The sequence below is a fragment of the Hyla sarda genome, chromosome 9 (assembly GCF_029499605.1).
Source record: "Hyla sarda isolate aHylSar1 chromosome 9, aHylSar1.hap1, whole genome shotgun sequence".
NCBI classification, from domain to species: Eukaryota; Metazoa; Chordata; class Amphibia; order Anura; family Hylidae; genus Hyla; species Hyla sarda.
Genome location: NC_079197.1, coordinates 170,022,461 through 170,144,356, shown reverse-complemented (window position 1 = coordinate 170,144,356; position 121,896 = coordinate 170,022,461). Strand labels below are relative to the sequence as shown.

At 45.6% G+C, this 121,896-nt stretch overlaps 2 protein-coding genes and 1 pseudogene across 4 annotated transcripts in view; all 3 read left to right on the top strand.

The window, feature by feature from the left end:
* The first annotated feature begins 1,299 nt into the window (after positions 1–1,299).
* On the top strand, positions 1,300–52,932 carry LOC130290618 (T-cell surface glycoprotein CD1c-like). Of its 3 annotated transcripts, none has more exons than XM_056538484.1 (8): positions 1,300–1,501; positions 1,676–1,801; positions 7,897–7,967; positions 9,631–9,891; positions 10,977–11,255; positions 11,472–11,744; positions 18,267–18,369; positions 51,740–52,932. In XM_056538484.1, exons 3-8 carry the CDS (start codon positions 7,904–7,906, stop codon positions 51,819–51,821), a joined length of 1,062 nt encoding a protein of 353 aa, XP_056394459.1. In that variant the 5' UTR covers positions 1,300–1,501; positions 1,676–1,801; positions 7,897–7,903; the 3' UTR covers positions 51,822–52,932. The 3 variants fall into 3 exon arrangements, with proteins under 3 accessions (XP_056394459.1, XP_056394458.1, XP_056394460.1); XM_056538483.1 differs by lacking the exon at positions 51,740–52,932 and adding an exon at positions 20,102–21,885; XM_056538485.1 differs by lacking the exons at positions 18,267–18,369; positions 51,740–52,932 and adding an exon at positions 20,102–21,885.
* A 798-nt stretch (positions 52,933–53,730) lies between these two features.
* Positions 53,731–64,319, top strand: LOC130292018 (HAUS augmin-like complex subunit 3; annotated as a pseudogene).
* A 20,778-nt stretch (positions 64,320–85,097) lies between these two features.
* The window catches only part of LOC130291077 (neurogenic locus notch homolog protein 1-like), a 72,752-nt gene continuing 35,953 nt past the window's right edge, over positions 85,098–121,896 (top strand). Inside the window, exons 1-7 of the mRNA XM_056539450.1 lie at positions 85,098–85,207; positions 112,981–113,062; positions 115,107–115,243; positions 118,210–118,545; positions 119,392–119,514; positions 120,239–120,469; positions 121,680–121,835. Coding sequence (XP_056395425.1) covers positions 85,156–85,207; positions 112,981–113,062; positions 115,107–115,243; positions 118,210–118,545; positions 119,392–119,514; positions 120,239–120,469; positions 121,680–121,835 — 1,117 coding nt within the window. The 5' untranslated portion in view covers positions 85,098–85,155. The remainder of the gene's footprint in view (positions 85,208–112,980; positions 113,063–115,106; positions 115,244–118,209; positions 118,546–119,391; positions 119,515–120,238; positions 120,470–121,679; positions 121,836–121,896) is intronic.

Below are 121,896 nucleotides of genomic sequence, written 5' to 3'. Positions count from 1 at the left end.
TGCTCAGCTCCTCCTGCTCTATAACATAGTACCTGCAGATTGTACTGTATTGTATATATGTCCAAATGCAATGGCGTCCGCTCACCTACGGAGGCAGATCCCCGACACACCTGTGCTGCCACGGACCCGCCGGTCCCGCCCCGGCTTCAACAGCGTATGAAAAGGAAGGATTATCCGGCACCAGGTATGCTCTAAAAGATCACTTTTTATTCATGCCATAGCAAGGAAACAGACATCAAAGGACTGTAGAAATCTAAATAGATTTCTACAATCCTGTGATGTCTGTTTCCTTGCTATGGCAGGAATAAAAAGTGGTATTGTATATATCATCTGCTCAGCTCCTCCTGCTCTATAACATGATACCTGCAGATTGTACTGTATTGTATATATAATCTGCTTAGCTCCTCCTGCTCTATAACATGATACCTGCAGATTCTACTGTATTGTATATATCATCTGCTCAGCTCCTCCTGATCTATAACATGGTGCCTACAGATTGCACTGTATTGTATATATCATCTGCTCAGCTCCTCCTGCTCTATAACATGATACCTGCAGATTCTACTGTATTGTAAATATCATCTGCTCAGCTCCTCCTGCTCTATAACATGATACCTGCACATTGTACTGTATTGTATATATATCATCTGCTCAGCTCCTCCTGCTCTATAACATGATACCTGCACATTGTACTGTATTGTATATATATCATCTGCTCAGCTCCTCCTGCTCTATAACATGATACCTGCACATTGTATTGTATTGTATATATCATCTGCTCAGCTCCTCCTGCTCTATAACATGATACCTGCAGATTGCACTGTATTGTATATATCATCTGCTCAGCTCCTCCTGCTCTATAACATGATACCTGCAGATTCTACTGTATTATATATATCATCTGCTCAGCTCCTCCTGATCTATAACATGGTGCCTGCAGATTGCTCTGCATTTTCAGTGTGACTGGTTCCCTTTATGTAGCCAGAAAGTGTGCATGTAGGAAATGCAAGTTTTGCTTTCTTATTAGTATTATTATTTTTATTCTTCACATAAATATATTCCCATCATAGAGGAGTATATTTTCATGTATTTTGTTCACAAACACTCTGAAATATGAAAGCATTTCTTGAGTTTGCCTTCACTTATCTACAACCGATCTACCACAATACTCCGGCACAGGTGCATCATACCCCTATCCACCATCACCATCATCTTCATGCTCTAGATATGATCTACGCCAGTGTGGTCTGGAGGTTTGTAACTATCATTGATGTTTTATTTCTCTTCTGTGCTGTATAAGGGCCTCCCATTGGTTGTGAACCGACACCATGCACAATGTGATAGCACTGTGGAATCCAGGCAGATTTACGTAGAGACGTCCTGGTTGTCTTCTCAGTTTCACTTAAGGAACTGAGTCTGTAGTTTTTCTTTAAAAGGGATGTAAATTGACAAAGTGCCTAAAAGGTTAATAGAAGGCTGTGACTTTTCTGTTACTGTTTAGGTAAGACAACAATAGAAATAGTTCTTCTTTCACAAGTCTCAAAGGTTAGCATAGCGTCTGTCTCATGGATTAAAATTACATAAAACTTTATGATTTTCCTACGAGTTTTAAAGGTTAGTGTATTGTGTGTCTCATGGGTTAAAATGACATAAGCTTTTGTGCTTTTGATGTCAGGTACAGCACCGCCATGACCAGTTAACTTTGATTCTCATGTGTTAAATTGGCACGTCATCAACGTATTGGAGCAAAGATCAGTTTGTTATCTAGAACCTGCCACCACCAGAGCTGGAAAATTAAAAGGTAAGTAAATTTTTTGCTATTTTAACCCATATATAAAGTTTCTTTACTGCTCTTCTGCATGGGAATAAGTTGCTGAGAACTGATAAGTGTTATTGTTAAGTTGGGTATTCTCTTTCTTTCTCTCTCTCTCTCTCTCTCTCAGTATATATCATTTTGTCTGTATTATGATTGTGTATGTCAATCAAGGAGAGACAAGTACTGGAGGGAGAGCAGCAGAGGTGTTCCAGCCTATGGCACTTCAGAGGCTTGAGACTGCCTCTTTGACACTTGGCTGCAAAAGAAAAATCAATTTTTTGATGGTACCCTGTGTCTTTTTACCATATATTTAATAGCGTTTGCAGATTATAACATGATTTGCAGCTGGCAGATTTCCTTTAGATCACACATAGCAGCAGGAAATATGCTGTGTATTCTCCTAAGAGTAGACACACAGGATTACCCGTGGCTGCCCTGTGTGTGCAGTGAGGTTTGGAGGCGGCCTTGGTCTTGCCTCCAAACCTTACTGCGCACACAGGGCTGCCATGAGTGGCCCTGTGTATCTGCTAATAGGAGAATACGCAACGTGTTTCCCGATGTGCAGCAGATTTTACGCAGCTTAAAATACAATGCATTGTACTATACAGAACATCTAGTATAGTGTCTAAAAATTGATCATTTACCCAGATGACATATTTTATGATTCAGTATAGAATAGAAATAAACTTAAAGTAGTACTTCAAGATATAAAAACGTAAGTTCTATTCACACGGGGTTCGACTGCTGGGACCCCCTACAATCCCCTGTAGGACCCCGGCTTTCTGGCCAAACAGCGCGTGTCGACCACCGCACAAAGCAGCGGCCATCACACCCCCTCAAAGCAGCGCAATGCCAGAGTTGGAGATTGTCGAATCCAACACTTTGGCTCTCCCATAGAATTTTGTTGAGGGGGCGTGTCGTTGCCACTCCGTGCAGTGGTTAAACACGCCCCCTTTCTGCGGATTGCCAGGGACCCGTACTGGAGATCACAGGGGTCCCAACAGATCTGATACTTATTCTCTATCCTAAGGATAGCGGTATACGTTTTTACATACCAAATTACTCCTTTAAAGTTTAGCTGATGTTTTAGGTAACTTTTCAGGATAAGCTTTCATGTTTGTGTGGTGACTGGGTGAGGCAATGGTGTTACAGGGTCTGGTGGTATTAACCCTTGATTTGTCGTGACGCCAGGGTGAGGTTGTTTTCTGAATGAGGCCCTGACGACAACCGGCACAAAAACGGCAGGGAATAAATAATGGAATGTCCACAGCAGGATTTATGAGATAACTGGAACTTTTACCTAATTTCTTGTAGAACAGTCTTTACAGTTAAACAGTTTCTCTTGAGGTAACCGAGATGCAGGATACCTCACAGGCTTTGCTGGGACTTGTAGTATTGAGATTTATGCAGGCCACTGTGCTACTAATTATATGTTTGAGTTGAATAGTAGTCGCTAGGAATTTGTAGATAGAGCTTGATAACTCACGTTTTGTAGTGGCTTAGGCTTTGGCCTAATTGTGCTTGAATTGGTATTGCTGAAGTGTACCGGTTGATGAGCAGGAGAGTGAATTTAGAGACTACAGTTTCTTATATACTAAGGAGGTTGGACTACAGCCCATTGGTTGAAAACCCTGTAGGTCCTGAACCCAGGGAACTCTGGGTACATCACATGACAGTATCACATGACCCAGGAAGGTCCTAATCATTAGTACAGCTTTTACAATATATCACATGACCTAGGAAGGTCCTATACATTTATACTACCTTTATATACACACTAAACAATATACAAAAATACATTTATATGAGGTGAGCAAGGGGTAAGCCCTGCAGGAGAGCCCTGTGGAATGGAGGAACTCTAACTGAGGGGACTTAGGATAGGACAAAGTCCTGTACCGGGACACCACAAACCCCCTTACTTAAAATGAGTCATCCTCGACGTAGGTCCCCTTAGGAAGTGGGACAGAATGACCATAGGGCCGGATGTAGTCCTGAAGCATTAATCCAAATGTCCAAGTTCAGGCTGGTGATAAAATGACAGAAAATACATATAGAGTCTCTGTGCATTTAGAAAATGTCCATACATGCTCTAGAACTGATACATGAACAAGATGGCTGGAATTGATTCACGAACAGGATATAACCTTAGCAGGATATAACATAATGACGGGAATTCATTCCTGACCAAGATGATACTAGTACTTACTCACGAACAGGATAACATTAGTCCCTATTCACAAACAGGATGAACAGGATAGGAGGAGTATATTTTTATACCTTTGGTATCTCTATTTTACTTTAATTTATGAGATTATGCATTCACTGACTATGCATGAAACTTAATTATATCCTAGCTTTAACATCCGTCTATAGCAGAAAATTTTATTGACATATGACAATTTATATTTGACAGACATTTAGTATAAAATCTCTGACTGATACTTGACCTGAAGTATGTATAATGACTGTAATGCTTCTACATACTGAAGTTACTTTTTATTGACATACATTTGATATAATACCACATATTATTTCCCTTGCTATGCACTGGTTGCGGATTGGGTTGCCTGAGACTTTCTGCCCAATGCCTTAGCTACTAGGGTTTATCGGTACTACACACTTACCCCTAGAACTCTTGATCTAGATAACAATTAAGCATACTGTTACCTTTCTGGATAGGTGTATTTTTAAGTTAGCTACACGAATACCTTCTGGCCAGGAAGAGCATCCTGAACACGTAGGGACTAAAGAATATATTAGTGCATGACATTTGTGCATAACAGTGGTATGGACTGATATAGAACATGTTACAGTCCCTAAGACTCATTTTTTTGTTTTGTTTGTGAGATATAGTCATATTCTTATGAGCATATGTTACTGGTTATGTGTACTGGACTTTGTACGTACACTAATGAGTTTTATGTACTGAGTTATGTGTACACTGAATTTTATGAATGTGAAGTCGGTCTTGGTATCTGATTGGTATATTTATTAGGTGCTTGTGAAGGGTGGCGTTTCTTGTTACTCCCAGAGGAGCTGGGGGAGCACCTTTAAGCAAACACTATAACACCTATAAGGAAATATATATTATTATTTTTTTTCTTTACTTCTGTACAGGAATTAAGTACTTCTGTAAAAGGATTTTTACTTATGTACAGGAATTTTATTCTTATGTACAGTAAATATATATGCACAACTGCATTTGGGGTTGAGCACCTCCAGCCATTTGAGACCACGTTTTTTGTTGTTGTTTTTAAATTTATACGTGGAGGCGTGTAAACTCCATATGTTAATGCGCCTTGAACATTTTCCAGGCAGCATTAGGGTTGCACCTGTGAGGCCATGCACCTATATCAGCCAACTTGGGTGGGGCTTGTAGCCTCTCTCCCCCCTTCCATTGTATGTGTGCTTAGTCACGCTGGAGGGAACTGGGAGCAGGCTGCATGTCGACCTAGTGCTGCTGTAATTGCCCACTGGCCCCTGGTTTTTGCTTATTACGCACAGGTAGGTTAGCGTTAGGTCCCGTGCCATCTGAGAAACCTTGGCGTTGGTGTGCGGGCTCTGGTGTGTCCTTCATATAAGGATACACTGGAGAATGTCTCAATTTTAACATCAGTGTTGAGGGATTAGCCAATGTCATTGTATACATCTACCACAGTAGTGCACCTACATTTCTGTATTGTATTATCATTTACATTAGTGGTAATGTAAGGCTCTACAGTCCACCTACATTGTAGAGTTCCGAATGAAAACACGGCTATGCCTGATGCCGGGTACAAACTTACTAGAATCTCCTCAGGCAAGGAGTCTCTCGGCCAGGGACCGGGCACAAACTTATGGTGGTTATATTGCTTAACAGGTGAACCTCTTGGCATAGTCCTGCCAGGCACTTCATCTTGGAACTGGTTACAAAACTGGAAAATCTGCAACAAAATAAAAGTACTGGCAAACAAAAATATAGTGTCAGAAAGTATTCTTCCTGGCCTCCCAACCCCGCCGGTCGGCATGCTTCCGTCCCTGGGACATGTATCTTGGAGCACGAGGTTGGGGTTCCCGCATAGGATTGACATAAGTATCCCATGTCACATTGGTTAGCCTTGACTGGGCTATAGTGGGGTTTACATTTACCACCACGTTGACCTCGGCAGTTGAGGCAACAGGAACAAGTGTAGGTGCCAACTGGTTTGGCCAAACCTCCTGGGGTGGAGTAGGCTGCGGCACATCAGTCGGTGCCTGTAGACGAGGTCTAACCTTCAAGGGGTAAGCCCTGCAGGAGAGCCCTGTGGAATGGAGGAACTCTAACTGAGGGGACTTAGGACAGGGACAGGACAAAGTCCTGTACCGGGACACCACATGTGTATGAGAAGTAAAAGTATTTCTGGCCATTATATATCTTGTATATGGCATTCTTCACCAGTCTTCACCTGTATTTTTCAGTTGTCCCTGAGTTGGTAGGGGAAGCCAAATGTCTATGATGTCTCCCATGCTCTGCACACACAGAGGAGGGGATCCTGATCTCTTATGTCTCCATACATACCTTAAGAAGCAGCAGCGAGGGAGGGTATAACAGATTGGTAGTGAACCATGTAATACTCCCTGTAGCCTCTTTACAGTCTCTCTGAGTCTCTTTGCAGCTTATGGCTACCCTGAACCTCCAACCACATGTCTCTGCTCACCTCTACCCTCTCCATAGACTTGTATGGGCATCATGTAATCTGATCTTACTGACATGGAATTGAGCTAATTTTGAATAATAATTTAGCAAAAGGTGAGGCGGGGAGCTTTATAAAGGGAGAAAGACGAATTTTCTTGGATAGGATGTATTAACAAAATGTCCTATATTTGCTTGAAAGAACGGTAACTCCATGTGCACTGATCCATTGCATGCTTGAGCCCTGGATGAATTGGTAACTAAACTACTGAGACTGTAGCTTTACAAGTGCTTCCTGCTGGCATTATATTTGTTTGAACTACAGTAGACAAAGGTAGGAAAGATTTGCTTCAAATTCACCTTTACCCTTTCAGGGATATATGTTATGCTGAAAAACGTATCCCCTTAGCCAAAGGATAGGGTCTAAGTTTTAGATGGGGGGGGGGGGGGATCCGAGCGCTGGGACCCCCTGCGATCTCATGTACGGGCTCTCTATAAGTCCAGTTGGATATACCCAATTCTATCTGTATAGAGATGAACTGCAAATAAGAAATCCTTCGCGGACATTTGATGGTATAACACTCCACAGGGTGTGAACCCTCTGTGTCACTTACCGAGTTCTTTTTAGCCAAAATCCTGATGTGGAAGTGACCTCAGTTTGTGACAGTTGGCTGAAGCAGATTCGAAACTCAGGAAGAAGAGGTCACCACAGAAGGAGCATGCTGACACCAGATGGCGCTTGTGAGCACCAGGTCTGGGAACCTGGAACAGCAAGATGTAGCAGAGCTGTAAGTGTTCAGATGTTTGGAGAAGTAGCAGCTCCCACAGCAATAGAATGGTCAGACAGTCCGAATCAATCCAGGAGTGACAAAACAGGAACAGAGGAAGTATCAGAGTCATAGGTCAGAAAACAGGCCGAGGTCAATAACAGAAAACAGCAGGTCAAGTAGCAGATGCATTAGCTGAAGGATTAACACAAGAAGATCAGGCAATGACTGGAAGTTCAGAGGTTCCTTATATGGCAGGAACTAGAGTGTGATTGGTGAGAGGGCTGGATCATGGGCGTGCACAGATCTTCAGAGCAACTGACCCAGTGCGACCTCTGCTTGAAGCATCAGGAACAGATGCAGAAGTCACAGTTCTAAGTCTGCAGCAAGAAAGAGAGTGGTGCGTGCTGCACATCCCTGGAAGACGGTGGATCGAGGTACACGTTGGCGGACGCCAATCGCCAGCAATACAGTTGGTGCGTATGTAAAAGCAGCATTGGTAAATGTATAGGGTTATTCCGCTATGATCATATCTGCTTTTAAAATGTTCCTATAAATAGGATTGGTGATACGCATAAAGATTTTACATATTAATTGTCTTTTCATCTATGTCACTTTGTGTCATGAGGTTTTATTGTTTTTTTATTTTCTTGATTTTGCAGCAGGAAGATGAAAGCGATGACCCCAACATCAATACAGTCAATGTTCCTTCTAAGTTTTGTAATTGTTACAGGTAAGAAAGTTGTGAAATTTTTCAGGTAGTATAGGATGACATGTGACATGTGTGCAATAGTGCTATGTGTACATCAAATGGTAAAACTAAAATCTAAAAAATAATATTTAAACACAACTTTTAGTGTCAGTATGTCATGTTTCCAAAATATGTTCCTCATGGTATGGCTGGCTTTACCTTTCTTTTTATGTCCTTCTCTCTACTTCCTCGTGTAAGCCCAAAAAAAATTAATTCTATGCGTCTCCAGTGTGGGAGATTAGCTCCATAGAGCCAGGCAAAAAACAAATATACAGCTGTCGCACTCATAATACAAAATAACAAACTAAATTCCTGCTCGTCCAAGTGTTATCTATACACTATAAACAACCCAATACATACAGGTTGCTTACTACCAGCCACCCAAAAAAACAGTCAACATGTCAAAATGCCTCTTTTTGGGGCTGCAAACCTCAAGAATCCAACTCCCATCAGAGGTACAGGTTCCTCACTGCCCCAGCCTGCATACTTAGTTACATCTTTTTTTTTTGCCTATTAAAGCGATAGTCTGGGCAACTAAAATGTATCCCTGATCCGATTGCTAAGCCCACTGTGGTCTCCCGAATAAGGCCCAGCTGCTCACCCATCCTTAAAGCAGAGCAACCCCCAGCCTTGGAGATGTCTGGATTGACAACCCACTCAGCCAATCACCTGCTGAGACTGGTTGCCACTTCTGAATGTTTCAGAGAGACCACTCTGCTCCAAGGACAAGTAGGTAGCCAGACTCCCTTCAAGAGATCCTATGGATAGAGGATAAGTTTTAGTTACCTGGAGTACCCTGTCAACCAGCTGTCTTCAGCACCTGTGCTGATTTGGCCAAACTGAAACCTGGACTGGCCAAGAAAGCAATGAAAGCCCCAGCTTTCACTAGATGAGATATGCATATGCTACATACGACAGGTACCTTGGGAAATGTAGTGATCCCCGATCACCATTCCTGTCACTGTCTCACACTTGTCAATGAGTCAGGGAGTATGTGAAAAAAGAGGGAACAGAGATGGCGCCTTTATTGTGCCGTTACCTTTTTACAATTGCATGTATGTCGAGAAAAATAAGAGAGAAAATGCTCACCTTTTAGAGTTGTGTGATGTTCAGGCACAACTCTGAGATGTGCTTTGGGAGCCTTGTTCGTCGGTACCGCTGGCAGCGGTCAGATTTGTAGGCTGGAGGCAGGTTACGGGTGTCCCTGGCAAGGGAGGAAACCCAAAAACCGACTTCTTCTTTAGTGCTTCACCGGGGTGACAAAGACAAGTTTCGCAGATGTGCTGTAATAACTTTTTATTTTCCAATGTACAAGGTATACATGGACGATATCAGTTATACAGTTTTTTGGTGAACAGGACCTGTGTCCTGTGCACCAGATGTCCTGTTCACCAAAAAACTGTATAACTGATATTGTCCATGTATACCTTGTACATTGGAAAATAAAAAGTTATTAAAGCACATCTGTGAAACTTGTCTTTGCTACCTCGGTGAAGCATAAAGAAGAAGTCGTTTTTTGGGTTTCATCCCTTGCCAGGGACACCAGCAACCTGCCTCCAGCCTACTTGTCAATGAGTGTGCAATATATACACAACATGTATAAGAACCCTACATATGAGTAATTCTCTACTTTCCACACCCACAGGATCTCATCATCTGACATTGTTCCATAATTTTAACTCATTTAATTGTAAAGTTTTAAGCCTGTGGGGCATAATGGAGATTGAAGATATTGAAACGCACGCGCTCTACAATGATACTCGCCATATTGTGTTCAAACAAAGTTGGTCAAAGGGAAACCTGACTGAGACGGACTGTATGTTCTACGATATGTTTCTGATCAGTTACTTCTATTACTTTCAGATACATGTTAATAAGATCTGTACAGAAATTGGCACTGGCAAAAGTAAGTCATATGTACCAAGGATTTATGAAGACAGATAGGAAACCATGAACTCATATTTAGACCCGTGTCTAATAAAAAACAAGATGCAAAACCAAGTAAAATGGAAAAATATGACACACAAATAAAATGTGTTCAAATTTTCCTTTTGGTTAGTCAAATATCTAACACAATCTTCCAGATACAATAAGATAGAACAACATGGGGACAAGAAGAAGGTTTCTTTTTGTTGTTTATAGTGGCACAGTTATTGGAGGACGAGCTCCAATAGGTAGAGGACAATGCCAACCAATACTTGCCCAGAACCACTCTCACTACCCACTTGGACAATCTGCCCTAAACAGTGGCCCCCAACTGGGCGTTGGTCCCTACACTCACTAAATGCAAGAGCCGTAAAGGGAAGTCAGACGGGCCAGGTCAGCAACGTACAGACATGACATGAACAAATTCAGAATACCAGAGGGAAAAACCAGGGACAAGTCAGAGGGTAAAAACCAGAAGGACATCACAGTGCAAAATCAGTAGGTTAGGCCAGGTCAGAAAAGGAATGCCGGAAACATGCTCAGGGGAACAGGAAGGCTAGTAATGGGTAGAAACCACAATCACAGGCAACTGAGAACAGCAGACGCCTGTTTAAATCTTCCGCCATTTGGAGGTGTGAGTGTCGGAGATGATTGGCTCAGCACTCCCACATCTCAATCGGCGGTGTCTGAAGAAGGTCCGAGACAGGGCTGGAATTGGCTCAGGTAAGTTCATTACACAAGCACCATGTCCCAGATTTATCAAACTGTGGGAGAGAAAAGCTGGAGTGATTTTCCCACAGCAACCAATCACAGCTCAGCTAATGAGCTCTGGTAAAGTGAAAGCTGAGCTGTGATTGGTTACTGTGAGAAAATCACTCCAGCTTTTCTCTCCCACATTTTGATAAATCTGGCCCTATATTGATTCTAGTGACATATTTAAAAATTGTGCAGTAGAAATGTCTTTAATATTCCACAAAGCATCCGTAACACGCACAGTACATCCTTGTCTCTTTTTGTCATCTGCCGAAAAGGGATAACATCTAACTAGGAATTTATTCATTTCAGTTCTTACAACAATTCAATGTCTATTCAGATGTGAAGCATACAATGAGGATCCGGAAAGTTACTTTTACAAGGTGGCCGGCAATGGAAAAGACCTGGCTTACTTAAACTTCACAGAAGGTGTGTGGGTTGCCGGGCACAATAGATATTCCAAGGCTGTGACCGCAATCCTGCAGAAAGACAAGACCACCATTAGGTCCATAAATAATATTTTGAGAAATCATTGCCAAAGACTGTCCCGAATACTTTCAGAGGCAGGGAAGGAAGCGTTCTCCAAGAAAAGTAAGTGAGAACACACAGGATCTTTTTCCTTCAAGTTGTTTAACTTTCCTTCCATCTTTTACTTATGTTTTGTTGTTGGATAGTTGGACGACCAATATGGCCTCTATTTGGTAACAAGATTTTGTGAGGGAGAATGACCTTTAATGTTTTATTTTTTCATTATAGATAAAACATTTTTTTTATTACCGTATAATCTTAGTAATCTCCCTATTTCAGGTAAACCGGACGTATACTTCTTCGTGAGGTTATTGAAATCAGAGGCTGAGCTTAGCTGCACAGCAACTGGTTTCTATCCAAGGTCGATCAATATAACTTTATGGAACGACAAGGAGAACATTATGGACAATGTGATGTTCACTGAGATTCTCCCTAATGGTGATGGAACCTACCAGAGAACAGCAATAGTGACGAAAGGTCGGGGACAACAAATGACTGTCTACTGCCGGGTTGAACATTCCAGTCTTGAAGAACCACTGGTGAAAAAATTAAGTAAGTGGTTGATGAACATATTACCTAGTAGGGCAGTAGATGTACTCAATAAGTAAAATGTCCATTAACCTGTTCAGGATGTGGGGCATATGCATACGCCCTGCATCCCGAGTCCTTAAGGACTTAGGGTGTACGCATACGCCCGTGGGAATTCCGGTCCTCGCCGCTAGCCGGTTGGGGACCGGACCGGGATGCCTTCTGGAATCATTCAGCAGGCATCCCGGCACATCGCCGAGGGGGGTCCTGAGACCCCCCATGTCGGCAATCGCAGAAAATCGCATGTCAATTCAGACATGCGATTTTCTGCTATTCCGGGCTGATCGGTTCTCTGGTGACCCGATCGCCCGGAAAATAGGGATGATCGGAGCTGTCAGTGACAGCTCCGATCATCCTGATCTCATCCGATCTCCTCCTATCCCCTGCCATATGTCAAAAATGAATTCTGACCAATGGCAGCGCACGACAGGGGGTTGCCATGGAAACCCCCCGCTCTGCCCACCCCTGGATGTCGGGCAGAACGGGGGGAGAAGATGGAGGCCGATACCTGGAGTAGAAGATGCGTGGGGACCGCCGATCGTCACTGGAGACTGCGGAGATCACGGCGCAGGTAGGGAAGCGACGGTGGGGGGGGGGGGGGGGTGAAGGAAGGGGGCAGTAAAGCGATCTTTACTGATTCCCTTCTAGTGGTTGCCAAAGGCTGTCTGGGCATGCTGGGAGTTGTAGTTTTGCAACATCTGGAGGGTCACAGTTTTGAGACTACTATTACGGTGGTGCCCAAACAGTGGCCCTCCAGATGTTGGGAAACTACAACTCTCAGCATGCCTAGACTACCCAGGCATGCTAAGAGTTGTAGTTCTGTAACATCTATCCCTTCAGATTTTGCAATTTTCATGAAAATTTTGAAAATTGCTGCTATACTTTGAAAAAGGGCTCAGTTCTTAAGGTGAAAAAGGGCTGCGTCCTTAAGGGGTAAAAAAAAAAGCCTTTTTTCAGGAGTAATTTCTGTTACTGTGACAACCGGAAGTGCTGTCATATTGATAAGTACTGGTATTTCAAAAATAAAGTCAATATGGCTGCATTCCCTATAAACATTTCCACAAAACGGAAGAAAATACTAATATGTAACAGTGTAAATAAAACACAATTCCATAACCTTACTTTTCAAATTTTTGGCCAATTTTACATTTTGGCGAAAACCATCAGGTCCAGATGCCGTACACCCCTGTGTTATAAGGGAATTAGGGAACATTATAGACAGACCCTTATTTTTATATTAAAGGGGTTATCCAGGAAAAAACTTTTATATATATATATATATATATATATATATATATATATATATATTGTGGCAGTGTGGCAAGGAAAGGGTGTATTTCCTTGGCTCACCCTGCAGAAGCTCTCACCTGCTTCTTAAGTAATGAGGCAGGAAGGAAGGGAAGTGTATATGAGATGGAGACTCAGTCTAATCTAGGCTCTTCCTAGGAGACAGCATGTGGGCTGTAGGGAAGAGACAGAGGCTGCTGAGGAGTACACAGCCCGAGCTATGAGAGGCTCAAAGAGACTGCCATGAATTGTGAGTAGAAGGTTGCAGGGGACATATGTTTAACCGGCTGAGGGAAGCTCAGCGGTTGTTAGTCAGGACAAGCTGATCTGTTTAGTCAGTGACCAGACGGTCTAGGATTTTGTTTGTTCCTGCTTTTTGTTTATTTCTTTCCCTGCAACCTGTCTAATAAAACTGGCAAGGTGCCAGATTTGCATTATAAGCGTTTGTTTGCTGGTTTATTGAGAAGAAACGCATCCTGTGGCGTGGTCCAGGACGATCCCAGAGCTAATCCCCAAGATGGATCGTCACATTTTGGTGGAGGATGCGGGCACGCCGTTGCTAAGGGCAACCCGTTGCCAAGGGCAACCAACAAGCGAGTTGGAGAGGAGCTGTTGCTAGGAGCAACCCCCTGCAAGATTGCAAGTCGGAGGGGCCCAGCAGAGGAGTTCAAGCACAGTTTGGTGTCTGTGGAGGAGCGTTGCTAGGGGCAACGGATCGAGAATTTTTTTTTCAAGAAAATGGGACAACCTCGAAAGGCCGTTGCTGGGAACAACCGACGTGGGCCACAAGCTGTGGTCGCCAAGACGAAGCCGAGGTCCCGTGAGTTGTCGGTGGGCGGAATCCCACTTTGGGTGGACTTGGATTGTTGCCAGACTGTATCTCGGATTATGCCAGAAATAATTCCATTTGTGAAGTCCCGCCCGGAGCCCGGTAAGACTGTTCAAATTACCTTTGATACATGTTTTGGGACAGTAAGCCATATGATGGAGGTATGTGCGGAACTTACAGTGGAAATTGTACTGGGCAGAGACTTTCCGTATTTCTGGCAGCTGTGGGATGCTGAGAGTGCACCTGAGAGTTCGCACACAAAGGTTCCGGAAGTAGTGAGGACTGGGAGGTCTCTACTGGACTGTGTGAATGGTGCTGTATATTGTGAACCCATGCAGGCTGATAATGTCTTTCTTGAAACACTTATGTTAATGTGTTCTGGTGTAAAGAGTTCTATTCCCACCTCTCGCAGGACAAAAGAAAACCTGGGTGAGCTGGAAATAGAAGGTAAAAAGATGACTGTTTTGTTAGATCCAAAATGTGTAATAAGTCTGGTAAAGACCAGCGGCAGAAAGCCAGACCCCGCTATAGTGTCTATACAAGCCGGTATTTGGGGTTATAAAACAGTTAATGTGTGTATTTCTACTCCCTATGGTACCATAAGTCACAAGGTTGCAATAGAGCCTACCTTAGAGTATGAAGTAGTGCTGGGGAAGGATTTTCCGTTTTTTCAGCAGTTGTGGGAAGATAGTCAGGTGACTAGAGCAGGAACACCTGATAGGCTCACAACACTTGGTTTTCACCACATAGCAGGGGACAGTAACTCAGCTGAGGACAGGGAGTGTCAGCAGACCCTAGGTATATGTCAGGTGGGAGTGTGCCAGACCACTAGGGGAGCTGAAGAACAGTCCGCGAGTCAAGTTAAAGAGGTGACTGGAAAAGAAGCTCCAGAGATGGCTGCGGAAAAAACAAAACTCCGGAAGAGAGTACCAGTGGAGCTGGGGGCTGCACTTACGGTCACAGACAGAGTCCTAAGTGAAGGAGACTGTGACAAGACAGAAGAAAAGTCTGCCAAGAAGCCGAGAGACAGTTCAGAGGAATTGATCAGGAATCTCCCTGACTCGCTGGTGCCAAGAGCCATTGAAGTTGTTGCTAGGGGCAACAAACTTACCGCCAAGGGATTGCCATCCCGACGGGAGTGTTTAGCGAGAGTCTCCAGAGTTGCCAACGTGGTGGGAGAGGAAGAGTGCCAGGTGTCAGTGGCACCTGTTGTGGATGATAATAATGAGGCACAAGTGGCCATAACCCCGGAAAAGGGGGAGACTTCATCTAGAGATGGAGAAGAGCTGGGTCGAGTGTCTGACAGAGGACCAGAGGATGTCTCAAGGTCTAACAGCGAGAGTGAGGAGACCGCTGTCAGTAAAAGGTCTCGGAAAAGACGAGCTGGCCTTGGGAAAAAACTGGAGCAGATCCAGAATCTGGAAGAAACCCTGCAGATGGTTTCTGTGAAGTTGTTGGAGAAAGAAAAAGAGGTACATCGCTTGATAGAGGAGAGGGACAAATCACTTGCTGACTTTAAAGAAGAGCAAGAAGTGAGGCTTCAGCTGGAAAAAGTCATGGAGCATCACAGAAGTGAGTTTGTGGCTCTGCAGGATGAACTGTCCCGCTCCCACGGTCTTGTGACCAGCAAGGAGAGTGAAGTGCAGAGTCTGGCCAAGCGGATGTCATTCCAGGAAGAAGAAGTGAGTCTTCTACATGGTGCATATCAGGCTCTGCAGAGTGATCACAAGGCTAGCCTGGTAGCCATGGAAAAAATAGAAAAAGAGAAGAATGAAATGAAGATGGAAGCTGAAGCTCTTGCCAGCAATCTGGAGAGTGTCTCTAAAGCTAAGAGACAACTTGAGGAGGAAGTCAAGGTGAAGAATGCCCTTGCACGTGCTCTTCAATCTGCTCGTCATGACAATGTCTTGCTCCGTGAGCAGTATGAGGAGGCCCTGGAACAAGTTGAGACTCTGCAACATGAAAACAAGAACTTGCAACAGGAGATCTCAGCTCTATCTCAACAGATTGGTGAGAGTGGAAAATCTATCAATGAGTTAGTGAAGTCCAAGAAACAGTTGCTGGACAGTGAGAAGGTGATCTCCGCACAACTCAAGAGTGAGCAGCTGAGATATATAAAGCTGGAAGATGACATGAAGATCTTAAAAGAGAGCCTGGAAGCGCAGAACGAAACGCGCAGAAGGTCCCACGTAGCTGCCTTGGTTTTGCTGGGAGCGCAACTCTACGAGCAGGTGGCTGTGCTGGCGGACAATGAACAATTGAGGAAACAATTGCTGTCTTCGGAAGATACTGTCAGGGACTTGACAGAGTTACTTGACAGTGAGAGGATGAAGTCCGCTAAGCTCCAGTGTAAGCTGCGAAAATGTGAGAAAAAGGAAGAGGACCAGGAAGTCCTAAAAGTGAGCAGAGGCCAAGATATGGCGGAATTGGCTCAAGAAAGGCTTCTGGGGCTGAAGTTACAGGATACAGGGATGCTTTCTCTGATTGCGGAAAAGTCCTCTAAAGCTAAAATTGAGGTGAAGTCCTGTAAGAAGTCTCCTGAAGCTAGGACTGAGCTGAAACCTGGTGGGAAATCCTCTGAAGTGAAGACTAAGGAGAAGAGAGGTGGGAAATCCTCTGAACCTGAGCAGACCAACAATTCTGAAGGTAATGCTGAGGCAGAGAAATCCTCTGAAGCAGAAGCTAAACCAGAGTCAACCTCAAAAGCTGTGAGTAAAGAGAATGGCACAACTGAAGCTAAAGGTGAAGAGAAGAGTAAGCCTGAAGAAGCTGCAGTAGTAGAAGCTGATTCTACACAAGAATCTGAAGGAGCCAAAGACTCTGAAGCCAAACCTGAGGAAGCTGGTGCCCCAGAAGAGAAAGCTGGATGTGATGAGGTGAAACCATGTGAGAAATCCACTGAAGACAAGACTGAGGTGAAACCAGGTGGGAAGTTCTCTAAAGTTGAAACTGAGATGGACCCGTGTCAGAGGTCCTCTGACGGTACAGAGAACAAGACAGTGGTTGGTGAAGCCACTGAGGCCGAAAGATTCTCTAAAGCAGAGGCAGAGGTCCGGCAAGCAAGAAGAAGACAAAGGTTAGAAGCATCGGTCCTCTCACTCCTTAATTTCAAGAACCCTGCCCACACCAGGGTGAAGAACCTGGTACTACAGAGGTGTGATTGAGAGACTTGCAATTGGTGGCTGGTAAAAGTCCGGAAGAAAAAAAGGCAAGGACTTCAGAGACTGTGGGACAAAAGTTGTCCAAGAGAAAGGAAAGGCAGATGGTTTCTGCCTTTCAAATACATGTGCTCCTTCCCGGTGGTCTGAGCAAAGGGGGGGGATATGTGGCAGTGTGGCAAGGAAAGGGTGTATTTCCTTGGCTCACCCTGCAGAAGCTCTCACCTGCTTCTTAAGTAATGAGGCAGGAAGGAAGGGAAGTGTATATGAGATGGAGACTCAGTCTAATCTAGGCTCTTCCTAGGAGACAGCATGTGGGCTGTAGGGAAGAGACAGAGGCTGCTGAGGAGTACACAGCCCGAGCTATGAGAGGCTCAAAGAGACTGCCATGAATTGTGAGTAGAAGGTTGCAGGGGACATATGTTTAACCGGCTGAGGGAAGCTCAGCGGTTGTTAGTCAGGACAAGCTGATCTGTTTAGTCAGTGACCAGACGGTCTAGGATTTTGTTTGTTCCTGCTTTTTGTTTATTTCTTTCCCTGCAACCTGTCTAATAAAACTGGCAAGGTGCCAGATTTGCATTATAAGCGTTTGTTTGCTGGTTTATTGAGAAGAAACGCATCCTGTGGCGTGGTCCAGGACGATCCCAGAGCTAATCCCCAAGACGGATCGTCACAAAATATATATATATATATATATATATATATATATATATATATATATATCAACTGGGTCCAGAAAGTTAAACAGATTTGTAAATTACTTCTATTAAAAAATCTTAATCCTTTCAGTACTTCTGAAGTTAAGGTTGTTCTTTTCTGTCTAAGTCCTCTCTGATGACACCTGTCTCGGGGAACGCCCAGTTTAGAAGCAAATCCCCATAGCAAACCCCTTCTAAACTGGGTGTTTCCTGAGACACGTGTCATCAGAGAGCACTTAGACAGAAAAGAACAACCTTAACTTCAGAAGCTCATAAGTACTGAAAGGATTAAGATTTTTTTTATAAAAGTAATTTACAAATCTTTTTAACTTTCTGGAGCCAGTTGATATATATAAAAAGGTTTTTTCTTGGAATGCCCCTTTAGGAGACTCTGCAGTTACACGGTCTTTGTATATATGACTTTTTTCACCCTTAAAATATATGTTACTATAAGTTCCAAAACAGATATTCAACCTACACAGAGAACTCACACATCTATTGCCTCCATTTGCAGATATGAAAACCAATGGGTTAACTTGGCTTGTTATAGGCATCTTACTGGGATCTGTTATCTGTGTGGCCATACTGATCTACCTTGTGAAGATTAGGAAGCAGAGGTAAGACATCTCCGTCCACTAACAATGTGATGTCCATAAGATGTAACGGCCAAACATTGACATGAACATTTAGGAAGTAGGACTTTCCCATGAACTTCACAGTTTCGTTGGTCCTCATGTGTTTCCTTCTTCCATAGAAACCAAACTTCTTAGCGCTGAGGAAGTGCAAAGGCCAGGTTTTGTATAATTTTAACCCCTTAAAGGGGTACTCCGGCGCTAAGACATCTAAGACATCTTAGACATCTTATCCCCTATCCAAGGGATAGGGGATAAGATTCCTGATTGCGGGGGTCCTGCCGCTGGGGACCCCCGTGATCTTTCACCCAGCACCCCGTTACCGTCAGCCCCCGGAGCATGTTTGCTCCGGGTCTGATGACTGTCAATCACGGGGCCGGAGTATTGTGACGTCATTGAGCGAACATGCACTATTGGGTATTGGTGGTTATGCGTACAGTCTAGGAAATAAGTATACAGCATCACTGCTTACATCTATGTCACTCAATGTTCCTGCTATTGGTATACTTAAAGGGTACCTCTCACCAAATATACTTTTTGATATATTTTAGATTAATGAATGCTGAATAACTTTCCAATAGCATGTTAATGAAAAATATGCTTCTTTCTATTGTATTTTTCCCGATCAGTCCTGTCAGCAAGCATTTCTGACTCATGCTGGAGTCCTAAACACTCAGAGCTGCCAGCCTGCTTTGTTCACAGCCAAACAGGCTGTGAACAAAGCAGGCTGGCAGCTCTGAGTGTTCTCCTTTGTGAACAAAGCAGACTGGCAGCTCGTAGTGTTTAGGACTCCAGCATGAGTCTGAAATGCTTGCTGCCAGGACTGGTAGGGAGACCCCTAGTGGTCATTTCTTCAAAGTGAAAAATTAAATAGAAAGAAGCATATTTTTTTTATAACATGCAATTGTGAAGTTATTCTGCATACATTAATCTATAATATATCAAAAGTTTTTTTGATGAGACATACCCTTTAACATGCACTTAGCCAAGTGCAGAGTGCCCGGCCCAGCGAATTTTATATGTGAATCAATATATAATTTATTTGGAATGTCTATTTTCCTGATAAGCAGAGAGCTTCAACGTTCTAAAAATGCAAAATTTTCAAATTTTTCATGAAATTTTGGAATTTTTCACCAAGAAATGATGCAAGTATCGACGAAAATGTACCACTTACATAAATTAGAATATGTCACGAAAAAACAATCTCTGAATCAAGTTCATAAGTACAAGCATCCCAGAGTTATTAATGCTTAAAGTGACAGTAACTATCAAGGCATATAGCATAGCTGCGCACATTAGGAGTCCCTGGCATAGATCTCCACACTATATGTTCGAAACAAATCCCAAAGGTTTCCTACTAATTCACTTAGAATCCCAGCGCAAATGAAGTAATAACTGGTGCATTATGGGACCTCATCAGTCCACAACGGTATTACAGCTCTGTACGACCACCAAACTGTAAGACGTCTATCGGCCCATACTGTATCTTTATATGCCTCTGACTTTATATGGAGGTTTATATGTCAGTTTCTTTATGAATCCATCAATAAACATTTGTAGCATACCCTATTTGGGGGGGTATTTTTTTTTTTTTATAACATAGTGTTGTAACAATGCACCATATGGTAACAAAATAAGGTGAGTCCCTGAATTGATTTAGGTTGATATGATAAGAATGTTCTGGTATCGTCATCCCTGTCTCTTCAATGTTAAACAGGACGTATGCATCAATAGCGGGGAGGACCGTGGACAGAATCCTATGGAGAACTACAGATGGGAACGTGTCCATTCACAAGTGAAACCTGGACTTTACTGACCAACAATAACCTTTAACCTCTGAAAAGCAACTTTCTAAAATACTGCATTTTCAAATAATGTAATCGTATAGTGGTCAAATGGATATTTTAAGTGATATTTTGCTTGTCTTTTTTTTAAACATTATTTAAAAAAAAAAAAAAAGAAATATAAAGCATTACGAAATACACTCACAGGACAGTATAGAAAAAAGCATGGGTATCCGAATAATATAAAAATATGTCTATATATAAATAAAAACATTTAAAGGCCGTATTTTGCCCACAGCAACCAATCACAGCTCAGCTTTCATTTTACCAGAGCTTAAAGGGGTACTCTGGCACTAAGACATCTTATCCCCTATTCAAAGTATAGGGGATAAGATGTCTGACCGCGGTGGACTGGTGGACTGACTCCGGGGGCTGATGGTAACGGGGTGCTGTGTGAAAGATCACGGGGGTCCCCAGAGGCGGGACCCCTGTGATCAGGCATCTTATCCCCTATCCTTTGGATAGGGGATAAGATGTCTTAGGGCCAGAGTACCCCTTTAAAGATTTAAAAGCTGAGCTGTGATTGGTTCATTACATATTGTGACATCATTACCTTAAAGGGTTACTGACAAAGAACATGTAGCACCAGTCACTGATCTGCTTGAGTCTAGAGTCCCCCGTTCTCCATCACTAACATGTCCTCTCTGAGTAGAAGCATTTGGGAAATGGTGGATGAGAATGTCTTCTGCTGTTTAATACAACTGTGGTGTCCCGGCACCGTATTTCATACTGTGCCTTAGTTATTAGTCCCCAAAGTCAGAGTCCTTAGGACTATCGGGGTTCGCTTCCCAAATTAACCCCTAGTCACCCCTTAGTAACTTGACATTTATAAATATTATCTATGTAGATATGTATATGGTGTTACTCACTTGTTTCAGCGTCGCAGGACCTGCGGGTCATGTGACATGGTTCAGAACTCTATGGTATGTTGAAGGACCTTAGGTGGTTCTTGAGTCACGTGTTTTCCATAATGCCATGTAACGGTGAGTGACAGTTGTTTCGGACCAATCCAAAACGGCCTGCCCCTGCCCATATAAGGGAGCTGCGGCCATTGATCGCTCTCTTGGGTTGTTGTCACTGAATGAGGTAGGACCTCCGCAACTTACAAGTACGTTTACTAGGCCAAAGCCTTGCGGCCTCGGCCTACACCACAGCGGTTATAGATATCTAAGTCCCAGCTACTCTCCGCAAGATCACTGGACCTAATTAACCCCTAAATCCAGCGGATCTATGCAACGGAATCCTCCTAAAGCTACATTGAGCTTATCTGATCTCAACTAACTCTCAATCGCTGCTCAACTACAAATAGACTTTGTTCATGGACTGTTATTGCTATTGTCTGCTTCAGAAAATCTTCAGTAAAAGTTCCTGCAAGTTTCAGTTGACAGTGGTTGTGGACAATCCGTTTATTACACATTCACCTATCGTTCTTGGGAAGGGTGGCTATAGGCCCAGCACCATTACAGTATTTAACCCTCACCCTGGCATCACGAGTGACAAGGGTAAACAGCGCCCTTTATAATTCAAGAAAGCAACACCCCAACTACCCTATACCCCCACCAAGGTACCACACAACTCTACGTGAGTAAGGCTGAGTTCACACTACGCAATCTCCGACCGGAAGTATTTCAGGCGGAGATTCTGTCTGCTGTGGACACTGACAAAATTAGACAGGGTTCCGATACAGCTCAGGGTCAGGTAAGTGGGCAAGAGGATTACAGGTGTGGGGCGTGTGCAGTAGGGCAACCAATCGTTTCACGTCATAGGTGACGCTTCATGAGGCCGGATGAAGCGTCACCTATGACGTGAAACGATTGGTTGCCCTACTGCACACGCCCCACACCTGTGATCCACTCGCCCACTTACCTGACCCTGAGCAGTATCGGAACCCTGTCTACATCTGTCTATGTCTTAGTTCCTGAATAAAGCTTTTGAATGGTTTCCTGGACCGGTGAGTGCGAAATATTTTCTTCTTCATGTTTACACTCCTCTCCGTGACTCTCGTCCCGCATCCCACACCGGGAACCGGGTCAGTTGCAAGCTAGTCCTAGCGGACTGTGATTGTGAGCTATCAAAGTGGTGCCACCGCTCCTTGTTTTTCTTTGTTTATTTATGTCTATCACTGACAGAATTAGTTGGCTCTAGGACCGCTCAGATATGCGCTGTCTTCATAGACGGCAATGCATATTCAAGCGAATTCCATCAAAACAATGGACTTTCTCAACTTGGAAATTCCATAGTGTAAACCCGGTCTTACCGGAACAGCCTGGTATATAAATCCACAGTTGACGGTGTTTCTGTCATTCCTGTATAGCGGTGTTTTACAAGCTCGGTCCTCGAGTACAGGTCATGTTTTCAGGATTTCCTTAGTCTTTCACCGGTGATATAATTACAGTGGTCCCTCAACATACAATGGTAATCCGTTCCAAATGGACCATCGTTTGTTGAAACTGTCGCATGTTGAGGGATCCGTGCAATGTAAAGTATAGGACAGTGGTCTACAACCTGCGGACCTCCAGATGTTGCAAAACTACAACACCCAGCATGCCCGGACAGCCGTTGGCTGTCCGGGCATGCTGGGTGTTGTAGTTTTGCAACATCTGGAGGTCCGCAGGTTGAAGACCACTGGTATAGGAAGTTATACTCACGTGTTCCCGCCGCTCAGGACCGTCACCGCTCGTCAACGCTGCCCTGGATGTCGCCCTCCATCGCTGTCGCCGCGTCCCCGGGGGGTCCCCGATGCTCCGGCAAGGCCTCTGCTTCCCCGGCATCCTCGCTCTACGTCGCCGCCATCACGTCGCTACGCACGCCGCTCCTATTGGATGACGGGACGGCGTGCGCAGCGACGTGATGACGACGATGGAGAGCGCCGACGATGCAGGGGATCCCAAAGAAGGACGCTCCGGAGCCCCGAGGACAGGTAAGTGATCGTCAGCGGACCACACGGGGCACCGTAAATGGCTATATGGTGGCAGCTGAAGCAGTCTGCGCTGCCCAATAGTTTATGCGATGGCCCCGACATACAAAAGCATCGAATGTTGATGCTGCCTTCAACATGTGATGGCCTCCGAGAGGGATCATATATTGAAATGATCGTATGTCGGGGCCATCGTAGGTCGGGGGGTCACTGTATAGTCAGTGAATGAGGTATCACCACAGTCATATCACCTGTGAAAGACTAAGGAGATCCTGAAAACATGACCTGTTGGGGGGACCTGAGGACTGTGCTTGGGAAACACTGGCATATAGTTTATACTTGACCACGGCTCCTCTTTCAAATGTCCAAACCACATTTACAGAACATGTCTACAAAGCTCAATAGTCGTCTCCAGCAGATCCCAGCTCTCTTTCCTTCTTCCCAGCACCCCCCAATGCTTCCTGTCACATTACCGCTCTACAGTCACAATCTCTCAGCCCACAATCTTTTTTATATCTTTTTATTTTTTTCTGTATCTTTTTTTTTTGTAATCGGCTGGAAAAATCACAGTTTAAAAAAAAAATAATATATATATATATATATATATATATATATATATATATATATATATGCACATTATTACTGCACACCATTTTTGGATGTGTTGCCGGTTTTATTATTATTATTATTATTATTATTATTATAGATTTCTTTGAGCTCTTTATGTGCATGTATAAGTTTTTCCACTCAGCTTGTGGTTGCAGAGTTTATTTTTCTTCTAGGTCTGGTGTTTTCTTCTAGATTTGGGCCTGTGTATACACATAGGGGGAGATTTATCAAAACCTGTGCAGAGGAAGAGTGGTGCAGTTGCCCATAGCAACCAATCAGATTGCTTCTTTCATTTTCCACAGGCCTCTTTAGAGGCCTGTGGAAAATGAAAGAAGCAATCTGATTGGTTGCTATGGGCAACTGCACCACTCTTCCTCTGCACAGGTTTTGATAAATCTCCCCCATATTCTTTATATTATGAACCCTATCTATTTTGTTCAAACTGTTAAAATTTTAAGGATTGCTTTGTGCTATATTTCTATGACTTAATAAAGGGTATTTTTAATGATTTTTTTCTGTTTTTCCTTATTGGTACATATAAAACACAGACTTGTCATATGTTTTAATCAGTCAGGTTCCCAGTGTGAAGACCCCCACTAATCGCTAGATAATGGCAGAAGAAGTGCGTCACTGTGTGCTTCTCTACCCGGGCCTCAGCACCCATACCCTGACCAATCAAAACTCTGACAAGTTTGTGTGATATGTCAGTAAAAGATGCTTTAAATGGGTACTCTACCCCTAAACATCGTATCCCCTATTCAAAGGCCGGACCCCCAGTGATCTCCGGGCTGGCACCCCTGTGTTCTGAACATTTATGTTCAGAACACCAGCATGGGGCGTCAAGGCACGCTCCCTACATCGTGACGTCATGGCACGCCCTCTCCATTCATGTCTATGGGAGGGGGCATGACGGCTGTGGAGCAGAAGTACACAGCTGCCATGTCCCCTACCATAGACATGAATGGAGGGGGGCGTGACGGCTGTGGTCTCCCCTCATCTGGCACGAATTGGAGTTCGCTCCGTGCAGCAGATCACAGGGGTGATGCGCCGGAGATCTTGGGGGGTCCCAGCAGCCGGAACCCCCGTGATCAGACCTCTTATGTATTATCTTTGGGACAAGAGATAAGATGTCTAGGGGTGGAGTACTCCATTAACCTGTTAAGGACCCATGACGTACCGGTACATCATGAGTCCGCTCCCGTTCTATAACGTGGGGCCATGGCCTCTAAGAAAGTTGAGCGCCGCGTCTAAAGTGACAGTAAATCATTGCCGATTAGCTCAGGGGGCTGTTCGGGGTGTCCACGGCGAAATCGCGGCATCCCGAACAGCTGTGAGACAGCAGAAGGGTCCCCTTCCTGCCTCCTGGTGTCCGATTGCCGAATGACTGCTCAGTGCCTGAGATCCAGGCATGAGCAGTCAAGCGGCAGAATCATTGAACAATGGTTTCCTATGAGAAACCACTGATCAATGTAAAAGATCAGTGTGTGCAGTGTTATAGGTCCCTATGGAAGCTATAACACTGCAAAAAAAAAAGTGAATAAAGATCATTTAACCCCTTCCCTAATAAAAGTTTGAATCACCCCCCTTTTCCCATTTAAAAAAAAAATAGTGTAAATAAAAATAAAAGTAAACATGTGGTATCGCCGCGTGCAAAAATGTCCGAATTATAAAAATATATCATTAATTAAACCGTACGGTCAATGGCGTACACAAAGAAAATTCAAAAGTCCAAAATAGTGTATTTTTGGTCACTTTTTATATCATGATAAAATGAATAAAAAGTGATCAATATGTCCTATCAATACAAAAATGGTACCGCTAAAAACTTCAGATCACGGCGCAAAAAATTAGCCCTCATACCGCCCCATACGAGGATAGGGGTCAGAAGATGACAATTTTTTTTTTATTTAACTGTTTATTTATTGTTTTATCAATAGAAGAACATTTTTAATACAGTAAAAAAGGGAGAAAAGGGGAAATACCCAATGGGAACAAGGGTAAAAGAGAAAAAAAGAATACAAAAAAATAAATATATAAAATACAGTTCCAGTAAAGACATGTAATAGGATACCAAGAATCTTACATCTGCAAAGCTGTAAACTATGTCTAGGTCTCTATAGATTTTTGTGTCTCTATTATAAAGACTATCTAAAATCTTGTATATAGTGGCTCATTAATATTTTCTTTAAACAGTCTTTCCATGTTTCTGAATTATGACATCCATAGTTTTACTGTTTAGCTCAACAGATATGTCCCTATATGAGCACAAAATCTTGTACTATTCACGTTATCAAGTGAACATTCCAGCAGAGATGTAGCTTTATATTTAATTCCTGCTAGATTCTCAGAAAAGAAATAATAAGGGATGGAAAAAATAGAGGGGAGAGAAAAAAGGAAAAATAAATAAATAAAAATTTAAAGAATAAAAGGGGAATAATTATATAAATACCTGTTTAATCAAAATGTGGAAGATTAGAGTAGTTTCATGCCCGTGCGACACCCTCCAGCATTCCTCCCTTTAATGAGGGTTGTCGTTTTCCATGTATTCATCCCATTCTTTCCAAATATTGAAAAAGTGAGAAATCCTATTTTCCGTCATTGCTGTTAGGTATTCCATCCGCCTAACTTCCAGAATCCTATTGGTCAGGGCCTGGATGGATGGAGGGGATGGCTTTTTCCATTCTTTGGCTATCAGACATTTTGCAGCCGTAAGTATGGAGTGAAATAATTTGAGTTTATGTTTCCTAATACCAGGGGGGGGGAACATTTAGTAGAAAGTTTATTGGATTCAGATGAATCTTAATTCCCAATATCCTCCCTACCAAGGACTGCACCTCTAACCAGAAGTGACGTAAAGAAGGACAATCCCAAAAAATATGTGGTAGTGTACCCAGTTCCCCACTACATCTCCAGCAACCAGAGTGAGTCTGTGGATAAAGTCTGTTTAATACCTCAGGTGTATGATACCATTGGAATATAATTTTGTATTGATTTTCTTTGTGTATTACACATGAAGAAGACTTTGCTGCTCGATCCCATATTGTTACGCCGAGCGCTCCGGGTCCCCGCTCCTCCCCGGAGCGCTCGCTACACTCTCCTCACTGCAGCGCTCCGGTCAGATCCACTGACCCGGGGCGCTGCGATACCGCCTCCAGCCGGGATGCGATTCGCGATGCGGGTGGCGCCCGCTCGCGATGCGCACCCCGGCTCCCGTACCTGACTCGCTCTCCGTCGGTCCTGTCCCGGCGCGCGCGGCCCCGCTCCCTAGGGCGCGCGCGCGCCGGGTCTTTGCGATTTAAAGGGCCACTGCGCCGCTGATTGGCGCAGTGGTTCCAATTAGTATGTTCACCTGTGCACTCCTTATTTATACCTCACTCCCCCTGCACTCCCTCGCCGGATCTTGTTGCCATTGTGCCAGTGAAAGCGTTTCCTTGTGTGTTCCTAGCCTGTGTTCCAGACCTCCTGCCGTTGCCCCTGACTACGATCCTTGCTGCCTGCCCCGACCTTCTGCTACGTCCGACCTTGCTTCTGTCTACTCCCTTGTACCGCGCCTATCTTCAGCAGTCAGAGAGGTTGAGCCGTTGCTAGTGGATACGACCTGGTCACTACCGCCGCAGCAAGACCATCCCGCTTTGCGGCGGGCTCTGGTGAAAACCAGTAGTGACTTAGAACCGATCCACTAGCACGGTCCACGCCAATCCCTCTCTGGCACAGAGGATCCACTACCTGCCAGCCGGCATCGTGACAGTAGATCCGGCCATGGATCCCGCTGAAGTTCCTCTGCCAGTTGTCGCTGACCTCACCACGGTGGTCGCCCAGCAGTCACAACAGATAGCGCAACAAGGCCAACAGCTGTCTCAACTGACCGTGATGCTACAGCAGCTACTACCACAGCTTCAGCAATCATCTCCTCCGCCAGCTCCTGCACCTCCTCCGCAGCGAGTGGCCGCCTCTGGTCTACGACTATCCTTGCCGGATAAATTTGATGGGGACTCTAAGTTTTGCCGTAGCTTTCTTTCCCAATGTTCCCTGCACTTGGAGATGATGTCGGACCAGTTTCCTACTGAAAGGTCTAAGGTGGCTTTCGTAGTCAGCCTTCTGTCTGGAAAAGCTCTGTCATGGGCCACACCGCTCTGGGACCGCAATGACCCCGTCACTGCCTCTATACACTCCTTCTTCTCGGAAATTCGAAGTGTCTTTGAGGAACCTGCCCGAGCCTCTTCTGCTGAGACTGCCCTGTTGAACCTGGTCCAGGGTAATTCTTCCGTTGGCGAGTACGCCGTACAATTCCGTACTCTTGCTTCAGAATTATCCTGGAATAATGAGGCCCTCTGCGCGACCTTTAAAAAAGGCCTATCCAGCAACATTAAAGATGTTCTGGCCGCACGAGAAATTCCTGCTAACCTACATGAACTCATTCATCTAGCCACTCGCATTGACATGCGTTTTTCCGAAAGGCGTCAGGAGCTCCGCCAGGATATGGACTTTGTTCGCACGAGGCGTTTTTTCTCCCCGGCTCCTCTCTCCTCTGGTCCCCTGCAATCCGTTCCTGTGCCTCCCGCCGTGGAGGCTATGCAGGTCGACCGGTCTCGCCTGACACCTCAAGAGAGGACACGACGCCGCATGGAGAATCTCTGCCTGTACTGTGCCAGTACCGAACACTTCCTGAAGGATTGTCCTATCCGTCCTCCCCGCCTGGAAAGACGTACGCTGACTCCGCACAAAGGTGAGACAGTCCTTGATGTCTACTCTGCTTCTCCACGTCTTACTGTGCCTGTGCGGATATCTGCCTCTGCCTTCTCCTTCTCTACTATGGCCTTCTTGGATTCCGGATCTGCAGGAAATTTTATTTTGGCCTCTCTCGTCAACAGGTTCAACATCCCGGTGACCAGTCTCGCCAGACCCCTCTACATCAATTGTGTAAACAATGAAAGATTGGACTGTACCATACGTTTCCGCACGGAGCCCCTTCTAATGTGCATCGGACCTCATCACGAGAAGATTGAATTTTTGGTCCTCCCCAATTGCACTTCCGAAATTCTCCTTGGACTACCCTGGCTTCAACTTCATTCCCCAACCCTGGATTGGTCCACTGGGGAGATCAAGAGTTGGGGGCCCTCTTGTTTCAAGGACTGCCTAAAACCGGTTCCCAGTACCCCTTGCCGTGACTCTGTGGTTCCTCCTGTAACCGGTCTCCCTAAGGCCTATATGGACTTTGCGGATGTTTTTTTTGCAAAAAACAAGCTGAGACTCTACCTCCTCACAGGCCTTATGATTGTCCTATTGACCTCCTCCCGGGCACTACTCCACCCCGGGGCAGAATTTATCCTCTGTCCGCCCCAGAGACTCTTGCCATGTCTGAATACATCCAGGAAAATTTAAAAAAGGGCTTTATCCGTAAATCCTCCTCTCCTGCCGGAGCCGGATTTTTCTTTGTGTCCAAAAAAGATGGCTCTCTACGTCCTTGCATTGACTACCACGGTCTTAATAAAATCACGGTAAAGAACCGCTACCCCCTACCCCTCATCTCTGAACTCTTTGATCGCCTCCAAGGTGCCCACATCTTTACCAAACTGGACTTAAGAGGTGCTTATAATCTCATCCGCATCAGAGAGGGGGATGAATGGAAAACGGCATTTAACACTAGAGATGGACACTTTGAGTATCTGGTCATGCCCTTTGGCCTGTGCAACGCCCCTGCCGTCTTCCAAGACTTTGTTAATGAAATTTTTCGTGATCTCTTATACTCCTGTGTTGTTGTATATCTGGACGATATCCTGATTTTTTCTGCCAATCTAGAAGAACACCGCCAGCATGTCCGTATGGTTCTTCAGAGACTTCGTGACAATCAACTTTATGCCAAGATAGAGAAATGTCTGTTTGAATGCCAATCTCTTCCTTTCCTAGGATACTTGGTCTCTGGCCAGGGACTACAAATGGATCCAGACAAACTCTCTGCCGTCTTAGATTGGCCACGCCCCTCCGGACTCCGTGCTATCCAACGTTTTTTGGGGTTCGCCAATTATTACAGGCAATTTATTCCACATTTTTCTACCGTTGTGGCTCCTATCGTGGCTTTAACCAAAAAAAATGCCGATCCCAAGTCTTGGCCTCCTCAAGCGGAAGACGCCTTTAAACGGCTCAAGTCTGCCTTTTCTTCGGCTCCCGTGCTCTCCAGACCTGACCCATCTAAACCCTTCCTATTGGAGGTTGATGCCTCCTCTGTAGGAGCTGGAGCGGTCCTTCTACAAAAAAATTCTTCCGGGCATGCTGTTACTTGTGGTTTTTTTTCTAGGACCTTCTCTCCGGCGGAGAGGAACTACTCCATCGGGGATCGAGAGCTTCTAGCCATTAAATTAGCACTTGAGGAATGGAGGCATCTGCTGGAGGGATCAAGATTTCCAGTTATTATTTACACCGATCACAAGAACCTCTCCTACCTCCAGTCTGCCCAACGGCTGAATCCTCGCCAGGCCAGGTGGTCTCTGTTCTTTGCCCGATTTAATTTTGAAATTCACTTTCGGCCTGCCGATAAGAACATTAGGGCCGATGCTCTCTCTCGTTCCTCGGATGCTTCGGAAGTTGAACTCTCTCCGCAACACATCATTCCTCCTGACTGCCTGATTTCCACTTCTCCAGCCTCCATCAGGCAAACTCCTCCAGGAAAGACCTTCGTCTCTCCACGCCAACGCCTCGGAATCCTCAAATGGGGTCACTCCTCCCATCTCGCAGGTCATGCAGGCATCAAGAAATCTGTGCAACTCATCTCTCGCTTCTATTGGTGGCCGACTCTGGAGACGGATGTCGTGGACTTTGTGCGAGCCTGCACTGTCTGTGCCCGGGATAAGACTCCTCGCCAGAAGCCCGCTGGTTTTCTTCATCCTCTGCCTGTCCCCGAACAGCCTTGGTCTCTGATTGGTATGGATTTTATTACTGACTTACCCCCATCCCGTGGCAACACTGTTATTTGGGTGGTCGTTGATCGATTCTCCAAAATGGCACATTTCATCCCTCTTCCTGGTCTTCCTTCAGCGCCTCAGTTGGCTAAACAATTTTTTGTACACATTTTTCGTCTTCACGGGTTGCCCACACAGATCGTCTCGGATAGAGGCGTCCAATTCGTGTCAAAATTCTGGAGGGCTCTCTGTAAACAACTCAAGATTAAATTAAACTTTTCTTCTGCATATCATCCTCAATCCAATGGACAAGTAGAAAGAATTAACCAGGTCTTGGGTGATTATTTACGACATTTTGTTTCCTCCCGCCAGGATGATTGGGCAGATCTTCTACCATGGGCCGAATTCTCGTATAACTTCAGAGTCTCTGAATCTTCCTCCAAATCCCCATTTTTCGTGGTGTACGGCCGTCACCCTCTTCCCCCCCTCCCTACCCCCTTGCCCTCTGGTCTGCCCGCTGTGGATGAAATTTCTCGTGATCTTTCCACCATATGGAGAGAGACCCAAAATTCTCTCTTACAGGCTTCATCACGCATGAAGAAGTTTGCGGATAAGAAAAGAAGAGCTCCTCCCATTTTTTCTCCTGGAGACAAGGTATGGCTCTCCGCTAAATATGTCCGCTTCCGTGTCCCTAGCTACAAGTTGGGACCACGCTATCTTGGTCCTTTCAAAATTTTGTGCCAGATTAATCCTGTCTCTTACAAACTTCTTCTTCCTCCTTCTCTTCGTATTCCTAATGCCTTTCACGTTTCTCTTCTTAAACCACTTATCATCAACCGTTTCTCTCCCAAACTTGTTTCCCCCACTCCTGTTTCCGGCTCCTCGGACATCTTCTCCGTCAAAGAGATTCTGGCATCCAAGAAGGTCAGAGGGAAAACTTTTTTTTTAGTTGATTGGGAGGGTTGTGGTCCAGAAGAGAGATCCTGGGAACCTAAGGACAATATTCTAGACAAAAGTCTGGTCCTCAGGTTCTCAGGCTCTAAGAAGAGGGGGAGACCCAAGGGGGGGGGTACTGTTACGCCGAGCACTCCGGGTCCCCGCTCCTCCCCGGAGCGCTCGCTACACTCTCCTCACTGCAGCGCTCCGGTCAGATCCACTGACCCGGGGCGCTGCGATACCGCCTCCAGCCGGGATGCGATTCGCGATGCGGGTGGCGCCCGCTCGCGATGCGCACCCCGGCTCCCGTACCTGACTCGCTCTCCGTCGGTCCTGTCCCGGCGCGCGCGGCCCCGCTCCCTTGGTTCCAATTAGTATGTTCACCTGTGCACTCCTTATTTATACCTCACTCCCCCTGCACTCCCTCGCCGGATCTTGTTGCCATTGTGCCAGTGAAAGCGTTTCCTTGTGTGTTCCTAGCCTGTGTTCCAGACCTCCTGCCGTTGCCCCTGACTACGATCCTTGCTGCCTGCCCCGACCTTCTGCTACGTCCGACCTTGCTTCTGTCTACTCCCTTGTACCGCGCCTATCTTCAGCAGTCAGAGAGGTTGAGCCGTTGCTAGTGGATACGACCTGGTCACTACCGCCGCAGCAAGACCATCCCGCTTTGCGGCGGGCTCTGGTGAAAACCAGTAGTGACTTAGAACCGATCCACTAGCACGGTCCACGCCAATCCCTCTCTGGCACAGAGGATCCACTACCTGCCAGCCGGCATCGTGACACATATGGTCTGCCACATGGCTTTTGGTATTTCATAGCCCAGATATTCCTCCCATTTTATCATGTAAGGGTGTTTCCAATTATCTTGATAAGTGAAAGAGTGTAATATATTGTATATGGAAGATATCAAACCCCTTGTAGTGATCTCACCTTTACATATTATTTCGAAAGGTGTTGGTTTAGAAAAAGCGTCTTCAGGCCTATCTAATCCCGCAGATGTTTTAATCATTTGAAAGAAGTTTTGTGTATCCCTAGCTAAATTACATTTGTCTCTCAAAGATTGAAATGGAAGGAATGTTCTTCTTATAGGGTCTACTAGATCAACAAAGTGAAATAACCTTGCCTTCACCCAGGGAGATATTACATCTATATTGTCATTGTATTATCAGGAATAGAGGGGTTAAATATAAAGGGTGTTAGAAGTGAGTTGGGAGATTTTAGTGGAAATTTAGACGTGATCATTTCCCATATCTTTAATGTAGTTCTCATTGGGCCAAGTAAATTTTTTTGGTTAACATACATATGTGAGTCCCAAATCAAGGCACATAGATGAACTGGGGCCGACCACAGCTTCTCAATGTCCGTCCATTTGTTATATGCATAAAATTGCGTCCATGACGGAATATTTCTAAGGTGGACTGAATAATAATAGTTATAAACATCCGGTAATGCAAGTCCTCCATAGTTCTTTTTAGCTGTCAAGACAGACACCGGTAATCTGTGCCGGCCCCCCTTCCAAACAAACCTGAGGATGGCTGACTGAAAACATTTTAATGCTCCTTTAGGTATTAAAACCGGTAGGGTTTCCAACAAATAAAGGAATCTAGGCAAGACTGACATTTTGATTGCCGATATCCTTCCAATAAGGGATATTGGAAGATTAGACCATTTCTCCATTTGAGATTTGATATCTTTAAAAAATTGGGGAAAATTACACTTATAAAGATTAGAGTATTTAGAGGTGATACGTACACCCAGGTAAGTAATATAATTTTCCTGCCATCTGTATGGATAATTTAATTTAAGGAGAGAAAGTTGGGTTTCAGGTAGGTTAATAGGTAAAGCTTCAGTTTTACTTTCATTTATCTTATATCCTGACATACGACTGTATGTACGGAGGATGGAGTGAAGAGAAGGCAGTGTGGTCATGGGATTAGCTATTGTTAGAAGTACGTCATCCGCAAACAGCACAATTTTGTATTCCTTTTGTTTAACCACTATCCCTTTAACATCAGGATTTGCGCGGACAAGGGCCGCTAATGGTTCTATACATAACACAAATAACAATGGGGACAAAGGGCAACCCTGTCTTGTCCCATTGTGAATTTCTATTTTTTGAGATGTGGCGTGAGGGAACCTGACTTGCGCAGTTGGGGATGAGTATAGATATGAAATTGCCTTCATAAACGGTCCGGAAACACCAAAAGCTTGAAGGGTAGATTCCATATAAGGCCAACTTAAGCGGTCAAACGCTTTTTCTGCATCTAGGCTTAACACTAGTCCAGAGGACTTAGACCTGTGTATTACCTCAATGAGATCGACCGTACGTCTCGTGTTGTCCCCAGCCTGTCTATGAAGGGTAAAACCCACTTGGTCCTTATCTATTAGAGTCGGGAGAATTAGGCCGAGTCTATTGGCTAGCATTTTTGTGAATAATTTCAAGTCCGAATTCAGTAATAAAATTGGTCTATAGCTCGCACATTCTGAGGGGTCTTTGCTGGGTTTTGGAATAACTGTAATATAGGATTCTAACATACTTGAGGGGATAGACGTTTCACCTAAAAAGGAATTAAAAAGAGGTATCATATGTGGAATTAAGATTTCGGAGAAGGTTTTGTAGTAAGAATACGGAAGGCCATCTGGGCCAGGGGACTTGCCATTTGGCAGTTCTTTAATGGTGTCTAATATTTCTTCTTGAGAGAATTCCTTATTTAAAGTGTCTAGATCAGATGGAGTCATTTTAGGAAGGTTACATGAATCAAGGTATTTATTTAATATGGAGTCTCTAGTCAGGTGGTCCGAGGGTAGCTGGGAGGGTAGGTTATATAGATTGGAATAATATTCTTGAAAGATGGTGGCAATTTGTGTTGGATCGTAATGCAATTGTCCCTGGGAATTTTTTATAGAAAATGGGTTTGATTGCGCTTTTGTGAGTTTAACTGCGAGGCTAATAAGGTGTGTGGTTTATTTGCTTTACTATAATATGTATGCCTTGTGAAAGTTAACATTTTCTCCACATGAGTAATTTCAATGTCCTTCAACTGGTTGCGGATGAGCACTATCTGTTTTAGTCTTCTCAAGGAGGGACAATGAATCAAACCGTACTCAAGTTTTTTTAGTTTAGTTTTAAGCTCATTCGCAAGAGATGTAGAATTTTTCTTCAGCTGAGAAGTGAAATACAGTGTCCCCTTATGACTGCCTTATGTGCCTCCCATAGGGTACGACTAGTCGTAACACTGCCCTCATTTCTCTCAAAATAGTCTTGAAGACATCCCATGATGGAATCTCTGTATTCTAATTTCTTTATCAACGTTTCGTTCAGTCTCCAGTGACAGGCCTTTCTAGGTGTGGCAGTATGTTTTAGTTCCATTATCACCAGAGCATGGTCTGACCATGTAATGGGAAGAATTTTTACATTATCCATTAGTCTAAGTCCTGGAAGGTTCCCAAAGAATGTATCTATTCTAGAGTGAGTGGAATGAGGATGTGAGAAAAATGTAAACTCTCTGTTACTGGGATTGCTTATCCTCCAAAGGTCAAAAAGGTGATTTTTTCTTACTAATTTTCGGAAGGAAGTGGAGAGTCTTATAGCCGCTGGAGATGGCATATCATGCAGTATTGAATGTCTATCTATTGTACTTGAGAACGGGATGTTAAAGTCCCCTCCAATTACCAAAGTTGTCGGGAGTAATGTTGTGAGTTTGGAAAATAAATTGTTCAAGAAGGCTATCTGGGATGAGTTAGGTGCATATGTGTTACATATTGTGAGAGGGACACCTGATAGTGTTCCGGTAATTATAATCCATCTCCCATTAGGGTCCAATATTGTGTTGGTTACCTGAAAAGGACATGTGCGAGATATCAATACTGCTACTCCTCCCCTTTTTTTATCCTGTGTGGCTGAGAATACTGTGGGATAATATCTAGACGCAAATTTAAAGGAGCAAGATTCGTCATGATGCGTTTCCTGGATAAGGGCTATGTCTATTTTCATAGATTTTAGATCTTTCAAGAGAAGACGTCTCTTGATATCTGTATTTAGGCCCTTTACATTAAGAGTTAAAAAACGCTTTTGAATTAGAGTAAGATATGATAGTGTGCAGCTTCCTACCACTGATGATCATGGTTGATAAGGATGAAAGTCTGTGACGGATCTTTATGGGTGAATACGAAACGTCAGTCGAAGCACTTGGATTTCCTGATAGGGAAGGTTGGGTCGCACGGGCATGTTGTACTAGTAAAAGAGGAGAAAAAATTAGTAATAAAGAATAAAAATCATAAACAGTAAACAAATAGAAGACAGACATGAGATACATTCTTGTAAATCTAGGGGAAAAAGTCCCTTAATCCTACGTTGTTGGTAGATGAAATTACCACCTTTAGCTTGAAAAGCCCAAGGGAACGTATAGCCACCTCAACTTTGGGGAACAGTGGGTGGGCTGTCAAAAGCAAAACGTTAAACTACTTATGTATTATCCTATCCTCTCATCCCTTTTAACCCTTTATGTTAATAGTTCTCAACATCTGACTACGTAAACAAGTACTATGTCTATATAGCTAAATTCTCGACATTTAAGTCAAATATTGGTGTATCAAAATTATGCAGTTACATATTAAGAAAATAGTTGTAGTTGTTACGCCTAGCGCTCCGGGTCCCCGCTCCTCCCCGGAGCGCTCACGGCGTCTTTTTCCCTGCAGCGCCCCGGTCAGTCCCGCTGACCGGGAGCGCTGCACTGTCATGGCCGTTGGGGATGCGATTCGCACAGCGGGACGCGCCCGCTCGCGAGTCGCATCCCAGGTCACTTACCCGTCCCGGTCCCCTGCTGTCATGTGCTGGCGCGCGCGGCTCCGCTCTCTAGGGCGCGTGCGCGCCAGCTCTCTGAGACTTAAAGGGCCAGTGCACCAATGATTGGTGCCTGGCCCAATTAGCTTAATTGGCTTCCATCTGCTCCCTGGCTATATCTGATCTCCTCCCTTGCACTCCCTTGCCGGATCTTGGTGCCTTGTGCCTGTGAAAGCGTTTTGTGTGTCCAAAGCCTGTGTTACCTGAACTTCTGCTATCCATCCTGACTACGAACCTTGCCGCCTGCCCCCGACCTTCTGCTACGTCTGACCTTGCCTCTGCCTAGTCCTTCTGTCCCACGCCTTCTCAGCAGTCAGCGAGGTTGAGCCGTTGCTAGTGGATACGACCTGGTTGCTACTGCCGCAGCAAGACCATCCCGCTTTGCGGCGGGCTCTGGTGAAAACCAGTAGCCTCTTAGAACCGGTCCACTAGCACGGTCCACGCCAATCCCTCGCTGACACAGAGGATCCACTACCTGGAAGCCGAATCGTGACAGTAGATCCGGCCATGGATCCCGCTGAGGTGCCGCTGCCAAGTCTCGCTGACCTTACCACGGTGGTCGCTCAGCAATCGCAGCAAATTGCCCAACAAGGACAGCAGCTGTCGCAGTTGACCGCCACGTTACAGCAACTTCTGCCTCTGCTACAGCAGCAACCATCTCCTCCGCCAGCTCCTGCACCTCCTCCGCAGCGAGTGGCCGCTCCTAGCCTCCGCTTGTCCCTGCCGGACAAATTTGATGGGGACTCTAAACTCTGCCGTGGATTTTTGTCTCAGTGTTCCCTGCATATGGAGATGTTGTCGGACTTGTTTCCTTCAGAACGGTCTAAGGTGGCGTTCGTAGTAAGCCTTCTTTCAGGAAAGGCCTTGTCTTGGGCCACACCGCTCTGGGACCGCAATGATCCTGCCACAGCCACAGTCCAGGCCTTCTTCGCTGAACTCCGGAGTGTCTTCGAGGAGCCAGCCCGAGCTTCTTCTTCCGAGACTGCCCTGTTGAACCTGGTCCAGGGTAATTCTTCAGTGGGCGAGTACGCCATCCAATTTCGTACTCTTGCTTCCGAGTTATCATGGAATAACGAGGCTCTCTGCGCGACCTTTAAAAAAGGCCTATCCAGTCGCATCAAGGATGTGCTGGCCGCACGAGAGATTCCTGCCAACCTGCAAGAACTCATCCATTTAGCTACCCGCATTGACATGCGTTTTTCTGAGCGACACCAAGAGCTCCGCCAGGAAAAAGACTTAGATCTCTGGGCACCTCTCCCACAGTATCCGTTGCAATCTACGCCTGGGCCTCCCGCCGAGGAGGCCATGCAAGTGGATAGGTCTTGCCTGACCCAGGAAGAGAGGAATCGCCGTAGGGAAGAAAATCTCTGTCTTTACTGTGCCAGTACCGAGCATTTCTTGGTGGATTGCCCTATCCGTCCTCCACGCACGCACCCAGCTCACGTCGGTGTGGCGTCTCTTGGTTCCAAGTCTGCTCCTCCACGTCTCACGGTGCCCGTGCGGATTTCGTCTTCAGCCAACTCCTCCTTCTCAGCCGTGGCCTGCTTTGACTCTGGTGCCTCTGGGAATTTTATTTTGGAGTCCTTTGTTAATAAATTCCGCATCCCGGTGACCCGTCTCTTCAAGCCGCTCTACATTTCCGCGGTCAACGGAGCCAGATTGGATTGCACCGTGCATTACCGCACAGAACCCCTCCTGATGTCTATCGGACCCCACCACGAAAGGATTGAGTTCTTCATTCTCCCCAACTGTACCTCTGAGGTCCTCCTCGGTCTGCCATGGCTCCGGCTTCATTCCCCCACCCTTGATTGGACCACCGGGGAGATCAAGAACTGGGACTCTGCCTGCCACAGGAAGTGCCTCTCCCCCCCTCCCAGTCCCATCAGGCAAGCCTCTGTGTCCCCTCATGGCTCCCGTCCTTGTGTCTCCCTGCCCCGTGCCAAACTTCACCCTCTGCCCTCCCTCCCCATTCCAACTCCTGCTGTACTGCCTCCCGTTGAGGAAGCCCCCCATTCTTTCCCGGTGTCCTCATCCCAGGGGAGACAGTTACCGGACAAAAAAAAGGGGAGACCTAAGGGGGGGGGTACTGTTACGCCTAGCGCTCCGGGTCCCCGCTCCTCCCCGGAGCGCTCACGGCGTCTTTTTCCCTGCAGCGCCCCGGTCAGTCCCGCTGACCGGGAGCGCTGCACTGTCATGGCCGTTGGGGATGCGATTCGCACAGCGGGACGCGCCCGCTCGCGAGTCGCATCCCAGGTCACTTACCCGTCCCGGTCCCCTGCTGTCATGTGCTGGCGCGCGCGGCTCCGCTCTCTAGGGCGCGCGCGCGCCAGCTCTCTGAGACTTAAAGGGCCAGTGCACCAATGATTGGTGCCTGGCCCAATTAGCTTAATTGGCTTCCATCTGCTCCCTGGCTATATCTGATCTCCTCCCTTGCACTCCCTTGCCGGATCTTGTTGCCTTGTGCCTGTGAAAGCGTTTTGTGTGTCCAAAGCCTGTGTTACCTGAACTTCTGCTATCCATCCTGACTACGAACCTTGCCGCCTGCCCCCGACCTTCTGCTACGTCTGACCTTGCCTCTGCCTAGTCCTTCTGTCCCACGCCTTCTCAGCAGTCAGCGAGGTTGAGCCGTTGCTAGTGGATACGACCTGGTTGCTACTGCCGCAGCAAGACCATCCCGCTTTGCGGCCGGAGCGTCGGGGATGCGGCGACAGCGATGGACGGAGACATCCCGGGCAGCGGTGACGGTCCGGAGCGGCGGGGACAGGTGAGTACAACTTCCTCTAACAGTGGTCTTCAACCTGCGGGTCTGCAGGTTGTAGACCACTGTCCAATACTTTACATTGCACGGATCCCTCAACATACGATGGTTTCAACAAACTATGGTTCATTTGGAACGGATTACCTTCGTATGTTGAGTGACCACTGTATACATATATATATATATATATATATATATATATATACATATAAATTTATATGTTTGTGTATGTGAAAATCTTTTAAACCTGAAATCTCCTAATTTAGAAAGTCTTATAATTCAGCCTTTGTTTCTAGCACAGAACTGTAATATTATATGGCATTTCATTAGAACAATACAAAGGAAGGCAAAAAGAACGAAAACCAAAGTTTTAGTATAAAATATTTTTTGTAACATTTCGTTTCGATCTCATGAATTACAGCTTTATCTTTTGTTATAGCTCCTTACTGCTCCAAAATAGTCTGTTATTTGCCTCTCGGTACTTCTGCGTATCTGTTTTCCCCGACACCTTAAGTGGCTTTGAAGCGAGTAGCCTGACACTCGCTGCTTATTAGCCTGACGCTCACTGCTTAGTAGCCTGACACTCACACTCACTGCTTATGGCGGGCAGTGCTGATCACTTAACCCTTTAGATGCCGTGATCAATGCCGATCACGGTGTGTACAATGAAAATAAAATCTGCGGTAGCTCAGAAGAGCTTACCGAACCCCCACAATGTGATTGCAGAGGTTCACTAAGCTAAAACGGCAAAGGTGGGTACCCTGCCGCCGATCACCAACTCAATGATGTAGCCTGGCATATCCAGGCTAGATCAGTGCATCAACGATCTCACTGTGTAATGCTATGCCATAGGCATAGCATTATACAGTGAATGCAATCTAATGATTGCATATAAAAATTGAAAATTTAAAAAATCTGTAAAATGATATAAAAATCCCTCCTCTTATATCAATTAAAATTGCCCTTATTTTCCCATTTTACATGAAAAAGAAAAAAAAGAAAAAAATTTACATATTTGTTATTGCCGTGTGCGTAACTATCCAAACTACTAATATATAAATAATAATATTTTTAATCGCATCATATATGAGAAAAAAAAGTATAAAAAGCAATCAAAAGTCCCATCAAAACAAATATGGTACTGATAAAAACTACAGATCACCCTCCCTAACAGAAGAGGAGAAGGAAGCCCTGGGAAGGCCGATCCAGGGAGAAGAGATGGAACGGGTGGTGAAGGGGCTGCAATCCCACAAGGCACCGGGACCTGATGGGTTCTCAGGACAGTTTTACAAAATCCTGTTGCTGGAAGTTTTACCTACTCTTCTTTCCCTGTACAACGCTTACTTGTCAGGGGCAGATACACCGGCTTCGTCCAATACCGCCTACTTCATAGTTCCTACCAAAGCCCGGTAAAGACACATTGCAGCCAGAAGGTTATCAACCTATTTCTTTCATTAATGTAGATCTCAAAATAGTCTCCAAGATACCAGCCGATCGGTTAGCGAGTATCATGCCTAGATTGATCTCACCAACCCAAGTGGGATTTATACAATGTCGTTCGGCTGTATCTCACATTTGGACGGTGCTGGCGGTCTTGGATGATGTCCACTTGTATCCCCACATACTACTGGCTTTTTGTCTGAACCCTTCTCCCCTGAGACAGGGGTGACCCCTTTCCCCACTTTTATTTCATTTAGCTATAGAGCCCCTATCTAGGAGGCTATCTAAGGTTGAGGATATCCAGGAAGTGACTGTTGGGGGGTATAAGGTGTCCCACGCACTCTTCGCAGATGACCTGCTTTCAGTTTTTGGGAAACCCGAAGGGCGACGTGGACAAACTCTTTAACTACCTAGAAGACTTTGGGCAGGTGTCCGGGTTCAGGGTCAATGATCGTTCTACTAGACACACTGTATCTATGTCTTCAAACGCAATGACAGAGGGGGACTTACCCGTATCTGTATCACTTACTCACACTTCTTTCAAATACTTAGGTATCTTGGTGGGTCCCTTACCATCTTCCCTGTACTCGCTGAACTATCCTCCTTTGCTTGAACAATTGTAACGCAGCAGTCAGTCCCATAGTGGGCCCAACACCTGTGCCGCAGGTCTGCCGGTGGAGATCCGCAGCCCACAGGACAGCCTTTGGTGGTGGGACAATAGTAGAGGGTGACTTACTTCACGGAGGGGAGTGTCTCAACACCTTCTCCCCCCATGCCGGCATCACGTCTCATCTTCCAGTCGAATTCCTCCACGGCAGTGTCTATACCAATCCAGACCACGTCTCTCTCCCCTTCATTCAGGATGATCTTTCTCCAACAGATATTATTTCACTATAGATTTGAAACATGGCAAATTATTAACATTACAGATAAATTCTCTAAAAACAATAGATATTTACAGATCCAATCGGTATCGGGGCATTAACCCCTTCCTCAGGGTGTCACGATGCCGGCTGGCAGAAGGTGGATCCTCTGTGCCAGAGAGGGATTGGCGTGGACCGTGCTAGTGGACCGGTTCTAAGTCACTACTGGTGTTCACCAGGGCCCGCCGCAAAGCGGGATGGTCTTGCTGCGGCGGTAGTGACCAGGTCGTATCCACTAGCAACGGCTCAACCTCTCTGACTGCTGAAGATAGGCGCGGTACAAGGGAGTAGACAGAAGCAAGGTCGGACGTAGCAGAAGGTCGGGGCAGGCAGCAAGGATCGTAGTCAGGGGCAACGGCAGGAGGTCTGGAACACAGGCTAGGAACACACAAGGAAACGCTTTCACTGGCACAATGGCAACAAGATCCGGCGAGGGAGTGCAGGGGAAGTGAGGTATACATAGGGAGTGCACAGGTGAACACACTGATTAGAACCACTGCGCCAATCAGCGGCGCAGTGGCCCTTTAAATCGCAGAGACCCGGCGCGCGCGCGCCCTAGGGAGCGGGGCCGTGCGCGCCGGGACAGGACCGACGGAGAGCGAGTCAGGTACGGGAGCCGGGGTGCGCATCACGAGCGGGCGCCACCCGCATCGCGAATCGCATCCCGGCTGGAGGCAGGATCGCAGCGCACAGGGTCAGTGGATCTGACCGGAGCGCTGCAATAGCGAGAGTGTAGCGAGCGCTCCGGGGAGGAGCGGGGACCCGGAGCGCTCGGCGTAACAGTACCCCCCCCTTGGGTCTCCCCCTCTTCTTGGAGCCTGAGAACCTGAGGACCAGACTTTTGTCTAGGATATTGTCCTCAGGTTCCCAGGATCTCTCTTCAGGACCACAGCCCTCCCAATCGACCAAAAAAAAGGTTTTCCCTCTGACCTTCTTGGAGGCCAGTATCTCCTTTACGGAGAAGATGTCCGAGGAGCCGGAAACAGGAGTGGGAGAAACAAGTTTGGGAGAGAAACGGTTGATGATGAGTGGTTTAAGAAGAGAAACGTGAAAGGCATTAGGAATACGAAGAGAAGGAGGAAGAAGAAGTTTGTAAGAGACAGGATTAATCTGGCACAAAATTTTGAAAGGACCAAGATAGCGTGGTCCCAATTTGTAGCTGGGAACACGGAAGCGGACATATTTAGCGGAGAGCCATACCTTGTCTCCGGGAGAAAAAATGGGGGGAGCTCTTCTTTTCTTATCAGCAAACTTCTTCATGCGTGATGAAGCCTGTAAGAGAGAATTTTGGGTCTCTTTCCATATGGTGGAAAGATCACGAGTTATTTCATCCACAGCGGGCAAACCAGAGGGCAAGGGAGTAGGGAGGGGGGGAAGAGGGTGACGGCCGTACACCACGAAAAATGGGGATTTGGAAGAAGACTCAGAGACTCTGAAGTTATACGAGAATTCGGCCCATGGTAGAAGATCTGCCCAGTCATCCTGGCGGGAGGAAACAAAATGCCGTAAATAATCACCCAGGACCTGGTTAACTCTTTCTACTTGCCCATTGGACTGAGGATGATAAGCAGAAGAAAAGTTTAATTTAATCTTGAGTTGTTTACAGAGAGCCCTCCAGAATTTTGACATGAATTGGACGCCTCTATCCGAGACGATCTGCGTGGGCAACCCGTGAAGACGAAAAATGTGTACAAAAAATTGTTTTGCCAACTGAGGCGCTGAAGGAAGACCAGGAAGAGGAATAAAATGTGCCATCTTGGAAAATCGATCAACGACCACCCAAACAACAGTGTTGCCACGGAATGGGGGTAAGTCTGTAATAAAGTCCATACCAATCAGAGACCAAGGCTGTTCGGGGACAGGCAGAGGATGAAGAAGACCAGCGGGCTTCTGGCGAGGAGTCTTATCCCGGGCACAGACAGTGCAGGCCCGCACAAAATCAACAACATCCGTCTCCAGAGTCGGCCACCAATAGAAACGAGAGATGAGTTGCACGGATTTCTTGATGCCCGCGTGGCCTGCGAGATGGGAGGAGTGACCCCATTTGAGGATTCCGAGGCGTTGGCGTGGAGAGACGAAGGTCTTCCCTGGAGGAGTTTGCCTGATGGAGGCTGGAGAAGTGGAGATCAGGCAGTCAGGAGGAATGATGTGTTGCGGAGAGAGCTCTACTTCCGAGGCGTCCGAGGAACGAGAGAGAGCATCGGCCCTAATGTTCTTATCGGCAGGGCGAAAGTGAATTTCAAAATTAAACCGGGCAAAGAACAGAGACCACCTGGCCTGGCGAGGATTCAGCCGTTGGGCAGACTGGAGATAGGAGAGATTCTTGTGATCGGTGTAAATAATAACTGGAAATTTTGATCCCTCCAGCAGATGCCTCCATTCCTCAAGTGCTAATTTAATGGCCAGTAGCTCTCGATCCCCAATGGAGTAGTTCCTCTCCGCCGGAGAAAAGGTCCTAGAAAAAAAACCACAAGTAACAGCATGCCCGGAAGAATTTTTTTGTAGAAGAACCGCTCCAGCTCCTACTGAGGAGGCATCAACCTCCAATAGGAAGGGTTTAGATGGGTCAGGTCTGGAGAGTAGTGTTGCTCGCGAATATTCGCAATTCGAATATTATTCGCGAATATCGCATATTCGCGAATTCGCGAATTTCGCGAATATAGCGCTATATATTCGTAATTACGAATATTGTTTTTTTTTTGTTTTTTTCTTCACAGTACACATCACAGTGATCATCCCTCTCTGCTTCCAGCTTGTGTGGTGTAAAGAAGGCTGTAATACTACTGTGTGAGACTGTCGTGCGAAAATTCGCATATACGAAAAATCGCATATGCTAATTTTCGCATATGCGAATTTTCACATATGATACTTTTCGCATACGCGAATTTTCGCATATGCGGAAATAAAACGAGATTATATTGAATATGCGAATATTCGCGAATATATGACGAATATTCGTCCATATATTCGCGAATTCGAATATGGCCTATACCGCTCAACACTACTGGAGAGCACGGGAGCAGAAGAAAAGGCAGCCTTGAGCCGTTTAAAGGCGTCTTCCGCTTGAGGAGGCCATGACTTAGGATTGGCATTCTTTTTGGTTAAAGCCACGATAGGGGCCACAATGGTGGAAAAATGAGGAATAAATTGTCTGTAATAATTGGCGAACCCCAAAAAACGTTGGATAGCACGGAGTCCGGAGGGGCGTGGCCAATCTAAGACGGCAGAGAGTTTGTCTGGATCCATTTGTAGTCCCCGGCCAGAGACCAAGTATCCTAGGAAAGGAAGAGATTGACATTCAAACAGACATTTCTCCATTTTGGCATAAAGTTGATTGTCACGAAGTCTCTGAAGAACCATGCGGACATGTTGGCGGTGTTCTTCTAGGTTGGCAGAAAAAATCAGAATATCGTCCAGATACACAACAACACAGGAATATAAGAGATCACGAAAAATTTCATTAACAAAGTCTTGGAAGACGGCAGGGGCGTTGCACAGGCAAAAGGGCATGACCAGATACTCAAAGTGTCCATCTCTAGTGTTAAATGCCGTTTTCCATTCATCCCCCTCCCTGATGCGGATGAGATTATAAGCACCTCTTAAGTCCAGTTTGGTAAAGATGTGGGCACCTTGGAGGCGATCGAAGAGTTCAGAGATAAGAGGTAGAGGATAGCGGTTCTTTACCGTGATTTTATTAAGACCGCGGTAGTCAATGCAAGGACGTAGGGAGCCATCTTTTTTGGACACAAAGAAAAATCCAGCTCCGGCAGGAGAGGAGGATTTGCGGATAAAGCCCTTTTTTAAATTTTCCTGGATGTACTCAGACATAGCAAGAGTCTCTGGGGCGGACAGAGGATAAATTCTGCCCCGGGGTGGAGTAGTGCCTGGGAGGAGGTCAATAGGACAGTCATAAGGCCTGTGAGGAGGTAGAGTCTCAGCTTGTTTTTTGCAAAATACATCAGCAAAGTCCATATAGGCCTTAGGGAGACCGGTTACAGGGGGAACCACAGGGTCACGGCAGGGAGTACTGGGAACCGGTTTAAGGCAGTCCTTGAAACAAGAGGTACCCCAACTCTTGATCTCCCCTGTGGACCAATCCAGGGTTGGGGAATGGTGTTGAAGCCAGGGTAGTCCAAGGAGAATTTCAGAAGTGCAATTGGGGAGGACCAAAAACTCAATTTTTTCGTGATGAGGTCCGATGCACATTAGAAGGGGCTCCGTGCGAAAACGTATGGTACAGTCCAATCTTTCATTGTTAACACAATTGATGTAGAGGGGTCTGGCGAGACTGGTCACCGGGATGTTGAACCTGTTGATGAGAGAGGCCAAGATAAAATTTCCTGCAGATCCGGAATCCAAGAAGGCCATAGTAGAGAAGGAGAAGGTAGAGGCAGATATCCGCACAGTAAGACGTGGAGAAGCAGAGTTGACATCAAGGACTGTCTCACCTTTGTGCGGAGTCAGCGTACGTCTTTCCAGGCGGGGAGGACGGATAGGACAATCCTTCAGGAAGTGTTCGGTACCGGCACAGTACAGGCAGAGATTCTCCATGCGGCGTCGTGTCCTCTCTTGAGGTGTCAGGCGAGACCGGTCAACCTGCATAGCCTCCACGGCGGGAGGCACAGGAACGGATTGCAGGGGACCAGAGGAGAGAGGAGCCGGGGAGAAAAAACGCCTCGTGCGAACAAAGTCCATATCCTGGCGGAGCTCCTGACGCCTTTCGGAAAAACGCATGTCAATGCGAGTGGCTAGATGAATGAGTTCATGTAGGTTAGCAGGGATTTCTCGTGCGGCCAGAACATCTTTAATGTTGCTGGATAGGCCTTTTTTAAAGGTCGCGCAGAGGGCCTCATTATTCCAGGATAGTTCTGAAGCAAGAGTACGGAATTGTACGGCGTACTCGCCAACGGAAGAATTACCCTGGACCAGGTTCAACAGGGCAGTCTCAGCAGAAGAGGCTCGGGCAGGTTCCTCAAAGACACTTCGAATTTCCGAGAAGAAGGAGTGTACGGAGGCAGTGACGGGGTCATTGCGGTCCCAGAGCGGTGTGGCCCATGACAGAGCTTTTCCAGACAGAAGGCTGACTACGAAAGCCACCTTAGACCTTTCAGTAGGAAACTGGTCCGACATCATCTCCAAGTGCAGGGAACATTGAGAAAGAAAGCCACGGCAAAATTTAGAGTCCCCATCAAATTTATCCGGCAAGGATAGTCGTAGGCCTGAAGCGGCCACTCGCTGCGGAGGAGGTGCAGGAGCTGGCGGAGGAGATGGTTGCTGAAGCTGAGGTAGTAGCTGCTGTAGCATCACAGTCAGTTGAGACAGCTGGTGGCCTTGTTGCGCTATTTGTTGTGACTGCTGGGCGACCACCGTGGTGAGGTCGGCGACAACTGGCAGAGGAACTTCAGCGGGATCCATGGCCGGATCTACTGTCACGATGCCGGCTGGCAGAAGGTGGATCCTCTGTGCCAGAGAGGGATTGGCGTGGACCGTGCTAGTGGACCGGTTCTAAGTCACTACTGGTGTTCACCAGGGCCCGCCGCAAAGCGGGATGGTCTTGCTGCGGCGGTAGTGACAAGGTCGTATCCACTAGCAACGGCTCAACCTCTCTGACTGCTGAAGATAGGCGCGGTACAAGGGAGTAGACAGAAGCAAGGTCGGACGTAGCAGAAGGTCGGGGCAGGCAGCAAGGATCGTAGTCAGGGGCAACGGCAGGAGGTCTGGAACACAGGCTAGGAACACACAAGGAAACGCTTTCACTGGCACAATGGCAACAAGATCCGGCGAGGGAGTGCAGGGGAAGTGAGGTATACATAGGGAGTGCACAGGTGAACACACTGATTAGAACCACTGCGCCAATCAGCGGCGCAGTGGCCCTTTAAATCGCAGAGACCCGGCGCGCGCGCGCCCTAGGGAGCGGGGCCGCGCGCGCCGGGACAGGACCGACGGAGAGCGAGTCAGGTACGGGAGCCGGGGTGCGCATCGCGAGCGGGCGCCACCCGCATCGCGAATCGCATCCCGGCTGGAGGCAGGATCGCAGCGCACCGGGTCAGTGGATCTGACCGGAGTGCTGCAATAGCGAGAGTGTAGCGAGCGCTCCGTGGAGGAGCGGGGACCCGGAGCGCTCGGCGTAACACAGGGATAATAAACACTGTTGTTTTTTTTCCATTACTGATAAAAGATTTCTTCATTACAGTATAGTCTTAGTAATGTTTATTTCAGGTAAATCTGACGTATACTTCATGAGGTCACTGAAATCAGAGTCCGAGCTTAGGTGCACAGCAATACAGAAATTGCTGCTTGAAAGGTGACAACCAAAATGGCTGCATCTTCTATAGATGTTTCTGCAATAATATCCGTCACAAAAAGAGAGAGAAATTCTCAAACACCATTATAATATTATAATACCGTAAGCTCGCCTGCTGTTCTAATGCTCTTTAAAGGGGTACTCCTGTGCACAAACATTCTGAACATTTTGTTCAGAATACTTGGAGCATGCGGCCGTCACAAGGGGACGGGAGTACCCCTTTAAGGTTCATAGAGTGGAAAAACAAAGATAAAATATTGAAATAATGGCACATTGGAGTGGGTGAAATATGTACTACTGTTGCACTGTTGTTTAAATATATAGTTGGTTTCGGGGTTCCACCTTTTTATTTTAACTGTAGGCCACACTTGTTAATATGTTATCCAGGATCTATCACTTTTGTACCCCCTCCCCCTTTTTCCAAGTTGATGAACAGCTTTTTAACTAATAAGAACACTTGGAAGACTCAGTTGTATTGTTTTCATTTGCAGATATTAAACACAATGGGTTAACTCTGCTTATTATAAGCATCGTACTGCGATCTGTTATCTGTGTGCAGAAAAGGAAAAAAAGGGGTGAACAAAGGGGGCGCTATCTAAGTGCCGTAAATGATGGTGATCGCAACGGATATAAAGATGCACGTACAGAAATTATGGATCCGAGTAAAAGTGTGAATTAACACACTCACCTTCTAGTGTTGTGCAGGCTCAGGCACAACACTGATGTAGGCTTTCTGAGGGCACGCACTCTATATATTCTCCTCCAGGCTGCCGAGCATCTGTCCCGATACTCCGTGGTGTCGGTCTGGTAGATAGTGGTGTGGATGCTGGATAACCGCGGCAAGGTGCTTGTCCAGTCCTGGTGAAGATGGTGATGCTTCTCTGGGGCGCCTCTGGATACGTGGATGTTCCAACTTCCGTCCCAGGTAAGAGTTGGAGAAGGAGGAAGGTGCGGGAGCAATTGAAAGTTTTAAAAAAGCTTTATTCAGATGACGCGTTTCGCAGGGGGTCCCTTGCTTCATCAGGTCATAGACAAAAGGGGTACAGACAATCTTTATATACAGTGTATACTTGAAAAAATGCGGGAGTTTGTGACAGGTGTGATACATCATCTGGATGCTGGATGTGACGCGCCGGCTGAGAACGGGAGCGTTCATTCATAAAATGTACTGTTTGTATACAATATACCGAGTGTGACTTTGTAATTGAATGCAGAGAGAGCTGCTGGGTGCATCGTCTTCGGCTTGAAGGATGTTGCCGATGTATCAGTAAGTTAGATTTGTGATTGTTTGTAGAAGACTATGATTAGATTATACTCTATGTTAAAGGACTTTTGAAAGTGTCTGTAGACTACGGGATGCTGGATGGTTAATTATATTATATGGAGATTGCGGATGATTGCCGAATTATTGATGTGTAAAGAAAGGATCATTCTATTTCTTTATTTATTGTTCTGTAAATTATGTTTCTGCATAATGCAGAATTAGACATCTGATATGTCGATTATACTGAATGAAAATACCGGATGATTGCCAGTGTATTGGTGTGTAGAAATAGTTGTTTTTTTTCTACACACCAATACACCGGCAATCATCCGGTATTTTTATTCAGTATAATCGACATATCAGATGTCTAATTCTGCATTATGCAGAAACATAATTTACAGAACAATAAATAAAGAAATAGAATGATCCTTTCTTTACACATCAATAATTCGGCAATCATCCGCAATCTCCATATAATATAATTAACCATCCAGCATCCCGTAGTCTACAGACACTTTCAGGGTGCGTTCACACGGGGGTATTTGTCAGCGGATCCGCAGCTGCGAATCCGCTGACAAAGGCCCCTAAAGTGCTGCCCTCTTTGTGCCTGCTAATAGCGGCAATCCGCCGCTACCAGCAGACACTGCGATGTGTGAGTTACCTTGCAGTGTACTCGCGCACATCGCGGCCGCTCTCTGTGTAGCTCAGGGAGCCGGGGGAGCAGCCGCGATGTGCTGGATGTGCGGATACACTGCGACTCGCACTTCACTGTGTGCCTGCTGGTAGTGGCGGATTGCCACTATTAGCAGGCACAAAGAGGGCAGCACTTTAGGGGCCTTTGTCAGCGGATTCGCAGCTGCGGATCCGCTGACAAATACCCCCGTGTGAACGCACCCTGAAAAGTCCTTTAACATAGAGTATAATCTAAAACTACAAACAATCACAAATGTAACTTACTGATACATCGGCAACATCCTTCAAGCCGAATACGATGCACCCAGCAGCTCTCTCTGCATTCAATTACAAAGTCACACTCGGTACATTGTATACAAACAGTACATTTTATGAATGAACACGTTCCCAGCCGGCACGTCACATCCGGCATCCAGATGATGTATCACACCTGTCACAAACTCCCGCACTTTTTCAAGTATACACTGTATATATAGATTGTCTGTACCCCTTTTATCTATGACCTGATGAAGCAAGGGACCCCTTGCAAAACGCGTCATCTGAAAAAAGCTTTTTAAAAACTTTCAATTGCTCCCGCACCTTCCTCCTTCTCCAACCCTTACCTGGGACGGAAGTTGGAACATCCACGTATCCGGAGGCGCCCCAGAGAAGCATCACCATCTTCACCAGGACTGGACAAGCACCTTGCCGAGGTTATCCAGCATCCACACCACTGTTATCTGTGTGTGGTCATACTGATCTACCTTGTGAAGAATAAAAAGCAGAGTTAAAGGGGTACTCCTGTGGAAACCTTTTTTTTTTTTTTTTTTTTAAATCAACTGGTGCCAGAAAGTTAAACAGATTTGTAAATCACTTCTATTAAAAAAAATCTTAATCCTTCCAGTACTTTTTAGGGGCTATATACTACAGAGAAATCCAAAAAAGAAATGCATTTCCTCTGATGTCATGACCACAGTGCTCTCTGCTGACCTCTGCTCTCCATTTTAGGAACTGTACAGAGCTGGAGAAAATCCCCATAGCAAACATATGCTGCTCTGGACAGTTCCTAAAATGGACAGCAGAGGTCAGCAGAGAGCACTGTGGTCATGACATCAGAGGAAATGCATTTCTTTTTTGGATTTCTCTGTAGTATACAGCCCCTAAAAAGTACTGGAAGGATTAAGATTTTTTAATAGAAGTAATTTAAAAATTCCTATGAACCCTACCTTGGCCGTTCGCCCGCAATCTTAGTTTTATTACCCCTGGAAATCTGGCTGTAACTGGCACAGGCGGGGCTTCTGCAGCTTAACTTGCACTGACGTCAGCGCCGCCCTTCCGCAGCGCCGCCTGCTTATGAATATTCATCCCCCTCCCTCTAGCTCTCCCTCTCTTCGCCGCTCCTAATTGGAGGGAGGGGGATGAATATTCATAAGCAGGCGGCGCTGCGGAAGGGCGGCGCTGACGTCAGTGCAAGTTAAGCTGCAGAAACCCTGCCCATGCCAGTTACAGCAAGATTTCCAGGGATAATTAAACTAAGATTGCGGGCGAACGGCCGGGTGGATCCGCCCAAGGTAGGGATCATAGGAATCAGCGTCTCCTGCACTATCCATCAGTACCTGTGGATAATGCGGGAGAAAACATGTGATAGTTTTCCTTTAATCTGTTGTGTGTTTACAAAACCAACTGGCAGCTCAGTAAGAGATCAGGTTATCTGCTGCCCATACAAGTCTATAGAGAGGGGAGGGGGAGGAGTAAGATGGGAAGGAAAATAAGTCGAGAGACCAGAAGGAAACAGGGACTCAAAGAGACTGCAAAGAGACTACACAAGATTTTGTACTCATAGAATTCTATTGGGCCATATTGTGCTTCTGTATGTCTACAGCCTCACATGGAGGGTAGCAATTTTTATCTTTCTGGTACCAACCCCTCTGTCTTTTCATGTTACACAGGACGTATAGATCCATAACCGGGAGGAGCATGCACAGAATCCTATGGAGAACTACAGATGGGAACGTGTCCATTCAGAAATGAAGCCTGGACTTGGCTGAGCAAGAATAATGTTTAACCTCTGTCGATCCGTATAGTCATTTTCTAGGGTACTATTATACAGACACGTTTGAGATTTTACATATTATATTTTTTCATTTTTGCAGTTTGTTTTTAGGTTATTTTTTGTACAATTGTGGTGTCCAGGTACAGGACATGTTACACTGTCAGGTAGATGTTGCCTCAGGTGTCTGTTGCAGCAAACATCTCCAGAGAAGATGTTTTGTGAGACTGTATTGATTGTTTATTGATTTATATTATTTATGCCTTTGTATGATTGGTATGTGGTGAATAGGGCTGTTGGTACCTTTAAGGAAGAACTGCAGAGGTGTCTACTGTTGCCATTAGGGATTTCCTGCCCTGGATTAGTTTTTCTGGCTAGACAGGGAGAAGTCACTTCAGTTCAGGTAAGTTGTGGAGTTCAGTACAGCGTAAGGGGAGGAGCCGTGGTGGAGTCTGAGAGAAAGTCAAAGTTCTGCAAGGGAGCAACACTACCTACAGGTGTTCTGCCACTCAGGCCTAGTCCAAGACCAAGTTGCAAAGAGAAGTAGCTAAAGTGACAACATGGGCCCCATAGCTCAAGTCCAGGAATGAGAGTAGAAAGCCTCAGGCAGCTCTGGTCCAAAAGTCTAAGTCCAGGCCTGGTGATAACCAATTCCAGCAATTTCAAGTCAGTGTCAGTTGTCTCTAAAGTCTAAGGGAAAGTACTACGAGTCTTAGAGTGCCCACACCATTCACTATTGACTATCTATGCAACTCTCTGTTCTGCCCTGCTATTGAAAGGCTTCATTGCCTTGGTTGTAACATCTGCCTGCAACTTTCTTAAGTAAACTCCTCAGTGGTTTTCTGTAACCTTGCATCTGGTGTTTTTATTGCCCAGCACCTGGCCCAGAAGAACTGCTTCAACTTGAAGTGTGGTGAGTTACACTTCTGGCATCACAAACATTTGTCTGTCAGTCGCTGGACCCAACAGTAAGCTACAACATGCCATTAGTTCGGTTCATCGCACAATGCACCAACAGGACAGTACAGAGAGACACATGGACATCTGTGTGATGTAAAGACGTGTCTACCCCAGACAGTGTATGCCTGTAGAGAGAAGAGACTAGACATTTTGTGATAGTTAAAGAGCAATTTACATACAGTAGAGTAATTGCTTGAAGGGGTACTCCACTGACCAGCATTCGGAACATTTCGTTCCGAACGCTGTGCGAACACTGCAGGGGTCGTCCACGAAAGAGTGCTGCTGACTGTTGCAGCATGTGGAACTAAATGTTCCGAATGCTGTCCAGTGGAGTACCCCTATAATCAATCCAAAAGACACTGGGATAAGTGACCCTGCACATACAGTAGATAGGTGATGAGGGGGCATAGACAGCCTTCTGGTTACACATTCGGATAAATGTTATATTTTTTTTATTTTTTATTTCTTTTCATTAAGAGTGGGGAATTGTGATGGAACACTGCCCTCTACTGTACACATCCAGTACTGTAATATAACAGTGTTTATGAACTATTAACGGTAAAAAAGTACATACTATGTATAACTAAGAAATCCTTCATGGACAATTGATAGTGCGTATGTAAAAGCAGCATTGGTAAATTCATAGGGTTGTTCCGCTATGATCACATCTGTTTTTGAAAATGTTTCCATAAATAGGACTATTGTATTGGTGATACACATAAAGACTTTTCACATAAATCATCTTTTAATCTATTTCACACTCATAATACAAAATAACAAAATAAATTGTGTTATTTATACAAGTGTTAACTATACAATAAACCTTCCTATATATATATATATATATATATATATAATATATATATATATATATATATATATATATATGGCTTACTACCAGCCACCCAACAAAACAGCCAGCATGTCAAAATGCCTCTTTTTGAGGCTGAAAACCTCAAGACTCCAACTCACATAAGAGAACAGGTTACTCACTGCCCTAGCCTGAACACTGAGATACATATTGGTTTTTTTAGCCTGTTAAAGGGATACTCTGGGTAACTAAAACTTATCCCCGATCCGATTGCTAAGCCCACTGTGGTCTCCCAAATGGGACTCAGCTACTCACCTTTCCTTAAAGCAGAGCAACCCCCACCCTTGGAGAAGTCTGGATTGACAACCCACTCAGCCAATCACCTGCCGAGACTGGTTGCCACTTCTGAATGTTTAAGAGGGACCAGTCTGCTCTGAGGACAGGTAAGTAACTAAACCCCTTTCAAGAGAGCCAATGGATAGGGGATACTTTTAAGTTACCTGGAGTACTCTGTTAACCATCTGTCTTCAGCACCTGTGCAGATTTCGTCATACTTAAACCTGGACTGGCCAGGAAGGTTATGCAGCCCCAGCTTTAACTAAATGAGATATGCACCTCCTGAAACCTGGTAGCTACGTGCGACAGGTACCTTGGGAAATGTTGTGATCCCCGATTACCATTCCTGTCACAATCTTACACTAGTCAATGAGTGTGTAATATATGCACAACCTGTATAAGATGGCTACAAATGGTTAATTATCGACTTTCCACACCCACAGGATCTCATCATCTGATTATTCCAGAGTTTTAACTCATTTAATTGTGAAGTTTTAAAAAGCCTGTGGTGCTCAATGGAGATTGACGACATTAAAAACGCACGCGCTCTACAATGATACTCGCTATATTGTGTTCAAGCAAAGTTGGTCAAAGGGAAACCTGACTGAGACGGACTGGATGTTCTACGATATGTTTCTGATCAGTTACTTCTATTACTTTCAGATACATGTTAACAAGATCTGTACAGAAATTGGCATTGGCAAAAGTAAGTAATATGTACCAAGGATTTATGAAGACAGATAGGAAACCATGAACTCATATTTAGACCCGTGCACTGTGTCTAAAAAAAAAACAGGTGCAGAAACAAGCAAAATGAAAAAATATAATTTGTTGGACTTTTATTAAATTTGTTGGACTTTTCCTTAACCTAAGTCGAGCAGATAACACAATCTTCCAGATACAATAAGATAGAGCAACATTGGGACAAGAAGTAGGTTTGTTTTTGTAGCTATTTATGGTGGCACAGTTATTGGAGTACGAGCTCCAATAGGTAGAGAACAATTCAGACCTATACTTGCCCAAAACCACTCTCACTACCTACTTGGACAATTCATCCTAAACAGCAACCCCCCAACTGGGTGACGGTCCCTACACTCACTAAGACGGTTAGGTCAGCAACGTACAGACATATAAGCAAGAAAATCAGAATACATGAAGGAAAAAACAGAGGTAAGCCAGAGGGTGAAAACCAGGAGGACAGCACAGTACAAAATCAGCAGGCTAGGCCAGATCACAACGAAATGCAGAAACATGCACAGGGGAACAGGAATACTGGTGATGGGTAGAAACCACAATCACAGGCATTTGAGAACAGCTAAATCTCTCACCACTTGTAGGTGTGAGTGTCGGAGATGATTGGCTCAGCACTCCCACATCCCATTTGGCTGTCGGCGGTGTCTGAAGAAAGACTGAGACAGGGCTCGAAGTGGCTCAGGTAAGTTCATTACACGTTCACTATATTGATGTACTGGCACAGGGCTGGATTGAAAATAAACACCGGCCCGGGAAATTATTGCATACCAGCCCCACTGCATTGTGTCATTGTGTCAGCCAATGGCTGCCGAGCGCAGGCATATAACTTTATGGGGATATATATATATATATATATATATATATCTTACCAAACTACCAATTAGTTTGGCAGTTTGGCCCCATATTAGCTAGGCAGGAACATAGTAGATAGTCCCCCACAGTAGGTGTAGGCAGCAGAAGTCCACCACATTAGGTGTAGGCAGCAGAATTTCCCCACAGTAGGTGTAGACAGCAGAATTTCCCCACAGTATGTGTAGGCTGCAGACTTCCCCCCACAGTAGGTGTATGCAGCAGAGTTCTCCCACAGAGGCACCAGAGTTCCCTCACAGAAGGTACAGGCTGTCACGATGCCGGCTGGCAGGTAGTGGATCCTCTGTGCCAGAGAGGGATTGGCGTGGACCGTGCTAGTGGACCGGTTCTAAGCCACTACTGGTTTTCACCAGAGCCCGCCGCAAAGCGGGATGGTCTTGCTGCGGCGGTAGTGACCAGGTCGTACCCGCTAGCAACGGCTCACCTCTCTGGCTGCTGAAGATACTGAAGATAGGCGAGGTACAAGGGAGTAGGCAGAAGCAAGGTCGGACGTAGCAGAAGGTCGAGGCAGGCAGCAAGGATCGTAGTCAGGGGCAACGGCAGGAGGTCAGGAACACGGGCTAGGAACAGACAAGGGAACGCTTTCACTAGGCACTAAGGCAACAAGATCCGGCAAGGGAGTGCAGGGGAAGTGAGGTGATATAGGGAAGTGCACAGGTGGGAGCCAATTAAGCTAATTGGGAAGATTGGACCAGGCACCATCATTGGTGCACTGGCCCTTTAAATCGCAGAGACCCGGCACGCGCGCGCCCTAGGGAGCGGGGCCGCGCGCGCCGGGACAGGACCGAGGGAGAGCGAGTCAGGTACGGGGGCCGGGGTGCGCATCGCGAGCGGGCGCTATCCGCATCGCGAATCGCATCCCGGCTGAAGGCGGGACCGCAGCGCACCCGGTCAGTGGATCTGACCGGGGCGCTGCAACAACGAAGATGAGGCGAGCGCTCCGGGGAGGAACGGGGACCCGGAGCGCTCGGCGTAACAGTACCCCCCCCCCTTGGGTCTCCCCCTCTTCTTGGGGCCAAAGAACCTGAGGAAAAAAAACTCAATTTTTCCGAGATGAGGTCCGATGCAAATTAGGAGGGGTTCTGTGTGGAAACGTACGAGACAGTCCAATCTTTTATTGTAAAAACAATAGATGTAGAGGGGTCTGGCGAGACTGGTCACAGGAACGTAGAACCTGTTGATGAGAGAGGCCAAAAAAAATTTTCCTGCAGATCCGGAATCCAAGAAGAGCATAGTAGAGAAGGAGAAGGTAGAGGCAGATATCCGCACAGGCACAGTAAGGCGTGGAGAAGCAGAGTTGACATCAAGAACTGTGTCACCTTTGTGCGGAGTCAGCGTACGTCTTTCCAGGCGGGGAGGACGGATAGGACAATCCTTCAGGAAGTGTTCGGTACCGGCATAGTACAGGCAAAGATTCTCCATGCGGCGTCGTGTCCTCTCTTGAGGTGTCAAGCAAGACCGGTCAACTTGCATAGCCTCCGCGGCGGGAAGCACAGGAACAGATTGCAGAGGACCAGAGGAGAGAGGAGCCGGAGAGAAAAAACGCTTCGTGCGAACAAAGTCCATATCCAGGCGGAGCTCCAGACGCCATCCGGAAGAACGCATGTCAATGCGAGTGGCTAGATGAATGAGTTCATGTAGGTCAGCAGGAGTCTCTCGTGCGGCCAGAACATCTTTAATGTTGCTGGATAGGCCTTTTTTAAAGGTCGCGCAGAGAATCTCACTATTCCAGGACAACTCGTAAGCAAGAGCACGGAACTGAATGGCGTACTCGCCAACGGAAGAAACACCCTGGGCCAGGTTCAGCAGGGCAATCTCGGCTGAAGAAGCTCGGGCAGGTTCCTCAAAGACACTTCGAATTTCCGAGAAGAAAGAGTGTACAGAGGCAGTGACGGGGTCATTGCGGTCCCAGAGCGGTGCGGCCCATGACAGGGCTTTTCCAGACAGAAGGCAGAACACGAAAGCCACCTTAGACCTTTCAGTAGGAAACTGGTCCGACATCATCTCCAAGTGCTGGGAACATTGCGAAAGAAAGCCACGGCAATACTTAGAGTCCCCATTAAATTTGTCCGGCAAGGACAGGCGGAGGCTAGGAGTGGCCACTCGCTGCGGAGGAGGTGCAGGAGCTGGCGGAGGAGAAGATTGCTGGAGAAGTTGCGACTGAAGTTGGTGCGAAATGGTGGACATTTCCGACAGCTGACGGGTTAGAAGGGCGATCTGTCGGGCTTGCTGGGCGGCCACCGTGGTGAGGTCAGCGACAACTGGCAGAGGAACTTCAGCGGGATCCATGGCCGGATCTACTGTCACGATGCCGGCTGGCAGGTAGTGGATCCTCTGTGCCAGAGAGGGATTGGCGTGGACCGTGCTAGTGGACCGGTTCTAAGCCACTACTGGTTTTCACCAGAGCCCGCCGCAAAGCGGGATGGTCTTGCTGCGGCGGTAGTGACCAGGTCGTACCCGCTAGCAACGGCTCACCTCTCTGGCTGCTGAAGATACTGAAGATAGGCGAGGTACAAGGGAGTAGGCAGAAGCAAGGTCGGACGTAGCAGAAGGTCGAGGCAGGCAGCAAGGATCGTAGTCAGGGGCAACGGCAGGAGGTCAGGAACACGGGCTAGGAACAGACAAGGGAACGCTTTCACTAGGCACTAAGGCAACAAGATCCGGCAAGGGAGTGCAGGGGAAGTGAGGTGATATAGGGAAGTGCACAGGTGGGAGCCAATTAAGCTAATTGGGAAGATTGGACCAGGCACCATCATTGGTGCACTGGCCCTTTAAATCGCAGAGACCCGGCGCGCGCGCGCCCTAGGGAGCGGGGCCGCGCGCGCCGGGACAGGACCGAGGGAGAGCGAGTCAGGTACGGGGGCCGGGGTGCGCATCGCGAGCGGGCGCTATCCGCATCGCGAATCGCATCCCGGCTGAAGGCGGGACCGCAGCGCACCCGGTCAGTGGATCTGACCGGGGCGCTGCAACAACGAAGATGAGGCGAGCGCTCCGGGGAGGAACGGGGACCCGGAGCGCTCGGCGTAACACAGGCATCAGAGTCCCCCGCAAGTAGGTACAGGCATCAGAGTTCCCCCACAGTAGGTACAGGCAGCAGAGTTCCCCCACAGTAGGTACAGGCAGCAGAGTTTCCCCACAGTAAGTACAGGCAGCAGAGTTCCCCACAGAAGCTACAGGCAGCAGAGTTCCCCCACAGTAAGTACAGACAGCAGAGTCCCCCTCCCAATGATGGGAAAAAATATGCTCACCTGATGTCCCACGCAGCAATCAGCGATATCCTCCGGAGCGCGTCTTCCACCCTCCATAGTGCAGGCGCCGATGAGTGAAGTTTATTGATTTCAGTTCGTACAACAATTCAATGTCTGTTTGAATGTAAGGCAGACATTGAGGATCCGGATAGTTACTTTTACAAGGTGGCCGGCAATGGAGAAGACCTGGCTTACTTAAACTTCACAGAAAGCGTGTATGTTGCCGGGCACAGTATATATTCCCAGCCTGTGACCGAAATCTTACAAAAAGACAAGACCACTATAAAGTCCATAAATAATATTTTGAGAAATCATTGGCAAAAACTGTCCCAAATACTTTCAGAGGCAGGGAAGGAAGCGTTCTCCAAGAAAAGTGAGAACACAGGATATTTTTCCTTCAATATGTTTGGTTGTTGAAGGGTTGGGCGACCATTATTGCCTCCATTTGGAAGTAAGATTTCATGAGGGATAATGACCTTTCATGCTTTATATTTTTAATTATAAATAAAAGAGATTTTTTTTTTTTACCGTGTAGTATAATCTTGGTAATCTCCTTATACCTATTTCAGGTAAACCAGACGTATACATTGAAATCAGAGGCAGAGCTTAGGTGCACAGCCAGAGCCGTAGCTGCCATGATGCTACTGAGGCAATCTCCTCAGGCGCAGCTACAGCCTCTGTAATGGGGGCGCAGACGCACTCCCCCTTTTTTTTTTCTTATTACCCAGGTGGCCGCTGCAGTGTGCGGGTCGCCTCATGTGCAACTACGCCCCTGTAAAGGAGCGCACACGTGCTCCCGAGTCCCCCTGTTTGCTGTCTTACCTCCCAGGCAGCCTGCAGCCCTTTAAGAGTACCGCAGTGGCCGCCTGGGAGTAGAACGGGACGTCACGTCAGTGAGAAGTGTTCCTGGCAGGCTGGCAGTGAGGAGCGTGGGGCAGATGCGCATGTGCCCTCCTCAGTCTGAAAAGGGGGGTGATTCTTACTTTTATTAGGAAAGGGATTAAATGATCTTTATTGACTTTTTTTTCACACTTTTTTTGTAGTGTTATAGCTCCCCTAGTGGCTATTACACTGCACATACTGATCTCATACACAGATCATTGCCGTACACTGACACGGCAAAGATCAGTGTTATCGGCAGTCGATTGCTCAAGCCTGGATTTCAGGCTTGGAGCAATCAATCGCCGACCGGACGTGACGGAGGCAGGTAGGGGGACCTCCCCTCGTGTTTTAGCTGATCGGGACATCGCGATTTCACTGTGATGGTCCCAATCAGCCCGACTGAGCTGCCGGGAAGCTTTTACTTTCATTTTAGACACGGCGATCCACTTTGAACTTTGCGCTATTAGCCCAAGGTCCCGGCTGTCATTAGCCGCCAGGACCGACACGGTATGACCCGCGTTATATACCGGGACCGGACACAGGGTGTACAGGTACGCCCTGCGTCCTTAAGAGGTTAAGGGTACGTTCCCACGTACAGGATCCTGTGCAGATTAGAAGCGGCGCTTAGTCATTTAGTTTACATTGAAATCTCTGCACATCAAATCTGCGCCATATACTGTACGTGTGAATAGACCCTTAAGAGGCCTGTGAAAAAGGAAAGAAGAAATCTGGTTGCTATGGGCAACTACACTACTCTTCCTCTGCACATGTTTTGTCTGGACAGACATTCTGATGTGTGACCATAACCTAAATCAACTTCTTTTTACCCCTGTTAGCCTGGGTGATCCCTTGGGAATTCTTTGAAGATGTAACTGTCCATACATTAAAAGTTCCATCATTAAAGCTTCCCCAAAGAATGAGTCTTCCTCGTCTCCTCCTAAGCGGGTGGTACTGCTGACAAATATATTTAATGCAAAAGGTGAGGAAGGAATATCTGCCTCCGGAAACTTCTGTGACAATGACAATCAATGGGCTTTTGGAGGTATCCATTATACAGATGTCTGTGACTAATGCCACACTTTGGTATCTATCATCTAAGGTTAAAGCGCAACTGTCATGAACTGTGGGTGCTATAACCTACTTTGGGTGCGCTCGCCTAGATAACACGTGGCGGCACGTTAGCGTTAGATGAGCTGAGGGGTGCTTGCGCTAGGAACTGTGTCTCAATCACACAGCGGTCCCAGCGCTGACACAGGGGATGGGCGTGGTGGCGGCGGGGCATAGCGTACCTCGCGCCACGCCTATATGACAGTGTTGGCTGTGATCAAAAGCATTTTTGGGTGTGATGAAAGCCGGCAGAAATAAGGTAAAAACAATGCTGTACACACCATCTGCGCACAGTACAAAGGCTGTATGCAGGTTATATAGCCCGGAGTTCATGACAGTTGCGCTTTAAATAATATCAATTTAATGGAGATGTTTTCACGCCATGGATCCCAATACATAGAACATATATTTTGTGGCATATATATGTATAATGACCAAAATGATGTTCTGTCTGCCAATGGAAGCCTACATTTAGTGTATACAGTATATCAAGAGCATTCCTGACACACTAAACGTGCACTAATGCAGTGTGAACTGAGCCCCATATGTACAGAATTTATTATACAATATCGTTTAAAAAACAAAACCTCTCTTAGTTGATCAGTGGTTCTCCTCCAAACCAACCCATCTGCCCTGGTTGAACTTTATGGCATTTGTCTTATTTTTCCAACCATACAAACTATGCAGGAAGGATTTGCTATATGTGGAACCACTTGTGTTTATCCAGTTCTGACATGACAATGTTATTTTATGCAAATATTAATGATCAATGGGAAATCTCCATGTATGTGTATTTCTTGGATTAAAGCCTACCAGGATGACTGCTGGGTATACATATGCTAAACCAAATAATGAAAGATCTCTAAATGTACTATATTACCCACTTACTCTGCATCCAGGACGCTGAAACATCCAATTCTGAAGAATAAAATGGCAAAACAATTAGTGAGTATTGAACTTTTGGTTTATACTGTATACATTTATTTTCCTATTGACTTAAGGTATAATTTCTTTGTTTGTAGGTTCCAGCACCCAAAAAAAGTCTCTCTCGTAAACGGTCCACATGCTTCCTACCAGAACCCCAACATGTACAAGGGTCAAATTTTGTAGAGATGCTACGCTTGATCGGTTACCCAGGGGCCCAGGATCTGATGGGCCAAGATTGGCTCTGTGACAGCAATGATGACGTCGGACTCTTCCTAGGATGGCTTTGTGATGTGGTGGATGAACGCAATGCAATGCTCTAAGCAATGATCAGCTGGAAGCCTATGATATCCTCATGGAGTCTGGCCAACCACTTTTGGAAGTGGAAGAACTTCAAAATCTCTTCAAAGCAAGGGGTAAAAGGAGATGGAGAATGGGAGATGGAAGACATGAAGAGTCTGGAGGAGCTGGAAACAGAGCTTCAGAGTTTGGGAACCCTTAAAACACATCGACTACAATCCTGTAACAAGATAGGGTCCTTGGGGTTGACTTTACTCCATAACTGTCTTTCCTTGGAGAAACCTGAGAAGGAATTGGAAAAAATCTTGAGTTGCTTTAAGAACAAACCATCGAATCTAAACTCGAGGTGCAATTTAACTCTCCTGAAACTTAGAGTCGTGGTAACAGAACTTGGGCAAAGTCCTTCACCCCAGTCTACAGCTACCATATTTCTTTCTTCAGTTGACTTGGAGGGATACATACAACTTGAAGACACATGTTGGGAACAGGTAAAAGAGAATGCCAAAGGAATGTTACCTGTTAAAATGGAGGACTTGGAGAAACTAAAAAATACCAAGAAAGAAATGGAGAAAGAAAGTGAGCGGGTACGAACAGAATGGATATCTCAGAAAATGCAGCTGAGCATGGCTCTTCGTACCTTAAATGGTAACATGGAGACTTTGGCTTGGCTTGATGGGATTTCTAGAGAGCAGGTAGGAGACATGTGGTCTTAGAATGGATGATAATAGTTATCAAGTTACCATGTTGGATTATTCCCATAGCAATAATTGTAAGTTTGGGAATCCATAATCCATTTATACTTAAAAAAAAAAAAAAATCATATATATTGATGTCCACAGTTTACAGTAATTTGATGTTTCTGTTGTAGCCTTTGGGGGGTATATGGTAGTTGGGGAGTTGTTTCGGTAGATGAAGGGTTAATGTTAACCCTATAGTTCATGGCGCCAGGCTGAGGGATAGTATGCTGAGGTAATTCTCCGGCCTATCGCCGCCCTTCCCAGTAACGATAGGTGCATATATAAAAATGACTGAAGGTCCACAAGGTGCTTGAACAAACTTTACTGAAAGGCTTGCGGTACATCCAATGCACAATAACAGTCTCAGGAATACAGTCTCTATATAATGCAATGACTGACAGTTGTTGCGGACCTTGACTTTTAGATACAGTCTCTGAATTTAGGGAATATTTGCAGATCCATTTAGGGGATAGATAAGGTCCGGTGATCATGCAGAGTGCTTAGTGATTTATACACTCTCAATTTAGAATCGATCAGCCGTTGCCGCAAGGCTCGGGCCTAACTCACTGCGGGAGATAGCTGTATAGATCCTTCCTCGTCAGGAGCGCAGGAGCAAAGAGAGAGAACAATGGCTGGGGCAGGGCCGTTTTGGATTGGTCCCAGTAATTGTCACTCACTGTTACAAGGAGTGATGGGTAGCATACGTCATAGGGACCTCCAAAGGTCCTAAAGAAGAAACCATAGAGTTTTCCCGATCACGTGACCCGCAGATCCTGCTACGCTGTATACAGGTAATTAACTATTTATAGACATTGATATCATCATATTTACATGCATCCTAAATAAACTATTAGCTCAATAACTATCTAGATGAGAGGTGACCTGGGGTGAACTAGACAATGGGGACCCCAACGTCCTAGGGACTCTGGCTAAGGGGACCCACACGCAGGTACCGAATAGGATACGGTACCGGGACACCTCATTTCTATCTTCTGACTTTCCCAATTAAATGTGTTATTCAGCTGACCTAAGAAATGTAATTTAGCCTTCAGGTTATTTATTTATTGTTGATAAATCAAGCCCTATTCTTGTTAAATGTAGTCAAATAAGAAATCTCCTTCGTTGCATTGTCAGGTTTGAGATCCTCTCCGCCTGCCAATATTGGAAAGACAAGTACAGTCCTTAGAAGTAGAGGTGGAAGTCCTACAGACGCAGAGGCTTCCTGGCCTGGTGTGTGAGGCTTCACTTGGATTGTGCTTACCTGCCCACCAGGAATGGGTGCAAACCGAACTGCATAGACTGTCAAAGGTAGACCAGAGGCAAGCGATCCTCAATCAGCCGTCCCGTCTCCTGTTGGTGGAGCTCGGCCTACAGGCAGAGATGCAAGAACACCGCCAAACTGAGCAAGAACACCGAGGGCTTAAAATGGAGATGGTAAAGCAATCGTGTGAGCTTGGAAAAAGGTTACTTGGGTCCAGAGATCTAAGGGTTACACCTCAGTGGCTGACACCCCTACATGTGGACAGCAAAGACCACACAGCAGTCAGGTGACACTACTGAATATTGTATCCACACAGTCTAAGGCTTATGGATAATTCAACCTTGGCCCTACATTCAGTAATAGCTATTCAGATTCCTCAGTAGTGTGCCCGCAACTCAAAACTCAGCCCCTATAAAAATCCTTATAAAAACAATATGTGCCACTGGGAAAAAAAAACATTTTTTTTAAAGGGGTACTCCGCCCCTAGACATCTTATCCCCTATCCAAAGGATAGGGGATAAGATGTCAGATCGCCGTGGTGCCGCTTCTGGGGATCCCCGGGATCCCCGCTGCGGCACTGCGCTATCATTACTGTACAGAGCGAGTTCGCTCTGTGCGTAATGACGGGCGATACAGGGGACGGAGCCGCGTGATGTCATGGCTCCGCCCCTCGTGACATCGCGGCCCGTCCCCTTAATGCAAGTCTATGGCAGGGGGCATGATGACCACCGCGCCCCCTCCCATAGACTTGTATTGAAAGGGGCAGGCCGTGACGTCACGAGGGGCGGAGCCGTGACGTAACAATGCTCCGGCCCCTGTATTGCACGTCATTACGTGCAGAGCGAACTCGCTCTGTGCTGTAATGATAGCGGGGTGCCGCAGCGGGGATCCCGGGGATCTGACATCTTATCCCCTATCCTTTGGATAGGGGATAAGATGTCTAGCGGCGGAGTACCCCTTTAATCAACTGATGACAGAAAGTTAAAACATATTTGTAAATTACTTGTATTTAAAAATCTTAACCCTTCCAGTACTTATTAGCTGCTATATGTTCCAGAGGAAGTTATTTTCTTTCTGAATTTCCTTTCTGTCTGACCACAGTGCTCTCTGCTGACATCTCTGTCCATTTTCGGAACTGTCCAGAGTAGGAGCAAATCCCCATAGCAAACCTCTCCTGCTCTGGACAGTTCCTAAAATGGACAGAGATGTCAGCAGAGAGCACTGTGGTCAGACAGAAAGGAAATTCAGGAAGAAAAGAACTTCCTGTGGAGCATATAGCAGCTGATAAGTACTGGAAGGATTAAGATATTTAAATAGAAGTAATTTACAAATCTATTTAACTTTCTGTCACCAGTTGATTTAAAACAATAAATAAATAAAAACTGTTTTCCAGGTGAGTACCCCTTTAAAGATTGTTTTTATTGGTTCCAGGCAGAATATTCCCCCTGTAGTTTCTCGATAGATCCTTCCAGTGTGCAGTATTTTCTTTGTCATTCTTTGTTCCCAACCTTTGGTGTCCAGCACTTTATTGCCTTAGAAAATGTAAAAACTCCTGGTCATGAGGGATATGTGCAATATACCGTATTTTTCGCCGTATAAGACGCACTTTTTCTTCTCCAAAACTGGGGGGAAAAAGTTGTGCGTCTTATACGGCGAATACACCCCTATCGCGGCGGTCCCTGCGGCCCTCAACGGCCGGGACCCGCGGCTAATACAGGACATCACCGATCGCGGTGATGCCCTGTATTAACCCTTCAGACGCGGCGATCAAAGCTGACCGCCATGACTGAAGCAAAAGTGACACTAACCCGGCTGTTCGGGATCGCCGCGATTTCACCGCGGCGGTCCCGAACAGCCCGACTGAATAGCCGGGTCAGTGCTTACAGGACACCGGGAGGGACCTTACCTGCCTCCTCGGTGTCTTCTCCGTTCAGGGATCCCCTGTATGGCCGGCGCTCTCCTTCCTCGTCATCACGTCGTCGCGTACGTGCGTCGGCGTGCGTAACGACATGATGGCGGCGATGGAAAGCGAGGATACCCGGCCGGCAGCAGAGACGTTCCAGAGCGACGGGAACACGGCGACAGCGATGGAGCGACATCCAGGGCAGCGGTGACGGGTCCGGAGCGGCGGGGACACGTGAGCATTACCTCCTCCTGCAGTGGTCTTCAATCTGCGCACCTCCAGATGTTGCAAAACTACAACTCCCAGCATGCCCGGACAGCCGTTGGCTGTCCAGGCATGCTGGGAGTTGTAGTTTTGCAACATCTGGAGGTCCGCAGGTTGAAGACCACTATTGGGTTCAAAATCTTAATTTTTTTAGATTTTGCCCCTAAAAATTGGGTGCGTCTTATACGGTAATATGTTTATGAAGACGGGGCGGCCTCTTCCCAAAGGGTGGTCTAGGCTGTAGACCATTCAGCTTCTAGGCCTCTGACTTCTATTCATAGACACTTGTAATTCTATTGTTGTTTGCTGGTCGGTGTCCTGGTCCTCTGGGGGCAGCCATTATACTTTTACGTTCTTTTTTCACCTCGCATTGTGTCGATTATTTTTGTCTGAACTTCCTATTATGCAAAGTTGCATTTTCCTCTGGCTCCAAACTGCCCGGCCCCGATCCCGTGAGAATGGGCCTTAGTCTCTGCTCTGAGAGGTATGAAAAAGGCTTCCGATTCTTCTATTAATGACTCTTTTAGGTCACTTAGGCTCCTTTGTTCCTTTGAGGGTGTTTGCTATTATGAAGCTCTAAAGTATTTCCCTAAGTGTTCCTGTCCCTTTCTGGTTTCTTATGAAGTGGATTGTTCAGGTAGATCCAAAGAAGCCTTCAACAAAACAATCATGGGTGCTCCATGAGGGTCAATGCCAGAATTACTGTCAAGTCAGTGTGGTCTAAATTCAATTGTCCAGTCCTACTATAAGTCCCAGCAAGCCCTTAACAACGAGCGCCGTAAATGTACGTCCTGGTGACATGGTACTTAACGCACCAGGATGTACATTTACGTCCTAAGCATAACCGCGGGCATCGGAGCGATGCCCGGATCATGTGCGGCAGGTTCCGGCTGTTGATCGCAGCCAGGGACCCGCCGGTAATGGCAGACATCCGCGATCCCGCGGATGTCCACCAATAACCCCTCAGATGCCGTGATCAATACAGATTACGGCATCTGCAGCATCGCGGGCACTTAATTGGATGATCGCCCGCAGCGCTGCCGCGGAGATCCGATCATCCAGCATGGCAGCCGTAGGTCCCCTCACCTGGCTCCGCTGCCTTCCGGGAGTCTTCTGCTCTGATCTGCCTCAAACCAGAGCAGAAGATGACCGATAACGCTGATCAGTGCTATGTCCTATACAGGATTAGCAATCGAATGAGTGCTATGAATAGTCCCCTATGGGGACTATTAACGTGTAAAAATAAAAGGAAAAAAATAAAGGAAAAAAATTTGAAAAACCCCCTCCCAATAAAAACGTAAATTGCCCCATTTTCCCTATTTCACCCCCAAAAAGTGTTAAAAAAATATTTTATATACATATTTGGTATCGCCGCGTGCGTAAATATCTGAACTATTAAAATAAAATGTTAATGATACCGTACGACGAACGGTGAACGGCGTGAATGTAAAAAAAAACAAAAAACTTCCAAAATAGCTATTTTTTATAACATTTTATTCCAAAAAAACTTAATAAAAAATGTATAAAAAGTTTTATAAAAGCAAATATGGTATCAATAAAAAGTACAGATCACGGCGCAAAAAATGAGCCCTCATACCACCGCTTATACGGAAAACTGAAAAAGTTATAGGTCTTCAAAATAGGGGGATCTTAAATGTACTAATTTGGTTAAAAAGTTTGTAATTTTTTTTTAAGCGCAACAGTAATAGAAAAGTATGTTATCACAAGAATCATTTTAATCGTATTGACCCAAAGAATAAAGAACACACGTCACTTTTACCGTAAATTGTACGGCGTGAAAACGAAACCTTCCAAAATTAGCAACATTGTGGTTTTCTTTTTAACCCCTTAAGGACCAAGGACATACCGGTACGTCCTTGGTCCTGCTCCCGTGATATAACGCGGGGTTACACGGTAACCCCGCATCATATCACGGCGGGCCCGGCGTCATAGTGAAGCCGGGACCCGCCGCTAATAGCGCGCATCGCCAATCGTGGCGCCGCGCACTATTAACCCTTTAGCCGCACGCTCAGAGCTGAGCCGCGCGGCTAAAAGCGAAAGTGAAACCATGAAGGTTAACTCAGTGGGCTGTTCGGGATAGCAGCGGCGAAATCGCTGCATCCCGAACAGCTTACAGGACAGCGGGAGGGCCCCTACCTGCCTCCTCGCTGTCCGATCGCCGAATGACTGTTCAGTGCCTGAGATCCAGGCATGAGCAGTCATGCGGCAGAATCATCGATCACTGGTTTCCTATGAGAAACCAGTGATCAATGATGAAGATCAGTGTGTGCAGTGTTATAGGTCCCTATGGGATAATAATGATCAGTGTGTGCAGTGTTATAGGTCCCTATGGGATAACAATGATCAGTGTGTGCAGTGTTATAGGTCCCTATGGGATAACAATGATCAGTGTGTGCAGTGTTATAGGTCCCTATGGGAGCTATAACACTGCAAAAAAAAAAGTGAATGAATGAATATCGTTTAACCCCTCCCTTATTAAAAGTTTGAATCACCCCCCTTTTCCCATAAAAAAAAAACACAGTGTAAATAAAAATAAACATATATGGTATCACCGCGTGCGGAAATGTCCAAATTATAAAAATATATAATTAATTAAACCGCTCGGTCAATGGCGTGCGCGCAAAAAAATTCAATAAGTCCTATCAATGCAAAAATGGTACCGTTAAAAACTTCAGATCACTGCGCAAAAAATGAGCCCTCATACCACCCCGTACGTGGAAAAATAAAAAAGTTATAGGGGTCAGAAGATGACAATTTTAAACGTATTAATTTTCCTGCATGTAGTTATGATTTTTTCCAGAAGTGCGACAATATCAAACCTATATAAGTAGGGGATCATTTTAACCGTATGGACCTACAGAATAATGATAAGGTGTCATTTTTACCGAAAAATTTACTACGTAGAAACGGAAGCCCCCAAAAGTTAGAAAACTGCGTTTTTTTTTTCAATTTTGTCGCACAATGATTTTTTTTCCCGTTTCACCGTAGATTTTTGGGCAAAATGACTGACGTCATTACAAAGTAGAATTGGTGGCGCAAAAAATAAGCAATCATATGGATTTTTAGGTGCAAAATTGAAAGAGTTATGATTTCTTAAAGGCAAGGAGCAAAAAACGAAAATGCAAAAACGGAAAAAAACCCGGTCCTTAAGGGGTTAATTTCCCCACACAAATAGTATTTTTTTGGTTGCGCCATACATTTTGTGGTAAAGTGAGTGATGGCATTACAACGGACAAGTGGTCGCGCAAAAAACAAGCCCTCATACTAGTCTGTGGATGAAAATATAAAAGAGTTATGATTTTTTGAAGGCGAGGAGGAAATAATGAAAATGTAAAAATTAAATTTTCTGCGTCCTTAAGGGGTTAAAAAGGAGCTCTGGTGGAATTTATTTTTTAAATCAACTGGTGGCAGAAAGTTAAACAGATTATTAAAAAATCTTTACCCTTCCAGTACTTTTTATCAGCTGTATGGTATGCTACAGAGAAAATTATTTTCTTTTTTAATTTCTTTTTTGTCTTGTCCACAGTGCTCTCTGCTGACACCAGATGCCCGTATCAGGAACTGTCCAGAGCAGGAGAAAACCTATGCTGCTCTGGACAGATCCTGACACGAACAGAGGTGTCAGCAGAATGTACTGTGGGCAAGACAAAAAAGAAATTCAAAGAGAAAAGAATTTCCTGTGTAGCATACAGCTGCTAAAAAGTACTGGAAGGGAAAAGATTTTTTTTAATAGAAGTCATTTACAAATCTGATTAACTTTCTGGCACCAGTTGCAATAAAAATGTTTTCCACCGGAGTACCCATTTAAGGTCTCAGTGTCACTGGTCACCTCCTTGGGCTGAACTGTATAGACTTTACCATCTGTCTACCCTCCGTAAAGCTACCGTTATCCGTAACTTGGCGTCGGAGTCTTTATTGCCCCCATGCCTAGCCCAGGATCTAGCAGTATACCTTCGGGTGGCTATAGGCTTAACCACGACCTGGCATCACGAATACGAGGGGTTAATGCCATCTGCCCCTAGGGTAACAACATCTGCCCTGCACCACACACCCCACAACCACAAGAGGACTACACAATTTCCTGTCAGGGGAGAGGGAGGAGGCAGGGAGCTGCTGAGACAACATCATACTGACAATGAGAGGACTACACAACTTCCTGTTACAATTACTTCAGTACACATTGTGATAGCACTACATTAGTAAGTTATATATACTTGTCTTATTTAAGTACTATTTTCTGATACCGATGCCGTATGGGCAACTGGGCAACTATTCCTATGCGCAGGTTTTGATAAATCTCCCCCATTGGGGTTATCCTAACGTTGAAAATGATTTCCTATCTACAGGATCAGGGATCACCCGATTACAAGGTTGGAGATCCATGGTCCTTGAGTGAATGATATCCTGTCATTGGTGGGGGGGTCCCAGCTAGTTATGCCCATCCCATGGATAGGAGTTATCTTCTCCACCCATAATGTACACATGATCTATAGAGATTGCGGCATCCAAAAAATTCAGTGCACCGATTGGCACCCCGCCATGCCAAATGGCAAAATTCAAAGTTGCTGATTTTTTTCAAAAAAAATTCAATGAAACGTGATCAAAAAGTTCCATCTACACACATCTGGTGCCGAGAAAAACTACAAATCACATTGCGAATAATGAGATCTCACAAAGCCCTGTAGGAGAAAAACAAAAATGAAGAAAAAAAACAATGGAGGTGAGAACATGCCGATGTACAAACTTAATTTTGTTTTCCTATTTAAAAAAAAATTTATTATATGAAAATTATATGAAATTGCCAAAATCCCATAGACTTCCATTGTAATTCTGTGCAGAGCGGAGGTGAAGGGACACAGCGCGTGTAGCCCATTCATTCTAGTGGTTGGTTGGGGTCTCAGCACCTGGACCCCCACCATACAAACTTCTGATGTGTCACTACGACATGTCAGAAGTTTTTTTTTTTTTAAATAATAGGTATACTCATCCATTATTAGAAAAAAATGTAGCTGCTTTCTTTCTTCTAGAAGCAACGCCACAGTTGTGCTCAGGTTGTGTTTGGTATTGCAGCTTAGTTCCATTAAAGTGGAAGGAGCCGAGTAGTGATAGAATTTACAACTAGAATCTGAGTGCCCAAAAGCTTATAGCTACATAAGTAAGCTAACCGTGAGGAGTAAAGGACGACACGCTCCCGGTACGGCAGCGGCTTTCATGTTTTTCTGTTGGCCAGCAGAGGTCGCTCTTTTAGCACAATGTTCGATGCGGGTCAGTAAATTCACGTCCACACTGCGGAGGAATGCAAAATGCTATTTTTTTTCCACCAAAAGAAACTCTAAAGGTGTTCAGGGTCCTAAACAGTGCGCAGGCGCAGCCCATACACATCTGGACCGGTATTACAGGTCAAGTTGGCTTTCACAACATTATTTGCTTATGTATCTATATCAGTGTTTTCCAACCAATGTGCCTCCAGCTGTTGCAAAACTACAACTCCCAGCATGCCCGGACAGCCAACGGCTGTCCGGGCATGCTGGGAGTTGTAGTTTTGCAACAGCTGGAGGCAACCTGGTTGGGGAACACTGCTTTATGGGGTTAAAAGTACATGTGAGGTGAGGTGTAAGGGGCTGGTGTTGTTGCCCAGGGGTAGATGGTATTAACCGCTTCGTGTTCGTGACGCCAGGGCGGGATTTAACCTTAATCACCCGAAGGTAGCACCGCTAGTCCTAGGTTAGGCAGGGGCAAATAATAGTCCAAGGCCAGGTTAGGGTTAACGGTAGCTTTTACTTTGGTAGACAGATGTCACGGTTTATAGAGTTCAGCCAGGATCCCAGAGAGGTGACCAGTAACACAGGGGACCCCGCAGCTTGCTGGGACTTACAGTGCCTGGAGAGACTATAAATGCAGGCCACGCTGACTACAATTGACTAGACTGAAGATGATGACAGATGATAAAGACGACTTGAGTTACTGACTTGTGGCTGTAATTTAGGTTGAGGCCTCCAGATGTGCTGGACACTGACCCTGAGACGTCTGGACTGGACCGAACCTCAGCAGGAAAGAATCACAAGAGACAGATTGCAGCTCCTCCCTATCTTATAAAGGGGGGCTGTGCAAGGAGCCCATAGGCTAGCTGCGGGTCACCTGGTGCTCTCTGGGTAACAAACATATGACTTAAACATGTGACAAATATTATTATGTGACCAACGTCAAAGGTCCTTTACACTCAATATACAACCTATTCACATTATGGGGGAACACTGCAGGAGGATGTACAGGGACTCAACCTGACAGGACTGTAGGAGCATATACCATACTGGGACACCACACATGATTGTTCCTTTGCTTCCAGTTTAACCAGTGGTTTCTGGATTGTCACCAGGATCTGGACCGTAAGAAGCAGACCATCCAGACATCTTGACTAGGGTATCACATACCTACGCTGTTACCCAGATCCCCATTCCCACTTAAGAAACACCTCTCTGACACCACTTCATGGTAGAAAGGCCACAGCGGCCAATTTTATTAGATAACATAATAACAATATATTAAATAACCTTTTATAAATCAACTTTATAAATAATCAGACAACATTGTCTGACCCATCTTTTACAAATAACAAAACAAATACAAATAGTACAAAAAACCTTTTTAGTCCCACTCTACTACCTAGCCGAAGGGGGACTTGGTGGCATCCCAATTTCTCCTTCGGGTCTCCTACTTTGCCCTGGGTCATCCCTTCACCTGACCCCAGGGCACCACATTCAGAGACCCCCGCCCCCTTTGGGCCATTCCCGCAGGGGGTCACCACACGAGGCTGGGTACCGCCCCCCGCCTCACCATCCCATTCATCGCCAACTCTCTCCAAGTGTCTCCAAGTCCCCCTCTAGCTTCTGCCGCTGCGACAAGCAAAAAACCCCTCCTCCCACAAGCATCCCTTCAATAATGGCGGGTGGGTGGGCAACTTTCTTCTTAGTTGTTTTCTCCCTCTGAGGTAACCAGACTCCCCCTACCCCCTATTTAACAACTCCCCCCAGACTCCTCCCTTTGACCGACCCCTTGTCCTCTGACTGACCCCTTGTGAACCCCTCTCACTCCAGACATGTCCCCTGTCATGTACCCCTACACTCCCATTCTGTCCATTCCGGGGCAGCTGTACGTCCTCTTCTACCAGGACCCCTCTCTTCTGGCCAGAATCGTGCAGGAGGTGGAGCAGCGGGTCAAGGACCTTTACTAAACCCGATCCCCTCTTGTATTTTGTACTAAAATAATAAACCCAGCATTCGCATATGAGTCCATTGAGTTTCTTTTGTTTTTGTTAGTTTTTTTTGCCTAAATGTTCTAAAAGTTCCAACAAAGTCCTTGTAAAGTCACCGATTTGCCGACATTTCCAAAGTTCCAATATTTTTCTGAGAGAGTTCTACATAAGTTTCCTTTTTTTTAATACAGCAGTTTAAGTTGTTGTCTTAGGGAAAAAATTAACTTGCACGGTGGTGTTATACTAAAGGGGTGCTCCGGGGTTCAACTTTTTTCAAAATCCTGCCCAGGCTGCAGGAATAACAAAATACAACAGGCTGGAATTGTAAGTTCAGCGGCAGAAACATCTGCCATATGCACAGTGCAGCAGAATCCCATTGAAAACAAGTGGAATTTCTCCGCCGGATTTCGCTTGGAAATTTTGGTGTGTAAACATGGCCTAAGGGTAAATTCACTTTAGACAGATTAACAGGACACTTTCTGCACAGAATATAACCTCCAGTGTGGATGTGAAAATGACCATAATGTGAATGTGGGACGTAGATTCGTTGATGATTTTCATCATTGAAATCGATTGAGGACAGCGAAATCTGCCCCAAATCTGCTCCAAAATTCATGCAAATTTTTATGTGGATTTTTGCTGCAGATTTTTGTCCTGTGTGCACTTGCCCCATTGTTTCCCAACCAGGGTGCCTCCAACAGTGTTTTACCCCTTTAGGCCAATTCTGCCGCATGGCGTTTTTGGGCCAAAAAACGCTGCGGCCAGATGTTAGCTGTAAATCAATGAGAAATCGCAAATTTCAAATTCCACTTGGCGTTTTTTCACTTTGGCGTTTTTTTTTAATCCTCTTGGATGTTTTTTCACTTTTTTTGTGTTTTTTTCAGCCCCTTGGCGTTTTGAAAACAACGCTGTATGTCGCTCAAACTGGTGTTTTTCATCAAAATCGTGGCGTTTTGCTCCAATAGAAGTCTATGGGAGTGAGAAAACGCCAAGAAAAACGATATGTGGCGTTTAACTTTGGCGTTTTTGCAGGCAGTTTTTAATCTTTTTCGTACTTTGGCGATCCAAAAATGTGATGGAGACCAAGTGGAGACTTAACCTTAAGCCGGTATAACGTGAAAAAAACCCCCCCAAAAAAACCCAATATTGTTATATGAAGTCCTGCAACGCAGCAAGCAATCCCAGCACTTTAGAGAGTGCCAAGAGTTGTGTTAGGGTATGTTCAATTATCTGCAAAATTTCTGCAGCGTATTTGCTGCAGAAAATCCGCGGCGGATTTTGCTTCCATTGAGTTTAATGGGTCAGGAGAAAATCCGCAATGGAGGCAGATTTGCAGATTTCTCTTCAGACCCATTTAAGTCAATGGTAGCAAAATCTGCTGCGGAAATTCCGCAGGTAATCCGCCCGTGTGAACGCACCTTTACAAAGGCATTCAAAGGGAGGAAGAATAAAAGTGATCTGTCTGTCGCCGTATAGGAAATGCTCCATTAGGAAATTTTGAATTAAAGAAGCAATTTTGTTTTGCTTCTATCGTGCAGCACAAGCTAATATTACAGAATGATGTAGAGCAGTGGTCTTCAACCTGCGGACCTCCAGATGTTGCAAAACTACAACTCCCAGCATGCCCGGACAGCCAACGGCTGTCCGAGCATGCTGGGAGTTGTAGTTTTGCAACATCTGAAGGTCTGCAGGTTGAAGACCACTGATGTAGAGGTTCTTGTCTATGCCTTGTGCTTACCTGGTTTAGCTAATGTGGCAGGCACGGGTTTTTAGACATATTAATTGGAATTTTCTCACTGAAATGGTTTCCTAAAGCAGCCTACATTTCCCATGAATCCTCTGGCTTTACAGAGAGAGGGGTTGAAGTCTCATCACAGTGTTTATTATAAAATCCTTAATACATTTTTTATACAGAAATATTGGCATGTTTTGCTGCGATTTTCCAAGTTGCTGTACAAATTACACATTCCTAACGATTTGCGCAATCCTCCTGCCCCCCCCCCCCTTCCTGCCGCAGACGTGCTGCCCTACATTCATGAGGCAGCTGTCACTGGCATAGTAGCGCCCCCCAGACTAGCCTCAACCCACCCTGCACTTTTTTAAGGACAGAATAATCAGCACTTTATTTTTTTGATTTAAGTTAAAGTTTGGCTGTTTCGGCCACTACGAGAAGGTGGAGCCAAAAAAAGGGAAGGGGTGGTGTTTACAGAGAAAGAGGTGAGTCTTAAACAGAAAAAAATGGAGTCTTGATAAGAAGTGGTGGAGAAATTTAGATTACGAAAATACATGAGTTTAGTCAGGCCTAGGGCAGCACAAAACCTAAATATACCACTGCATGTAGGTGTCTAGTTCAGATGTATTAAAGGGGTACTCCACCCCTAGACATCTTATCCCCTATCCAAAGGATAGGGGATAAGATGTCTGATCATGGGGGTCCTGCCGCTGGGGACCCCTGTGATCTCGCCTGCGACACCCCGCCGTCATCACTGCACAGACCAAACTCGCTCTGTGCGTAATGACGGGCTATACAGGGCCTGTGGCATTGTGACATCACTGATCCGCCCACTTGTGATGTCACGGCCCGCCCCCTTAATGCAAGCCTATGGGAAGGGGCGTGATGGCCGCCATGCCCCCTCCCATAGACTTGTATTGAGGGGGCGGAATGTGACGTCACGATGCTCCGGCCCCTGTATCCCCTGTCATTACGCACAGAGCGAGTTCCCCAGCGACGGGACCCCCGCGATCAGACATCTTATCCCCTATGCTTTGGATAGGGGATAAGATGTCTAGGGGCAGAGTACTTCTTTAAGGTTTTTAACTCTGTTTCTCTAGTCCAACTTACTAATATTAGATAAGGAAAAACTAGAAAGACATATCCAAGGAAATCCTCCCTGATATGGCAAACAGACTAGCACTGATCTAATAAAGAAGACAAATAAATAAATCAGTAACAGAAAGGCCCTTGTTCAGCTTGATCTTTTCTTGCAAATACACTCCTCTTAAAGGCTAAGACGATGTAGAAATGTGTGTCATGATTCGGCTGGCAGGAGGTGGATCCTCTGTGCCAGAGAGGGATTGGCGTGGACCGTGCTGGTGGACCGGTTCTAAGTTGCTACTGGTATTCACCAGAGCCCGCCGCAAAGCGGGATGGTCTTGCAGCGGCAGTAGCAACCAGGTCGTATCCACCAGCAACGGCTCAACCTCTCTGACTGCTGAAGATAGGCGCAGTACAAGGGAGTAGACAAGAGCAAGGTCGGACGTAGCAGAAGGTCGGGGCAGGCAGCAAGAATCGTAGTCAGGGGCAACGGCAGGAGGTCTGGAACACAGGCTAGGAACACACAAGGAAACGCTTTCACTGGCACAATGGCAACAAGATCCGGCGAGGGAGTGCAGGGGAAGTGAGGTATAAGTAGGGAGTGCACAGATGAACACACTGATTAAGCCTGCTGCGCCAATCAGTGGCGCAGTGGCCCTTTAAATTGCAGAGACCCGGCGCGCGCGCGCCCTAAGGAGCGGGGCCGCACGCGCCGGGACAAGACAGACGGGGAACGAGTCAGGTACGGGAGCCGGGATGCGCATCGCGAGCGGGCGCCTCCCGCATCGCGAATCGCATCCCGGCTGAGAGTGATATTGCAGCGCACCCGGTCAGCAGGTCTGACCGGGGCGCTGCGAATGAGAGGATGCTGCGAGCGCTCCGGGGAGGAGCGGGGACCCGGAGCGCTCGGCCTAACAGTACCCCCCCCCTTGGGTCTCCCCCTCTTCTTGGAGCCTGAGAACCTGAGGATAAGACTTTTGTCTAGGATGTTGTCCTCAGGTTCCCAGGATCTCTCTTCTGGGCCACAACCTTCCCAATCCACCAAAAATTTTTTTTTTCCTCTGACAGTCTTGGAGGCCAGAATCTCCTTCACGGAGAAGACGTCAGAAGAACCAGAAACAGGAGTGGGAGAAACAAGTTTGGGAGAGAAGCGGTTAATGATGAGTGGTTTAAGGAGAGAGACATGGAAGGCATTGGGAATACGAAGAGAAGGAGGAAGAAGAAGTTTGTAAGAGACAGGGTTAATCTGGCACAAGACTTTGAAAGGGCCAAGATAGCGTGGTCCCAGTTTGTAACTGGGGACACGAAAGCGGACATATTTAGCGGAGAGCCATACCTTGTCTCCGGGAGCAAAAATGGGGGGAGTTCTTCTTTTCTTATCGGCAAATCTTTTCATCCGGGATGAAGCCTGTAAAAGAGAATTTTGGGTCTCTTTCCGTATGGTGGAAAGATCACGAGTCACTTCATCCAACAACGGGGAAACCAGAGGGCAAGGGAGTAGGGAGGGGGGGAAGAAGGTGACGGCCGTACACCACGAAAAATGGGGACTTAGCAGAAGATTCGGAGACTCTGAAGTTGTATGAGAATTCGGCCCATGGTAGAAGATCTGCCCAGTCATCCTGGCGGGAGGAAACAAAATGCCGTAAATAGTCACCCAGGACCTGATTAATTCTTTCTACTTGCCCATTGGATTGGGGATGATAAGAGAAGTTTAATTTGATCTTGAGCTGTTTACAGAGGGCCCTCCAGAATTTAGACACAAATTGGACGCCTCTATCCGAGACGATATGCGAGGGCAAACCGTGAAGGCGAAAAATGTGTACAAAAAATTGCTTTGCCAACTGAGGCGCTGAAGGAAGACCAGGAAGAGGAATAAAATGTGCCATCTTGGAAAATCGATCAACGACCACCCAAACAACTGTGCCACGGGATGAGGGCAAGTCCGTAATAAAGTCCATACCAATCTGTGACCAAGGCTGTTCAGGGACAGGCAGAGGATGAAGGAGACCAGCAGGCTTCTGGCGAGGAGTCTTATCCCGGGCACAGACAGTACAGGCCCGCACAAAATCAACAACATCAGTCTCCAGAGTCGGCCACCAATAAAAACGAGAGATGAGTTGCAAGGATTTTTTGATGCCCGCATGGCCTGCGAGGTGGGAGGAGTGTCCCCATTTGAGAATCCCGAGACGCTGGCGTGGAGAAACGAAGGTCTTCCCTGGAGGAGTTTGCCTGATGGAGGCTGGAGAAGTGGAGATCAGACAGTCAGGAGGAATGATGTGTTGCGGAGAGACCTCTACTTCAGAGGCATCAGAAGAACGAGAGAGGGCATCGGCCCTAATGTTCTTGTCGGCAGGGCGAAAATGGATTTCACAGTTAAAACGGGCAAAGAACAACGACCACCTGGCCTGGCGAGGGTTCAGTCGTTGGGCAGACTGGAGATAGGAGAGATTCTTGTGATCAGTGTATATGATAACTGGAAATTTTGATCCCTCCAGCAGGTGCCTCCATTCCTCAAGCGCCAATTTAATGGCCAGTAGTTCTCGATCACCGATGGAGTAGTTTCTCTCCGCCGGAGAGAAGGTCCTAGAAAAAAAAACACAAGTCACAGCATGCCCGGAAGAATTTTTTTGTAGAAGGACAGCTCCAGCTCCCACTGAGGAGGCATCTACCTCCAATAGGAAGGGTTTAGATGGGTCAGGTCTGGAGAGCACGGGAGCAGAAGAAAAGGCAGACTTGAGATGTTTAAATGCGTCTTCCGCTTGGGGAGACCAGGACTTGGGATTGGCATTTTTCTTGGTTAAAGCCACGATAGGAGCCACAATAGTGGAAAAGTGTGGAATAAATTGTCTGTAATAATTGGCGAACCCCAAAAAACGTTGGATAGCACGGAGTCCGGAGGGGCGTGACCAATCTAAGACGGCAGAAAGTTTATCTGGGTCCATTTGTAGTCCCTGGCCAGAGACCAAGTATCCTAGGAAAGGAAGAGATTGACATTCGAAGAGACATTTCTCCATTTTGGCATAAAGTTGATTGTCCCGAAGTCTCTGAAGAACCATGCGGACATGCTGGTGGTGTTCTTCTAAGTTGGCAGAAAAAATCTGAATATCGTCCAGATAAACCACAACACAGGAATATAGGAGATCACGAAAAATTTCATTAACAAAGTCTTGGAAGACGGCAGGGGCGTTGCACAGGCCAAAGGGCATAACCAGATACTCAAAGTGTCCATCTCTGGTGTTAAATGCAGTCTTCCATTCGTCCCCCTCCCTGATGCGGATGAAATTATAAGCACCTCTTAAGTCCAGTTTGGTAAAGATGTGGGCACCTTGTAAGCGATCAAAGAGTTCCGAGATAAGAGGTGAGGGGTAGCGTTTTTTTACCGTGATTTTATTAAGTCCGCGGTAATCAATGCAAGGGCGTAGGGAGCCATCTTTTTTGGACACAAAAAAAAATCCAGCTCCGGCAGGAGAGGAGGACTTGCGGATAAACCCCTTTGTTAAATTCTCCTGGATGTACTCCGACATGGCAAGAGTCTCTGGAGCAGACAGAGGATAGATTCTGCCCCGGGGTGGAGTAGTACCCGGGAGGAGGTCAATAGGACAGTCATAAGGCCTGTGAGGAGGTAAAGTCTCAGCTTGCTTTTTGCAAAAAACGTCAGCATAGTCCATATAAGCCTTAGGGAGACCGGTTACAGGGGGAACCACAGGGTCACGGCAGGGAGTACTGGGAACCGGTTTAAGACAGTCCTTGTGACAAGAAGTACCCCAGTTCTTGATTTCTCCTGTGGACCAATCAAGGGTTGGGGAATGGCGTTGAAGCCACGGTAATCTGAGAAGAATTTCAGAAGTGCAGTTGGAGAGGACCAAAAATTAAATTTTTTCGTGATGGGGTCCGATGCACATTAGGAGAGGTTCCGTGCGGTAACGCACGGTACAGTCCAATCTTTCATTCTTAACAGAATTGATGTAGAGGGGTCTGGCGAGACTGGTCACCGGGATGTTGAACCTGTTGATGAGAGAGGCCAAAATAAAATTTCCTGCAGATCCGGAATCCAAGAAGGCCATAGCAGAGAAGGAGAAGGTAGAAGAAGATATCCGCACAGGCACAGTAAGGCGTGGAGAAGCAGAGTTCACATCAAGAACTGTCTCACCTTTGTGCGGAGTCAGCGTACGTCTTTCCAGGCGGGGAGGACGGATAGAACAATCCTTCAAGAAGTGTTCGGTACCGGCACAGTACAGGCATAGATTCTCCATGCGGCGTCGTGTCCTCTCTTGAGGTGTCAAGCGAGACCGGTCAACTTGCATAGCCTCCACGGCGGGAGGCACAGGAACGGATTGCAGAGGACCAGAGGAGAGAGGAGCCGGGGAGAGAAACCGCCTCGTGCGAACAAAGTCCATATCCTGGCAGAGCTCCTGACGCCTTTCGGAAAAACGCATGTCAATGCGGGTGGCAAGATGAATAAGTTCATGCAGGTTAGCAGGAATTTCTCGTGCGGCCAGCACATCTTTAATGTTGCTGGATAGGCCTTTTTTAAAGGTCGTGCAGAGGGCCTCATTATTCCAGGATAATTCGGAGGCAAGAGTACGGAATTGGATGGCGTACTCGCCAACGGAAGAATTACCCTGGACCAGGTTCAGCAGGGCAGTCTCAGCAGAAGAGGCTCGGGCAGGTTCCTCAAAGACACTTCGAATCTCCGTGAAGAAGGAGTGTACAGAGGCAGTGACAGGGTCATTGCGGTCCCAGAGCGGTGTGGCCCATGACAGAGTTTTCCCAGACAGAAGGCTGACTACGAAAGCCACCTTAGACCTTTCAGTAGGAAACTGGTCCGACATCATCTCCAAGTGCAGGGAACATTGCGAAAGAAAGCCACGGCAAAACTTAGAGTCCCCATCAAATTTATCCGGCAAGGATAATCGTAGGCCGGAAGCGGCCACTCGCTGCGGAGGAGGTGCAGGAGCTGGCGGAGGAGATGGTTGCTGGAGCTGTGGTAATAGCTGCTGTAGCATCACGGTCAGTTGAGACAGCTGGTGGCCTTGTTGCGCTATCTGTTGCGACTGCTGGGCGACCACCGTGGTGAGGTCGGCGACAACTGCTAGTGGGACTTCAGCGGGATCCATGGCCGGATCTACTGTCACGATTCGGCTGGCAGGAGGTGGATCCTCTGTGCCAGAGAGGGATTGGCGTGGACCGTGCTAGTGGACCGGTTCTAAGTTACTACTGGTATTCACCAGAGCCCGCCGCAAAGCGGGATGGTCTTGCAGCGGCGGTAGCAACCAGGTCGTATCCACCAGCAACGGCTCAACCTCTCTGACTGCTGAAGATAGGCACGGTACAAGGGAGTAGACAAGAGCAAGGTCGGACGTAGCAGAAGGTCAGGGCAGGCAGCAAGGATCGTAGTCAGGGGCAACGGCAGGAGGTCTGGAACACAGGCTAGGAACACACAAGGAAACGCTTTCACTGGCACAATGGCAACAAGATCCGGCGAGGGAGTGCAGGGGAAGTGAGGTATAAGTAGGGAGTGCACAGGTGAACACACTGATTAAGCCTGCTGCGCCAATCAGTGGCGCAGTGGCCCTTTAAATTGCAGAGACCCGGCGCGCGCGCGCCCTAAGGAGCGGGGCCGCGCACGCCGGGACAAGACAGACGGGGAACGAGTCAGGTACGGGAGCCGGGATGCGCATCGCGAGCGGGCGCCTCCCGCATCGCGAATCGCATCCCGGCTGAGAGTGATATTGCAGCGCTCCCGGTCAGCAGGTCTGACCGGGGCGCTGCGAATGAGAGGATGCTGCGAGCGCTCCGGGGAGGAGCGGGGACCCGGAGCGCTCGGTGTAACAATGTGTGATAGCCTAAGGGGTGTAGGGTATGGGGAGTGTAGCTGTGCAGGTATCAAAGGGTACTTGTTAACCCTTGCTATTCGTGACGCCAGGGTGGGGGCTCCTCAATAAAGCTTTTCCTACCGCCACCCTTGCCAGGAACGATAGGGAGGTGGATGATAATAGGTTTGAAGTAGATAATAATGGATTGTCCACAACCGGAAAGCTTCTGTAAACAACGTTAACTTTTACTAAAGATTTTCTGTACTCTTCATTAACACAACAGTCTCTTATCATAACAACAGCTTCCTTTGGAGATTGACAATGGTTGGGACTTAAGCTTTAAGAGTCTTTTGGTCTTTTGCGCTGTTCCACTGGATTTAGGGGAATTAGTTGCGGTCCAGTAGTCAGGCTAGCATTAGCAGGCATTAGAGTAAAACTCACGATTTTGGTTCTGCTGAGGCCGTAGGTTTTGAGGCCTAGCGTGTCTTTGAAAGTTGCATAGCACCGTCCTATTAGTCCGGCATCCACGAGAGCAGCAACCCGAGACAGTGATAATTGGACGCAGCTCCCTTATATGGGCAGGGGCTGGACTAACGCTAATTGGTCCAAACTGATGTCAATCACCTTTACAGAGATTTGTGGGTAACACATGACCCAAGGACCTCCTAAGGTCCTGCAACATACCATAGAGGTTACTAGCATGGTCACATGACCGAAGGTCCTGCAACGCTGAACAAGGTAAGTACTATACATTCCTATAGAATATAGCTATAATTATCAAATATATACATTTATTAATATTAAAGTTAGACTAAAGGAGAGGCGACCAGGGGCTGTCCCACCTGAGGAACCCTACCTGAACGTAGTTACTCTGACTTTGGAGACCTCTACACTAGGTACTGGATGCAATACGGTACCGGGACACCACAAATGAATCCTCAAAGCAGGGCTTGGAATCAGGGTAGGAGCCCTGCCTTACATTAACAAACCCTACAGTCAAACCCTAAACTTTTGTCTCCCCAGGAATAGCAGGGTGAGGGAAAAACATGTGGCCCTGACAAAGGCCAGAATTACCTATAACAGAATTAGGGTTCAATCCTTTTGTGGTGACATGGGGGTGCATGGAATACCTGAACACTTCGTGACGCCAGGGCACCATTAGCCTATACATGGTCTGAGGTTGGAGACAGCTTCCCCTGGGTCATACACTGGAAGTAACGAAACACACCGATGCCAGGTTACGGATAACTTCCTTTTATTGAGCAGGTGCAGATATCATTACACACAGACTAGGGATCGACCGATTATCGGTATGGCCGATATTATCGGCTGATAAACACGATTTTGGGCATTATCGGTATCGGCAATTACCTAGCCGATAAACCGATAATGCCCCGCCCCCCGCACCGCCCCCACCGCACCGTGACCGCCCCCCCTGACCCGCCACACCGCACCACGACCGCCCCCCCCCGGCCCACCGCGTCGCACCCCCCACCGTAGTGCTGGGCGGTATACCGATATGGATTTTTGCCCATACCGCTATACTGGTCGGGCCCCTCCCACACCCTCCGAGTCAATAAAAAAATAAAATAAATAAACTTACCCGTAATGGGGGTGGTCCGGGCCATCTATCTTTCCTTCCTGTAGTGTCCGGCGCCATTCCGGGTGGAGGGTGCACCGGTACGGGCTGTCCTTCTCCGGGGGTCCTCTTCTCCACTCCGGGCAGGCTCCGGCCTAGTACGCTGCATAGACGCCGCTACGCCGTGACGTCAGGTGCGTTGCTGCGCACGGGCGTCACTGCGTAGCGGCGTCTATGCAGTGTACTAGGCCGGAGCCTGCCCGGAGTGGAGAAGATGACCCCCGGAGAAGGACAGCCCGGACCAGTTCACCCTCCACCCGGAATGCCGCCGGACACTACAGGAAGGAAGGATGGCCCGGACCACCCTGACAGGTAGGGGGAGAGAAGCGGGTGGTGGCAGCGGCCTATGGCACCGCAAAAGCCACTGCAGTGCATTGATTTAAAGCGCCCGCTTTAAATCAATGACCTGCAGCGGTGTCGAGGGGGGATGAATAGCCAATAACTTATACCGGAATATCAATATAAGTTATCGGCTATCGGCCCTAACCTCCACCGATTATCGGTATCGGCCCTAAAAAAACGATATCGGTCGATCCCTAACACAGACAGTATGGAGCAGAGTGGAGCAGAGCATCCTGGACACAACAGATTGGACACTACTGTTATCGGCCATAGAAAATTAAAAAAATTTCCCTGGAATTTTAGACAATGGTGGAGCATTTGGAAAATGAGTAGTTTTAATATTTATTTATTTTTTAATCTATTTTTTATTCTATTTTTTGAAAAGGTTAAATAAAAAGCAAGATGGCGGCCGTTACGACTCACACCGGGGTTGGCACCCGGCTTTTATTCACAGACTTTTGGCACGTCTGCCTTGTTATGTAGCGAAGCCAAAGTTGGTTGGTTGTGCCGTTCCATCAGTAGAGATATTTTTTCCATTCAGGAATCCAGGTGACACACAGCAGGAGCAATGGCCGCCATGTTGGTTGTGAGTCAACGTATGTTTTCGGTTGTCATGGGATATTTTTTAACTATTTGACAGACTGTAGAATTTTCACCGTTATATGGGAGACCTCTACTTGTGCATTGGTGGAGCAAACGATGGTCAACTGATCCTCGGCCAACGCATGGTCTTCTGGAACTACTGGAAGCAGTAATATTTCTTTACGACCCCACTAGAGCTAAGAGTTTCCTATATTTTACTGGTATATGAGGTTTGTAGCTCACTAATATTTCCCCTAGCACCCCACCCCCTCCCGGCCGCTCGGTTCTCAGGCTCTCCCTATTGTCTGCAGTCAGGAAGTTAACAGGGTGCAGTTTGTCCTATAATGATATAGGATGGGGGGGCACTTTCCTGCATCTGACCTCACTCATTCTCTTATTGTATGATGGGGAAGGAGTTGTGCGGAGCCGGGAGACGTAGCGGGATGCCAACAACTTGTTGAAAAACCTTCCTGGACTATCTGTCACGCTGTGATGGGCACCTTCTGGATACTCCTAGCTCTGGCTTCTCTGACGGTTTGCAAAGGTAAGCCATGGCGGAAAGGGGCAAAACTGTGGCCAAGCGGTCAACCATGAAGATGTAGGCTCCTTATTGAAATAATATGGTGCTACTTGTGGAAATGTAGGGTGGGGGGGGGGGGAGCGCTGCCACCTGGACGGTGTTTTACCAGCACAGACGGTATTTTGGCCACCCTGACAATTATTACTATTTTTAATATAAAAATACCGGCAATGCAATGGCTGGTATCTATCCAACCAATCCTACAACTCCCGGCATGTTGCACCATAACCTGTACCAGTGTTTCCCAACCAGAGAGCCTCCAGCTGTTGCAAAACTACAACTCCCAGCATGCCCGGACAGCCGTTGGCTGTCCGGGCATGCTGGGAGTTGTAGTTTTGCAACAGCCGGAGACACCCTGGATGGGAAACACTGACCTATACTATATACTACTGTATAGTCCAACATGCTGGGAGTCGCAGTTTTGCAACAGCTGGAGGCACCCCTGGTTGGGAAAGACTGACCTATATTATATACTACTATTTAGTCCAAAATGCTGGGAGTCGCAGTTTTGCAACAGCCGGAGGCTCACCTGGATGGGAAACACTGATCTATAATATATACTACTATACAGTCCAACATGCTGGGAGTTGTCGTTTTGCAACAGCTGGAGGCACCCCTGGATGGGAAACACTGACCTATACTATATACTACTGTATAGTCCAACATGCTGGGAGTTGTAGTTTTGCAACAGCTGGAGGCTCACCTGGATGGGAAACACTGATCTATAATATATACTACTATACAGTCCAACATGCTGGGAGTTGTCGTTTTGCAACAGCTGGAGGCACCCCTGGATGGGAAACACTGACCTATACTATATACTACTATACATCCCAACATGCTGGGAGTTGTAGTTTGGCAACAGCTGGAGGCACCCCTGGTTGGGAGACACTGACCTATACTATATACTACTGTATAGTCAAACATGCTGGAAGTTGTAGTTTTGCAACAGCTGGAGGCACCCCTGGTTGGGAAAGACTGACCTATTTTATATACTACTATTTAGTCCAAAATGCTGGGAGTTGTAGTTTTGCAACAGCTGGAGGCACACCTGGTTGGGAAACACTGACCTATACTATATACTACTGTATAGTCCAACATGCTGGGAGTTGTAGTTTTTGTTTGGGGGCAGCTGCTAATCCACAGGCTGTATCAGGGAATGCTGGGAGTTGTAGGTAGTAACTAACTGCAACTCCAGAATTTAATTAAAAAAAAAAAGCGATCAAAAAGTCACATAGGAAAAAAAAATGGTCCTGTGTTAAATACTACAGATCGGGGCGCAAAAAATGAGCCTTATACAGGCCGCATAAGGAGAAATAAAAAGTTATAGGGGTCAGAATAGGACAGCTGATTTCACGCATATATAATTAATTATGCAAATGAGCATGGCCTTTTTTTTTTTTTTTCTTTTGCAAGAAAGGTGGCGACCTTAGGTTATGGAGGGGGGGGGGGGGCAGTATTGACAGAATTATCGGTAGCGGAGGAGCAGGATGTAAAGGTGAAGGGTCAGGACGGGAATAGCAGAAGGTGAATGTATCAGGAGGAGATGGCGGTAGATGTGGCGGAGAATAGTCCAAAAATCCGATCTGATTTGTAGTAATGTCTGGTGATCGTTGTACAGGTGCACGGTATCACTTCTTATGTGCCGCACACTACCTGCAATGACTGTTTTTTGCCCTATAACTGCAACATTGTATTTCACACTCAATAATGTATTACAATAATGTATTTGTCTTCTTTGTACAAGTGCACATGAACTATTCTCTCCCGTTACCATCTTCCGTCACAAAATAACAATCAATAGCGGACTATAATGGATTAAAACGGCTATTAGAAAAATCCCATAGACTATAATGGATTAAAACGGCTATTAGAAAAATCCCATAGACTATAATGGATTAAAACGGCTATTAGAAAAATCCCATAGACTATAATGGATTAAAACGGCTATTAGAAAAATCCCATAGACTATAATGGATTAAAACGGCTATTAGAAAAATCCCATAGACTATAATGGATTAAAACGGCTATTAGAAAAATCCCATAGACTATAATGGATTAAAACGGCTATTAGAAAAATCCCATAGACTATAATGGATTAAAACGGCTATTAGAAAAATCCCATAGACTATAATGGGATTTTCTAACGGACGTATAGGATTTGGTTACTGCCGGTGACAGCTGATTTTAGGACGAAACTAGCGACGGAACTTGCTAAACGGAGTAATTTGCTAGTGTGAAAGACGCCTCATAATTCAATACACTGCCTGCTTTATAGCACAGTACCACTTCTGTACACTACTGTACACTGGATATCAATTCAATACCCTTCTTATGTCACAGCACAGTACCACTTCCCATGTACGTTGGATATCAGTACAATTCCCTTCTTATGTCGCAGCACAGTACCACTTCCCATGTACGTTGGATATCAGTACAATACCCTTCTTATGTCACAGCACAGTACCACTTCCCATGTATATTGGATATCAGTACAATTCCCTTCTTATGTCACAGCACAGTACCACTTCCCATGTATATTGGATATCAGTACAATACCCTTCTTATGTCGCAGCACAGTACCACTTCCCATGTATATTGGATATCAGTACAATTCCCTTCTTATGTCACAGCACAGTACCACTTCTCATGTACGTTGGATATCAGTACAATACCCTTCTTATGTCACAGCACAGTACCACTTCCCATGTACATTGGATATCAGTACAATACCCTTCTTATGTCACAGCACAGTACCACTTCCCATGTATATTGGATATCAGTACAATTCCCTTCTTATGTCACAGCACAGTACCACTTCCCATGTACGTTGGATATCAGTACAATACCCTTCTTATGTCACAGCACAGTACCACTTCCCATGTATATTGGATATCAGTACAATTCCCTTCTTATGTCACAGCACAGTACCACTTCCCATGTGTATTGGATATCAGTACAATACTCTTCTTATGTCACAGCACAGTACCACTTCCCATGTATATTGGATATCAGTACAATTCCCTTCTTATGTCACAGCACAGTACCACTTCCCATGTACGTTGGATATCAGTACAATACCCTTCTTATGTCACAGCACAGTACCACTTCCCATGTATATTGGATATCAGTACAATTCCCTTCTTATGTCACAGCACAGTACCACTTCCCATGTATATTGGATATCAGTACAATACCCTTCTTATGTCGCAGCACAGTACCACTTCCCATGTATATTGGATATCAGTACAATTCCCTTCTTATGTCACAGCACAGTACCACTTCTCATGTACGTTGGATATCAGTACAATACCCTTCTTATGTCACAGCACAGTACCACTTCCCATGTATATTGGATATCAGTACAATACTCTTCTTATGCCACAGCACAGTACCACTTCCCATGTATATTGGATATCAGTACAATTCCCTTCTTATGTCACAGCAAAGTATCACTTCCCATGTACATTGGATATCAGTACAATTGCCTTCTTATGTCACAGCACAGTACCACTTCCCATGTATATTGGATATCAGTACAATACCCTTCTTATGTCACAGCACAGTACCACTTCCCATGTATATTGGATATCAGTACAATCCCCTTCTTATGTCACAGCACAGTACCACTTCCCATGTACATTGGATATCAGTACAATTCCCTTCTTATGTCACAGCACAGTACCACTTCCCATGTACGTTGGATATCAGTACAATACCCTTCTTATATCACAGCACAGTACCACTTCCCATGTATATTGGATATCAGTACAATTCCCTTCTTATGTCACAGCACAGTACCACTTCTCATGTACGTTGGATATCAGTACAATACCCTTCTTATGTCACAGCACAGTACCACTTCCCATGTATATTGGATATCAGTACAATTCCCTTCTTATGTCACAGCACAGTACCACTTCCCATGTATATTGGATATCAGTACAATTCCCTTCTTATGTCACAGCACAGTACCACTTCCCATGTACGTTGGATATCAGTACAATACCCTTCTTATGTCACAGCACAGTACCACTTCCCATGTATATTGGATATCAGTACAATTCCCTTCTTATGTCACAGCACAGTACCACTTCCCATGTACATTTGATATCAGTACAATCCCCTTGTTATGTCACAGCACAGTACCACTTCCCATGTACATTGGATATCAGTACAATTCCCTTCTTATTTCACAGCACAGTACCACTTCCCATGTATATTGGATATCAGTACAATACCCTTCTTATGTCGCAGCACAGTACCACTTCCCATGTATATTGGATATCAGTACAATTCCCTTCTTATGTCACAGCACAGTACCACTTCTCATGTACGTTGGATATCAGTACAATACCCTTCTTATGTCACAGCACAGTACCACTTCCCATGTACATTGGATATCAGTACAATTCCCTTCTTATGTCACAGCACAGTACCACTTCCCATGTACGTTGGATATCAGTACAATACCCTTCTTATGTCACAGCACAGTACCACTTCCCATGTATATTGGATATCAGTACAATTCCCTTCTTATGTCACAGCACAGTACCACTTCCCATGTATATTGGATATCAGTACAATACTCTTCTTATGTCACAGCACAGTACCACTTCCCATGTACATTGGATATCAGTACAATACTCTTCTTATGTCACAGCACAGTACCACTTCCCATGTATATTGGATATCAGTACAATACCCTTCTTATGTCACAGCACAGTACCACTTCCCATGTATATTGGATATCAGTACAATTCCCTTCTTATGTCACAGCACAGTACCACTTCCCATGTATATTGGATATCAGTACAATTCCCTTCTTATGTCACAGCACAGTACCACTTCCCATGTATATTGGATATCAGTACAATACCCTTCTTATGTCGCAGCACAGTACCACTTCCCATGTATATTGGATATCAGTACAATACCCTTCTTATGTCACAGCACAGTACCACTTCCCATGTACGTTGGATATCAGTACAATACCCTTCTTATGTCACAGCACAGTACCACTTCCCATGTATATTGGATATCAGTACAATTCCCTTCTTATGTCACAGCACAGTACCACTTCTCATGTACGTTGGATATCAGTACAATACCCTTCTTATGTCACAGCACAGTACCACTTCCCATGTATATTGGATATCAGTACAATTCCCTTCTTATGTCACAGCACAGTACCACTTCCCATGTATATTGGATATCAGTACAATTCCCTTCTTATGTCACAGCACAGTACCACTTCCCATGTATATTGGATATCAGTACAATCCCCTTCTTATGTCACAGCACAGTACCACTTCCCATGTACATTGGATATCAGTACAATACCCTTCTTATGTCACAGCACAGTACCACTTCCCATGTATATTGGATATCAGTACAATTCCCTTCTTATGTCACAGCACAGTACCACTTCCCATGTATATTGGATATCAGTACAATTCCCTTCTTATGTCACAGCACAGTACCACTTCCCATGTACGTTGGATATCAGTACAATACCCTTCTTATGTCACAGCACAGTACCACTTCCCATGTACGTTGGATATCAGTACAATTCCCTTCTTATGTCACAGCACAGTACCACTTCCCATGTATATTGGATATCAGTACAATCCCCTTCTTATGTCACAGCACAGTACCACTTCCCATGTATATTGGATATCAGTACAATTCCCTTCTTATGTCACAGCACAGTACCACTTCCCATGTACGTTGGATATCAGTACAATACCCTTCTTATGTCACAGCAAAGTACCACTTCCCATGTACATTGGATATCAGTACAATTGCCTTCTTATGTCACAGCACAGTACCACTTCCCATGTATATTGGATATCAGTACAATTCCCTTCTTATGTCACAGCACAGTACCACTTCCCATGTACGTTGGATATCAGTACAATACCCTTCTTATGTCACAGCAAAGTACCACTTCCCATGTACATTGGATATCAGTACAATTGCCTTCTTATGTCACAGCACAGTACCACTTCCCATGTATATTGGATATCAGTACAATCCCCTTCTTATGTCACAGCACAGTGCCACTTCCCATGTATATTGGATATCAGTACAATTCCCTTCTTATGTCACAGCACAGTACCACTTCCCATGTACATTTGATATCAGTACAATACCCTTCTTATGTCACAGCACAGTACCACTTCCCATGTACATTTGATATCAGTACAATACCCTTCTTATGTCACAGCACAGTACCACTTCCCATGTACATTTGATATCAGTACAATACCCTTCTTATGTCACAGCACAGTACCACTTCCCATGTACATTGGATATCAGTACAATACTCTTCTTATGTCACAGCACAGTACCACTTCCCATGTATATTGGATATCAGTACAATTCCCTTCTTATGTCACAGCACAGTACCACTTCCCATGTACGTTGGATATCAGTACAATACCCTTCTTATGTCACAGCAAAGTACCACTTCCCATGTACATTGGATATCAGTACAATTGCCTTCTTATGTCACAGCACAGTACCACTTCCCATGTATATTGGATATCAGTACAATCCCCTTCTTATGTCACAGCACAGTGCCACTTCCCATGTATATTGGATATCAGTACAATTCCCTTCTTATGTCACAGCACAGTACCACTTCCCATGTACATTTGATATCAGTACAATACCCTTCTTATGTCACAGCACAGTACCACTTCCCATGTACATTTGATATCAGTACAATACCCTTCTTATGTCACAGCACAGTACCACTTCCCATGTACATTTGATATCAGTACAATACCCTTCTTATGTCACAGCACAGTACCACTTCCCATGTACATTGGATATCAGTACAATACTCTTCTTATGTCACAGCACAGTACCACTTCTCTCTTTCGTTCTGCACTCTTTGTGGTATTGCCTGGTATTGTGTACAGGTGCACCTACATGATAATAGAGGAGTCTGGAGGGAATATGTATCTACAGGCTCAGTATTGTGGTCAGTGCAGACAGGACAGAGCAGGAAGCAGCTGCAGAACATTGCGCCTCTCCAGAAATAGTACTGAGCAGAGAGAATAAATCAGGAGTGAGAAATGACGGCAGGAAATAATCACACAGAAGGTGCCGAGAGGGGATCACGGCAGGACATAATAGACTTTATGAGAATAACATGGAGATCTATGGACTGAAATCTTAGTTTTGTGTGGGAACTAAGTAAACTAAAGCAGTGTTTCCCAACCAGGGTGCCTCCAGCTGTTGCAAAACTACAACTCCCAGCATGCCCAGACAGCCAAAGGCTGTCTGGGCATGCTGGAAGTTGTAGTTTTGCAACAGCTGGAGGCGCAGTGGTTGGGAAAACCTGCTGTAATACATCGCTAGAAATGCCAAATGATTCAGACATTGATTCTTCATACTACAGGTGAAACTCGAAAAATTAGAATATCGTGCAAAAGTCCATTGTATTTAATTAATGCAACTTAAAAGTGTGGTAGCCCTTGGGGGGTGTATGGTAGTGGTGGTATGGTATAAGTATATCAGGGGTTAATGTTAACCCTAGAGTTTGTGACGCCAGGCTGAGGGCTGGTATGCTGAATCAATGTTCCGGCCTATCGCCACCCTTCCCAGTAACGATAGGTGCATGAAATGACTGAAGGTCCACAGGGAGATTTGAACTTGAACTTGAATAACTTTTTACTGAAGTGCTTGCAATATCCACGGCACAGTAACAGTCTCATACAAACAGTCCTTAGGTTGCTTAGTGACTGGCAGTAGTTGCGGACCTTGAGCTAGACATACAGTCTCTGAATTTAGGAAGAGATTTGCAGATCCGTCCGGATTTAGGGGAATCATTAGGTCCGGTGATGCTGCAGAGTGTTTGGGAAGTGATACACTCTATAATTAGATTGTTCAGCCGTTGCCGCAAGGCTCAGGCCTAACTCACTGCGATAATTGCTGCGCAGGTCTTGCTTGCTTGCTTGCCCAGGAACCAGAGAGTGAGAAGATGGCCGCCGCTCCCTTATATGGGCAGGGGGCAGGGGGCAGGGTGAATCTGATTGGTCCGAACATCTGCCATTCACCATTACATAGTGTAATGGGATTGCTTACGTCACAGGGCCTCCAAAGGTCCTTAAGCCTAATACCATAGAGTTCCCCTAGTCACATGACCCGCAGGTCCTGCAACGCTAATGGAAAACAAGTAATTAACACATGTTTATTTACACATATCATTCTATTTACTTTAACCTATGAATAAATTACTGATTATAAACTAGAATAGAGGCGACTAGGGGAAGACTGGCTGACAGGGATCCCTACGTCCTAGGGACTCTGGCTATGGGGACCCATGCATAAATAAGTACCGTATAGAATGTGGTACTGGGACACCACAAACCCCCTTACTAAAGATAAGTCGGCCTCGACGTCTGTCCCCTGAGACAGAGGGACTAGGACTAGAACAGGATGATCTGTACTTTTGCTATACATCCTAAGTAGGCTAAACACATTTTGGTATTATCTAGACATTTGAATGCTATCTAGACATTTGAATGCTATCTAGACAATTAAAGAAGCCATCTATCCTTTAGTCTCTAGCTTCCTATATAACTTTATCAAACTTATGATACATTTCGAAGCTTACTAGGCAATTAGGTCTTCCTAGACAATTAGATAGCTGCCTAAGACACTTTTATTAGCTCTCTATACATTTTGATGAGGCTAAGCAGAACATTAGTATATACTTCTGTACATAAGGCTTGCTAAACATTAGTACAGCTCTATTTACCTTTTGCATCAAGCTGACTAGACATTTGTATTATCTCACACATTCTATATGCCAAACAATAAGTTACTTGTTAGTTAGTACACACAGGGTATACTGGCTAGCCGGAAGCTGGGTCACAGTAAAGGTGGCTGCTAGGGTCTATCGACTACACGCTACTTACCCCTAGAGCACTTTCAAAACAACCTATCCAGGTTATTCTTGGGATTACGTGTTTATTTTTGTACTAGCAAGAGCATCTACTGGCCAGGCAGAGCATCTCACACACGCAATGAATAAAGAAGAGAAGAAGTGTACCTAACAGTGGCAGGAATTGGGTATCAATATGCTACAATTCCTTAAGTGTTTTCTGAAGGGAGATATTTATTTTGATTTATGTACTAGAGAAATTTTGAGGTAGTACATTAAGTGAGTAATCTAGGGTATTATGTGCAAGTACTATTTGAAAGGGAATCCTCCCTATCATTTTTGGTTGAGACGGGTGCTAGCGATGGGCGACAGCAATAATACTACCCTCGGAGGAGCTGAGGTGTCCCCTATTGAGTTACTACTAAATACCTTTAGTTTATTATACATTTGTATGTACAGAAATTATATATATTTTTAGTATTGAGTGTACACGTGCTGTACGTCGATATTTTCCATGTACAACTCTGAGTTATTATTTTTTTATGTATATAGACATTGGACTATATTTTCTATGTACAAATCTTACTTACTATTTGTGTACACAGACGCAAGGACATCTTTCTGTGTACACAACCTTCTACAAATTTACTATACTTTTATCAACACTCCAACAGATTTCAGGTGCATTCACCCGTTAAAGGCAACATTTATCATAAGAGTTCTCATGAAGTTGGTGGTATATACATGAAGCAGGCGTGTGAGGATCAGCAGTCCACCTACACTAGGAGTTCAGTTGAAAAGTGAACACGGCCTTAACCACAACTCAGCCGGGTACAGTCCTTGATGAATCTCCTACAGGCTAGGAGTCTCTTGACTTATTAGTCAGGCACAAGCTTAGTGGTTACGTTGCTGAACTTTAAACTTAAACAAACTTAGCACAGTCCTGCTAGGCACAATTCTTGAACTTGGTTCCTGTAAGACAAAATGGTTAGACAGAAAAAAAACAATTAGACATTACTTTAGAGTCTCTTTAGAAGATGTTCTTCTTCACTCTTGTAGTGCCTTTCTTGGTTCCCCTATATCTGCCAACATCTGGGGCAGGATCAGACTTGACATAGCTTTGCCACACCACATTGATGAGAATGGAGTTGTGGAAAGCAGCTTGAGAAGGGGTTATAGGCTTGCTAGCCGGGATCACAGTGGGGCAATAGGGCTTGAGCACCATCTCCAAATTAGGAGCAACCCATGACCCTTTCGTTGGTACCTTAGGCAAATTCTTACTGCTCCGAGAGGGCCTTGGTACATCTGTGGGTACCCCAGGGTTAGACAAACTCTCACGGCTCCGAGAGGGTCTAGGTACCGACTTGGGTGGCCGCAACTTTGGCCTGTTTTCTTCACCCTGTGCAGAACTTGACTCTCGACGGTATGAAAAAGATGAAGAACTTGGTTCTTTGCTGTACATAGAAGATGATGCACTGGACTCTTTGCTGTACACAGAAAATGACGAACTTGACTCTTTAGGCTCCTCCTCCTTGGGTGCGCTGATGGAGGCTTTAAGAGCAGACCATGTCAGCCTCAAGTTGAAGGGGTCAGACTCCCAATCTATTGACGGGAAATATTTGAAAGGAAGCTGTGTTGGGGCTGTTGGTCTGGTGACCGCCGCAGCCCATTCTCCACGAAGGCTCCGGACGGGGGTGTACTCCACAATTTCACCCACCTCCAAGGTGTTGAACTTCTTATGGAGATATGGCCTTTGCACTGCTCGCCGGTTTACAAGGATGGTCTGCCCAGTGTGGCAGTCAAGGAGTGTCCCATAACCTCTGACCTTGTCAAACTTGGCCACAGTTGCTCTTCTCCTTTCAAATGGCTCCTCCCCTTCTCGGGGGTGATCCCATTTATGGATGTACAATGCCTCCATTTCTTTGGTATTTTCTTGATACCGCACTCCAAAGTGTTCGTGCTTTGGAGCATAGAGTTCCTTGTGTCGGGCCTTTAACTTTTCCATCAATTCGGCCAGCTCGGCTTCTTTATGGGCCCTTTCCCTTTCTGCAGTTGAGATTGGTGGGAGTGACTTCCCAGGCAATGGTTGAAGTACTCTGTGCATGTACTCGATCAGCTCCGGCTCATCTCCGAACACCCATTGCGGCAATTTTGGTGAGCACGGTCGTGCACTTGGCAAGCTTGATCGAGTAATGACCTCAGGGCTGGAGGAGAAAGAATAGGCCGCCTCTGGCGGGGTACTCACTGCAGACTCCTCCGACGGGATCTCGGCCCACGAGCCCCGGGTCCTGTGGTGAGGGGACAATCTCACCGGTGACGCACCTCCAGGTGTCCCTGCACTGTTCGCTGGAGGCGTCTCTGGCCAATCATCATCATCATCAGGCAGTGGGGGAAGATTGCAGGCCCCCTCTTCGTCTAATGACAACCGCTGCAGATGGTCAGCAAGCTCTTGAAAAAGTTGGGCTACGACTGCCACAACTTTCCGTGTTTTCGGCGCCATTTTGCCAACTTGACCACGTGGAATGCTGCTCCCCTCCATGTCTGTATTCTCCGACTCTCTCTGCAGACTGGAGAGGTTGCTCTGTGTGGCGTCTTTTATAGTGGGCTTCTCTAAAATGGCGCTGGGCAGGAAGAACACTCGGTGCAGCCCCGACTTCCGGTGCCTCCAGAAACTACTCCTGCATCTCTGAGTTCCCTTTCGGCTGGGATACAGCAACTTGGCGTCCACGCCCAGGGGCGCGCTTTTTCGGCAGCAGTTCGCGCTCCGCCTGTGCCGACCGGACCAGAGGATCGCAGCATGAGCTCATTACGCAGTTTACACATTTCAACTGTAGACAAATCTTCGCCTCCCCCCTTACTTTTCTCTTGGCCCCCTTGTATGGTGCACCACAAGCACAATTCCTGTACACAGCAACACATGAATAAAGTTCGCTTTCTGGGGGGGGGGGGGAGTACACTTTCACTAGTGGCAATGATAGGCACACACCCGAATCCTGTTCGTGCAACGCCAAAAAGGCTTTGTGGTAGCCCTTGGGGGGTGTATGGTAGTGGTGGTATGGTATAAGTATATCAGGGGTTAATGTTAACCCTAGAGTTCGTGACGCCAGGCTTAGGGCTGGTATGCTGAATCAGTGTTCCGGCCTATCGCCGCCCTTCCCAATAACGATAGGTGCATAAATTAACTGAAGGTTCACAGGGAGATTTGAAATTGAACTTGAAAAACTTTTACTGCAGTGCTTGCAATATCCACGGCACAGTAACAGTCTCATATAAACAGTCCTTAGGTTACTTAGTGACTGGCAGTAGTTGCGGACCTTGAGCTAGACATACAGTCTCTGAATTTAGGAAGAGATTTGCAGATCTGTCCGGATTTAGGGGAGTTATTAGGTCCGGTGATGCTGCAGAGTGTTTGGAAATTGATACACTCTATAATTAGATTGTTCAGCCATTGCCGCAAGGCTCAGGCCTAACTCACTGCGATAATTGCCGCGCAGGTCTTGCTTGCTTGCTTGCCCAGGAACAAGAGAGCGAGAAGATGGCCGTCGCTCCCTTATATGGGCAGGGGGCGGGGCGAATCTGATTGGTCCGAACATCTGCCATTCACCATTACATGGTGAGATGGGATTGCTTACGTCACAGGGCCTCCAAAGGTCCTTAAGCCTAATACCATAGAGTTCACCTAGTCACATGACCCGCAGGTCCTGCAACGCTATAGAATGCGGTACTGGGACACCACAAAAGGAAAGGAAGCATGAAGTGCTCCAAAATCTCCTGGTAGATGGATGTGTTGACCCTGGACTTAAAGGGGTATTCCAGGAAAAAACTTTTTTTTATATATCAACTGGCTCCAGAAAGTTAAACAGATTTGTAAATTACTTCTATTAAAAAATCTTAATCCTTTCAGTACTTATGAGCTTCTGAAGTTAAGGTTGTTCTTTTCTGTCTAAGTAATCTCTGATGACACGTGTCTCGGGAACCGCCCAGTTTAGAAGCAAATCCCCATAGCAAACCTCTTCTAAACTGGGCGGTTCCCGAGACACGTGTCATCAGAGAGCACTTAGACAGAAAAGAACAATCAGCACACAAGCTTGCCAACAAACTCATGTACTGATTGGCTACTGCATTCCAGACATGTGGAGCCCAAGTGTTTTCACTCAAAGAGGAGATATATCAAAACTGGGACTCGGTCTATATTAACGCCCAGGGACGTGCACACACAGACTTAAAGGGGTACTCCTGTTTTAAAGGGGTACTTCTCCTTTTTTTTTATTAACTGGTGCCAGAAAGTTAAATTGATTTGTAAATTACTTCTATTAAAAAAATCTTAATCCTTTCAGTACTTATTAGCTGCTGAATACTACAGAGGAAATGGTTTTGTTTTTGGAACACAGAGCTCTCTGCCTACATAATGACCACAGTGCTCTCTGCTGACATCTCTGTCCATTTTAAGAACTGTCCAGAGTAGGAGAAAATCCCCATAGCAAACATATGCTGCTCTGGACAGTTCCTAAAATGGACAGAAATGTCAGCAGAGAGCACTGTGGTCATGATGTCAGCAGAGAGCACTGTGCTCGTGATGTCAGCAGAGAGCTCTGTGTTCCAAAAAGAAAACCATTTCCTCTGTAGTATACAGACCCTAAAAAGTACTGGAAGGATTAAGACTTTTTAATAGAAGTTCTTGATGAATCTAGATATATGGCAGGAAATCTTCTCCAGCTCTGAGCTGGTGGAGACTTTCCTTACAATTTTTGTCTTCAAGTGACCACGCCCCCTTAGCCCCAACCCCACCTACTAGGAATGCACAGCACAAAAATGCAAAAGTCACATGTTTTGTGTGCACAACTGGAGCTTGCACAACTAATATGAACATTTTCCTAATGACAAATCTTTCATGCATCCCTTGCTATTGTGCATCTATATATATATATATATATATATATATATATATATATATATATATATATATATATATGTATATATGGCAAAGTGAAACCTAAAGAGAGAAAATACAATGGAAAGATTTATTTATTTGGGCCCAATACTGAGCACAAATACTGACTAATGTAAATGAGGCCTAAGGCTTGTGTGCTCACAATGGGGCGATCTCTGGCACAGACCTGTGAAATGGAACAAAAAATTTGTAATTCTAATAGTGGCAAAATTCAGAGTAGTCCTTACATGTGGGCTGGTTCATAGAGGTGATAGTCCAGAATGGGAATGACCATATTGGCCCGCCACCACCAGAGGAAGCCAATATTCTGGACTATCACCTCTATGAACCAAGCCAACCCAGCAATGGCTCTTATAGGTTTTTAGTCTCTTTACCAGTTCACCAGTTACCAGTAGGCCATACCAGGTCTCATCTGGGGTCTGATTAGTTTAGGGCTATAGTCTGGGGTCTATTACAGGTCTCATTTGGGGTCTGATTAATTTAGGAGGTTTGGTCTGGGGTCTGTAGAATTCTGGCAGGAGGAAAAAATTCCAAGTGGGTTTGGCGTATCATATTTCACTATTGACTTCCAGCTAAAATCCATCCATGGTGTTTTTTGCCCCTCCAAGTAGGCATTTTTTGGCCAATTTTGCAAAAAAAAAAAAAGAAAATTGCCACAATAGCTCCTTGCTTAGGCCCCTTTCACACTAACATTGTGCCCCATCAAGAACGGCCATTCAAGTTTTTTTTTTGTTGTTTTATGTTTTTTTCTGTGCAGTGTGGAAGGAGCCTTAGATGGCAAAAAATGCTACTGCCAGATCTTAGATTGGAGTCAGTAGTGAAATATGAAAGATCAAACCCACATCCTTTAGCATGTTCCACTTTCCCCTCCCTAGGTAACATCCTGTGTACAATCAAATCACTGTTCCTGTCCATGCTATACGGATACAGTGGTAAAGTTTTTACATCTCCAGGTGGGACAATTTTGTCTATGCCAGAGAGAAGAAGGATGAACAAGGACCTCTCTGAATACACAAATTTCTTCATTGGCCTCCGGTCAGAGTTAGTGCTGCTTGGTTACATATTGGAGGGGAAAAAATGCGAAGAAAAAACACAATGTGGGTTTAACATTGGCATTTTTTCTGGCTTATCCCCCCTCCCTTATTCTTCAATAGAAATCTTTAAATCACATGATGAATATGTGGTGACCCGTGAATGGCGGGACCACGGGTGTAGCGGTGTAGGTGGATGGGGCAAGATAGTATTAACCCCAGGGGCAAGGTGTTATTAACCGCTAATGTTCATGATGCCAGACTGGTTTTTGGGTGCCGGCACAACCCAAACAGTATCTCCGCTATTCCAATGGCTAGGCAGTGAAAATGAGAGTCCACAACCAGGTTATGGTTTAACGGAGGCTTTACTGAGGTCAGATAGGTGTCATTATCTTCACAGCTAGGGCAGAATCCCAGAGAGGCGGCCAGGAACACAGAAGGACCTCGCAGCTTGCTGGGACCAGTTATACTTGTAATAGACTTTAGATAATTGACTTGAGGCTGGACTGGACTGTAGATAGTGACAGTAGACAGTAGACTTGACTTACTGGAATGACTGTAGATTTGAGGCCTTCCAGGTGCTGGACACTAGCACTGAGATCTCTGATCTTGACTGTTCCTCAGCAGGGAGCAGAGAGAAGAGAGAATTGTAATGGCCGCCCCCTTATAATCCTATTTTTGGGAGAATAAAAACCCAGAAAAAACAAAAGCTATATGGAAACTTAGCCAAACTGTGACAGTATTAGGAGGGATTAAACAATGGTTGGGAGTTGTAGTTTTGCAACTGTGGTGTCCCGGTACAGGACCTTGTCCTGTCCCCTCCTTAAGTCCCCTCAGGAACAGTCCCTTGAGTCCATAGGGCTCTCCTGCAGGGCTCCCCCTTGTTGCCTCAAATAAATGTAATGTATTTGCATTGTGTACATATTGTCTGTATGTATAAAGTTGTATTGTTTGTATACCATGTATAGGACCTTCCTTGGTCATGTGACCTACTGTCATGTGATATACCCAGAGTTCCTTGGGCACAGGAACCCCAGGCATTAGCAACCCCAATGGGCTTTAGTCCAGTCCCCTAGTATATAAGGGGCTGGAGTCTCTCTTGCTCTTTTGTTCCTGCACTCTCTTATCTTCTGGATCTAAAGAAAGCATAAAGTCCTATATACTGCAAATTCATGTCATCTAGGCCAAAGCCTAAAGAAACGCAGCCACTTCTAAAACGTGAGTTACAATTCTCTCTACAAATCCAGTGACTACTACTCAGCTAAGGAATATATTAGTAGCACAGTGGCCTGCCTAAATATCTCAATAACTACAAGTCCAAGCAAACCTGCGAGGTATCCTGTGTTCCGGTTGCCTCTGAAGGAACTGCATAATTGTAAAGACTGTTCTCTAAGCATTTCAAGTAAAAGTTCCAGTTTATTCAGAATCCCTGCTGTGGACATTCCTTTACTACAAACCGTTTTGGGTTGGTTGACGGCGGTTACCATACCGGAATAACCATATCCTGGCGTCACGAACACTAAGGGGTTAACAACATCTTGCCCCCAGGGTTTATACCACCAGACCCTGCTACATACTGCAACACCCCAGTCACCACACAACAGCTGCAGGCACCCTGGTTAGGAAACACTGACCTAGTGGTAGTAGTAGGAGAAATATAAATGTTTTAGATGTGAAATTCTGAGGTTCTACAACAGGTGTCTCCAACCAGGGTGCATCCAGCTGTTGCAAAACTACAACTCCCAGCATGCCCGGACAGCCATTGGTTGTCTGGGCAAGCTGGAAGTTGTAGTTTTGCAACAGCTGGAGGCACCCTGGTTGGGAAACACTGCTCTAGAACCTCTATGTGTCTTAAAAATCCAGTATAAATCCCTAAAACCTCTGTATCTGTTTACTTAGTTCCCACACAAAACAGGAAAACAACAGGAAGAGCCCCCACCCTCCACATCCCGCTCTCTCCTTGTCATGTATACAGCGAGGCTGGCGTCACGGCACATCAGACACTTGTCACCAGCTACATCTCCTTATCACCCATATGGGAAGATTTGTAAACGTTCTTATCTGGAGATTCCTTACTGTATGTTACATTATTCTGTAACGTGGGAGTAAAATTAACAGTTAAGGTGCTGGCTAGCTGAGAGTTGTGTTTCGTGAAAAAACTTTAACAACTTTATTTAAAGGGGTTCTCCACCATAAGGTGACTTTAGTACTTACCTGCCAGACAGTAATGGACATGCTTAGGAAAGATCTGTGTTTGTCTTGGTGCCAAGTCCATCATAACACTGCTGCTTTCTTTTGGCTATTTCATGTTGGCGTTCCCTCCCTTCAACTACAATCCCCAGGATCCCTTGTTTCTAGGTGGGAGGTGACTTATCTCCCTCCCACACATCAGCCACCCCACCCATTGCAGCACAGCTGAGCTCCCTTCTATGTGTGCTCTGCTTGAAACTACAATTCCCTTCTGCTCTGTGGACACTGAAGCCAGAACAGGCTCCCCTTCATCACCTGACTAGTGATGTAATTTCTCAGGCCGCACTGCAACCTGGAAAAAGCCTGAGACAACATTTGTTTTGTATGCTGCCTCCCTTCCCCATGCCCTGTTTCTGCCCTGTACTGATGAGCCATGCTCTCTTTAGTGCTAACAACTGGGAGGTGTGTGAAGCCTCAGCCAATCAGACAATGAGTCTTTCTGCTCACACAGCAGGAGGGTGGGGGCTGCTCTCAGAGAGGGAGCTGGATGGCATTGGGAGCAAAGCTGCAATGGTTGTCAGGCAATGTAGTATTCATGCTGAACGGAGGAAAGGATGGCAAAGAATATCAAGCAGCCTCAGAAGACAACAGGAGCCACAGGAGCAATGCATATCAGGCAGGATCATTTACAGGGAACATATCCAGGCAGTGTGTTTTTGAGCCAGTTTTTGAATCTTTACAAGGGGTAAAAGGAGAGAAATCTTCCTAAAATGTGTAACCCAATTTCTCTCGAGTAAGGAAATACCTCATATGTGTATGTCAAGTGTTCGGCGGGCGCAGTAGAGGGCTCAGAAGGGAAGGAGCGACAGTGGTATTTTGGAGAGTGAGTTTTTCTGAAATGGTTTTTGTGGGGCATGTCGCATTTAGGAAGCCCCTATGGTGCCAGAACAGAAAAAAAAAAACACATGGCATACTATTTTGGAAATTACACCCCTCAATGCACGTAACAAGGGGTCCAGTGAGCCTTAACACCCCACAGGTGTTTCACGACTTTTTGTTAAAGTTGGATGTGTAAATGATTTATTTATTTTTTTCCACTAAAATGCTAGTTTTCCCCCAGTTTTTTAATTTTTACTAGGGATAATAGGACAAAATGCCCCCCAAAATTTGTAACCCCATCTCTTCTGAGTATGGAAATACCCCAAGTGTGGACATCAAGTGCTCTGCTGGCGCACTACAATGCTCAGAAGAGAAGGAGTCACATTTGGCTTTTGAAAAGCAAATTTTGCTGAAATGGTTTTGGGGGGGCATTTAGGAAGCCCCTATGGTGCCAGAACAGAAAAAAAAAACACATGGCATTCTATTTTGGAAACTACACCCCTCAAGGAACACAACAAGGGGTCCGGTGAGCCTTAAAACCTCACAGGTGTTTGACGACTTTTTGCTAAACTCGGATGTGTAAATGAAAAAAAATGTTTTCACTGAAATGCTGGTTTCCCCCAAATTTTACATTTTTACAAGGGGTAATAGGAGAAAAAATTTTAACCCCATTTCTTCTGAGTATGGAAATACCCAATGTGTGGATGTCAAGTGCACTGCGGGTGCACTACAATGCTCAGAAGAGAAGGAGCGCCATTGAGCTTTTGAAGACAGAATTTGGTTGGAATAGAAGTCGGGGGCCATGTGCATTTACAAAGCCCCCCGTGGTGCCAGAACAGTGGACCCCCCCACATGTGACCCATTTTGGAAACTACACCCCTCATAGAATTTAATAAGGGGTGCAGTGAGTATTTACATCCCACTGGCGTTTGACAGATCTTTGTAACAGTGGGCTGTGCAAATGAAAAGTTTAATTTTTCATTTTCACGGACCACTGTTCCAAAAATCTGTCAGACACCTGTGTGTGTGTGTGTGTGGGGGGGGGGGGGGGTAAATGCTCACTGTACCCCTTATTACATTACGTGAGGGGTGTAGTTTCCAAAATGGGGTCACATGTGGGGGGGGGGGGTCCATTGTTCTGACTCTATGGGGGCTTTGTAAACACACGTGGCCTTCAATTCCGGACAAATTTTCTCTTCAAAATCCCAATGGTGCTCCTTCTCTTCTGAGCATTGTAGTGCGCCAGCAGAGCACTTTACATCCACATATGGGGTATTTATATACTCAGAAGATATGGAGTTACAAATTTTGGGGGGCTTTTTTCCTATTTTTCTTTGTGAAAATGAAAAATTTTGGGTAACACCAGCATTTTTGTGAAAAAATTTTTTTTTTCATTTTGCCATCCAACTTTAATGAAAATTCGTCAAACACCTGTGGGGTGTTAGGGCGCACTATACCCCTTGTTACGTTCCGTGAGGGGTGTAGTTTCTAAAATGGGGTCACATGTGGGTATTTCTTATTTTGCGTTTATGGCAGAACCGCTGTAAAATCAGCCACCCCTGTGCAAATCACCAATTTAGGCCTCAAATGTACATGGTGCGCTCTCACTCCAGAGCCTTGTTTTGTGCCCGCAGAGCATTTTACACCCACATCTGGGGTATTTCCGTACTCAGGAGAAATTGCGTTACAAATTTTGGGGGTCTTTTTTTCCTTTTAACACTTGTGAAAATAAAAAGTATGGGGCAACACCAGCATGTCAGTGTAAAATGTTTATTTTTTTACACTAACAGGCTGGTGTAGCCCCCAACTTTTCCTTTTCATAAGGGGTAAAAGGAGAAAAAGCCCCCCAAAATTTGTAGTGCAATTTCTCCCGAGTACGGAAATACCCCATATGTGGCCCTAAACTGTTTCCTTGAAATACGACAGGGCTCCGAAGTGAGAGAGCGCCATGCGCATTTGAGGACTAAATTAGGGATTGCATAGGGGTTAACATATGGGTATTCTACGCCAGTGATTCCCAAACAGGGTGTCTCCAGCTGTTGCTAAACTCCCAGCATGCCTGGACAGTCTTGTTGTTTTGCAACAGCTGGAAGCTCCGTTTTGGAAACACTGCTGTACAATACGTGTATATGTAGTGTTTTACCCTTTATTATGTGTCAGTGTAGTGTAGTGTTTTTAGGGTACATTCACACTGGTGGAGGTTTACATTGAGCTTCCCTCTAGAAATTTGTGCTGTGGCGAACAATTTGCCGCAGCTCATACTTGAAGCAGGAAACTTACTGTAAACCTGCCCGTGTGAATGTACCCTGTACATTCACATAAGGGGGCAAACCTCGAGCTGTTTCAAAACTACAACTCCCAGCATGTACTGACAGACCGTGTATGCTGGGAGTTGTAGTTTTGCAACAGCTGGAGGCACACTGGTTGGAAAATCTTCAGTTAGGTTCTGTTACCTAACTCAGTATTTTCCAACCAGTGTGCCTATAGCTGTTGCAAAACTACAACTTCCAGCATGTACTGATCGCCGAGGGCATGCTGGGAGATGTAGTTATGCAACAGCTACAGGTACGCAACTTCAACTCCCAGCATGCCGAGATAGCTGTTTCGGCATGCTGGGATTTGCAGTTTTGCAACATCTGGAGGGTCACAGCACTGTGATCTCCAAACTGTGGACCTCCAGATGTTGCAAAACTACAAATCCCAGCATGCACAGATAGCAAACTGCTGTGTGGGCATTCTAGGAGTTGTAGTTTTGCAAGATCTAGAGGGCAGTATAGAGATCACTGTGCAGTGGTCTCTAAACTGTACACCTCCAGTTTTGCAAAACTGCAAATCCCAGCATGCCCAAACAGCTGTCTGGGCATGCTGGGAGTTGTAGTTTTGCACTATAGTGGTCTCAGTGGTCTCAGACTGTAGCCCTCTAGATGTTGCTAGGCAACTTACCGGCTTCCGTCGGATCCAGGGAGCCGTCCTCTTCTGCCGCACGACATCGCCGCCCGTGCCGATCACCGCAGCCGATCCCGTCCCGCAGTCTCCACCGACGGGTAAGTGGATCTTCGGCGTTCGGTCCTCTTCGGTTCCCCATTCTGCCCCACCTATTGTGGGTGGGCAGAACGGGGAAAACGAAAGTAAACCCCCCCGCCCCCGATCTGCTATTGGTGGTCGCGTCTAGACCACGCGTCTAGACCACCTTCAGGGGGATCGTGGGTGTCTTAGACAACTGCGATCCCCCTTATATTCCGGGTCACCATAGATCCGTATGACTCGGAATCGGCGCAAATCGCAAGTGTGAATTCACTTGCGATTTACGCCGATCGCCGACATGGGGGGGGGGGGGGATCTGATGACCCCCCCTGGGCATTTGCACGGGGTGCCTGCTGATCAATATCAGCAGTCACCCCAGTCCAGTCCCCGCCCAGCGTGCGGCGGGGAACGAAATTCCCACGGGCGTACAGGTATGTCCTGGGTCCTTAAGACCCAGGTACAGAAGGCGTATACGCCCTAGGTCCTGTACGGGTTAACCCCGGGGAAAGGTGTTATTAACCTCCTAGTGTTCGTGACACCAGAGTGGTTTTTGGTTCCGGAAAATCATGAATGGTATCTCCGCTATTCCAATGGCTAGTTAAGGACATCCCCCCCCCCCTCAGCACTCCAGGCTGCACTTCCTGTGTTTGGGCTTCGGTCCTAAGTCTGTGTATGAGATGGGGGGAAATGTGCTCTTGAGCTTTTTTAAGCACAAATAAAACATAGAAAACTCAAGTTTTTTTTTAACCAGAGTATATTAGAAATCTTTTTTATTTACCATAAGGAGTGCAATAGCAAAAAAATTTTTAATGAGAGTGCCCATTTAATAAAAAAAATAAAATTAAAAAAGAAATGCTTTCAAAATAAAGTAGACATCTGAAAGTATAAGTTTCATAAACTATGTGGTCAGTAATATGCAACCTATTAGTCTTAAAATAGTAAAAAAAAAAAAATATTTTTATTTCATGATTTTTTGCAATGTAAAAAAAAACCTACAAATTATATCAGCTTATGTGGTGTCTGGGTGTTGCAACGGTGTAGCAGGGTCTGTTGGTATTAACCCTGTGGGGTAAGGTGTTATTAACCCCTGATTATTCGTGATGCCAGGATGTGGTTGTTTTCTGTATAAGGCCCTGCCGACAACGAACCCAGAAACGGCAGGCAATAAAGGAATGTCCACAGCAGGAATTGTGCAAATAACTAGAACTTTTACATAAACTTCTTATAAAACAGTCTTTACAGTTATGCAGCTTCTCTAGAGGCAACCGGGATGCAGGATACCTCACAGGCTTGCTGGGACTTATGCAGGCCACTGTGCTACTAATTGTATGCTTGAGTTGAGTAGTAGTCACTAGAAATTGTAGATAGAGCTTATGCAGTAGAAATGGAAAAAATACGCACTCACCCTGTATACAGCAAACATCAAGGGACTTTATTTGGACATCACAGTGCAAACATCAGACGAAGGAAACTAAGAAACGCAGCTCAGGAGAGCTGCGGGAGGAGCTTGACAACTCACGTTTTGAAGTGGCTGCAGGTTCTTTAGGCTTTGGTCTAGTTGCAAGTGTGCAGAAACTGGTATTGCTGTAGAGTACAGGATGAGGAGCAGGAACCAAGAGAGTTCAGGATCAAGAGCCTGAATTTAGAGACTACAGCCCCTTATATATACTAGGGAAGCTGGACTAAAGCCCATTGGTTGCAAAGCCTGTAGGTCCTGTACCCAGGGAACTCTGGGTATATCACATGGCAGTGGATCACATGACCCAGGAAGGTCCTATACATTTGTACAACTTTATATACAATGAACAATATGCACAATACATTTACAATGCATTAATATGAAGCAGTAACTGATGAGCAAGGTGGGGGAAGCCCTGCAGGAGAGCCCTATGGACTGCAGGGACTCTTCCTGAGGGGACTTAGGAAGGGTACAGGACCATGTCCTGTACCGGGACACCACTCTTACTTTTACTATAAACATGAAGGACAACTTGTGACAAAAAAACAATGTCAGGATTATCGTGATTGTCAAAACGTTTCCAGAGTTATTTTCTGATAAAGTCAGACATCCCCAATTTGAAAAAAAAAAGGCCTAATCTTTAAGGGGCGTACAGACCTAATTGTCTTAGTCTTTAAGGGGTTAATGTGGTACTGGTTGTACACTCCTGACGGCGACTTTGATTTGATTCCATTTTTTCTGAGATGTGATAAAAAAAAAAAAACACTATTCTGATATTTGGTATTTATTAACATTTACGTCATTCACTTTATAAATAGTTTGGACATTTTCGCACGTAGCAGTACCAAATTATTTTTGTTTACACTTTTTTATTTGCAAAATGGGAAGGGGGGGGTTGTGATTTTAAATTCTACTATAGAAGGGGTTAATTTATATAGGGGTTAACACTATAGTTTTTTTTTTGTTTTTTTACATTTTATTAGTCCCCATAGGAGACATATATGAGGAATCATTAGATTGCTCATACAGATCAAAACAGTAAATATGCACTGCTTTAATTCATTAAATCTGCGCTCTATTGGTAGAGACTGCCCAGACAGGCTCTATCAATAGGAGCACACAGCACCCATGGAGGCTCAGGAAAGTCCTCCAGTTGCTGGGACAACGGATCTCCTGGCCGCAACAGGGCCGCAGCCAGGGGATCTGACCAACTGGCCAACAGATTTGGCACAAGTCATGTAGGCCTTTTCTTTGGTTCAGATTATGACAGAATTCTGGCACAGTATACCTGCACAATAGTGTGAAAAGAGTCGTACAGAACACACATGAGTGTATGACATCATAAAAATCCCCTCTGGTGCCCGACATGAAAGAAACTTCCCTAGTTCTGTATTTTACATTCTTGGCATAAGCCAAGGGAAATGACTAAAATAATAACACAGAATAATGTCCCCTTATTAAATAGCATTTTTTTAAAAGAATATTTAAATTAACCCCTAGAGGACACAGGATGAACCTGTATGCCCTGGCTGCCTTACTTGGCGCACCAGGATGTACATGTACGCTCTGAGTCTCATCGGGGCTATAAAGCGAGTGCAGGAGCTGCGTTCGCTTCATAGACTGTGGGTCCCGGCTGCTGAAAGCAGCCGGGACCCACAGTCTATGAAGCGAGCGCAGCTCCTACACTTGCTTCATAGTCCTGAAAAGACTCAGGACCCGCCGCTAATGCCGGACATCATCGATCAAGCTGATGCCCACCAATTAATCCCTCTTATGCCCTTATCTTGGTGGGACCTCCAAAAAAAAATAAAAAAACTCTTATGCCCTGATCAATACTGTATCTGAAGCAAAAGGGGGCTTTAAGAGACTCATCAGACAACCCATAGCATGATCGCGGGGGTCCAATGGGTCAAGATGGCCACCGGAGCTCCACTCACCTGCTCCAGGGCCACTCCGGGGATCCACTTTCATGGTCTGCCTTTTAGCAGACTATAGAATTAGATTACTGATTACACTGATCAGTACTATTCCAATGCAAAAAAAAAAAAAAAATTGGTCTGTTAAAGTTAATGGGCACCACAGTATGCATCAGAAGACCCTTTTGGCAGTATCCATACTTATACCGTCAGTATACTCCGAAATCGTGAGCCTTCATGGAGTCTAGCCTTCACATACCATTTTACTAGAAATAGATGACAAAAGAGAACTTGACCCGCTCTCTGCTAGTAGCTATGAATATTTCCTTTATACGTGTATGAAGATTTGGCTGCCACAATAGGAAGTAAGGACAATTGTGGAACGTTACTGGCAACACATATCCGGAGCTGGAGACATGGGGCTAAGGAGCCCAGTAAGTCTTATGAATATTGTGTAATATGTGCGGGGCAGCAATATTATATATTCATTATACAGGTGCTTTAATATACAGGAAATGTCTGCTAAAAAAGCTGGTTACCTACCATGTTTATTTATCAGTCTCTGCTCTTTGGACATTTTTCAACTCTATGTCTAAGAACTGAAACGCGCTAGGGAACATCTCTTTTGTAACGTGAAATGGAAAGTGGTTAAATAAACAATGGAACTTCTATAAGATACAAAAAAGTCTTGGAGATCTCACACATTCTGTCCATAACTCATTTCCCTGCCCCATGTTTTACCCCATGATGTTCTTGTTGATTTAGTTTAGATAACAGTAAGTGTTCAGGAAATCGGACCTTAAAGTGTACCTGTTGTTAACAAAAACTTTTTCTATAATGTAGATAATACCATTATATGTATGTTTGTAATAGATATTGGTTAAAAAATGTGTCTATTTTATGTCCCTACAGTTACTGTCTGTGTGTCTCTAAGAGGAGACCAAATACAGGAAGTTTGGGTGGACAAGCAGGGCTCTGTACACTGAGGACAAGCAGGGTTCTGTACACTGAGGACAAGCAGGGCTTTGTACACTGAGGACAAGCAGGGCTCTGTACACTGAGGACAAGCAGGGCTCTGTACACTGAAGACAAGCAGGGCTCTGTACACTGAAGACAAGCAGGGCTCTGTACACTGAGGACAAGCAGGGTTCTGTACACTGAGGACAAGCAGGGCTCTGTACACTGAGGACAATCAGGGCTCTGTACACTGAGGACAAGCAGGGCTCTGTACACCGAGGACAAGAAGGGCTCTGTACACTGAGGACAAGAAGGGCTCTGTACACTGAGGACAAGAATGGCTCTGTACACTGAGGACAAGCAGGGCTCTGTACACTGAGGACACACAGGGCTCTGTACACTGAGGACAAGCAGGGCTCTGTACACTGAAAACAAGCAGGGCTCTGTACACTGAGGACAAGCAGGGCTCTGTACACTGAAAACAAGCAGGGCTCTGTACACTGAGGACAAGCAGGGCTCTGTACACTGAAAACAAGCAGGGCTCTGTACACTGAGGACAAGCAGGGCTCTGTACACTGAGGACAAGCAGGGCTCTGTACACTGAGGACAAGCAGGGCTCTGTACACTGAAGACAAGCAGGGCTCTGTAAACTGAGGACAAGCATTGCTCTGTACACTGAGGACAATCAGGGCTCTGTACACTGAGGACAATCAGGGCTCTGTACACTGAGGACAATCAGGGCTCTGTACACTGAGGACAGGCAGGGCTCTGGACACTGAGGACAAGAAGGGCTCTGTACACTGAGGACAAGAATGGCTCTGTACACTGAGGACAAGCAGGGCTCTGTACACTGAGGACAAGCAGGGCTCTGTATACTGAGGACAAGCAGGGCTCTGTGCACTGAGGACAAGCAGGGCTCTGTACATTGAGAACAAGCAGGGCTCTGTACACTGAGGACAAGCAGGGCTCTGTACACTGAGGACAAGCAGGGCTCTGTACACTGAAGACAAGCAGGGCTCTGTACACTGAGGACAAGCAGGGCTCTGTACACTGAGGACAAGCAGACCTCTGTACACTGAGGACAAGCAGAGCTCTCTACACTGAGGACAAGCAGGGCTCTGTACACTGAGTACAAGCAGGGCTCTGTGCACTGAGGCTCTATGACACACGGCAGGCTGATTGACAAGCCAGGAGCCTACACAGATCCCTGCTTATCCTGCCCTCACTTCCTGTATTTGGTCTTTTCATAGGAGCACAGACACCAGCTGCAAGGACACCATTGTTTCATCCCAAAATATACACATTTTTACCCAATGTACTGTATATTACAAATATACATATAATAGTCCAAACCAAAGAACAAAACAGTGGCACCGATACCAATAGCCCTCAGAACCACGAGATGGATATACTCACTTAGGCAGGAAACCAGGTTATACCATGTACATGAGTGTGCTTTGTCCGGCCTTCGTGCGAGGCCGGACGAAGCACATTCATTGCGTGAAACCGCCGGCATTCGCCTCTGAGCGCCCCACGCTGTCTTGAAGTCCCTACCAGAGGAGCGGCCCGAGATGGGAGCCGAGTAACCAGATCTTACGCGATGAGTGCAGGACGCCTGTCCTTTTCAATAGTATACATATAATAGTATTATCTACATTATATCAAAAGTTTTTGTTAACAACAGGTACACTTTAAAAGGGTTGTCTACCATAAGGTGATTTTAGTGTGTACCTGTCAGACAGTAATGAACATGTTTAGAAAGGATCTGTGCTTGTCTTGAGGCTAAATGGCTATGTTGTGAGATTACCATAATACTGTGACTATCTTTTTGTGAACTGGCTATTTCCTGTTGGAGCGCATCCTCTCAAACTACAAATCTCATAATTCCTTATTTGTAAGTGTGAGGTCACTTTCCTCCCTCCCACACATTAGCCACCCCACCCATTGAACCACACCTGTACTGCCTTCAATGCAATAGACCAGTGTTTTCTGATCAGGGTGCCTTCAGTTATTGCAAATTCTTGCAGAATAATCTCCCACATAATTGGTCGCTCCACCCATTCAAGCAGATAGGCTCCCTCTGAACAACTGACTAGTGATGTAATGTCTCGGGCCGCACTGCAACCTGGGAGAACCTGAGACGACACAAAATTTATATGCTGCTAAAAAAAATGTTGGGTCAAAAACTACAGAGGAATTGTGAGAAAACCATCACACACAGGTACAGACACTATATTATGCACTACACTAACTTTACAGCCCCTGTAGCATAGTCAAATAAAAGAAAACGGAATACCCCTTTAACCAATTCATTACGATACATTGTAGGACAAATATAAAAAAAATTATGAATAATTTGAGATGTCTTTTTATGGAATTATCTTTTGTCATTATTGAATTTATAATAATACTCTCTTCTCCCTTATTTCAGCTTCACAGTACAAAAACTTACTTGAACCTTGTCTCAATGGAGGAACATTCATAGCTCTACACAACGGAACCCAATACTGCAGGTAACCGGATGCTTAATATGAATCCTTTATATAATACTAAGAATACTTATCAATTTGCACCAAATCGCACATAGAAATTATCATCAAATACTTCTTTATTAGATACAAAAATAGAATATGATAAAAAATGCATTGAAAGTTTGCCGCAGTGCTGTTGATTTTTAATGCATTTTTATTGTATTCTATTTTTTTTATCTTATAAAGAAGTATTTGATGATAATTTCTATGTGTGGTTTGGTGTGTAATGTCCCAGTACAGGACATGGTCCTCCACTACACTTAGGCCCTGTCAGGTTGAGTCCCTCAGTGACCTGGGAGCTCTCCTGCAGTGTCTCCCCTGCTGTTATTATAGTCTTATTTGTTGTACTGTATGTATAGTCAGTATACCTATGTATAGTTAGTGTAAAGGACATTTGGAGGACTCCAGTAATGTCATCTAATGGACCTGTGAAATGTTACATGTGACATATTATGTTGTCACATGATGTTACCCAGAGAGCACCAGCTTAACCTATGACCCGCAGCTTGACCAATGGGCCTTAGTCCAGCCCCCCCCCCCCCCACTATATAAAGGGGCGGCCATTAGAATTTCCTCAGATCAGTCTTTACTGAGAACCAGCAAACATCAGAGATCTCAGTGCTAGTGACCAGCATCTGGAAGTCCGCAAAGCTACAGTCATTCCAGTAAGTCACAAGTCTATGACTGCTGTCACTACAAATATTTAAGCCCTGCATATAGTCAAGCCTCAAGATAATTCTCTAAAGTCTATTACAAGTATAATTGGTCCCAGCAAGCTGCGAGGTCCTTCTGGGTTCCTGGCGACCTCTCTGGGAATCTGGCCTAGTTGTGAAGATAATTCCATCTGTCTTAACTCAGTAAAGCCTCCGATAAACCATAACTGGTTGTGGACTCTGCTTTCACTACCCAGCCATTGGAATAGCGAAGATACCCCAAAAACACTTTGGTGTCAGACACTAGGGGTTAATAACACCTTGCGCCAGGGGTTAATACCATCTTGCCCCATCACCTACAGCGCTACACCATCACCTACACCGCTACACCCCGTGGTCCCGCCATACAACGTGGGTCAGCACATGTGCATATTGATAGGTATTCTAATTAGTTTAATTAGCATCACACATTTGGTATGGTGACATATTGGCCTAAATACAGGATTATATACTTTATATACTGTAATACTGCCGGTACTTTACTATCTAGATGTCCTATTTTCTTCCATCTAGGCTAATCTACATAGTATAAGAATATGTTCATGTAAGAATATGTTCATTGTATACTTGGTTTTAAGCAGCACTTCCATCAGGAAATTCTTGGCTCCACACATATCCTCACAGGAGCTCTGTCTAGTTTGGGAGGAGACAATAGGCGGTAGGGGTTTTAAAGAGGAGATGGGAAGAGGAGAGACAGAATATATATCGGAAAACAATGCTGTTCCTCACTACCTCCTTGAGAATGGCCAGTTGAGAACTCTTGCTACACTACCTTCTCCCAACACGTGTTGGCATTGCCATGTAATCAAATGCATGCAGAAGAGAAGGAGAGAAGAGAGGGTAGGCCTGGTACTGCCAAATCTCCATGTACACTCGGGGTCCATATGGTTATAACTTAGGGGGAAGAATGGACCCCTCAATATTTTGGAGCAAAGTACAGAGAAGAGGGAAGGCACACCTATAATGTACTGTCCTGACCTTACTATCTGCCGGGATACACCAAGGAGGACTCCTAGGGCAAGTGTGGGCAGGACCTGCGGGGTGCACATACGAGGGTGAAGTATCATGTAAGTAACAAACAAAAAGAGGTGTAGTGCACTGTTAGCAAAGCCGGTCCAGGGTAACGGGATCACGCGATGTTATGCAGACTCGGAGGCGATGCCGACATTTCGCGCATACAGACACGCTTCATATTATGGATCCTGTTTCTTTCACTAAGTGGGAAGTCAACAGCACAAGTGGGCAACATCTTATGTCTTAGTAAAATCATATTTGAGTTTATAAAAAAAAAAAGTTTGCTCTTTAATTCACAGGTGCCCTGAGGGATACTTGGGTGACCACTGTCAGGTTGCTGGGCCACCTTGTACCCCATTTATCTGCCAGAATGGAGGAACCTGCTTACGTCTGTCTGCCATGGAGTATCGCTGCACGTGTGGGCCTGGATGGACAGGTGAGTTTAGTTTTCACAAAAATAAAAAATCATCATCATGAAATTATAATACTTACTACATTAATGTTTAGTCAATTAACAAAAATACAGATTACAGTGTAAAAGACACCTGCGTTGCGGATGGTTACTGTATCCCATTAAAGCACTGTATCATTGTGATCTCTGCTGAACAGGAAATATGGCCTCCAATAATGGAGTATGGCAAGACTCCAACACATATGATTTATTACTTATTTATTATTATTATGATAAAAAAGCTGTAAATAAAGCTAAAAAAAAGGACATCAAGCTTTGTCTCTTGGCTCTGCCCGTCCATCTTGTGTTTCACGGTACTAGAAAAACAACAACAGCAGAGCCACCATGTGTAGACCCACTCAAAAATAATTGCATCTGTGGCGTTGTGCAAGAAGGACAACACCCATATACGTGTTTCTGTAAGGTGTATGTCAGAAGAATGTAAGCTGCTTCCCAGCAAGGGCGATGGAACCAGTCAAAGATGCAGTAAACTCAAATCGGAGTATAATGGATACCAATGGACCTTGGTACTGGCACAGCCCATAGGTAGAAGAGACTATCGATCCTTTAACTGGTTTATTGGGACACAGCAAGTTAGCACGTTTTGGGACTGAAATTGCCTCTTCATCAGGCAGATTAACAAGCGCAATTAGTTTTGCCTGATAAGGGGACCATTTTGATCCCAAAGTGCGTTGTTTATTGTACTAAAATAAACTAGATGTTGAAGTGTTAATACAGTCTCTTCTCTTTGAGCTGGGCAACTGTCGAGATCCATATTTCCGAATTGAGATGGTAAACTCAGATCAGCGTGCAAGGGATACATTGCAAACTCATCTGAGTTTACAGCGGAAACAAAGAACAGGTAAAAGCCGCACTCACCATCCAGGTCTTTATTGTAATCCGGTTAGGTTAGCGGTGGTACAGGCGGGGGAGCTCCCCCACCTGTACCACCGCTTACCTGACCGGATTACAATAAAGACCTGGATGGTGAGTGCGGCTTTTACCTGTTCTTTGTTTCCGCTTAATGCTTCATGTCTGGCTTCGCACCTCCGCTACAAGCTATACGCCAGTCCCGTCTTGTCTTTCGTTGCACGTCCTAGTGGATGCTTAGTTCCGTATGTGCCGGCAATTCTGCTTCTCTTGGCTTACTCATCTGAGTTTACTATCAATTCGAGCCACGTATAGCTTGAAGAAGCTGAGACAGCAGCGTAGTAACCATTAGCAGTAGAAGTGTTCAAGCAGCAATGTGCGCCAAACTAATGACTTACCGTAGGAGCGGTTTTACTTATGTTTAGAGCTGTGGAGATATAGGCCATACTTTTGTACTAAATGTTAAGAGGACAACCTACTTCTTTTAGATTCTTGTGTCCCATTATACTGGATTGTTAGAATTTGGGACAGATACTTTCCAGTAACTCAGTTTTCATTGATTCTCCATACGGAACTCTCTGTGTCCGGTGAAAGCTGGTCTGTCCCCTCCAATATAAAAGATTTCCTGACCTGATGATCCACAGAGCAGAACTTCCGTTTTCCCATTATTAAAAACTAGAGAAGCGTATTCATAACCTGACCGGTCAAGAGTCTTCCAGGACAGTGCAGAATCGACCACACCCAGAAGTTTTCCTGTAAATGCGCCAGATATTTAGTCATGTTATCCCATTATATTACTACTGATGTGATATTGTTTTGTATTCCCGTAATGTTACAATTGTTTTATGAATTGGAGTTTGTCATCCACCATCACTGTCCCTAAAATGATCTATTTTTCCTTATACTGATTGTTATTACAGTAATGGGATTGTGAATCCTAACCTTATGAATCAGCCATTGGAATCTTGGAAAAAGTAGTGCCGCTTTTAAAGTGCCCAATTCCATGGGAACATCAGATGTGATATCTGAGGACTTCTAGGTATCCATTGAGTACAGTCCTATGAGACACAAGTGTGTCCACCCTAATTTTTTCAAGGGACACTGTCATAGCGGAACTACTTTCATTCTGATTCATTCTGTTTGCTATGCTGGGCCCACTCTATACACCACGGGTGACACTCCCCAACATTGACTGGCATCAAAGATCAGTCGGAAGCCAATCATTTAACCATTTGGATACTGTGGTCAATAACACTTGTCCACTACTTTACTGTATGTAGACACAAAAGGGGCAAGTGGGGTTTGCACTTTTATTGTGTGTATAATACATGGGACATTCATTACTGTGTAGGGCACCAATGTGTGTTGGGGGGGACATTATTACTCTTATGGGCACTATGGATGGGACTTTGTGTAGGTTTGTGTAGGTTAGGAAAAGGTGGGGAGGATGCTGGAAATGTGAGGAGCCTAAGATGCCATCATGGTGGTCTCAGAAGGGGGGTGGGGGTGGAGAAGTAAAATGGAAAGTGAATAACCCAATCAGAGAAAATGCCCCCTGTAGTCACTGGATGTAACTGCACTGTAATCACTTATACGATCTGCAGAGCTTGTGTAATGTTGGTACATGCCATTTTTTAGGTTAATACTGGTTATTTTGGTGCTTTTATAGTGGTAGAGTACACCTATCCATGTTAGGCAATGGTTACCAGCATCAGAGTTACAACTGATGCCAGTGATTTAACCCCCTAGATGCCACAGTCAATAGTGTCCATGGCATCTAAGTAATTAGATAACAGGTACCAGTCCTGTCATGTCTATGATCATACACAGCACAAAACCCTGTCCGCATTTTCATTTATATATGCCTGTAAAAAATACTCAACTTTCTAATAAATCTTTGACTGTATAATATGAAAAAATGTAAATTGTATAAATATTGTTATGTACAGAATATTATATCTAAAAGGATCACAATTTTTGACATTATTCCAAGTGCATTTTGTAAGAGCCGCCATTATGAAAGATGCCAGGAAGAAATAAAAGTGCTTTGTAACATTCCAAAAATCTATCATCTCCTTAAGGCAAGAACTGTATGGACCTGGACCACTGTACAACCAATCGCTGCATGAACAATGGAAAATGTGTCAATAAGCCCCCAGGGTTCGAGTGCCAGTGCCAGCTTGGCTTTGATGGGGAGGCTTGTGAGAAGGACGTAGACGAATGCCAAGAAGCCGGAACCTGCAGAAACGGTGGAACATGTGTGAATTTTATAGGATCCTTCAGATGTGAGTGTCCGGTCATGTATGATGGAATCAATTGTGAAATGAGGCGAGGGATGTGCTCGTCCAACAGCTGCTTCAATTCGGGAACTTGCCATCGAACAGACATCAACTTGTATCAGTGTGCATGCCCTCCAGGTACGTGTACGGCTTCCATCTGTTTTGTCCTATGGTCTATGATCATGGATCATTATTGAATCATGCTTCCCCCATTTCAATTGTTGGAATTTGCATTGTTTGAATCCGGGTAGAAAAAACAGACATGGCCGCACATCCACAATTTTGTATTTTGATCTAATTGCTTCTTTGCATAATTTCAAAAACTAACAGGTTGTTAGTATACATTTTGATCAAAAGATACAAGCCCACTCGCCACGTCAAGGCCACCTATTAAGAGTGGGTCCCTAACGTCCCTAGCATAAAATGGCGTAGCACTGGGAGGCGTCCACCACCGCCGCGACACCAGTGCCCACAGGGAGAATGACCCACTGGCAGAGCGGCCCCAATGCCCCTCAAACCAGTCTCTGGGCCGTAACCCCCACCCCCCCCACCCCCCCCCCCACACACACACACACACACAGACACGGCGCCGCGGCAGCAACGGACGCCGCACAGCACCACACCAGTGTGAACAAGGTGTAAAAGCTCACTTACCATGTGCTCCCAGTACAAGCCCACTTGCCACGTCAGGGCCACCTATTAAGAGTGGGTCCCTAAACGTCCCTAGCATTAAATAATAGCACTGGGCGGTGTCCACCACCGCCACGACACCAGTGCCCATAGGGGGAACGACCCAATGGCAGAGCGGCTCCAATGCCACTCAAACCAGTCTCTGGGCCGTACCCCCCACAGACACTGAGAAGCAATTAGATCAAAATGCTAATTTGTGGATGTGCGGCCATGTCTGTTTTTCTACCTGGATTCACATTTGTATTGTTTGCTCCATACTACTTAATTATTTTTTCCATATATTACATTATATAGGGTATACAGGTTCTCAATGTGAGGAGAACATTGATGACTGTATCAACCACAAATGTCAGAATGGAGGCACCTGTGTGGACGGACTTGAAAAATATACTTGTAGATGCCCACCTGGATGGGAAGGTAAGGTCCCCACCCTTCAATACGCCATATCTCCTCCCCATCCATGATAACATTCAACTTCTCTGATCTATGCTCCATTAGTCTGGTCTCATATACTGCTACCTAGACCTTGGCAGCTCATGAAGATAAAACCGATATGATCCAAGTGTTTGACCTTTGGATAAGTTTATTGGTCGTGTCCACCTGGGACACTTTTTAATATAAATTGCCCGGTAGGACCAAGAAAGATTTTTTCTATATGCATTTGATATTGTCCTATTGATTTCCATATTATTAGTTTATTATTGGTTTTGCAGAAAATTGTCCCTTTTCAACCAAACTGAGAATAGTCATTGTTGATATAAATTCTGCATTTTTCTCGCGTCTACAGTGAACGGTTGGTCTTCAGCAGACCAGTCTCCTGCATATTGACACATTCTTCTATTCCTTTAAAGGGGTACTCCACTGCCCCAGCGTTCAGAACATTCTGTTCCGAATGCCGGGTGAGGGGGGGTCATGATGTCACGCCACGCCCCCTCAATGTAAGTCTGTGGGAGGGGGCGTGGCATTCGCCACGCCCCCTCCCAGAGACTTACATTGAGGGGGCGTAGTGTTACATCATGAGGAGCGTGGCTATGATGTCACGACCCCCGCAGCCCACACCCAGCGTTCGGAACACAATGTTCCAAACACTGGGGCAGTGGAGTACCCCTTTAACACAACTTCTTGCCTCTCTTTGTATCAGGAAGCTTGTGTTCTCGGGACATTGATGAATGCCAATCTCCTGGCATATGTAAGAATGGAGGAACCTGCCAGAACATTCCGGGTCAATACAAGTGTGTGTGTGTCAATGGCTGGGATGGGGATAATTGTGAACACAACATAGATGATTGCGCCACAGCCACTTGTGCAGAAGGAGCAACCTGCATTGACCAAGTGGGGACATATACCTGCCAGTGCCCACCGGGGAGGATCGGTAAGTTCTCGTGGATTATCAACCAAACTATATGGATATGTACATACACAATGATAAATTACACCTATGTCTGGCATACTGCTGTTCAAAGGGGTACTCGGATGGAATATAATGTTTTTAAATCAACTGGTGCCAGAAAGTTAAACAGATATGTAAATTCATTATATTTAAATATCTTTCAGTACTTATAAGCTGCTGTATGCTCCACAGGAAGTTGTGTCGTTCTTTCCAGTCTGACCACAGTGCTCTCTGCTGACACCTCTGTCCATGTCAGGAACTGTCCAGAGCAGGAGAGGTTTGCTATGGGGATTTGCTCCTACTCTTTGCAGTTCCTATAATGGACAGAGGTGTCAGCAGAGAGCACTGTGGTCAGACTGGAAAGAACTACACAACTTCCTTTGTAGCATACAGCAGCTGATAAGTACTGGACAGATTAATAAGATTTTTATATAGAAGTAATTTACCAATCTGTTTAACTTTCTGGCACCAGTTAAAGGGGTACTCCGGTGAAAGACTTTTTTTTTTTTCCCTTTAAATCAACTGGTGCCAGAAAGTTAAACAGATTTGTAAATTACTTCTATTAAAAAATCTTAATCCTTCCTGTACTTATTAGCTGCTGAATACTACAGTGGAAATTCTTTTCCGTTTGAAACACAGAGCTCTCTGCTGACATCATGAGCACAGTGCTCTCTGCTGACATCTCTGTCCATTTTTAGGAACTGTCCAGGGTAAAAGGAAATCCCCATAGCAAACATATGCTGTTCTGGACAGTTCATAAAATGGACAGAGATGTCAGCAGAGAGCACTGTGCTCGTGATGTCAGCAGAGAGCTCTGTGTTTCAAAAAGAAGAGAATTTCCGCTGTAGTATTCAGCAGCTAATAAGTACAGGAAGGATTAAGATTTTTTAATGGAAGTAATTTACAAATCTGTTTAACTTTCTGGCACCAGTTGATTTAAAAAAAAAGTTTTTCACCGGAGTACCCCTTTAAGCCTTAGTATGATCATATTCAGACTGTTATGTTCTTACGGTTACAACTGCCTTAAAAGATGTCTAGTAAACCAAAATGTCAAAAAATGAAAATACCAAGTTAACAAGTTAATCAACATTTGACTTATACTAAACATTTATAATATTCAGGGTGTGGGCGTTCCACATATCCACCTACATACATAGATCTCATCTGAATGTGTTACTGGTTCTTTTTCCAGGTCTTTTATGCCATATGGAGGACGGCTGTCTAAAAAATCAGTGTCATCCAAATGCCACATGTGACACCCACCCCTCGTCTCACAGGGTATTTTGTCGCTGCCAGGCGGGCTATACAGGATCCACATGTTATGAGGACCTGAATGAATGTGAACTAGGTGAGAATATTTTGGGATTTTTGTTCATTGTCCATGTCCTCTGAAACACCAAGACCAAACA

Excerpts from the sequence above, each read along its gene's own strand:
- LOC130290618 (XM_056538484.1), top strand. The coding sequence starts at position 7,904 with ATGAAAGCGATGACCCCAACATCAATACAGTCAATGTTCCTTCTAAGT. Across the intron at positions 9,892-10,976 it reads AGAAATTGGCACTGGCAAAA|TTCTTACAACAATTCAATGT; the intron begins GTAAGTCATATG and ends TATTCATTTCAG. Across the intron at positions 18,370-51,739 it reads GTGAAGATTAGGAAGCAGAG|GACGTATAGATCCATAACCG; the intron begins GTAAGACATCTC and ends CATGTTACACAG.